The 119,339-nt window shown below is 41.4% G+C and overlaps 2 protein-coding genes across 3 annotated transcripts in view; both read left to right on the forward strand.

Annotated features, from left to right (window-relative positions):
* Window positions 1-26,217: 26,217 nt before the first annotated feature.
* LOC123017126 (sodium channel protein type 1 subunit alpha) lies at window positions 26,218-79,009 on the forward strand. 2 transcript variants are annotated; one of them, XM_044418262.1, is made up of 26 exons: window positions 26,218-26,484; window positions 28,955-29,073; window positions 33,108-33,197; window positions 37,479-37,607; window positions 38,656-38,747; window positions 39,741-40,001; window positions 46,112-46,175; window positions 46,935-47,076; window positions 47,178-47,384; window positions 48,402-48,701; window positions 49,951-50,331; window positions 51,768-51,900; window positions 53,703-53,941; window positions 55,751-55,924; window positions 56,728-57,084; window positions 58,465-58,947; window positions 60,091-60,208; window positions 60,412-60,566; window positions 61,545-61,718; window positions 62,996-63,118; window positions 72,834-73,115; window positions 74,797-74,850; window positions 75,073-75,210; window positions 76,777-76,881; window positions 77,125-77,395; window positions 77,835-79,009. In XM_044418262.1, exons 1-26 carry the CDS (start codon window positions 26,218-26,220, stop codon window positions 79,007-79,009), a joined length of 6,033 nt encoding a protein of 2,010 aa, XP_044274197.1. The 2 variants fall into 2 exon arrangements, with proteins under 2 accessions (XP_044274197.1, XP_044274198.1); XM_044418263.1 differs by having other exon boundaries at window positions 49,951-50,160.
* A 9,630-nt stretch (window positions 79,010-88,639) lies between these two features.
* Window positions 88,640-119,339, forward strand: part of TTC21B (tetratricopeptide repeat domain 21B) — a 50,947-nt gene continuing 20,247 nt past the window's right edge. Inside the window, exons 1-16 of the mRNA XM_044418429.1 lie at window positions 88,640-88,740; window positions 90,594-90,723; window positions 92,251-92,361; window positions 93,613-93,779; window positions 96,640-96,762; window positions 99,368-99,525; window positions 101,472-101,556; window positions 104,083-104,181; window positions 104,934-105,126; window positions 105,720-105,817; window positions 106,569-106,769; window positions 107,878-108,007; window positions 109,070-109,227; window positions 111,152-111,376; window positions 113,386-113,624; window positions 117,608-117,680. Of these exons, the coding sequence (XP_044274364.1) occupies window positions 88,720-88,740; window positions 90,594-90,723; window positions 92,251-92,361; window positions 93,613-93,779; window positions 96,640-96,762; window positions 99,368-99,525; window positions 101,472-101,556; window positions 104,083-104,181; window positions 104,934-105,126; window positions 105,720-105,817; window positions 106,569-106,769; window positions 107,878-108,007; window positions 109,070-109,227; window positions 111,152-111,376; window positions 113,386-113,624; window positions 117,608-117,680 (2,211 nt within the window). The 5' untranslated portion in view covers window positions 88,640-88,719. The remainder of the gene's footprint in view (window positions 88,741-90,593; window positions 90,724-92,250; window positions 92,362-93,612; window positions 93,780-96,639; window positions 96,763-99,367; window positions 99,526-101,471; window positions 101,557-104,082; window positions 104,182-104,933; window positions 105,127-105,719; window positions 105,818-106,568; window positions 106,770-107,877; window positions 108,008-109,069; window positions 109,228-111,151; window positions 111,377-113,385; window positions 113,625-117,607; window positions 117,681-119,339) is intronic.

Consider the following 119,339-nt stretch of genomic DNA (forward strand, 5'->3'; position numbering starts at 1 on the left):
GTTAATTACATGATGAAGCTTCATCATGTAATTAACTAATAATTCCCCTGCAACAATCCCCCCAATAATATACATTTTATACAGGGCCAAATTTCTCAGAACCCATTTGCAATAAAACCTATAACCTAGACCATCGCTAGACTATATGACCTTAAAGCTCAGTAAAAATAGCTGGCCTTTTATAAACTCAGACCTATCCCAATTTTAGAATATTTCTCTAGCTAGATCCTGATGACTGCAGCAAACATAATCCAGGTTGCATTGTATGTTGTGACTTTTAATAGCTGTCAGTTTGCATTGGATACCACAACTAAAACTATACTGAATGGTATCTGACAGCCTTGAAAGCTCAGCATAAATATCACAATACTGATGGACAGTTTTAGACTGACACTGAAAAGATTGGTTTAAAAGTCTTTGTATCTGAGCAACTAGGTCTCATTTTATAGCAGCCTTGCCATTTTTAATTACATTTCACTCAACATGGTTAATTTCTTCTGCTATGGAATCATAGATAAGATCACTGTTATAGGGTCAGCTCAGATATCATGTAAAACAGGTTTTGTGTAAACCACAGTTTACAGCCTAAATCATGGTTTGAGCTTTCAATACTGGCAAACTAGAGCTGAGTGCCTATTTTCATCTTCTGTTTTCTCAACAAGCTTCTCTAGGCTCAGTGACCTCTGGAGAAGCTATAAATATAATTTGTATATTTAAATATTATGACAAATCATAATTAGTTTGCATGGTTTTTGACCCCTTTTCAAAACATGGCTTCTGATCATGACTTTCTTGCCCATTGCAAACCTTAATTTGTCCACTCAGAAGAGAACATTGCACTAAATTGATATTAGGAGGCAAAGTACCCGGAGGAGGGCTTTCTCTGCGGTGGTGCCCCATCTATAGAATGCGCTCCCCAGAGAGGTCCGCCTGGCACCGTCGTTATTTGTTTTTCGGCGCCAGGTTAAGACCTTTTTATTCCAGTGGTATTTTAATAAGTTTTAATATTGTCTTTTCTATGTTTTTAATTGCAGCCAGTGTGAGTAGGGAATTTATTTATGTTATCCATGTTAGTTATGTTATATTGGAAGCCGTCCTGAGGCTTTTTTGCAATTAGGATGGCATATAAATATTTTAAATAAATAAATGTCATTTAGCTTCTTTAATCATACTTTGACACAATTAGCTAGTTTATTTGCTATACTTGTTTTTATTTTGCCAGTGATTCTCATATGTAGAATTTTCAAAAGCATCTAAAAATGGGCAGCCTGATCTCATTTTCTTCTATAATTTTTGGAACACACCTGTACTGAAGAACTGCTGTAGAATCCTTCTTGTATGAAACAATCAAACTACTGCAGAACACTTTCCCCTCTGTTTCTGCTCCTAAAAGCAAGGACAAATCTTGCACGTCTTCCCTGCAACTTCTGAAATGCATTAGATTCATGCGATAAAATCACTTGTGACCACCTTAAAAATGATGTGAAACTTGAAACGAGGAACGGAGGCAGAATGGCAATGACTCTGCATTTGTTGCATGCTATGGTGAATAAAAACAATGTGGCCGATGACCACCAAACTTAGATGACTTTAAAAGGAGATAGGACAAATTGTTGGAGGATAAAGCTGTCAACAGCTTCTAGTCACGATAGGTATATGCCGCCTCTAGGAGCAAAGGTATTATGCCTTTGAATGCCTGATGTTGGAGACACAAATGGGAGAGGACTGAATTTCTGCTTGTGACTTCCCATAACAGCTGGTGGGCCATTGTAGGAAACAAGTCACAGAATTAGATAAGGCTTTGGGATGATCCAGCACAGCTGAAGTTCATTAATTGCTGATACTCATAACTATAAAAAGACATGAGTGGGAACTATTATATCACTTACGCATGATTATGAATTTTCTGTCATACTGAAGTTCAAGTAGAACATTTACATCCATTTTTAGAAAATGTTTAAGTCCTTTGAGTATATGCCAGGTATTTGCCAAGAAAAAGATATATATCGTAATTCTGATCAGTTCAGACTGGCAGCTGACCTTCATTGTTGGCAGGAAAATTCGAAGTGCTTTTAATATCATCATAAGGGGAGTTCAGATTTCATCCAGAGATATTTAGGCGGGAAAAATTAAAACAAACAAAAACAGATGTGTTAGGGTTGTTACATTAATTACATGATTGGTCGTCAGTGATTGGTCATCATGGAAAAGGGAATGGGGCAGGGGAATGCATGTGGCCACTGGAGAAATGTAGAAGGCCAGATTGGAATCCCAAGAGGAATGGATCTGGCCCTTAGGGCTGAGGTTCTGCTCCCCTACTGTGGTCTTAAAAGGTTCATGTTAGTTCAATACTGTAGTAGTATGAGCTGGAGCAACGTTTCCCTGCTATCTTCTGCCTTTGCCTGAAAAGTGACTGCTTTCTTTTGTAAGGGTAGGGTGACAACCAAATGTCTTCCACTAACTCTATCCCTCATACCCACCCCAGATTCTGACCAGACCATGGAAACTTTAGGGGGCCTGTATTAACACACTTATTCTACATGTTCTATTCAATCTAATGTTGTAAATGTCCTGCAATAATGTGGCTCTACCACAGAATAAAACCAATGTCATTCTAGCCAGCAAATTTATTGTAGTACTTACACACATTGTACAGACATTCTTAAGCATCCATAACATGAAACAGGCATTTCTAATGAAGGTGTATGGACACACAGTTTTGAGCCCACTGATAGTAAAACTGATGACTTCCAGGAAAAACGAGCAAGCTGTACTTATTTGTGGATTCTGTGGGCTGGGATTCAAATTGAATTATTTTGATGATTTTTGGGCATAACCAAAATTATATATGCAGATACCAGTGCTATTCATAATCTCACCATTCAGCACCTGGAATTTTGCACAAAGTCCTACTCTGCCATGCATGTAGACATGGCCACTACTCCAGGTCCTGACAGCACTGGAGTAGAAGTTTGTCTCAGGCATCCCTTCCAGCTTTCTAAGCCAAGGTATATCATGATTAAAAGATGCAGCCTATAAAAAGTCTGAATGGAGCAATAGCCCCTCAGAATGGCTTCCATTGCACAGTCAGGTTGCTTAAGAAAGCAAAAACCTCATGGCATTTTATAATACACATGCTATTGCTCTATCTCAATCCGTGGCCACCTGTGCGTAGCCCAGTAATCTGGAAGTTGGCCTTTACTATTATTTGAAGAATGGTTTTGTTCGGCCACTTCTAGTTCCAGCTCACAAAGCATCATAAAAGTTGTGTCACCTGTTAAACCCTTTGTTCACCATATATCTTGAATGTCATTTCCTGAAAAAACCCCCATTCTTTTCTACATGAAAAGTTGCATTCTGTATGTAGACAACATAGAATAATACCCCTTCCTACAAGGAGAAAAAGAACTTTTAGAACTTTGACTTCCCAAATACTTGCCCTCATAATAATGCATACAAATAATCACCGTTACTGTATCCAGTAATTATAACTTTTAAAGTTCACTCCTTTTAAAAATGCCTATAATTTATGCATTTATTTCATTTTTATACCACCCAATAGCCAAGGCTCTCTCCTTTATTTATTCCTTTAATTTTCAACCCTTTTTGTAATACTGCTTTCTAGGTTTTCTTTGAAAAATGAATTGCAGTTCGTCATCATATTACTCCTGAGCTTATTGTTACTGAAACAAATCAAAATTTGTTAGAGGGGAGGGCAGAATCCACAAACCTTTCATAATTTACCATTTTCTGTCAGTCTACACTCCATAATATAGTGCCAGTATCATTATATTATTATATTTTAAAGTCACATCAATTAAGAGGCAATAGTAACAGGATACATATCATGCAGATTTACAACACAATGCATTTAACCAACAATAAACTCACTAGCAGATGAAAGTAAAAGAAATACAAAATATTTGCCTTGCTTATTAAAGCCGTTGTTGCGAAGATCCACCATCATTCAACAGCTGTCAACAGCTTGATGCTTTTATTCAAGCCAATTCCACCCTAAGCTCTTTGTCTTTCTCTGAAAACCTGATGCTTTTTAAAACAAGGCATCACCCTCAGGGTGGGGCAGAAACAGCAGCTTTAGCTGTTATGCCATGAGTTTAACCATTTGCTCTCAGAACCAAGCTAAGTGTTGATTAGAATAGGAACTGTTCAAAATCTCTGCAGAAGATTTTGAAAAAAAAAAGAAGTGTTGCTCTTCTCCAACCAAGTAGGGGAAAGAGTCACAGAATCCAGTAGGATTTTCCCAATGCAGTTTATGTGCTGTGAAGGACATATCTTATGTAGTGGTTTCCGGAAAGGGAAGAACTTACATTAGAATCATAAAGTTGGAAGGGGCCATCAGGTCTAACCCTGTGCTGTTGCAGGACACCAATTTACACCATTCCACTCATTAAATTAGGGGTTCTGAAACCACGTCTTATTATAGCATGAGGCTCTATCCTGCAGATCATCTTTATTGCAAATTAATCATTCATAATTCACCCCTAGTGCCAACACAGAAATTCTGCAAGGAATTTTCCCATCATTTAGCATCATGCTAAAGAAAGCTTCTTCAACTAAATTTCCATGCATAAATGTGCAGTTTAAAGGCATGAGAACCGAACAGTTTTAAAAGGTAGCAATCCCAGCCCCAACAGCTCCCATTTCTGGGATTAGAAAGAATCAATATATGCAATTAATCTTTGTCCTGTACCTTAGTCACTCTTGAGTGTGATGGATGAAGCCCATGAACTGGTTCCTGGTTATGTCATAGACATCTGCAAATTGCTTCCCATGAGACTTCTGGCTCTAACAGTAGACATAGGAATTTCTCACCAGTTTAAAAGCATATCTATTCTGCTTGAGAGTAATTCATTATCACCCTGCCTACAATATGCCCCCTAGAATATGTCCTCTGCTATGACATCTTGTTTACAGCAAGCTGTCTTCTTTAGGATCCTTACTTTTTGGTTGCTTGTGGGAAGTAGAAATTTAGTATGCTTTTGTGTCTGGACTCCCATGTGTTCTTATTATCCTGTTTGATCTCAGGGAAGAAGAACCTCCAAACTTTGTTTGACTCTGGGCAGAAGAGGTATGATCTTGGCTATCTCTGCCTCTGCCAAACCTGCATAGTCACAAATGTATGGTACAAGAGCTGATTAGAAGGTAGAGAGGGGGCCTAGATCTCACAAATTACTGTCTGCTCAGATAGATACATCTGATTCTGAAGAGGAGATGGAAGAATTATCCCTTCTACCAGGTTGGCCAAGACCTTATGCTGCTGGGAGATTCAGCAAACTTTATGTTTATCACTTAATGAGTAGCAGCCAGAGATGCATTTTGATTCTAAAACATAGCCTATCATACCAAACCATAAAACTTACAAGTATTTGTCACATGAGTCAACAATACCATCATATGATTAGTCTTCATGTTTCCAGCAGCTTCAGGGGAAGAAATTACACCTAGCAAATACTGGCAGATAACCACAAATAGGAGGCAGTTTAGTAATATCTCGTGGAGACCTTGTTATGTACTCTAAGAATCATGACACATTATATGTCTTCATCACACAGAAAATTGATATGATCTTTGGGATTGGATAAGGTGTTGCTAAGAATGATATATATCTTGCACAGGCTGCCAGTGTGGAGCATTATAATAACATAAGGAGAGCCTCGCTGGATCAAAAGACCAATTGATTAATTAAGATCTTGACTCTTTTCCTTTCAAGGAACTCACAAACTAATTTCCCATTGGCAATACATAAGCAGGATGAGAGCTCAATAGCCCTCTCCTGTTGCTGTTCCCCAGCAGTTGGTATCACTCCCTTTGATTCTGAAGAAAATAAAAAGCCATTATGACTAGTAGCCTTTGATATCCTCTACAAATTTGTCTAAGCCCTTTTAAAGGCATCTGAGTTGATGGCCATCACTCCTGGTAGCAAATTCCATACTCTAACTTTATATTCTCTGAAGAAATGTTCCTATGGAATCTCCCACCATCTAGGAGATCATAACCAGGTTCTAGAAATGGAATTATAATCCCTTAATTTAGGGCAGCTTTGGATGTGTAGTGCAGCTAGTGCTTCTCTTTCGTATAACTAGGCTTGTAAGGTTTACTCAGGCTTGTGTGTATCTGTGATTATATGAACTGTGCAACTGGAAGTCCTTGTGTGCACATGTTTCCAACAAACCAAGAGAGGGGATCAGCTTCAGAAAGTGTTTCTGGGCCACAAAGTTATTCTTCTAGCTGACAGAAAAGCAATAGTACCTATGCCACACCTCAGAAAATGCCCTCAGGTATGCTATGGCATTTACTGTCACTTCCTTTAATGATCTCAGTATCCCTGAGATACTGATTTCAAAAGTATTTTTTCACTGACAATGGAAACTGCCACAGTAGCAATAAATAAATCAGGTGGTCGTAGAAGATGTTCACCATTTTTTAACAGAATGCAACCCTCTGGTAATCAGCTCAAAAAGGATCAGCAAGTTCTTGCTTTGATCTATACATATTCACTGAGTGCCCAAATAGAGTCACTTGCAAAGGCCCAGCAGGGTAGGACTGCAAATAGTCAATTGCAGTGGGCCAGAGACCAACAGATTGCTCCAGGACAGCTACAAGTCAGTTTCCTGAGATGGCAAGAAGCAGAAAGTGTTCTCCAAGCTTGGCAAGAGGGGTCAAATCCCAAGGGCAGGGAAACAGACAGGGAAACAGGGCAGGGCAGGGCAGGGAAACAGACAGGTTTCCAAAAGAGAAAGCAAGGCAAGGCAGACTAAACAGCGTGGGTGAGCAACTTTTGGCCTGTTAGCCATCATAGATAGTTGGGAGGGATAATAAGAGTTATATATTAAAACATCTGGAGGGTGACCAGAGTAGATCTCTCAACTGTCTTTTCTCTCTCTAGCAGACATAGACAAAAACCTTGGATGAGGAATCCTTTTATTAGAGCTTAACAGGTTACAAAACAGCATCTTTGAGACGGGAGAGAAACATCTCCGTATAAGAAGAGCTGAATCCAGCTTGAAGCATCCCCTTCTTCCTCCCTTTCAGTAAAGTTCCTGACTCCACCCTTAGGGGGGCTCCTGCTGCTGGACGGCTGGACTGCAGAAACCTCCGACACTTTGTAGTTGGCCTGCTGGCTTTGCCTGTTGTCTCCTGACTGGGTCAAAAAGCTCTTCTTGCATCTGCTTTGCTTCCAGCCCTGAAAAGCCTCCCCGCTTTCCAAGGCAGGCTGATTCTTGTGTATCTTCACTTTGTAACCTTGCAACTGCCATGTCCTCTGCCCCTCCACCTCCTCTTTTGAATCTGAAGCATCTGTCTGAGGAGACTGCAACCAGAGAAGGCTGAAGCCCCGCTCTACAGGGGGCCACAGGTTGTCCAACCCTGCTCTAAAGCATCTCCTTCACCTGAGCCTAGACCAAGGAACCAAGCCTGAGACAGCTGTGATGTGAGGCCAACTAGGGCACTACTGGCACCCCAGAGTACCTGATCTAGCTAGGCTGGCATGCTGCAGCGCTCCCATCTTTCCACTGTCTGGGTATTGCAGAACAGCAAGGATCCAGTCAGTAGTTCCTGGTGCCTGAGAGCTGCCCCAGTGATAGCAAGTAAGGCAACTGGCCCTGCTGCCAGAATCCGCAGTGAGGGAAGCCCTGGCAACTTACACCCATGCACACGGCTTTACACATGGGGCCCTCATGTGAGTTGATCAAAGAGATGCCTCCTGCTGTGGTACTTGCTCCCTGCATGCATTCATCAAATAGCTTCCTGTGTGCAGTCATGAAAGTGTGGGGGGGCTGTAGGCAGGTAACTTACTGAATGTGTAGTGGAGCGACAGCTCCTGCATGCATTCATTGAATAAATTGCCACATGCATTGAATGTATGGTGGAAGGGCACCTTGAAAAAGCTGGAATCTCCATTCGTCAGGCCACAAATTCAGGATATTTATCTGCTTAGCCACCCAAAAGTAAGATTGATGTAAAATAAGTATCAGAGTCTAAACTGTCCCCGCAAATGCCTAGAAGTGCAAACTAGGACTTACTTATATTTCTTCCCAGTAATAATGTCCATGATGGCTTTGAAATTAATCAAATGAGTTAGGTGGCTGGGCAAAAGAGTGGAGAGGAGTGTTGAAGTCACTTGGTTCAGGTTATGAACAAGGCAAGATAGCTTTCTGGGACACAAAAGGAACACTGTTGTGCTGCTGTTGAACCAAAGCAGGAAAGCAGATCAAATGAAAGATCAGTGAAAGATCAAATGAAAAACTTACTCACTAGCTTGCCCTCCATGGGTGAAAACAGACAAGCTTTTACACAGCTGTGGGGCACTGGTCAAGCATGCAGGAAGACAGTTGCCTTTAGCATATACTTATGGCAGCAAAACTTTACCCTTGCAAAATGCAGTCAAATGTTCCTCTGGATGGAAAGTACTTTTCCTGCATGATGGTATGCATGCCTTGGGGAATTAACCGTCTATGTAGTATCATCTGCATCCAACTTGACCTGACACGTCTTACCCCTAATGTCATAGGTTGCCTCAATGATGGAGAAATCTTCCGTCATACCCTTCCCTATTAAGCTTTTATGTCAGGACAAGCTATTTACCCATATAGCCCCAGTACTGTGCACTCTGATCAGCAGCTGTTCTCAGGCAGAATGGTCCTTCCCTGCACCGGGTATCTCCAGTTAAAATAGAACCTTTTTAACTGGAGTTCTCTGGGAGATACCTGCCCTGTCCTCCCTTCCATTTCATTCATGACTCAGCATTACAGTGAAACAGAGAAGGGTGGTTTCAGTAGGGTGAGACTCCTGGTTCACATTAAGCCCTGGAATCAGCAACCCTGTTTGCTTGCAATCCCTCCCCCACCCCATAAACAATAGCAGTCAAAGGTGAGCCTTTTGAGCTTTCTAGATAGATGGTAGATCTGACAGCTTGGTACAGGAAGAAAGGCATTTGGTGGAAATTAGTGCTTCATCCACAGCTCTGTTTTTCAGTCTTGGTGAATCATGTTTAGAAAACTGCACTGTCATTTTTGACATTAGCATGGGTACATTCCAGCTTCCTTAGATTTGGGGTCCCTGGTATCCAACCCTCTTTTGGAAGTGCAGTCGCTTTTCCTGGATTAACTCTATCCCTAACCCCAACCCTATTACAAGTTAATAATCTTGTTCTACAAAATTGGTACCCTTATATGATTTTTCCCATCCTATCAGTTCTTAAATGGGAAGTGTGGAAATGGAGGATGGAAAACCCCTGACACCCATTCAAGAGGTATTAGGTTTGCTAAGGTCAGGGCTGCAAATTATTCAGCAGCAGTTGTATCGCAGCATTCACTGTAAAGAATGCTACAATTTCCCAATGGCAAGGAAGTTCCATGCTTGCTTGCTCCCACTTTCTTTTTAATCAAAAGAAAGCAAGTGTTGCTACCTTGAAAAGATCTCTAGCACAGCTGCTTTTTCACTGCAGTCATTTGTGGCAGGAGAAGTACTGCAGAAAAACGCACATCAGTCTGACAGCAGCAGCCCAATGGACTGTCCCTGATAAATGTAGCTGCTTAGATGCAACAATATTGTTAGTGCTATGTGATCTCACCCACTAATGTATTTTTAAATACAACTAATAACAATGACACATTTATCAGATAAAAACCCCGGGCCAATTTCTGTTTCTTACACCATTAGAAAATGTTCTACTGTCACAAATGCTAAGAGGATAGAATCAAGCTGTAGATTTTCTAATTGTAACGCATGTTAAACTGTCTTAGTTAAACTTAACTAACAGAATTATGTCATCTTTATAGTATTTGTAGTGCATCTCATTTAGTACCTCACAGTACATAACATCTAAATATCTATAGGCAGCTGTGCTAGCCATGCAACTCAAAGAAGCAAATGCTAAGCTCTGGGCCACACTGGAAAGAGGGCCAGATCCAAATAGTCCCAGAGCAGCAGCCTTCATCAGCATTGCTGCCCCGGAGGTTGCCCTCTCGATCTGACTCAGCACAGCATCATATCCTCTAACTGTTCCTATTAATTTACCAGGCACAGTGCCTAGCTTTGTCTGGTCCTTGTCTCTGGTAAGTCACTGCTCCTATTTTTGCCTTTTGCCTAGAGTTGTCATTCATCAGGGTTCGGCTCCCTTCCCATTGTGACATTGCTGCATGGAGAGGAGAGGCACCACGTCCCTGGTGAACATGAATATGCATGTCTTTGCATGAATCAGAAGCACCACACAGTGAACTGTGTGCTATTTTTCCCACTTTAAAAGTTGGTTTATATTTTGAACTGTGCTATCACATGGCCAGGCAATTAAGTTTTTCTACTGTCTCTTGCACTAAACTGACCAATTTTAGTGGTGGCCTTGAGAAAACAACCTCAGCACACAGCTGGCAGGGTAGAGGAGCTGTGGGTAGGTTCAGGCAGTGATCTTTGGAATGGGATTGGGACATGACAAGTGAATCCCTGTTTTCATCTGTGGAATTTTATTTATTTATTTATTTAGCGTATCACTCTCTTTTCATTATTAAATTACCCTAAATCCAGATACAACTTATAACACAATCATAGCAGTATAAGAGGTCGCCACTGGTCCATCCAGCCCAGTATTGATGGCACTCAGGGGCAGGAACAGACAAAGTTGGCCAAAACACAGACAAACAGAGAACAGTAACACAAATAAATATCAGTTTAACATCACTGCATTTTATTTATATGCCAACGTTTTTCCTCTTGCAAGTAACTCAAGGCAGCTTACACAGTTCTGCTCCACCCCAATTTATCCTCACAACTGCAACCCTGTGCGGTAGGTTGGTGCGAGAGTCTGTGACTGGCCCAAATCCACCCCAGGAGCTCCATGGCTGAGTGGGGACGAGAACCCAGCTTTCCCAGGTTCCAGCACTCTAACCAGCACCCCACACCAGCTTTCACATAGCAGCAAAAGAAATCAAAGCTTGGGTGAACAAACTGGTCTTCAGTTGTCACCAAAAGCTGTATGACTTGGGGCTGATCATATATGAGGGGAGGAGGGAATTCCACGGTCTGGGTGCATGAACTGAGACTGTGCATTCTCAGGCTGTTGCATATCAAACTCTACTAATCCTCACTCGGCCTTAATATCTCCCTTAACATAAGGGAGAGGGAATCCCAGTCCCGAGCCATGCAGGGCTTGGTAGCCTCTTTGTAGCTAGAAGGTGGTTCCAAGTGAGCAGCCCTGCATTCTGTGCCTGCCTGACCAAGACGGCAAAGGTAGCTTTCTCATCAGCATATTCTAAAAGGAGCTTCCCCTGAGAAATAAGGTACAGCTTCAATACGTTCGTTCCTGGGACTCTACCATGGTTTGGAATGACTAAATATTTTCAGAATTTCACACCTGGCCATAGCTATGCTATACTTTTGCTACCACAATAAAAGTAGGGATGTGATCTCTTCATTTTTGTTATGTTTGCCAAAGACAAGCATATACTTTTGATTCCAAATACAGCTTGCAAGGGTTCTGGCAAGATTCTTACTGAGTATGCAAAATGTCTTCCTACCTAAAATACTTTGTACTATCTTCAATGAACTTAATTCCTAGCATTTATTAAGGACCACTCAACTCTTTTTCTTTCTGGAAGAAATTAAGAAGTTTTGTGATTTTCTTGTGATATAATAGTGAGTAATCTGTATTTCAGTGATATCTACATTGTCACAAACTTTTAATAGTTTTGTGCCAAACCATATGAAGTGGTTGGATGGGTCTGACATACTGGAGCAACATAAATGAAAATCAATAATCTCAATTGTACCATCAAACATTTGAGGACAAACAATAGCTATTTTCCTGGGAAAATATAAGTATAGGAGCTCAGCAACAAAGCCCTTGTAGCATGGTTATGAGCAAAGCACATGTTCCGATCAAAATGTATTAGGCAGTCATAGACCAAACACAGACAGCCAAGTTTAACTTAAGAAAAATTATAAGAACTGAAATCAGTGACAAAGGACTTTGAAATGATATAAAAGTAATATGCTAAATTAAATTATATGTACTATGATATATGATGCAATAGATTAAGATGATCTAAAATATATAGGATAATAAACTGGAATATATATATATATATATATATATATATATATATGCCTGTCTGCATAGCTATACCTCAAGCTAGCATGTTAAATCTCCTCTGTTGAACTGGAAAGGTGCTGGCCTGCAGTCAAATAGGTGATGACATGTGGCAGTGGAACGGGGGGTTGAACTTGATCTTATAGGCCCCTTCCAATTCTGCTACTATTATATTCTTTTAAAATATAAGCCAGAGAAGAGATAATACAGGTTGAATTTAAGCAAACAGAATCCCTTTATGTACTTTGTTGCCAGAAAAGAAAAAGAAATCTGGCCACTGTTTTTCTTTATTTGTTTGTTTGTTTGTTTACTTGTTTCATCATCAACTAGTAAGAAAGCCAGATAATATTAAAAAGACTCACCTGGGTATTTCAATAGGATAGGAGTGAATAATCAGTTTTGGTACATACAAAAGCTACATACAAAAAAAGACATGAGCAAATGCTCCAACAGCCCATTCTTACAGGGGCAAAGCCACTCATTAAAAGCACAAAGAGCCATCAGATATAGCAGACAGTTAAACCTAGCTCTGGGGGGAAAAATCAAACAATGTTTGGGGACGGTCACATTCTACAGATAATTAGGGTGACCCTTTGGAAGGTTAAAAGACAAACCAAAGAACAAATTTTCTGGATTGTGGACATAGAGTGCTGTTTGTCCCATCAGTAATGTGGAATTTAATTAAATTTAACTTTACTTTTTTTCTGACAGCAGTCCACTTGCTTGTTACAGATTATTTGGGGAAAGGGGAATTCAGGCCAATCTCTGCCTACAGCAGTCAGATTATCCAGCTCTTTCAGCTGGAAGAATGAGCCAGTGTGGTGTAGTGGTTAAGAGCATGGGACTGGGACTCAGAGGATCTGGGTTCTAGTTCCCGCTCAGCCATGGAGCCAACTGGGTGACTTTGGGCCAGTCACAGACTCTCAGCCCAACCTACCTCACAGGGTTGTTGTTGTGGGGATGAGATGAGAGGAGGAGAGATGATGTAAGCTGCCTTGAGCCCTTTGTAGGAAAAAGGCAGGATATAAATCACAATATAAATAAATAAATATAAATTCAAGTTGGTGAGAAGACAGTGGGCAGTATTCATCCCTTCCAATATCCTAGCGGGTCCCATGATTAATATAATGGGAAGCTAGTGCATCCTCAGGCAGCAGGAAATGAGCCCAAAAAACTCATTTCCAGAATAAGGCAATCCAATACAGCCAACTGGGCAAGCCAATATTGGCCTAACCTGTTCTGCAAACTAGCCATCCTGTTCATTGTTGGGGTTGCTTCAGGAAATTTATTTATTTATTTAAAATATTTCTATGCCACCCCCATCGCAACAAAGCCTCAGGGCGGCTCACAAAGAATACATAAAGCATACAAAAATAATAATAATATAACAAAAGAAGAAAAAAAAATAAAAACCCCCGGTGCATTCTTGGCTAAAAATGTTAAAATCCTAATTAATACAATAATTTAGCAATTAAAATAAGTTTTAAATAAAAAGGCCTTAGCCTGGCGCCAAAAAACAAATAATGACAGCACCAGGCGGACCTCTCTGGGGAGCGCATTCCATAGATGGGGCGCCACCGCAGAGAAAGCCCTCCTCCGGGTACTCACCCTCCTAATATCATTCACAGAGGGTTCCCGGAGAAGGGCATCCGTTGCTGATCTCAAGGGGCAGGAGGGCATATAATGCTAGCTTCCTGTTGTGCAAGCAGTGGTTCAGCAGCAGTATAGGATATTGCCCAGTGCCTCTGCCCTTGTAATCATAAGGTATCTCTTTGCAGGCTCTTCCTAACAATGATACTGTTTTAGGAAACATATAATGACATCAAAACCTCAATCAACATTTCTAGAGGTAAATCATTTGCAACTCTTCATATTAGTACATGCAATATGAGAAAAGCAACTTGTAAAATTTATAGTAACTTCAGTACTCTCCCAAAACAATGCATTGAACAGATGAAAGTCTACAAAGAGGAATGCTAGGTAAAAGGGAAGTTCAGAAGAAAGCTTTGGCTTCTGTACATGCCTCCTGCCTTCCTCTGTGGCTATTTTTGGTGTTCCTGAGGTACATTTATGTAGAGGCTTGGCCTGCAAACAAGAAACGACGCAGGTAGTATGCTGCAGGCCATGGGTCTTTGTTATGTGGAGATCTTTCTTCAGCCAGCTGGGCTGGCTGAAGAATTTGCCCCTTCCTCACACAACACATAGAAGCATCCAACTTGCTGCTTCAACATGCTTCGAGCAATTCCATATGAAAAAGGTAGATGTACCCAGCAAGACTTCATTTTGATCTTCATAACAAGAAGCCTGAAACTGTTTTTCTTTTACATTGTGACCAAAAACAGCTCCTATATGCTTTTATTTTGTGGGGGCCTCAAAATAATTGAGTAACCCTAGTCAATATGCTCCAGGCATACCTGTTATCCTGTTCTTCCCTGGGCTGGGCTGACTGGACATTTTGCCCTAACTGGGTGCGAATATGGTGCCAATTCAAGCACTGCAACCGTATGTGCTCACTTTCTGCTGCAGAGTGACTAGAGCAGCCTCCTGGTGCCCTCAGAGACTTGGGGACTTCAGCCGCAGCCAGCATGGCTGATACTTAGAAATACTGGGAATTGTAGTCCAAAACATCTGGATGGCACTAGGCTGGGGAAGCCTGGACAAATCCATCTCCCCAAACTCTCTCTCCACTCCCTTAAGTGAGAAGATTAATCAATTTTATAACTAGTCTTAACCTTTCAGTTGCTCACTCTTTTTTTAGAATTCATGTGTCTGCAGGACAGCAGGTAATGAGGATGGGGAGTGGGAATGCTCTTATATATGTTGTCTTCCCCCAGTTGATGCCCTACCGATGTGTTGGACTACAGCTCCCAGAACCCCTCAGCCAGATATGCAGTATTCTGTGTACTCCTATGCATCTAGAGAGCACCAGCCTGGGGAAGGCTGCTGTACAATCATGTTAATCTTGGGCCCTTGTCTTCCTGTTTAGCTGAAAACCTGACATTTCCATATGATAGTCTTGAGAAGGAATTCCAGATGATACATGTCTACACCATTGTCTGCATAGTTTAGATGACTGTCATTCTTGCAAGTGTTCAGAGGCTGTTGGTTACCTGCCATGTAGCTCCATGTGACATTATTGCTGCTGCTAATGAGTGTGATTTTATTTACTGCAGTGTGCAAAAACTATTTAGCCTATGTCCCATCTCTGTCGTAAGCAGCAGAATTAGAAAGTGGTTAGCCCAAGATGCTCTAGGGCAGTTGTGACAAACCTTTTAGAGACCGAGTGCCCAAACTGCAACCCAAAACCCACTTATTTATTGCAAAGTGTCAACACTACAATAAAACCTGAAAACTGAGGTTTTAGTTTAGAAAAAACAGCTCACAGCCAGTCCAAGCAAATCTATCCTTGGCAGCACACTGACCGGCCATGAGAAAGCTCGGATGAGTTGTGGCTAATGTCATCACCTGGTGCTGCTACTCCTTTCCGAGCATGCGCATGGCCCCCATGTGCACTGTTATCTGATGCTCGGTGCTGGGGCGATGCTGGGGCAACTTGGCTCACATGCCAACAGAGAGGGCTCTGCATGCCCACTGTGGCACGCATGCCATAGGTTCACCACCACTGGCCTAACCCTCCCCTGGTGCACTCCCATAACCCTAATATACGGGTAAAATACCATTGAAAGGGGCGATTTTGAAAAAGCCTTCCTTGAGTAGCTTTTTCTGCACAGCTCATCATTTCTTCCCATTCTAAACACATTCCAAGCATCAAAATCATACCAGGACACCTCATTTTTCTAACCCTAACCCAGTGATCGTGAACCTTTTAGAGACCGACTGCCCAAACTTCAACCCAAAACCCACTTATTTATTGCAAAGTGCCAACATTGCAATAAAACCTGAAAATAGCCAGTCCAAGCAATCTCCTTGGAAGGGCACTGACCGGCCATGTGAAAGCTCGGATGAGTCGCGGCTAATAAGTCGCGGCTTGTGATGTCATCGCCTGGCGCTGCTACTCCTTTCCGAGCACCTGCTTGGCTGCTATGTCCACTGTTATCCAGTGCTCGGCTGCTGGGGCGATGCTGGGGTGACTTGGCTCACGTGCTGACAGAGAGGGCTCTGCGTGCCCACTGTGGCACAAGTGCCATACCTTTGCCACCACTGCTCTAAGGCATATAGCAACTGGGTATCTGGCAAATCATACTGAATTTTTTTAAATGAACATAAAATCCTATGCATATTTACTTAGAAGACAGTCCCACTGTGTTCAGTTGTTTTTAAAACTACACCCTAAGTATCATCACATTATGTTCCATTGATTATACTGCATTTATACCCCATTTTTCTCCCTTTATAACCCCAAAGTGGCTTATAAAGTTCTCCTTGCAACCCTGTGACCTGGATAAGACTGAGACTCAATGACTGGCCCAAAGTCACTCAGTGAACTCAATGGTCAAGCAGGGACTAAAATCCAGATCTCCTGAGTCTCAGTCAGGACTCTTAACCACTATAGCACTGGCTGTCACCTCAATTTAATAAAGAAAATAAACAAGCCCTAAACATATCAGAGCTCATTTTGGTTGTTGCTGTCTCCCGCTGACTTATCATGCTCCCTCCCCACAAGTGTATCTTTAGGCCCCTTCCCCATAAGATTTCTGACTATAATCCTCTCCCTTGCCAGGAGTGGAGTGAGCAGAATAACTTTTGAGCTCTTCCCACAATGGAAGTGAGCGGAATAACTTTTGAACTCTTCTATGTGACCAAGGTTGCAGTGCTAACCACTCCTTCAAAAGAATATGTCTCACTGAATACTATTGGATTTCCTTCAGATTAAGGATTGGTAGGATTGTACTGTAAAGCTGAAAACCTGTGGCAATTTTCTGGGAATAAGCTGCATTAAACAGCATTGGATTTCCTTCTGAGTAAGCCTCTACAAACTTGCACTCTAAGAATTTAATGTTCAGGATCTTGATTTATTATAACCAATGAAATACATCAGCACCTGCTCTTTTAAATTGTAAAAATAAATATTAAGAGGCAAAGCACATAGCTTAAAAAGAGTATCAAAGTCAAATTTACATGTATAGCCAAATTCATGCAGTATAAGAAGGTGTCATACCATATATACTGGTATATAAAATATCCCTTGAAACTGGAAATAGTGAGGCAAAAATCGGTGTGGACATCTTATGCTCCATCCTTCATAACATTGTTTAAAAAAAGGATAAATAATAACAACTCTATTTAAAAGCTCATTTTTATTAAAAATGTTTTTAAAAACTTCTTACTGGTATTGGGGGAGCTTGTCCTGTGTTGTATCATGAGCCTTGCCCACGACTGCAAGCTCAGTCCTAAGTCTGGCACCAGGCCACATAGTTCCTGGCCAGCCACAGCAGCAGCGGCTGGGAAGGGGAGTTCCTTGCATGGCTGTCTCTGCAGAGCGACCCCCTCTGTGCGAATTTGCAATGTTGGCACCAGCCATCCTCCCCAACCAACCCCAGCCAGCCAGCCCCCCTTGTGGGTCGCCATAGGCCTCCAAATTGGAAAGGGAACACAACTATTAGCTAAAATACAGTAACATGACATCCCAAGAGTCTGGAAACTTCCAACTGACAAGTACCCAAGTATAAGAGCCCCTTAAAACTCAAAGTAGCAAAAGAAAAGTTGGGGGTCATCAGATACTCCCAACATATGACAAACACCAGAAAAATAGCCCAAACTGTCAACTTTGTCTTACATATGAGTCACCTTATAAATTACAACTGTCAGGGAATCCCGGTTTATTAGCCATGAGAACGTACACTCGGATCCAAAGGGAGACACCTTCGCCTTGAACCTCAGCAGTTTTATTGGTGAGAACAACCCAGATAAAACCCCCTGCAGAGACAAACCTTTACAACAGTGCTGCCAGTAGAGGTATGCCCACCAGCTACAAAGTTTCAGAACATATACAGTGTTTTATGGGTATTGAGTCACATAGACAGGAGCAGGGTTGATGATGAGGGAAACTAGGTACAGTTAGAAAGATAAACAGAATCATATGAGTTAACTGCAGAGGGGCTATGACATAATGTTACAGTAAATATCAGTGATTAACAGAGTATTGATACGGCAAACAGTGAAGTACATGAGTCACACTCAATCCTCCATCCTCAGTGTGGATTTTGACATGCAAGAGAAGGCCGAACAGGAAGAACAAGTCAGAACTTGATACACTGTAATACTTCTGGAGAGCCCCATTAACAAGCCTTTCTGCATTCCAGAGATGTAGCTGTGCAACTAACTGCAACAGGAGAGTTTCAGTCTCATAAAGTGACAGATGATGATAAATCTTCAGGGAAAAGGATCCTGGCTTGGAATTCTGGTTCTTTCTGGGCAAGAGGAGCAGAGACACTGCAAGTCTGAGTTTATATTACAAAGGAACATATAAGTAACCTTTCTCTATAAAGATTTATTTGGATTTTCCCAACACAACATTATTGTTACACACTATTGCTGCTGTAGATAGTGCGTTATAGTCAGACTACCATGATGAGCTAAACTTTCTACACCCAACAGAGGCCCAGAACACAGGTGGCAAGGGTACTAAACAACCACAGTCCGGAGGGAAAGTTTCCCTTTAATAATGATTAATTGCAGAAGGATTCCCAGTTCCCTCACTTTCCATGTGGTTGGGGTTTTTGTTTTTTTCCAGATAAGGGAGAAAAGAGTGCTTATGAGCCCACGGAATGAGAGGGTCTGTTAATATGTGGTTTCCAATCACTCCACCACACTCCCAGCTGGCCTTATAATAACCTCTGCAGTTTTTCTCATAGGATATATCAGAAAAGTTGCCTGAAAGGCAGCCAGAAATGTGAGGCTTTTCAGCTGAATTGCCTCCCGCTGCAACTGGAATGGTGCCGATAGGAATGTGCATGATGGGGCACCGCCTCATAGAACGTGACCATGGTTCCATCTAGCTCAGTCGTGAATTGCTAAAGGGGTTTGGGGGTCTGGGGATTCAGCAGGAGATATTAATTTTTAGCTGAAAGCAAGGACACATAGAAGGGTAGAGATTAAGCTTACTGTAACAGATTTGTGTTGTCCAAATACGTGCTTACTGGCCAGCTTCTGACTACCAGGGGAACTGACTGTGTGCAGCAGGGTGGAAGTGAAAAACCCCAAAGGTAAACATGAGAAATGAATTTGCAATAGACAAGGCTTGTCCTGTATACTGTTGTGGTTTTGCAGGTGTGTTGTAAAGGAACAGGGTTTATATTCTTTTTGTGCCAGTTGTTTTCGCCTTTTAGTCAAATGTTAAACTTGACTTACACGTTGGCAGAATGAAGAACTGAGTGGACCTGTGCAAATCAGCACTTTGGCAGGGACTGAATCACAACCAACTTCAAATGCTGTTGACAATGGAAAATAGTTAATGGATGATCACGTAAGATGAAAGATGGCAAAGTTAATCTAATAAATATTAATTCCTGGGAGTAAGCAACTTGGTGCCCCTAAGCTTAGTTGGGACTACAGTGCCCATTATCCTTTACCACTGGCCATGCAGACTTTGGCTGATGGGAGTTGTAGTCTAAAACATGTGAAGGGCATCAGGCTGCCTACCCCTGGCTTATGACTTTAAGCATATATAGGTTGACAAAAAAGTAATTACTTCTCAGCAGAGGTTGCCACTTAGAGCTTGAGAAAGGGAAATCATCGAGTTGTTTGCTGGAAGTTCCAAAATGAACTCTTTTTGGCAATTCTCAAGGGAGAAGGTGTGGTCAAAAAGGAAGGCAAAGAAACCTATGGACTGGCAACGCTCTTCTAAATCACATGGACTTCCATTTCTAGCAGGGACTTGCCTTTCTTTTTTCCTCTTTTGCTTTTTGTCCCAGAGGAAACAGTGATGGCCACCCTCTTTTGACCAGGGCCCATTTTTCCCCACAATGCCTCTCCTGAAGGATAACACATCACTGCGTGGTTTCCTTCCAGGTGCATTCTTAGAGAGACAGCATGACCACCTTTGCTGCTTTAATCAGGGCAACCATGCATGTCCCTCTCCTTGCCAACAGTGCGCATGGAGAAGCACTGTGCCATGATGCAGCAACCTTCACCAGAGGCATTGTGGGTAGAATGGGCTTGGGCTTTTGCACTTGCAAAAACTTCTTGTTTCTTTTATAAAGGGAGAGAGGAAGGAAAGAGCCCAGCAATTATGTATGAAAAGTCGTTCCGTAAGAAAGCATGGTGGAGTGATTAGAGTGCTAGACTGGCGACCTGGGACATCCAGCCACCATGAAAAAAATGAGTTGAGGGACTCCTGTCACTCCTGCCTAAACAACTGGGTGGGAAAGCTAAAGAGAGTGGTGGGTTTCTAGGAAGGGCAGCTATAAACCAGCAAGAGGTGGCAAGTCAGGGAAGCCAGCAAAAATGTGTGTGGCCGGGTCTGAGGGAAAGCAGCAGCAGAAAAGCAGTGAGAGCTGTAGTATCCAGCTGGGAGCAACTGTGGTGGGGCAAGTTTAACTGACTGGGTGGGAGTTGCATGCATGTGAAAAAGAAAGGGGGAGTTTGAGGGGGATTCTGAGGATCCTGAAAAAGAGTGGGTGTGCTTTTTCATGTGTTTGCAGTAGGGAGCAGAAGGGATGTCTGTCTGTGTGCATGCGTGGAGACATGGATGCATGAGGCATATCTGGAGTGCATGTGTGTATGAGAGAGAAAGAGAAATAGAGAGAGGGAGTTCGTGGGTGGTGATCTGGGATGAGAAAGTGTCTACTGGTGGTGACCCAGCGTAAGAAAGAAAATGAGATGCCAGAGGGCAATATGCTGGCGGGCAAAGCAGCAGAGAAAGAATGCCTTCTGGGAAATCGGTTTCCGCTGGTTCTGAAAACTGGCTCCAGAGGAGTTGCTTAGTGAGTTGGGCTCAGACCTCACCTCTGCCTCTTGTGGGCAGGTGAACTGTTCTTTGCCACAAGACATCCCTCCATCAGCAGCTGTTTTGTGGTGTCTCCAGGACAGTTTCTCAAATTGCTGCGTGTGCCCACAGGACCAAAACAATTGCCTACCTCTGTTTAGTGATTCCCATTCTGACCTCTCTCTCCCATGCATGCATAGATTGTCACTGACTTTAAACTGTTTGCATAGGGATTTAAATATGCATCCCAAATTACTTCCCACCACACTTGTCTTACTTGTCAGGTCTGCAAAGCACTTAGATGGGCCCTCTAATCTCAATGGCACCTGCTGATTTCTCAGATGTGCAACTGGGTTCAAAATCTGCTTGGTAAATTAAGTCCTTTAGTTATTGTTTGGAACACTGTTTCTGCCTTCTGGGATGCCCAAGTGGAAGTGTTCTCCTTTAAAGAAAGACTGCAGGGCATTCTTTGTTGTCACTTGTCAGTTCAGCTATTTGTTTTTTTAAGGGAGCTGCAGTTTAGGTATCACCTATTTGGGTATCTTCAATATGAGATACTGTGAGGTGCCTCTTTCATCTTGAACACTCACAATACCTTAATAGCAGCTATGTAGCTGTGGTGTTATTCTAAATGCATAGAGCATAAGAAGAGACCTGCTAAGTCAGTCAGAGCACAGTCCTAACTAGTCTAGCATCCTGTTTCCTATAGTGTCCAACCAGATGTCTCCAGAAAAGCTTGCAGGTATGATATGAATGCAGGAGTAGGCTGGTTTACATAGACACACTGCCTCTGATAGGAGACATAGCATGTAGCTATGACTAGCCTGTGACTAGCCGTCAGCAATAGGTTATATCGGCTCCTTATATCTTCAGCATATGCATTGATTTTACCCACTGAGCAGCCAAATGTGATCTTGCTCATGTGACGGAGATCTGGAAAGGTGCCTCTTTGGTCAGTATATAGTTTGGGTGCAGCTTTGAAAGGGACAGGGTCTATGCAAGTACGTAAAAAGTGTTTCAGTTTTATATAGATGCTGTGCTCTTCTGTCTAGTCCAGCATGCAAGGAAAGGGTTAACAGCAATAAATTGGCTAAAAATTTATTTAGGGCTGGGTTTCCAGCAACTGCAGCAAGTTACCCTCCCACCATCCAGGGCACCTTAAACTTCCCTCAGTACTCCAGCCTGGTGCTCTCAAGATTTTAGAGACTACAATTGCTGTCAAGCCCTACCAACCTGGCCAATGATGAAGGATAGTGGAGTGGTAGTCCCCAAAACTTCATTCTTGTACCCAGTTGGAAAAGACTTCTCTGAGGTGAGGGAGGGATTTTAAATAGCGAGGGAGCTCCCATCCTAGCCACTTACCACAGGGACTTACAGGAGCAGAGGCTGGCCCTAAAATACAGTGTCCTATTTATCTTCCACATGGTCAGGCTGCCTCCAAGCAAAGTGAAAACTGTAAAACTGTAGTGTTAGTGAACCTTTTCCTACTTCCCTTACCCCACTTCATGACCCTTTCTAGCCAGCTTCCCCCATGTCAACAAAAAAACTAGCATTGGTCACATTTGGGGTTATTTTTTACCCCAAACAAAAGTGCCTCAGGCAAGGAAAGTGCTGCACACAAAAAGCCTTTTTTCTGCCTTTGTTTTCCCCTCTAAAGGTTTCATTCAGTATAAGAATGATTATCAGCTCTCAGCAGATAACAGGCAACTTGAAACTTAATCCTATCTAAGGTTATGTGAAATAATACAATCTGCTTAACTATGCTTGGCCTATCGACCTTCTCTCTGCATAACAACAGCTTGGCCTGCCAACTTAAAAAAAATAGAAAAGCTTTCCCTGAATGGATTTAAATTTTGTTTGCTGAATGTTTTAGCTAAGAAACTTAGCTTTAAAAAGAGAGCAATATGGCATATATAGAACCTTCTTTTGTTCCTTTGTTTGGGGCCTATTGCTTTGGGCATAAAAGTAGTCCACAGCATTATTTCTATGAAGATCCTAGGATATTTTCCTGTCCTGGACATGTTTGGTTCATAGGGGGGAAAGCATAAAATCTAGGGAACTTTTAGACTAGAGAATTAGTGAAAGGACAAGTCTGTAGAACTACTGCTGTGTAAACTGTAGTACAGCATGGAAGCTGGGGAATGCCAGTGACCCACAATGCAGGATGATATGACCATCGCTCAGTGGTAGGGCAGCTGCTCTGCATGCAGAAGGTCCCAGGTTCTAACTTTTAGCATCTGAAAGCAGGCTGGAAAAAATCTTGGAGAGTCACTGCCAGTCAGGGCTGACAATTATAGGCTAGGTGGCCCAATTGCTTCAAAGACACCTTCCCATGTTCATCAAACATCTGCAGGGTGCTGGGCTTGGGAAACCTGATCTAGAATATTGCCTCCCTGCATGCTGTCTGTTCCTTTAGCACACAGGTGCTTTGGATGTTTTCCTCCTCCAAAGAACCCAACAGTGTGTCTCCTTCAGGACTGTCAACATTCATCAGAATCCTCCTCACCCTCCCCTCCCCTCCTGAACTCCCTTTTGCACCACAGGCTGTTGCAGTGGCATGAACAGGGGCAAGGTCAATGTAGACCTGCAACAAGCTTCTGCATCCTGTAAGGACAAGACTTGGAACAAATGTCACATCCATCCAAAAGAAGTGCTGGCCCAGCCTGCCATGCAACAGTAGAAGTCAAGAGCTTGGCGTATTGCTACTGACAACTGGCCCAAATCTGTATATATTTTATTATGACTATGGATGATGATGAAGAAGATGTATTGTGAATTAAGAATTAAAGGGAAACCAAATCAATCTCATAGTCAGTGAATGCTTACAAGCCCAAGAGTTAAATCGTGCTATTTTAAAGAAAGTGCATGTTAAAATTGATTTTTAAAACAGAATTACAGATTATAATTCATTCTTGGACACTTGGCTAATGGTACTGGTATATCCTATTATAGGACAACATTTATATGTATGCATGTATACATTATGTATGCATTTCTAAAATTATAAATAAATGTTACTGGGACAGTGCAAAACTCCTAAACCCATTACATGGTGCCATCATCTACTATAGTCTCTGTGTAAAAAAAAATAGGTAATCTTGCAGAAATGTATGCTACTGTATAGTGTTTATTGATTCCACCTGCTTGCAGGCAAAACATCTGAAAAAGTTGGTCATTTGAAGTGAAACATTCCTTCATGCTCCTTTAAATGTCAATTCAGATGTTAACACTGAAGTATATTGAGATTCATCCACTTAACAGATGTGGTCAAGGGAGACCTTTGAAATCCAAGGTTGTTTTTTGTTGTTGTTTTTGCTTTTTACTCTGCATATGCATTAAGGATCCATTAGCTGTTTTTGCAGAGTAGGGCTTTTCCTCCTGCCATTAAGCAAAATCTTTTTACTCTCTCCACAAACACTTGCAACGGAAAGAGTTTTTCAAAGGTTCCCTGAAGATTTACGTTTTTATTTTTATTTTTTACAATGTGATATCGAATAACATTTGCAGAACTAAGAAGGGTAGTTTTCTACTCCCCGCCCCCCATCCCAACCATTATCTTTCTGGTCTTCGTGCTTAAATATTCTATCATCTCTTGCTCTTTTGACATTTCCCTTACACAACTCTGAAAGTTATTGCTAGTTTTTTTCCATGTGTTACCCTCCTCTTCTCCCTCCTCTTTTGCTCCCATTCCCTTTTCCCCACCTCTGCGATTTTAATCTCATTTCTTTTTCTCCTTCAAAATGCATTTACGCTCTCTATCCTGTGGCCCTTGCTTCTCCTGTAGTATCACTTCTTCACTCTGATTATCTGTCTCCCTTCTTATCGGCTCTTGCTTTTGCACTTCTCCGCCATTCTTCGTCTCTTGCTTTGACCGGTATATTAGGTCTGGCACTAGCAATCACAGCCCTCCTTCTCGGCAGCCTGCCAATGGGTGGAGACTGCAGACACATTGCTTTGTTCTCTAAGAGGGGAGGAGGGGGAACGCGCTCTACTCTCTGTCCCAATACACATCTGAAATCTGTGCCTGCAAATATCGGAAAGCCATTCAGCAGCATAAAAGGTGCAGCATAAGCAATTTTCTCAGCACTTGGTTGTTTCCATCCACCCCTGCTGCCATGCTGATTTTTGGCTGCATGCTGTATTTCTGACAACCCGTTGTATCCTTCAGCTCTTAAGTGCTTTTCCAAAATAGTATATCAAATCTACTAAAAGCAATGAAGAGCATATGCTGCTTTGTATAACTATAATGAGCATCTGTGCTCAGAAATATTAAATTGCAGGAGTCACATATTGGGGTTATAAAGGGGTTGGTGAAAATGTGCTTCCCCATTCCTTCCAATATCTGCTGTTTAGGGGTGTTTTGGGAGGTATTGTTTTTGGTTTTATTTTCCCCTGCATGCACACGATATGAGGATAGTGCAGTTTTGGGGTTTGCTCTGACCTGATTCCAAAAATATCATCAGAGGATTAATCCAGTGGAAATCATGTGCAAGGAGAAGTTGCTGAATTATACCCTTTTGTAATTAACCAGTACTTTCCCCTAGGATTCCATAGTGTGATTTTTAAATATTATTTTTCATAATTAATAAAATCCTACTTTCAATAAAAGGCAAAGTCCAGATGCCCTCTGATAACAATACTACAGACTTGTTTACATATTTAAAAATGATCAAACAGCTGTAGAACAGACCCGTGCTTTGACATAGGCAGCTGGCTTATGAAGCAAATAATTTCTTATTTTTGCGCACAATCTGCTTTTCACCACTGTTGGGCAATGTCCATTCATTCCAGTGGCAATCTAAGAGAATCCTACAGTAAAATTCCTATGTCTTTTGACAGCTACACAACAAGCTGAAATTCAGGGGGTGATGCTTTTCCCATCACTGAATTTGCATGCCAAGAAAAGGGTCATCTGATTCATTTTGGCTGGCCATGCCTGTATTTTAGTGGTATAGAAAAGCCTTTCCAGGAAAAATTAGTTACTAATCCTAACCTCAGACAATGCCCACCAAAATAAATGGAGGCTGCATAACGACAATGCCTCTTGGTGGTTTATGTCTGAGTGGAAACTCTTCAGTTTTAACGGTATACTAATTTATTTGCATGACTGTGTTGACATAATGAAAAAGCAGTACAAATGTTCTTCATTCTACAGTCATGGCTTCTCTCTCTCAGAATTTCCTTATGCAGGAGAGTAACTGGTAATTAAAATGTGCAGGATGAGAAGATGGAGCAGCCAGTGCTTGTACCACCAGGACCTGACAGCTTTCACTACTTCACTAGAGAGTCTCTTGCAGCTATTGAACAACGCATTGCTGCAGAAAAGGCTAAGCAGTCCAAGCAAGACCATAAAGAAGTTACCTATGAAAATGGCCCAAAGCCAAGTAGTGACTTGGAGGCTGGCAAATCACTGCCTTTTATTTATGGAGACATACCTCCTGGAATGGTGGCTACTCCCTTGGAAGACCTGGACCCATTTTATCTTAATAAAAAAGTGAGTATTTCATGTCAAGCTCTTTGCTTTGTCACTTTCCTATTGCAGCACTGCTTTTGTGTTCCTCTTCTCTTACATTTCTGCAGTCAGGTGTGAAAGCTGCAGTTTCCGGAAGCTTCCTTTTGAAATCTCTATTGCTTGTGATCTAAGAGATTTGCAAATCAGTATTTATGGGTAAGAAGAGGAGGTTATACTGCATAGGTGTTTTTATTTATTTGTTGTGGGAAATGGATGAGTAACAAATCACTGAAAATTTGTATAACAAGAATGACTTAGCAAGCAAAGAGGAAAAGGGGAGATTTTAGTTCAAAAAAAGTGAATTAAAGATGCAGTGTCTCTGAACTGGTGATGTACCTTCTTTAGCCTAAGTAATTTGCCATGTATCTGGCAAAATGAAAAGTGTTATTTCATAGACTAAATAATGTCATTAACTTCTAAGTGTGTAGCTTTTCTTTTTGAAGTTTCCTGATACTTCTGATCATCTGTTTACTGGCGAGGGTTCTTCCGTATGAGAACAAATGTTCCAAGGGCTTGGCTTTTGCTGAACCAGGAGTGCATGTGCAGTTCACTGCTGAGCCACAGCAATCATACATTTGCCTCCATTCAGCTGCTTGGTCTAGGCTAAGGGCTGAGCACCTTTTTGGGCCATCAGCACATTTGGCAATTTAGGACATTGCAATTGGCATCAAAACAAAAGGCTGAATACAAGGCACACTTGAGCCCCAACACACCAAACGGCTCCTTTGAACTCAGACTCTTTGATGGTGACTGAAACCTATTTGACAGCAATCCCAGCTGCCAATAAAAAACTGTGCCCCCATCCCCAAAAATGTGGGACAGCTGAGACACTTTCCTTGGTGGTGGCAAGGAAAGGTATCTAGGGTCTCATTGCTGTAAGCGAGCACCATGTTGCCTACCCATCTTGTACTCTTAGTAGCTAGTAAACGGATGAAGTCAGAGTTTCTTGTTCATACTTCCAACTGACCTTGGTTCTTAGGTGTATTTTTTTGTCCTCCATCAAATGCCTTTCTCTTCATCACCACTCCTCTGATCATGTGCACCAGTTCAGTTGCTCCTGGCATCCTGGAGCAGCCCCACTACCATGTGCATTAGTTTTTGTTTCCTATTCTTTTGGAGCCATTCCCTGATACGGAATGTGTTCATTTACTTTCCAGCATCCACAGAGGATTCTGCTCTGGAACGTTTGGTCAGATATGATCAGGAAAAGCTCTGCAAAACTAAAAGAGCAAAGTTTCTTTGGGTTTGCAGCCAGCTATTTATGTAACAGGTGGAGTTTATTATAAATTCATACCCCACCAAAGATGGCTACCAACAGTTAAACATGCATTTCCAAACAATTCAGTCAATACTTTTTATCAAAATGCAAAGCACAAGCAGATTAAACAAAAACATCAGCCAGCTGAAACAGATGATTAAAATCACGAGGTGATCGCAGTCAATTTAGGAGGCCGAAGGAGCCTCTCTGAACAATAAGTTCAGAGAGCTTCAGAGTGGAAGCTTGGTGGGCCTTTCTAGGAGGGGAGGTTCACAGCCTGGAACATCAGTTGAGAGCTCTTGTTTATGTCACTTCCAAATTCGCCTGTGATATTGGCAGGGTGCGGGCTGTCCTATAGATACCTGGGCAAAATCATATAGAAGAAGGCAGTTCATCAGTTCCCAGGGGTAGTCATTGGCATTCCCTTTTCATATGGTTTGGAATCATCTCAGTTGAGCTTTTGCAATCAGTAGTTCAGAACAACCACATAAAGCATTTGCATGAAACAAATGAATAACCTACAATGTGATGATATTTACCAAGTGGTCAAGTAGTTCACAGCAAGCAAACGAACATCTTTGAAATATGAGGCTATGGCCTGTGCTTGCTCCTACAAAGCACTTGGCTTGGAGCACCTGACTGCAGATGTGCCATATCTCATTCAGTATTTTCAGCCAGAGGTAGAACACTTTTTTGTAATTTCATTCCCTTTGCTGGAGGCATCCAGGAGCAACAGCCACAGCAAGGTCTCCCCTGGAAGTTGATCGCTGCTGTTAGATCCCTTAAATAAATTTCACAGAGGAAAACTTCTTCCAGTTGGGAAGAAGCAAAATATTTGAGTTTGGCAGGATGCAATACTTTGTTTATCAGTGCCTCTTTCTTCTCTTTGAAAAGCCAAAGGATGTATCTAAATATGTTCAAATGTAACTAAATATGTTCTTATTGTTATCACTGGGAAGGCACACGTGTATTCTCATGTTGATATGCAAGAACACCTTTAAAACACATGATGCTTCCTTTTTATGGTGAATACGGTACTGTTTATCAGGTAAGTATTGACAATAAGGTTTTTTTTATTAAACTAAATGCTTTTAGAATGACTGTATTTTCATTACTGAAAAAAGTGAATAAAGAAAAATGAATTTAGAACTGCGTAAGTTTCAATTGCTTTCACATGTTCTTTTTTTCTTCCAGACTTTTATAGTATTGAATAGAGGGAAGGCAATTTTCCGATTCAGTGCCACCCCTGCCCTATACATTTTAAGTCCCTTCAGCCCTCTTAGAAAAATTGCTATTAAGATTTTGGTACATTCATATCCTTTCCAAGTGGCTATTCTGGAACAGTTTTGTCTTAAATAACAATTCATAAATAAGCTTGCTCAATTAACTTCTGATGCTTACAGTTCTTAATTTTTTACTGTTAGATATACTTTTGTCAGCTATATAATAACGATATATTATAAACTTTTTGGAACCATTTTCCTACAATATTTCACAAATATGTGAATTACCCTGTAATAGAAAACTGTTGGGATGGAGCTAGACTGAGGTATGCAACTGGGCTGGCAAATATAAATTTCCTTTCCGGACCCCTGAAAACACTGCATGGAAGGGCAAGGAGCCTTCTGAACGGGTGAGCTGTGATGTGTGAAAAGGGGGATCCCTTTCCACCTAAACATCAGGCAGAGGCTCCTTGTATGAACGGAACCTGTCCATCCATGAAAGGCAGCTCCTGGAAGCAACCCACGGCACAGAATTCTTGTGGTGGAATTTAGCTGTAAATAGAAATTGATAGCATTGCTCTGTTAACTGCTGATGGTTTCATTTCTATAACTGGGGAACAAGGTTCTAATGTGCACGCTTAGCTCCAGCTTAAGCAGATACGTGGAACTCAATCTCAGCAGCTGCTCAGTAGACAGGCTTTGGAAAAAGCACATGCTGCTTCACCCATTCCATTAAGCCATGCTGTGAATAAGCCAGTAAACAACCTGTGAATTAACCATTGAGCACAAGGCTTGCCATGAAGTGTACCCCCCATCATTCTCCCTCAGTGCTTCCACAGCTCTGAAACATATCCCAGATTTCTTTGTGGATATAGCAGAGGTTTTGGCCATGCTTGCTGGGCAGCTCTGCAACTGTTTCTGGGAACCCATGACAAATTCTTCCTCTTGCATTTGGATGACACAACAAGCCAGCATGGGTATCAACAACCCTAATACAAACCATGGGGCATTAGGGTTCCATACTTCAGAAACCATGTTAGGTTTGCACAATGTGAGGATTCACTATGGCTGATCATCCATTGTAGGTTGTTATGTTGTGTGATCCAGATGTGCAATAACATGCTACAGAGTTTTGTTTTTTATATGTTTATGCTGCTTTGATAAGTTCCTTGTTTGGAGAGGAAAGTAGAGTATACATTTTTAAAATAAGCAGATAAATACGATATTTTGAAATCCTGTTTCCTTAGAGAAGGATCCTGCAAATTGCTGGTTTTACAGTCCTGTTCCATTTAAATACTGAGTTGTTTGTTTGACTTCAAGCACAATCATTGGGCAGTATTCAGCTGCTTAATGCTGAGTGTTGGTATAAAATCTTAGATTGGATCAATATATCTAGCAGGATGCTAGCAGCATCACTGACTTCATTAATATGGTAATTAATGGAGAAATGCTATGTGTACCTACTCAGAAGTTCCACTGCTTTCAATGAGGCTTACTCCCTCATTGATGGATATAGGACTGTAGCCTAGATGGGCTTAAATATATTAATCCTGTAAATCCTAAACTTAATTTACTAGCAAAGCATATCATTGACAAATCAGGTGCAACAACCAGCATGATGACATTGTATTAAGACTGCAATGAAGACCCTGAATTAAAGCCGACCTTACTTGGGAGTAAGCTCTATTGCATATAATACAGAGTTGCACCTAAGTAGAAATGCATAGTACTGTTCTATAAAGCTGTTAAGACTGGCATTTGACTACATGCAATATGCACTCATTTGCAGCATATTTTAATAGAGGTTGCTCTACACAGCCAATCACCTGAGTAGCAGGGCAAGCTACTGCGTGTGGCAGTCTCAGTAGTGACAAGAGCTCCCCTCACAAAAGCAACTGATCCTGCAATAATGTACCATGGCTTCTCTGTGATGGCCAGAATGTGTGGTCTGGACTTCAATATATGTAAGAAAGAGCAAGGTGAATAAGTTAAGGAGATAAAGGAATTGTTGATAATGACAACTGAATATCTGAATGCTTTGAAGTCAAACAGTGTAAAGCAAGGCATTCCAGCACTTATCCACATTCACTTCTCTTTCCAGTGCATATGTATGAGTGAAGTGAATGACATTGGCAAAAACCTGATAACTTTTGTTGATAACTGGACTAGTTGTTTTTTCCTAGTTTTCTTCTGCAAAAGGCAATGATTGGCTGCCTTTGCTGATTCCATTTAAGAAAGTTTTTTAATAGTTTCAGTAGCAGTTTTATGTTTGAATTTAATTTAATTTGGAAAATAATTGTTTGAATTGAAAACACAGCTTTGATGGCTGCGTAAATACAAGAAAAATACAAAATCATTGCAAACAGATCAGAACATTTAAACATGAATCTGAAAACTAGATTCCACATATTGAAATACAAATGTTGATTCCTAGTGAACAATGGCTTGGGCTTTTACTCATGAAATTGATCCCCCCCCCCCCTTTATCATTGCACCCTCTAAGGAGCTACACTGAGGAATGAGGACCCACCAAAATAGTACTGCAGTAGGGAGGAAGAATCAATGTAAATCAGGGAACCTCCCTTGCACAAGCAGTAGCATATTCTGTTTGTACAGTGGAACCTTTCAGTACAAGTCAATCAGATCTGGGATTTGTTGATGCTTATATCCACTTTTCAAGGATCTTCCCTCTGCACCACAATTCCCCCATTCAGTCATTCATTCATTCATTCATTCAACTCTGAGTAACATTTTCAGAGCTTGAAAAGGCTGCCATGGGGAGGAGGTTGCAGAGCCATCCAGTTCCACCAGCCCAGTTGCACACACCTGGAACTAGATTCAACCCAGTCTGGATATGCAGCACAATCCTATGTGTCTTTTCTTGGAAGTAAATCCCACTGTGTTCCATACAACTTACTTCCAGGTGAGTGTTCTTAACACTTCAGTCTTAGTAGCCAAGAATGCAGGAGCATTTGAATTCGTGTAAATTAATCAGTGCTTGCAAATGATAGACGGAACTGTTTGACAATGTTTCAATCCGTAGCTGTGCTAGACTATACCAAACAGCGCTGAATCCAACCAACACTGCATTCTTTTTTTAGTCTCACTGGTTTCATTGGGATCCTTATGCATCTGCTCTGACCTTTTCTTCTTGGCTAACTCTTATTGCCTGTAATACAACTTTAACTGAATTTACCTCTGACTGGGTCACACAATAAAACATTGCAACAGAGACTGTACACTTCATGTTTCCACTGTTGGTCTAAATATTCCTCTAACAAAAAACTAAACCACATTCATAACATGCACTTCAATGTATATACAAGTAGCATGTATTCTTATTTAAATGATCTTTTCTGTTCCATTTGTTAATATGACAAAAATACAGGTATGGAAAAGCATAGTTTGGTAGAATTTAATAAATGTATTTGGTTTGGCAATTCAAAGATTGTGGTGCCATCATGTGGCTACCTTTTGACTTGTGCATAGATAAAATGTTAACCTTCAGTATTAAAATTGGAGTTATTGTAGCTGGAATCAGAAGAAAATGTGTCAGCAATTACATTCCTGACCTGGCTGACACACACGCTCTCTTCAGTTCCTACATTAAGCATCCACATGTAGATGCTTAAACTTAATAGGTAATACCAACTTTGCACTGTGGCCATATTTTCCTTTCAATTAACAGTGCAATTAAATATGGTTTTTTTCTTCTTATTAGAAAGCTCTGCTAGGTCATATTATACGGTGCCAAGATATGTTTTCCTATCCAATTCATATCTGGGGCTTTTAAAAATCCATTTGCAGCAGTGTATTACTTACAAATTTCCAAAAAAGATCCAAAACTAATTTTCAGGGCTCCATTTTTCTCTTGCATTTGTACCACTATATGGGATCTAAAATAGTTGTATCAAAATAATAGCAATTTGTTTTATCACAGTATTGGTGTGAATGAAAAGTGTCTTTCAGCATTTGCTAGACTTCTAATAAGAATATATTATTCCAGATATATATTTATATGTACAAATGCATTATATATCAAAAAGAGCTCTCATTAATTTTGTGTTTTATTTATTAGTAATTTTATGATTTCCTGCTGTGTATTCCTTAATGACATAACCTACATTATTCAGCATGCTCATTATGTGCACTATTTTGACCAACTGTGTATTTATGACCCTAAGTAATCCTCCTGATTGGACAAAGAATGTAGAGTAAGTTGGACATTATTCTTAACTTGCATGCTTGAATATATACTGTATGGAATGAATTCTGCTAGAACATAGAGAGACAGACTGTACAGCTTGGCTGTGATCCACTGAGCCCCCATGAAGCTTTGTGCACCCAATAGCGTTTTCTCTGTTTGGTTCAACAAGGAGCCTCTCTCACCAGATCCCCAGCTGTATTTGGAAGCAGTGGATATAGGACAGGAGGGAAATTACAGTTTTTTAGAACACTAAAACTAGGATCTGCATAATAAATTTGATTGGCAATAGGTTCAGCATGGACAAACCCTAATGCCACAAGATATGGTGATGACCACTCGCTTAGACAGCTCTGAAAAAGAATTATGATGCAGGACAGATCTATCCAGATTCTATAGATAATGCAGACATTTTTCTATGATAGTGAAATAGAATTTCCTTATTTATTTATTTATTTGCTTTAAATACTTATATCCCATCTGTACCAAACAGGTCTCAAGACAGCTTACAGCAAAAGCAGCACAATTTAAATAGAAGATGAAAACATTAAAATTCCTATCTTAAATACCATCAAACCTTAAAGTACTGGGTAAAAAAAGATTTTGGCCTGGCACCAAAATGATTAAAGCATCAGTACCTGGAATACCTTCTCTGGGGAGCAGGTTCCATAGCTGGGGCACTAAGACAGAAATTTCTCTTCTCTGGGTAGCTACTCTTCTAACTTCCTTCAAAGAGGGCTCCTGAAGAAGGACCTCAGAGGAAGATCTTAAGGCTTAGGCAGGTATATATGGAAGGAGATGCTCTTTCAGATATCCAGACCCTAAACTGTTTAGGGCTTTGTAAGTCAAAGTTAACACCATAACTTTGGTAGACCAAAGCCAAAACTGGTAGAAAGTTCTCCTCACCTCAGCAGTCACTTGGAATTCCAGAGATAACTCTGGGTCAAGGAGCACTCCCAAACTATGCACCTTGTCCCTTAGGGGGAGTTCAACCATGCCCAGAACAGGGCATATATCACTCACTAGCATAGTTGCACCACCTACCAACAGAACCTCAGTCTTATCTGGATTAAGTCTCAATTTATTGGCCTCATCTGACCATCATACAGGCCAGTCACTGATTTAGAATAGTCACTGCCTCACCTGGATTACATGTAAAGAAGAGGTAGAGCTGGGTGTCATCAGTGTAGTGGTGACACCTCAACCCAACCCCCTAGATGACCTCTCCCTGCAGTTTCATGTAGATGTTGAATTGCATGGTAGATAAAATGCAGCCCTGCAGAACTCCATAGCATAACTGTCATGGTGCAGAGCCATAATCCCCCAGCACCACTTTCTGAAATCAGCCAGCCAAGCAGGAGTGGAACCACTACAAAGCAGTGCCTCCAAACCTCCAACTTGGCCAGCTTACCATGGCCAATGGTATCCAAAGCTGCTGAGAGGTCCAGAAGAACCAACAGGGACACCCTCCCTCTGTCCCACTCCTAGCACAAGTTATTGGACAGGGTAACCAAGGCAGTTTCATTCCCAAAGCCAAGCCTGAAACCAGACTGGAATGGATCCAGATGGTCAGCTTCCTTCAAGCGTGCCTGGAGTTGTCTGGCCACCACCCATTTGAACACCTTGCCTAAGAAGGGAGCAGGAACCAGTCCCTCCCTCAGAGAGTCTTTAGAACTTCCTGAACTCAAGTATGCATCCTGTCCTTGGCTTTTGTGATCAGCCTTGAAGGGCAAGGGTCAAATAAACAGGTGGTAGGTTGGACTTGTCCAAGCACCTCGTCCACATCCCCAGGCTGCAATAATTGAAACCTATCTAACAAAGATGGACTAGATGGTGCTCTGGATGGCCCTCCTCTACAGGAACAGTGCTAACTGTGGAGTCCAACTCATGGCGAATCTGAGCAGCTTTATCCCTAAAGTGCTGTACAGATTTGTCACAGCAGACCACCAAGGGTTCAAGAGGATCCATCTTGGGCCCACAGTGTAACAGGCCTTGCACCACCTGGAAAAGTTCTGCTGGACAACACTGTGAGGATGCAATGGAAGTGGAGAAGAAATTCTTCTTTGCTGCCCTCACCACCACATCATAGGCTTGATAATGCACTCTAAGTAGTGTTTGGTCAGATTCAGCATGAGTCTTTCTCCACCTATGCTCTAGCAGTCTCCCAGCCTACTTCAACACCCACAGCTCAGATGTATACCAAGGTGCAGCACAGGCTTTGCTTGGAGGGAGAGGATGTTTAGGTGTGATTGTGTCTACCACCTGGGTCATTTCACAGAGTGACCTGTGCATCAACAGGAGTGCCGGCCATATCAACTGGAAATTTCCCAGAGCCCTCAGGAATCAGGATCCATTAGACCCCAGGGGCAGACCATTTCACTGGGTCCTGCACTCTTGCAGAGGGGGAAAGAGGCCATCAAGCTAAATCTCACAAGGAAGTGATATGACCATGACAAAGGGGTCAATGGCAAACCCCTCATATTCAGATCCCATCCTTCTGCCCAGTTGAAAAGAACAGGTCAAGAGTATGACATTTCTCATGCATTGGACCTGTGATATGCTGAGACCGCTCCACAGTTGTCATGTTGGCTGTGAAGTCCTGAACCACCCTGGATAAAACAGTCTTTGTAAGAATGTTGAAGTCCCGCAGAACCATCATTCTGGGGGCCTTCAATACCAGGTCCGAGACTATTTCCATCAGTTCCGGCTCGCAATCTGTTGGGCAGAAGGGTGTATGGTATACCAACAGAATCCCTAATCTGTCTCGATCACCCAATGCAAGGTACAAACAATCTAGACCTGTCTTTGAGTGGATAGACTTATAGTCTATGGACACCCCACCTCCCCAGCCTTCAAGGCAAGGCTGGTGCTGCACCCAGGTAGGCACAGCTGGGTAAGCACAATGCCTCCTGCTTCCCCCACCCGGGTTTCTGTAATATATGTCAGGTCAGTCCCCTCATCCATAATTCAATCATGGATGAGGGAAGTTTATTCTGGGCTGGGCTGGCATTCCATAGCAGCAGCACCAAGCCCGAGGGCAGGTTGATGCAACTTTCTGGTATCCTCTGGCTGGGGAAAGAAACAGAAGAGGGGACAGCCCTAAGGCATTTGCCCTTCTTCTTCTGTGTTGACATGTTAATCCTTCACTGCCATACCTTCCCCTGCCCATAACCACCCCAATAGGAGCACACCTCTGCTCCCCAGGATCCTCCATAATAATCTGAAAATAATAAAAAGTGCTGCTACAATGAAAAAAGTCAGGCACTAATAGACAGAGTATCTTTACACTTTACAAACATAACCCCCCAACCCATTAGTAAAACTTCCTGACAGTCAGGACCCCGAGGGTGTGGAATGGGCTTCCACGAGAGGTCGTTGAGACCCCATCAGTGCGGGTGTTCAAGGATAGGCTGGATGTCCACATGGTGGGCATGTCGTGAGCGGAGCCGGCTGGTGCTGGAGGTCAGACAGGATGGCCCAGGAGGCCCCTTCTGACTCGCTCTGTTTCTATGTTTCTAATCCCTGCCCTCAATATAGCTCCCCCCCACATAGCCCAAGCTAAGGCACCCTTAACATATACCCAAAGGCCCAACACAAAGCTTGGGGTGAGGAGAAAGCCCCTAGGCCCAACCCAGTCCCAATCAGCCCCAAACAACAGTACACTTTGACAGTCAGCCTAGGCTGTAGCCAGGGAAAGAAGGCGTGCTGTCAGAAGTCCCTGCACCGCCCTACCTTACTCTATGAACACAGTTCCCCTGCACCCTGAAGCCCACTCTTACTGATGGGGGGACAGGTGAGCATGCAGATGGAAGTGTGAGGAAGGGCACTTATACGGAAGCAATAAACTTCTGTTAGCTGGCAACAGACAGGAGATGTCCCTCACTTCCTGCCATGCTTATAATCTTTCAGAGGCATCTGGCTGACTACTCCTGGAAAACAAAGACTTGACCAAATGGGCTTAGTCCCCATTCCAACATTACAATGCCTGAATGGGAGTCACTGCATTGCATCATGTGCCTCTGGAGTCACGAGAGAAGGACAGAGACACTTTTGAATAGTCCATGACATGGATCTACCTAGTTATGGGATGTGCAGGATGGCCTCTCCCACATTTTTCGTGCAATATGGGAAGGAGTGTAGCCTGGGTGAACCTCCCATGAAGTGTAGCCTGGGTGGGATGCAGTTGAGCAGTTCCTGAGGTTTTTTTCTAACTTTTTTCCTTCTTGAGTGGTGGGGAAGAGGGGAATTAAACTGCCAATTTAATAAACAATATTTTGTTAAACTCCCTCAGGTATACATTCACGGGGATATATACATTTGAATCACTTATAAAAATCATTGCAAGGGGCTTTTGTATAGATGATTTCACCTTCCTTCGGGATCCCTGGAATTGGCTTGATTTCACTGTCATTACATTTGCGTAAGTTTTACATTCCTTTCTCTCCCCCTGCCCCCTTTTAACTGCATAATTAATTTAATGGCATACACTAGTATAAAGTCTGTTATAATTTTATCAGTTAGGAGTCAAAGAATATAGATTCTTCAGTAATGATGGTTTAATGATGGATACATGTTAGACAGTTTACTTATACCACACTATAATATCGGAAAATTCAACTCTCTATATTAGCTCATTTTTGTTGTAAACATTCATCACCTGTGCTCAAGATTACAACCCACTGGACTTCAGAAAATAAAGCACAGCGGATAAGAGGCTCTTCTACCATCATGTTGATGCTTGTAACTGTATGTATGTCCATCAAGATTGTCTCTTAGATAGTTCATGCGAAGAAATGCTTGTTCGTTGCTCAGTCTTGCCTGACTTTACTATGATGGTGGCCTTGCTTTGTTTCTTTCTTTTTGAGTCCATGGATGGTGCACTAGTAGGAAAGTAACTGGAACACACAGTAGTGCAGTTACTGTTAATAGTGCAGTTACTTTTAATAGTACAGTTACAGTAAATTTCCGATCCTGCACTTTTCCCCTCCTACCAGAAGAGGAGCAGTCATCCTTTTCTCTACCAAAGTTACTTTAATTAAGAGGTTCTTAGGCTTTCACAGTAACATCACTGTGGTTCATTTTGTCTTGCAACATTTAAATGTAAATTGATCAGCATTAAAAGGCAATGCTTAATGAAAGGCACACTGCAATGAAAAGTAAACGTCTGACTGTTGCTATTTAATTTTCCACTAAAGTTACCCATGGGGTCTTGATGAAGACTCCCAGTAAGTAGCATAAATCTGCCTCAATTCTGAATAACTGTGATTTAATTCTACAGGTATATAACAGAATTTGTAAACCTAGGCAATGTTTCAGCTCTTCGAACTTTCAGAGTATTGAGAGCTTTGAAAACTATTTCTGTAATCCCAGGTAAGAAGTGAGTGGTGTAAGGTGTTAGGTCCCTTGTACCTCCCAACTGTGCCTTTTTATCCTGTCATTGTGTTTGTGTGTGAACTCCCCTACTGCAGATATGTGACAGAGTTTGTGGACCTGGGCAATGTCTCAGCGTTGAGAACATTCAGAGTTCTCCGAGCATTGAAAACAATATCAGTCATCCCAGGTGAGAGCGAGGTTAAACACAGAGGCTGACTCAGACTCCATGGAAATTCAAACCACATTTCTTCACCATAAGCCTTGTTGCTTGCTCACCCATTTAAAAAGACAAAGAAGAAAAGCAGGAATCATGTTTTAATGGAAATGAATATTGTGATCCTTTGCTTTTGCCATTTGCTTTTTCCCATTTGAAATCAGCCTTTGCGTTTAACACATTGTTGCATGAGATATTGCAGTACAGCCTGTGTGATTTGCATCATATAATGTCAAGCTTTGAGGTCAAGCTGTGACAAAAGCACAAAGTACCCATATCTTTTTTATCTGCGTGATATAAAACTGTATTTGTTCTTGGTATTTTTGATTGGGACAATATTTGAATTACTGTTGAACACACAGAAATATCTGAATCGCTGTTGAGCATAAAGCTATAAGATAATAAAAAATAGCATGGGCATTGCATGGGAAATTTATTATCTTTCCAAACCACATGCAGTTTCTTAGCAATAAATTCTAGTATCTTAATTTATTCTTTCCCAATGTGTCACAAAAATGATACTGGCAGAGGTTTGGTTTAAGAGATACTGGCAGTTACACACACACCAACACCCCTTGTGGGAACAAGTTGCATTGATTTTACTGGTACTTTCTTCTGACTAACATATTAAGCCTTGGTGTGATTGGGGGATTTCCAGTGGATAGAGTTAATAGAAAAGCATGATTACAAAATCACTTGTTTTAACATAAAACAAGCATTTTTTTTAAATGAAGCGCAGCACATTTTCATTCACAAGTTCAAAGAACATAAACTTCCAGTGACCTCATCTTCACAAGATACATCTTCACAAATGATAGAACCATTTGAAACATTTTTTCACAAAATATCAGTGCCATTGATTTGGGCTTCTGCATGAAATTGGTGGGTCTTTTAATGTTACTGGGGTACCATGTGTTTATAAAATGTGTATTTGGCATTGTTCTAACAATGCGTTTCTGCTTGCAGGCCTGAAGACAATTGTGGGGGCCCTCATTCAGTCTGTGAAGAAGCTGTCAGATGTCATGATTCTGACTGTATTTTGTCTGAGTGTATTTGCTCTCATAGGGCTGCAACTGTTCATGGGCAACTTGAGGCATAAATGCTTATATTGGAATCCAGACAATTCTACAGATTCAAATGATACTGACCCATTTAATTTCACACTTGGAGAAAATGGTACATTTAACAGTACTCCGTTTGACTGGAATGAGTACATAGGGGATGAAAGTAAGGCTATATTCTTTATATATCTATTTTTAATTATGAAAATGGCAGTGTACAATATTAAAAAAGCTCATAGATTTATTGCAAGTCTCTATGGTACAAGGAGGTGAGGGCTGCTGGAAACAAGATTAAGCCTTGCTTTTCTAAACAGAAGCTAGCCATTTTAGCATTCTTCAGGCCACTTGGACAGATTTGGCTGACTTAGCTATCTTAACTAAGTCACACTGACTTAACTATGTCTCTGTGGAAGCCAGTGAGTTGCCTCACTGAGCTGAATTTATTCATTTCTTTATTTTACACATTGATATACTACCTTTCATAAATATTCATCCCAGGTATTTGCAGTACAATTTAAATTCAAAACAACAACAATAACAACAGACAGTAAAAGAAATAAAAGTCAATACATTCTTTATACAGTTGAATCAATCCAAACAACACAGCATATTTGAAAACAGTCATTACCAGTACTTGAAATGTAAACTTTTACCTGGCTTTCTGTGGCTTCCTGTTCACTCAAAGGCAGGTCCTAAGCATTCATACCTTGTGTTGGGCATCCAAGACAAATTAGGGATTCTGCTGGTATACCACCCACTCTGCTGCCCATCAGGTGCCCTGCCTGAACTGACAGAAGTGGTCTTGGATTTGATGTTGAGAACACCAAAATGATGGTTCTGGGGGAATCTCAACTTTCATGCTGAGACTGCTTTATCTAGGACAGCTCAAGACTTCATATCTGCCATGTCAACCATGGGGCTGTTTCAGCATGTAGGTGGGACAATAAATGAAAAAGGTCACATTCTAGACCTCCTTTTTTTGAGTGTGCAGGAGGATGGTGATCTGGAAGTGGGAGGGTTAAGATCAACCCCCTTGACATGGTCAGACCACTTCCTTTCCAGATTTAGGCTTTAGGCTTCCTTTCCCTTCTGCAAGGGTGGAGGGCATATCCATTAGACTGCCTCCAGAGTCTAATGGATCCAGATGATTTCCAGAAGGCTCTGAAGGATTTTCCAGTTGATATGGCTGGTGCACCTGTCGAAGGCCAGGTGGAATGCAGAAATGGCCTGGGCAGTTAACATGATTGCACTCAAATGCCCTCTCCTGCAGGGCAAAGCCCATTCAGCACCATGGTATACAGCTGAACTGAGGACAATGAAGCAAGTGGGAAGACAAACTGAATACTGGTGGAGGAAAACCCAAAATGAATCTAACCAAATGCAGGCTAGAGCTCATTGTTGAACCTATTCCATGGTGTTGAAGACAGTATAGGAGAAGTTCTTTTCCGCAAGTCCCACATCCTTTCAGTGCCATCCAGCAGAGCTTTTCCAATTGGTTCATGGCCTTTTGCAATCTGGGCCAAAGAAGGAGTCTATAGAACCCTCTATAGCTCACTTCTTAAACTCCAGCTCCAGTTTCTTATTATGCTTTAATATCTTATTTACAAGTTGGCTGTTAATGCACTTCTTCACCTTTGTCCCTTTTGTCTGACTAATGAAAATTAATCCCTCTTTGACTACTGGATGGCCCTGTGCTAGAGCATACTGGCCAGGCTCTCAGTCTGGGAACTGTCTAAGATGGACCACTTTCAGAAGTAGGACTTGATACACGGAGTCATCTGGTTGTGGGTTTGCTCTTGGAATTACTTGTTTCAATTGCAGGGAACCATCCACCCTCAGCACAGTTGAACTCAAAACATCTCTATTTTAGAATGTTTGTCCATGACGCCATGACTGATGGGCGTGCTCTGGAACAGTTGCGGGACACAATGGCTCAGTCTATCACGGGGATTTAACCTGTCGGCCTGCTTCTACTAGATAGTCTTGTGAAGAAGAGATTTGTTACCTTGCTCGAGGTTTTCAAAAATATTATTTTGAGAGAAAGTGTCCACTTGACTACTGAACTAGGAATAATCTCCTTTGGAACCAGTGTGCTTTACTTCTAAGTAGATAAATATATGATAGCTCTTTTGGGTGTTTTCACACATGTCAGGTTTCTGCAGGTCAGACGGACCTGTCCCCTTGCAATCTAATAAAAACCTTGCCTTGATAGTAACACCATTAAGTGCAGTAGCTTGGAAGGGGGGGGGGGGGTAGGATTTGGTCAATAATCTGATAGCATTTCTTGGCATGTTTTGTGCATAATTACATGCAAAACTGTCCCAACCTATTTAGCCAATGGAATTGCTCCATTTCAAGGATACAATTCCAATTACATATCAGGTATTCAAAATGCAGATGGGTTTATCACTCAGCGTATGAGTAGTTAATTTGAAAACATGACAGAAAAATCATGTTTGTGGCAGAAGATCATAGGAAACTCTTTTCTTTGCACCTGCTTCTCTGCATATTTTACACACATGCTGCAGGGAGAGGATGGAACAGAAAGTAGCATAAAGCTTGCACATTGCCCAGCCCATGTGTCAGACAAGAATTGAGGAGACCCAGACTTTAGGTGCCTGCTTAGTCATGGAGCTTCATGGGTCACTGTGGGACCCTCTGCATCCCTCAGTCCACCCTACCTTTGGCTTGTTTTCAGCATAATGTGGAGCAAAGGATGTTTTGCTGGAGCAAAGATGGGACAGAATGATAATAAATGGAAGAATCATAATTTGCCAAAACCCGAGGAAATCCTCTCTAGCCAGCCTAAAGGGATTGGAAGCTGATTTCATATGCACATGGAGGGGGGTTGCCTTTTTTAAATATGTATTTCTGTCCTGGTCTAGCATGACATACACATACACTCAGGCATACCAGTTTTGCTTCTTACCTGGTGTCAGACTTACCTAGGGTGAATAGGAACCCTCAGCTGGGAGGTGGAGGAGTGGTCCCTTCACCCACTGTGAACACATGTGCCCCTGCAGAGACATGCGTCTGTGTTCAACATGCATGCAGGTGCCACATGTACTTTCGTAAGGGTACACAATAGGTACTACACACAAACAGCGGCACTGGTGATGAAGGAAGTATCTTGGGATGGAAATCTTCGGCCTCTCCCTCCACAAACATCTATGTACAAACACAGGGAACAAAATTCCCTTACCCATAAGATACCCCTCCCACCTCTCTTCCTTTTTTGGTCCTTCTCCCAATTCATCTGTTCCCCTCCTTCCTTATATTCTCAACAGATGGGCAGCAGAATGTAAGTGGAGCAGATATCCTAAGCTTGATGGAGGTGCCAGTGGTCACCACAGGGATGAGAACTGGCTGCAGGTGCTAAATCAAATTCAACTTCCCATGCATCAGGAAGTGGCTTGGTCAGGGATGTCTAAGCATCCATCAGGGGGTCTCAGGGATCGTTTGGGCTCTCCATTACTGTTCCACAAACACAGAAAGTCTCTGTCATGTGCATGCTTTCTCATAGATATAAAATGTTAAGACTCATAATGTTAAGATTTTGTGGTGGTTTCTTGGGTTGTGTCGACCTGCCTAGTGAGCTTTTCAGAACAGGGAAAGTAGAGTATTTTAGTGTAAAAGCAAAGGAAAGTGAGATTTCCTCAAGTATTTGAAATATTCCGCTGCAGCACAGTGCCACCTAGAGATTATGTAGTGGAAACACAGAAAAGGAAATGCTCTGCGTAGTGCTTAGATCTCAGTTCTGCAACGAAACCAAAGTAGGTACAGGGGGCTATAGCCTTGTGTACAAAACTAAGCCAATTCAGTTTAGTAAAGATTAACTTTGAAAGACAGAGAAAGGAGAAATAGTACAAAATAAGCAGGTGCTTTCTTCTGGGTTAGCTGGAAGGATTAAGAGATACTCATGCAATTGCCATCCCATAGCTCTCCCTCTCCTTCCTTTTCTGCTTAAAACCTAAAGAAATCAACTGACAATAATATACTTGGTGGATGACAAAGGGAATGGCCCATTGACGCAGTGCCAGATTGCTCCAGTGGTCTGTCTAGCTGCTAATAGGGTGGTCCCTTAGCCCAAAGCAGACACAAGAGGAGTCATTTGCATGATATTTGCACAAGCCAATTTATAAGTATAGAGGAACTATTACAATAGTTCTGTTACAACAGAAGTAGAAATACACTGCATCTCATAGTGTGGAAGACCATGACCAGGTGATGCGTGTACGTGCCTGCTTGACCTGCTGTGCGATTACTAAATGTTGACAGGCAATGGTGTTTTTGGTTCTTTGCCTTTAACCTGGAATTGGACAGAACAGCCCTTCAACTAGATGACTATCTTCTCTAGAAGACATCTGGCCACCCTGATTGCTGAGCACTGCTGTAATAGCATCATGCTCAGAAGTCACAATGCTGAAGGGTCAGTACATCTCAACCTAAGCATGTTTGCTGGTAAAGCAAACCTTATAATCAGGTCATAAGTTGAATATTAATTTTAATATATTTGCTGTTCACTTGGATCTTAGCTGGTTGCTCTTCTCCAGTACTTCCCTGTCTATTTTGCTTTAAAACAGCAATGTCACTCCGTTTTATTTATTCTTATTTGATTGGTGAATCAGCCTGAAAATACTAAATTAGATAAGAGTATGATTTAATATGGTATTTGAAATCTTAATACCTAAAATAAAAGCAAAAACATATTATCTGTATATTCATAGTGTTCCCCTTGCCATCACCTTGTTCAGTTAAGAGAAAATATATAGTATGGAGGGAAGAAGCAGCTTTATATTGGTGCCAAATTCAAATGGTAGCTATTTTGTGTGCCTAATTATGGTGAGGATGCCTCATCATAGCCCAGTTTAAGCCTCTGCATTCTATTCTCACATGCATTTGCCAGCTTACTTTGACTGCCCACTTCTCCTCCACTTCAACCTGATTAGACTTGTTTTTGCTAACTGCTGCCAGCAGTCCTGAACTAAGGAGACATTTTCCCCTGTCATTTATTGGCCATGAAGTCCTTGAAAATTTTGCTTTCCTCATCAGATCTCTCCTCATCTAGAAACAAAAGATAGGTGTGCAGAGGCAGAGTGGGGGGAGTAAGTTTAAATAGTGAGTAAATATGTCTTTTGTTGCTTAGGACTGGGTATTCTTGGGGGTGATAGTAAGACTCAGTGATAGCTCAGGATTCATTCTGTGAGTCAACAAAGGACAGCCCTACCATGAAGCAGAATAAGGCCCCTGCTTCAGGCAGCACTTAGTGAAGGACAGAGACCAGCAGTGAGGTTTGGAAGGACAAGCCTGTGTGCGCCACTTTCATTAAACCTGCTTCACACCCCATATGCTTGCCTGCCCTCAGGTGTGGTGGAGGTTGCTGTCTTATCACCAAACAATATCCATCTGATAACTTCAGTCAGCTTCTGTACATTGTAGGGAGAAATGACAGGCAGCAGAATGTCTTCAGCTGGTCCAGAAGTTAACAGTTAGGCCTAAAAAGTATATTACAGCCTATGTGTGGAGTTAGGTCCCCAAAAGTGTTTAAAACACCTCCAAGAAAGTTAGACTTAGTTTGGAATTTGTTGTTGTTGTTTAATCACTAGTGGTTACAGCTTTGTACCAGGGCTTGCAAGAACTAGGTTCTATTCCCCACTTGACCATTAAGCTCACTGGGTGATTTAGGCCAGCCACTCACTCTCAGACTAACCTCATAAGGTTGTTTTGAGGATAAAATAGGGAAGATGAAGAAGACCATGTAAGTAGTCTTGGGTTACTTTCAAGAGAAATAAGTACAGTAAATAAAATGGATTAATTCTTATGTAATAATGAGTTAAATGTTTAAATCAGGCAAGCTCCATGTGCTTATAAAGCAGTTAATCTGTATGATGATACCTGCAATATGAAAACCAGAATGATGGAAATGCTTGATAAATGCATTGAACCCCCTGGACCAGTTTCACATTATGTCCTCTCAGTACAGTTGTAGCCTGTTTAACATCCTGTTAAGTTGCCCTGGACTTCATTCTGTTTCTTCTTCAGTATACTCCCCCAAGAAAACTCTGGTTATTAGGCAGATTTAAACAGTAATAAATATTGTGCAGCTTGTGAAGTTTACCCACCGGCCCCCTGCATTTTGCATGAGAATTGTTGGGTTGCAGGAATGGTTCATTATGCTAAATTTTTATAATATTCAACACTAAATATTATAGAATTCAACACTAAAATATTATAATATTCAACCTTCTAATGTTTGAAACATAATTTTTCACACAGATCGTTTTTACTTTTTGGAAGGACAGAATGATGCTTTGCTTTGTGGCAACAGTTCCGATGCTGGGTAAGATCCTAATTAAGCCTTAAGAAGTAATAAAATAGAAAATAGCAACAAGTCATGTTTTTTCAATTATAATTTGGATTTGATTCATATATGAGGGTTCTTGAAAAAGTTTCCGCACTTTTTAAAGCTCTATTAAGAATTTCAAAACAAATGACATCATTTTTCTACATAATCACCTTCCTTTGTGATGCATTTTTCCAGCATTGTACCAACTTGTACTAGCATTGTACCATCAGCAATATAATATAAAAGTTTTATTACTTATTATATATATATAATAAAAGTACAGAAATGTTTTGAGGACCCCTTGTAATATGTGTTCTATTTGAGAAATGAATTTGATTAGCTCTTAGTTAGACTTAATTTTAAAAAACAATTTAGCTGTAATTGGTCAAACTTACGGAATTGGAAATGGATAACAGGAGGCAAAAAGGAAACCTGGAATTGCATCTTATCTTAATTGAGCAGCCAATCCTCATCCTGAATTGAATAAGGACGAGAATGAAGCAGCAGGTGGCTGGGGTGCCAAAGATGGATGGAGCCAGAGAAGGGAAAGGAGGAAGGGGCAGCGAAGAGATCAGGAGGAAGAACCAAATGAAAGTTGAGATAAACTCCACTCTGAAAAGAAGCTGGAGATGGGACACCAGCTAGCAATCATGGCATCCCTCTCACATCCATTTTGTGGTAGCTGTTTCACTGGCATTAATTAATAACTGGTTGCTTTTCAGTCTAACATCTCTCTCCCTCCCCTTTTTGTAGTCAATGTCCAGAAGGATACATATGTATAAAAGCTGGTCGAAATCCAAACTATGGCTACACGAGCTTTGATACCTTCAGCTGGGCCTTTTTGTCACTCTTTCGGCTGATGACTCAGGACTACTGGGAAAATCTTTACCAACTGGTGAGTAGCAAAGACTCCTGTAGATAATCTTACGTACACTCATGCTATCAAAACAAAAGAGTAAATTTATTTTAAAATGTAAATAAACTTCCTTTCTCTAGACACTCCGTGCGGCTGGCAAAACCTACATGATCTTTTTTGTTCTGGTGATTTTCCTGGGCTCCTTCTATCTGATCAACCTGATCCTGGCTGTGGTTGCCATGGCCTACGAAGAGCAGAACCAGGCCACCATGGAAGAAGCGGAGCAGAAGGAGGCAGAGTTTCAGCAGATGCTGGAGCAGCTGAAAAAACAGCAAGAAGCAGCACAGGTATGTCTCTGATGGGAAATAGACTTAATTTAAGTAGAATCCTAAGATTATGGATGAATGCATCAAGTCAATAGAAGCCATCCCAATATTAACCAATTGCCAACAAGGTACTTTGAAGGGAAAGCTACTAGATAGTTGTACTCACCTTTGAAAGACAACTCCAGTTTAGTCAGGCTGGAAAAAATAGTTACAAGGGGAGAACTACAAATGGTAAGTTACTCCTGTGTAATATTATGCAACTAATCTAGAGTTCCAATGACAAGTAAAAAAAAGAGGTGTCCTACATGATATAATAATCACAGACTCTATTAAGCTGCTAATTTTCCTCATGCAGGGAGAATTCTGTGAGAAACAATGCGGATGAGCTTGCCTCCTCAACCTCTTCCATCAGCAATGCTACATGAGAGGGAAGGCAACCTACTCTTGCTGAATCCTTGACTGATAATGCCCCACAAAACCAGGGGTGTAAATTAGAAGGGCGACAGAGCATGCATTCCATCGCAGCCTGTTGCCCTCTAATGTACGGAGGGAAATTGGGTGATGGCAAGGGGAGAACTAAACTGCTTCTTCCTATTGTCCTTCCTTGTGTGGGGTTGGGGTTGCAATGTAGCACACAGAGATACTTCTCTTGGTGCCCACCAACACCTTTCTTGGTGCCCAATTTCACTGAATTTTATTTCTTAAGATTTGTATTAAATGCAAGGCTGGCGTGCTGCAAACCAAAGCCAGCACTTCATTTGCTGCCTCCAGCACCATCTTCATTTATTTTTATTTTAATAATACGGACTTGATTGATGGGTTGGTTGGTCTTGTCATCTATCTAGACAGCCTTGAATATTTGTCCTTAGATGGAGAGATAGATAGAGATAGGGATCAGGGTGGGAAATGTCCATTTGTAAGTCTACATTTGATTGCCTCACCCAAGGACTTTTTCATATGGGATTTCTAGTGTTTCAGTTCTGACTACTGTTGTTTTTACAATCCCAATAAAACAAATTTCTGCATGCTTGATTACAGGCAGCAGCAGCTGCTGCTGCAGCAGCATCAGCTGAATCAAAAGATCCCAGCGCAGGAGGTGAAATAGGGGGGCTTTCAGAAAGTTCTTCTGAAGCATCAAAGTTGAGTTCGAAGAGTGCCAAAGAAAGGAGAAACAGAAGAAAGAAAAGAAAACAAAAAGAACAGTCTGGCGGAGAGGAGAAAGATGAAGATGAATTTCATAGATCTGAATCAGAAGACAGTATCAGGAGAAAAGGTTGCCGATTCTCCATTGAAGGGAATAGGTTAACACTAGAACGGAAACACTCTTCTCCCCACCAGGTATATTGTTACGGAGTCATGAAATTAAGGCTTTATTGTCCGTTTAAAAGCAATGGTCATATTACAGGCCTTACATGAATACCCCCACACTGTGAGAGTATTTCTGCTTTTATAAAACAAATGATAGTCATTGCTTACTAATTCGTGCCACTGGTGGTTCAAGAGTACACCTTTTGTTTCTACAACTGGGAAAAGAATTCTAGAGAATCAGTTATGAAGAAGTGCCATACAAAGGGCAGGATCCTGTACTGCCACAGCACTCCCATGCAGTCCATTGTGGAACCCACAACAGGGAATTAGCATGTCATAAGGGAACCTTGAAATAAGCAAGACCACCCATCTATGAATTGGGAAAAGGTCAGCATCCTTTGGTAAACTCGAGTGGATTGTCTTGTTCTGGAAATCAGTATTTCTGCTCATTTCCAATTCCTTACAAGTCTTTAACTCTCCATTGCGCTTGTGGTGTATTACCTGCATACAAGCTGTAGCCAAGTTATTGCTGACTGTTCCATAAAGTTGTTAAAAACATTGTTTGAAAACACTTTTTTTCTAGAATACATGCCTTTTAAAGTTTGGCATGCACAAAGGGATAATGGCTTTGAACAAAGTCACAATCCCAACATTAGGTTGGTACAGAAGGGAAGTATAATGTTGTAGGTAGACAAATATAAATATGGAGAACTGAGACAGACAAAGACATTTGGGGGGTTAATTCCAGAGATGAGCCACAATAAAGTTAAATCTCCCCTTCAAGAGCACCTTGCATTCATCTTTGATCAAACCATGCTGAAGTACCCAGTGCAGGTACAAAGGAGAGGTGCATGGTGATCCAATGCATGTTTACTCAGAAGTAAACCACACTGAATGAAATAGTGCTTACTCCCAAGTAAGTGTGTATTGGAGTGCAATCCTTGAAGACCCTGTAAAATAGCTGTATTCTCTTCATGAACCTGAATATTGCAAGTGTTTTACCAGAGTATTCAGTTTTTCTGTGCTTGAGAGAGCTCCTTCACTCTTCCTAATCAATTGTCCAAGGTGGCTTGTAATACTGTTAATCACTGTGCCATTTACATAACAGTATTTTCAATTCGATACAGTGCATGTAACTCAAAAAACAGAATCAGGTGCTTTGAAAAGAACGTGTAAAGGGGATGGGAAGGTCTAAAACTGTCTGTCCTTGGTCTTGACATCCAGAGGGAGGGCTGGAAGATTTTAGCCAACTGTGATGTTCTTCTGTCTTTCCCTGCAGTCTTTGCTGAGCATGCGTGGCTCCCTGTTTTCCCCCAGGCGCAACAGCAGAACAAGCCTTTTCAGCTTCAGAGGTAGAGCAAAGGATATAGGATCAGAGAATGACTTTGCTGATGATGAACACAGCACATTTGAAGATAATGATAGCAGAAGAGATTCCCTTTTTGTGCCGCGCAGACATGGTGAACGGCGCAACAGTAACATTAGTCAGGCCAGTAGGTCATCCAGGATGCTGGCAGTGTTTCCAGTGAATGGGAAGATGCACAGCACTGTGGATTGCAATGGGGTGGTTTCCTTGGTTGGTGGACCATCTGTTCCTACATCGCCTGTTGGACAGCTTCTGCCAGAGGTGATAATAGATAAACCAGCTACTGATGACAATGTAAGGAAGTTTTAAATAGTTCAGGCATGGTGGCCTTTTCTTAATGCACCAGCCAGTGTGTCTACAGAATGGAATCCCTTGGGAATGATCCTTGGTTGGTCAAGCTGTGAATGCTCCTGCATCTTGTAATACCTTTTATATACTAACAAAATAAATTTATAACCATAATATTTGCAAAACAAGTATCTGGAGAATGTGCAAAATATATTGCTTTGTATGTTTCATATTCAGAAAACCTTGCTGGATCTTTCTTTATCTGGCTATGAATTAATTGTATCTGGCCAGGTCCAATAAAATGTCTTCTTACATCACAACTAAGAGGAAGCTATAACTTTTGGTACCATATGGATTCTGACCCTGCCTTGATTGTAGATAAATTTGATTACATTCTGTCTCGCGAACATCATTACAACGTACAATCAACGTGGCTAGAAGTTCTGGTTCCCCAAACATTGGTAAAATCACTCCAAATTTCACTTTCTATGTTAAGCATTTTCATGCATCTTTCACCATAATACTCCATCTTTGGCTGATGAAATTGAGATATCTCTCATTGAGATGCCACATTGATGAACATGCATTTCATTTCAAGCTACAAATATATTACAAACCTATATATGTGCTGTCACTTGCACCCACACACACTATATTCTTCTAGCTATTTACAAAAATAAATAAGGGACCTTCCTATGCTGATTTGGAGAAGCATGACAATGCTGGATTCCCCCCTCCCCTTTTTTCTTTTGACTAAGTTTGAATGAAAAGCTTGCTATCCATTTTAAATGCAAAAGATAAGCAAGTAACATGTCATTTCCCCCCTCATTGTTCAAGTTTTTATGTATAACCTGGGATTTATGCTGTAATCCTATGTGTGGGATATACTCACATACAAATGGTTTTAGGCTTACAGTTTATGATTGACAAATTCCATTTCTTCTCCCTCAAACTGGGCTCTTTACAGAGAAGAATATGAGAACAGAGCATAGATCCTGAGTGTAATACATTGTGGGAGGAGACCCATACTGTGCGAAGTCTAGCATGTTCTCCAGGGCTCCAATCCTGCGCAACTTTACTTAGAAGTAAATCCCATTGAAATCAGGTGTACAGCCTGAAAAGTATGAGAAAGTGGGATTTTGCAGGAAAAAATGAGGATAAACAAGGCAGTAAAACAAAAAATGGAGGTGTTCCCTGAAGATCATCTGGGAAACATAAAAATGAGGTTATTGAGACAAGAACAGCATGTTTCTTACAATACTTTCAAAGATTTTGAAATAATAATAGGTTAATAATACAATACATAGCAAAAGTTTGGCATGAATAATTAAGCATAGCTCAAAGCATGACGCATGTATGCCTTTGAATCTAGACGCTCTGCATATGATATGGCCAAGTGCCATTTTCAGGATGAGCTTATATTCCACTTTCCTTTTTTGCAGGCCACAACCACAGAGACAGAAATGAAAAAAAGAAGATCAAGTTCTTTTCACGTTTCTATGGATTTCTTAGAAGACCCTACTCTAAGAGAACGAGCCATGAGTATAGCTAGCATAATCTCAAACACCATGGAAGGTATAGAGAGAGAGGTTACTTTACAAATACTAAACACTTTGCCCTCAGATATCCTATAATGATGGACTAGCATGGGTATTCCATGATTAAAGTAGGTTGCACTACACATTCTCAAACACTTCGATAATAATGCAACAAAGGGAAGTGAGAAAATGAGTTGGAAATGTTGGGAAATCATACAAGTCAGACAGTATAAGAGGTCTTACTTTGTAATGGAGCTAACAATCTAAAGTAAGCAAAAGCAAAGAAGTCTGGGAAAAAATAGTTTCCGTAAAGGTAAGGGGTTCAAATAACCATCCACAGGTTTGGGTAGACACCACTAATAAAAACTCCCCTGCTTTGAAGTCAAATGAACACAAATCAAGTTTTACAATAGACCAGGGGAGTGTTTTGAGACAGAATTTTTTGGAGTCCAGAAAAACAAAGCAGTAAGAGTGGACTATCATGCCCAGAGGGCTAGTAATATTCTCAGCAGAGATACTCAGAAGAATAAAACCTCTAGGTATCCCTTGATCATTGAGCAATACCACTATGCATTTGTGAGCTTTTATGAGTTGCCAGTTAACGGATTAAGATGTTTGGCACTGCTTTAGCATAGTCAGTGGCACTGCTAAGTCCATGACATATGATGCCATTATACTTAACTATACTTGTACAAACAGATTGTGTCAGGGACCGTAGAACTCTGTGCTGGCTCATTACATGCTAAATGCCGCCTGTGTTTGAATAATCATCTGTTTTCATATAGTATCACAATGGTCAAGGAAAGCACAAGACTCAATAGTGTGCGTATAAAAAACTTACAAAGAGCGGAAGTTATCACCTGTAAAAATAAAAGATTTTGTAAGAAAGCCTCCCATGCCCTCTCATGAAAATAGATTCAACTGTATGAGCACAATCCTGGTTCTTGCCATTGGCTTTTACATTTCTAAACAGTCAGGTTTCACTCCTCCAGAGGACCATCCCTCTTTCTGAGAATTCCTGTAAGAATGAAAGAAGAGATCAAACGCCTCCTCAGTCCAGTATCCAGTTTCCCATAGTGACCAATCAGATATCTCTGGGGAGCACACAAGCAGGGCAGGAGAATCATAGTTTGCCCATTGTATTCACCAACAACTGGTGTTCAAAGGCATAATGCTTTTGAAGTATATTGCCACAATGATGAGTAACTGATGACTCACCATCCAGAAATCCGTTTATTCCTTTTAAATTCATTTTGGCTAGTGGCCATCACCACTTCTTGAGGCACCAGTTGTCTTAATTTAACTGTGCATTGTGTGAGGAAGCAATTCCTTCTGTCTGTTTTGAACCTCCCATCAGTCAGGTGATCCTGGGTTATGCTGTTATGAGAGACAAACTTGTCCATGTGTATTTTCACCACACCATGCATACTTTTTACCTACCTCTGTTACATTTCTCCTTGTCCTCCATTATTTGAAACTAAAAAGCCCAAATGTCATAAGCTGAACTAAAAACTAAACTAAAAAGCCCAAATGTCGTAATCACTGGGTAATCTCTCCAACCCCCAATCTATACCCTTTCCTACCTGTCAATGTTTTTTTGTACCTGTGTTTGGCAATTTACACAGGACAGTACTGCTCTATGCCACCATCTTTAACAGAAGTTCATTCCCTTCCCTTTTCCCTTTCTTAATATCTAGACTTAGAAAGTAAAAACAGTAAAATCAACTTTTTGTTTTGGCTCAGCCATATTTGAGAAGGCATTTTCTGAAAAAGGAACAGTCAGCATGATACAATTTGGTCTTTTCTTCTCTTCCTTCTCCTTTTTCTTCTACTTAACAGAACTTGAAGAGTCAAGACAGAAGTGTCCACCTTGTTGGTACAAATTTGCAAACAATTTCTTGATCTGGGACTGCTGTCCATGTTGGCTGAAAGTAAAGCATTTTGTTAACATAGTTGTGATGGACCCTTTTGTTGATCTTGCTATTACAATTTGCATTGTCTTAAATACACTGTTCATGGCAATGGAACATTACCCAATGACAGAGCAATTCAATGATGTGCTTAATGTTGGAAACCTGGTGAGTCATCCGTTGTTACTATGCCTTTGAATACTAGGTACTTCAAAGATGTACTGAAGTTATAGCACTAAGTGAAAAATATTTCTTCTTCCTTTTAATGATAAAGTAAAGGTATTACTCTTGGACAGTTATGTTCCAGTATTTGGTAGATACTTCAGATAGGGCTTGGTAATAATTATCAGATTACTGTGCAAACTGTGAGAGTGTACTTTTTGAACTCTCTAGCTTTGCATTTATCTATTAATTTTGTTGTTTATTGTACATCATATTGAACTATCTGAATGGTTACAAGACCATATAATGACAATATAATAAATGGTCAAGCAGGAATATAGTACAGTCAAATTTCAAAAACAGAATTATTGTATTCTGGTATTACTGCTGCATATTTAGGGCACTGTTGAAATAAACTGAACAAGTGAAATAGAAATAAACTGAAACCTAAATTTTCCAGCACCGTAATTAATTTTCATGGGTTGGGTAGCCATGTGACCAATATTGAAACTAGTTTCAAGTGTTTGTACTTTGTATCGGGTGAGCAGGACAGACTGGGGATTATGCGTCTGTGCCATCCACCCTGCAGCCAATCAGTCTTCCCACCTGCGCTGATGGAGGTGGTCTTGGATGTAATGTTGCAGTCCCCTAGGCCATTGATTCTGGGGGATTTCAACATTCATGCTGAGAGCATCCTATCTGGGATGGCTCAGAATTTCATGGCCTCCATGATAACCATAAGACTATCCCAGCATATCTTCAATCCAGTCTTGGTCTTTTTGGCCAGATATGAGGATGGTGTTTTGATTTAAACTCTTTTTCATAGTCAGATCACCGCCTGCTGAGGTTTAAACTGATGATGGCTTTTCCCCCTTTGCATGGGTGATGGACCTATTAAGGCGGCCCACCCCTGGAGGCTAATGCATCCAGGTGGTTTTCAGAGGCTTTGAGAGGCTGGAGCGATATGGCTGGTGTTCCTGTTCAAGCTGTGTTCAAGCTAAGGAGCACAGAAGTAACCAGGGCACTTGACACGATTGTCCCTGAGTGCCCTTTCAGTTGTAGAGTGTGTACATGGGGTATAACCTGGAACTGAGAGTGATGAAACAGCATAGGGAGTGGCTTGAGCATGGATGAGGGGGAAAGCCCTAGTGCATGCAATCAAAACCTGGTGTGTGACTACAGTTGGGCATAGTTAGAGACAATAAGGCAGCAAAGAAACAACTCCCTCCTTCTCTTCAATCTTCCATTTGCCACCTAGCAGGACTTCATAAGGTTTGTTTGGGGCCTGTGACACCTTTGGCTTATAATTTTGATGTTTTTGCATCTGAAAAAGTCTAAAGACTAAAGTACAAATGGCCCTCGGTCACAAACATTTTCCCAATCCAGTGGCAGAATGCTTCCATCAACTCCTATGTGCCATCTTCTTAAAACCATCCCCTCTAAGCAGCTTGTTGTTCCATGAGCTGAACCCTGATTGCAGCTTTCTGCCCCTACTTTGGGTAATTGAAGAAATCACCTGCCACAAAGTAAGCGAACAAAAACCCTTAGATCATCATACAATCCAGTGAATGACCTAACTAGTTCCCTATGTGCTGCTTTCAGTGATAACATACTGCACTTAACTGTATTAGTAAAATGTTTAGCAAAAATAATGACATGAGCTAAGGTATGTGTGCCCTAATATTTTTAAAAAGAAAGATTTTGGTACAAATGATTGCTTGTAGGTATAGACACTTTCAATATGACAACCTGAATAAATCTGTATACTGCAGCTTTACACTTTTGCAAATTCATAAATTTATTTTTCACACTTAGGTTTTCACTGGAATCTTCACAGGAGAAATGGTTCTCAAACTAGTGGCCATGGATCCCTATTATTATTTCCAAGAAGGATGGAACATTTTTGATGGCTTTATTGTCACCCTTAGTTTGGTTGAACTTGGTCTCTCAGATGTGGAAGGACTATCAGTTCTCCGGTCCTTCAGATTGGTAATTGTCTCAGCCAACAGAATGTTGTTTCATTTTTATAAACACAAGCATAAATTCAGCAGTCCAGGGGACCTAAAGTTAATTCTTCATAATGCTGAACCTGTAGTATGTTTGGTTACTTTTAGACATAGACTCTCTTTACATGGTATTCCTGTATCCATTTGTGTCCTTCCACTGATAGAAGTGGAGGCTTCTAACAACAGAATGGAAATAAAAGCAGTTTTCACCCATCACCCCCCCCCCCCCCCCCCCCCATGCATTCTGAAAAAACTTGCAGAAGGTTGAACAATCCTTCAGAATAATATGGGAAGGGATGGAGAGGACTGTAAGGAGAGGGGAGAATTGAAGAAAATGACCTCCCTCCCTATTCCATTGATGGACTCTTTCACTTGAATTAAGAACCCTCCTGTCAGTGGCAGGACACCACTGAGTACAAGTATCTTACCTTTTTTAAAAAAAGTAGAGTATTTGGTGAGGAAACTTGAAACATGTAGAACACAATTCAGGAAGTCAGTCATGACTAAATTCCTTTGAAAGAAACATACTCCCCCAAGTAAGTGCATATAGCATTGGTTATCTTTCACTTCAAAAGATGTTTGACTTTGCGATGTAGGTTTTACAGTACAATTTTAAAGAGCTGCATAATTTGAATTTCTGCATAATGATTATTAATATTACAGTGAAGCCCCTCAGATTTCAGTGGAACTTTCCTATAGCTAACCTTTGCTGGAGTGGGCCATAAAATTTTACACTAACTTGCCTTCATCCTTACAGATACCAATTGTCACTTCCTTGTTTTTCAGTTGCGAGTTTTCAAACTGGCTAAATCCTGGCCAACTCTAAATATGCTGATCAAAATTATTGGCAACTCCGTGGGAGCTCTGGGAAATCTGACCTTGGTCCTGGCCATCATTGTCTTCATTTTTGCTGTGGTTGGTATGCAGCTATTTGGTAAAAGCTACAAGGAATGTGTGTGCAAGATTGCAAAAGACTGTGAACTTCCACGCTGGCATATGAATGACTTTTTCCACTCATTCTTGATCGTGTTCCGAGTACTTTGTGGAGAATGGATAGAAACCATGTGGGACTGTATGGAGGTTGCAGGTCAAACCATGTGCCTTACAGTCTTCATGATGGTAATGGTGATTGGAAATTTAGTGGTATGTAACTTTTAAAAAATTAAATCTTTACTTTAGATCAAATGATGCTGCGTCATGCAAGAAGTAAAGTGATCAGGCTGCTTCACCAAAACACTTATAACACGTGCTTTTCAAGGAGATTTTTTCATATAAGGATCAGGCATTGTGCTCAGTGTTGAATATTAATTCTACCACTAGAAGTACTGATAATCAGAAAAGTATTTACCAGCCCACCCAAAAAAAAAATACTCCCATAAAATTGTATTTTACCCCTTGCGTATCACAAGATGGCTTGAGTGTTGCATCTGCAAACTACTGAGATAAACTAACTGGTTTCTCATTTTAGAGAAGTGGGTAAGTGGCTAATTGCAAAGCTGAAAGCTATTCCTACTAGCCTCATATCTGAATAACACCAGTAGGAACAAGAAAAATATTGCACACGCACGCACACACAACCTCAGAATTCAATATTGGAAGGAATGGCTTAAGATCAATTTAAATCAAGACTTCTAGAGCAGTGGTTTTCAACCTTTCAACTGCTGGGGACCAGCAAAAACAGGAAAACTACCTCCGGGACTGCTAAGGCAGAAACAAAAAGCACCATACACGTAATATAGTATTCAGTGTATTAGTTTCCAAACACAATACCAAAAGAAAGACAGACAGACAGACCTCCAACACAACCAGAAACCGAGCAACAAAAAATGCCAACAAAAGAACAAAGTACTGACATCGGTGCAGTGTGGCTCCCAGCCAGTTTCCACCAAGCCGTCTCTCCCCTCCCTGTCCCCCTGTGTGCCTCCCATGATTGCAATGCCAACCGAGGAAGAGGTGGTGGAGCACAGCCAGCCCCCATGCTGGACTGTGGTGAGTGGGATGTGGACCCCCACATGGACTGGCAGTAAATTTTCTGAGGACCAGCACCAGTTCCTGGTCCAGTGGTTGAAAACTACTGTTCTAGGGGATCTCAAGGGACCATTCAAGGTATTGACCTTGAAAACTATGGAAGAAATTAGTTCAGCAGCCAGTCTTCCTTAACCCAGTATGCTTTTGTGACAATGTAGAACCTACAATGATCTAGAATAGGAATTGGCATTGCCTAGCATAGAGATTGTCAACAGGTGGCCAACTACTATATCAAGCAAAGCAGACAGAAAGGGGAAGAGAAGAAGACCAGTGACTGGACTTGCTATCAGCCAACATTGCCAAGATCTGTGCATGTCACCAGCCCTCACCACCTTCACAGTGGTATATAACCTGGCTAGTTTCGGATTCCTTGTCTGTATAATGCTAGGTTTATTTATTGGGCAGCAGGTCTTTAATACATCTTAAATAAATTATTCTATTACAGTGTGCTTACTGATCCAAAATAAGGGCCTTTTTTCCCTCCCTCTTCTTTAGGTATTGAATCTATTTTTGGCCTTGCTACTGAGCTCATTTAGTGCAGACAACCTTGCGGCCACAGATGATGACAATGAAATGAACAATCTCCAAATTTCTATGGCAAGAATAGATAAAGGAATAAACTATGTGAAAAGAAAAATCCATGAATTCATCCAGAAATCTTTTGTTAAAAAGCAAAAAGCTTTAGATGAAATCAAACCACTTGAAGAGCTAAACAATAAGAACAGCTGCATTTCTAACCATACCATGGAAATTGGCAAAGATTTGGATTATTTTAGGGATGGAAATGGAACTGGCACCAGTGGCATAGGCACAGGTAGTAGTGTAGGAAAATATATTGTTGATGAAAGTGATTACATGTCATTCATAAACAACCCAAGCCTAACTGTGACCGTGCCAATTGCTGTTGGAGAATCAGATTTTGAAAATTTGAACACAGAAGAGTTTAGCAGTGAATCAGATTTGGAAGAGAGCAAAGAGGTAAGCTTTTGCATACTTTATTTAGGGAGCAAATCTATGCTATTGTTAACAGAGAAGAATTATAGTGGGAGGATGGAAGAAAAATAATTTGATACCACCAGAAATGTAAGGGAAAATTTTAGATATGCAATGTCAATATTTTAGGTGGATGGGGTCGTGTTTGGGATATGGGAGGGTTTAGGATCCCTTAGATCCTCAGCAATTGCCTTCACCCCCAAAATGCCAATTTTTCTGCATCTGTGAATTCCCACTTCATAGAGGAAACCACTGCAGAAACTTCTAAGTAATGTAATGAGATCTATCACTTCTTTATTGCCATTTTCCAGTTAAATAAATTTTACAGAAATGGCCATCATCATCACATGTTCATACTATAATGAACAATAATGCCAAAATTATCAGCATTATCATTTAAAATATTCCATTCACAAAAAAAAACTCTTCAGCTTAACATGCCATGTTAAGGGGTTTCCATCTGTATTCTAGCTCCAAAAAGCTAGGAGATTACAGCTGTTAAGTAACATGCCCTTAACAAACATGCTTTTAGACAATGTGGCTATTTTATGGCATTCTATGCTGTGGCTATTTCCAGCTTCACCACTGTCACAAAGCTGGATGGCTGTCCGTGGCAGAGTGCTGGGCCTAAGTCCCAGATTTGCCTGTTCCCAGAATAGAAACATGGATTCTCTGCAACTGAACCTGTAATGCAACTGAAGCTTCCATTCCATGTTAGAAGTACCCAGTAGGCGATCATACTATCCATATCGAATTATAGAACTGAAAAGAACAATGAAAGTCATCTGATCCAATAAAAATTACAAGCATATTACAGTGTAACTAGAGAAAGGGACATACTATACCTTCCTCCTGACATGACACAAAAAGATGTGGTACAAATGGAGAAAATGACCTATAAATTTTAATGCCAGCAAAGCTGATGAGAAAGGAAACAGTCAATATTTATCACCCTACTGGAGCTAACTCATCAGACATTAAACTTGTCCAAGTAAGCCATTTTCTGCCCTTTGTATCCCAAAGCAGAGGTACAACTAAGCTAGCACAGCTAATTGCTGTTTTCTGAATCAGTGGTAGCTTTTCCCAGGTTAAGTTCACATGTAACTATAATACAATTTTCTTTAACAGAAGCTAAATACATCTAGCTCATCTGAAGGAAGTACAGTTGATATTGGACTACCTGCAGAAGAGCAACCTGAAGCAGAACCTGAGGAAGCTCTTGAACCTGAAGCTTGTTTTACAGAAGGTCAGGGAAAACAATACTAAATATTTGATGTTTGCTAGGCTACTGTATTATTGCTGGGAGAAATGAGCTTTAAAAAATCTAAACTAGCTTCTACATGCAGATACATTTTTATGGAAAGATGATAATTTATGAAAGTGTTACTGTACAAACTGCAAAACAAAATTATTATTTTTTCATCTTCTCAAAATGTAATATATTTTTAGGTTGTGTGCAAAGATTCAAGTGCTGTCAAGTTAGTGTAGAAGAAGGAAAAGGAAAACAATGGTGGAATCTTAGAAAAACTTGTTTCCGAATAGTCGAACACAACTGGTTTGAAACCTTCATTGTCTTTATGATTCTTCTTAGCAGTGGTGCTCTGGTAAGTGAAAACAGAAAATGCATTTAAAGCATTATTTTAAAGATATACTTTTTGGCTTATTTTGGTTCATTGTAAGTGGAAAAATGTCATATTTGTACTTTTAAAATAATGACCAAAATTTAGAAAAAGGGAAAGCTTTTGAATCTAATCCAATCATCCCCAGTGTTCATGAGATTCCTTACACAAAGTAATCTTTAAAAAATAGGAAGTGCAATTGTTCACTAATACTAGCACCACAGACACAGCAAGGAAATAAAGTTCATAGAGTTACGTAACTAGCAATATAAGGGAGGCAAGAAATCAATTGTATTATTGAGACTTGCATCAGTCTGTACATGTATTTGTGCATTATATTAGTCTCTGATAGCTATGCTTTCTTTTTATAAAGAGTGTGTGTGTGTGTGTTGGGGAGGAGGGGGTGCTACAGCTCAGGGTTGAATCCAAATGGTCTTTCTGCGCTGATGGAATGCTGTTTGATCAATGATGTTTCTTGAGAGCGGATCTGGGTGAGAGGTGATTTGGAGAGCTTTCCCCCTCCCACACTATTCCAATGGGTTTACCAATCCTGGGAGCAGATTTGTGGGAGGAGCAACAGGGCTGCTAGAGGAAAGGGGGGAATGCTAAAAATTTATTTCCTTGTCATTCTACTGGTGGGAGCCTCCAATGGATCAAAGGCATTGCTCACCATTACAAAACCTCTGGAGAAGCAGTGCTTAGCAGTTAATAAATCAGAACGATGAGAATTCCCGTACAAAACAGCACCATGCTTTTTCCTTGTATGAGGAAATAACTCATGTAGAAGAAATAAAGATAATGTCTGGAATGTTAGACATTTTCCTGAATAGCACTGTTGGAAGAACTTCTTGAAACTGTGTAATTTTAAAGAAATTTTCACAAAAGTGGGAGGAAGGTGGGGTGCAGGGTTTTCTATCAGTTCTTCTATCTTAATAAGAATTAACCACTGGGAACAATTCACAGGCTTTTGAAGACATATACATTGAACAAAGGAAAACTATCAAGACTGTGCTGGAATATGCTGACAAAGTCTTCACTTACATCTTCATTCTTGAGATGCTTCTGAAGTGGGTAGCATATGGATATCAAACGTACTTCACTAATGCCTGGTGTTGGCTGGATTTCCTGATTGTTGATGTATGTACCTTATTGTCTAACTCTTTCTGTCTCCAAGTGAGACCTCAACAAAATCTTGCAGTATGAAAGGCTCTTATTTAGGGTCACAGCCAGTCGTTTACTTTTCCAAGAAAACTCCATTAAAACCCACCACTACCCAATTTTTCAGCATCCTCACTGGCTGCTTGGAGGTTCTACCCCAGGTTTTCTCCTCTAAAGATGGGGAACCTTGGTTTTCACTCAAGCCAGGTGATACACTTCATGTGTGCAGGTGGTGCTGTTTTGCCTATGTAAGGGTCCACAGTTGAAGAATGAGTCCACTGTACTCTATAGGATTTCTTTTATTAGGCCCACTTCTTAAACTGTCAGTGATTGTTTTTCTTTTTAAGCCTTATTTTGTTGTTCATTTTGATCAACATATGATGCATGCCATAATTCCTTTTTAAAGAAAAGATTCCGGTAATCAGTCTTGACTGGGACTCTCTCAGTTATCAGAAACATAGGCCCTACTTCATGGATGTATTCTCATTAAGATAACGTGGATAGCTTGTTTCCATAGAACATTTCCACACATAAAGACACAAAAATATTTCTGTGACTGCCAATATTGCCATGAAAGAAGTCCTTAATTAATAAAGTATTTTTGTACAACTTTAAAGTGTATACTTTATTAACTCTATGTTAACAAAATTAATATACTGGAACGGATTCTATAGCAACTTGGATTTTACAAACTCCATCAGCTATTATGAGTACAAATTGCAACACTTGTTGCCTATATAATTAAAATCATATAGGGTGGTAGAAAGGAAGTAAAGTCCCAAGGAGATTTTAATGATATTTAAATCATATAGTCAATTAAAAGATGCACACACTCATGCATTTGTGTAACCATATGTGCATATAAGCATGGTCATTTATGATTTATGTAAAACATCCTCAGCCTCTAAATAAAGAGAAAGATTTGACCAATTAAAATACAGTAATGTTGTGTGCTAAAGCACCACCTTGCATTTGGATGTTCCTGCGATACAGCAAAGGTGTGTGTTTCTACAGTATTGAAGAGTCTTGACCATACACAGAGGGTTCAGTTGTGGTGAGCCTTTTTTATGCATGTCTAGCTGCTGCGGTCATATCACCCAACTTTCCTGAGTGGAGCTGAAATACAAAGGAGGACTGGATGGCCTGTGATTCCTCCAGAATAAATATTCCTTAAAATACAGTCTTCCTAGTAGGCTTTAAACATAATGTGATAAAAAGTGATAATGTCATTTTGCTTTTGTTTTTGTTTTTCACAGGTATCTTTGGTTAGCTTAACAGCAAATGCATTGGGTTATTCAGAACTTGGTGCCATTAAGTCCCTTAGGACCCTGAGAGCTTTGAGACCTTTAAGAGCCTTATCCAGATTTGAAGGGATGAGGGTAAGATGAATTGAAAGAAAAGCTGCTCATAGGTTAAATGCATGCCTAAATATAAGGCATGTTCCATGCATGTCATATAAGGAATGATAATCCATGCAGAAATGCTTCCCTTTCATTCTATTGCATATTTATCAAAAATAGGTACGCAAAAGGCTTGATTGGCTAACCTTAAGCCAATCCAATGCTGCGTAATAGCTGTATGCATTTACATTACTTTACTTTCTAGCCAATTTGAGGAGTTTATCATAAATGTATTTCAGCAGATTTGCTAAAAGTGATTGTAAAGGTGAGTAGATTCTCTGTAATTTGCTCCTGCGAGCAAATTAAGTATTTTTACTTCAATAACCTGGTTTATGCCACACAACTGTTTAAAAGAGTGTGCTGCTTTCATAAACTCAGATCAGTCCTTTTAGCATTTAATTTAATGAGAATAACTGTGCCCCCACCAAAATTATTGGTTACACAGGCTTCAGTTTAGGATTTTATTCAGTAGGTCAGATTTTATTATAACAATGTCTCCAAACAGGAGCTTGTCTCCGTTTTGATGCTGAACTACTTAAACATACTGGCATAGAAGGACAATTAGAATTCACACTATACAGACAGTTCAGTAACCTTTAACTCATTAAGCTCATTAATTGGACTAACCCCATTTAATTGTTGAATTAACCCAACAATTCAACTGGTTCCTTTTCACAATACTGAATCATTTGCAATTAAGTTAAATAATTCCAGCAAATCCCCAGCATTAACTGCACAAGTCATTTAATATTACCAAGTTGCTTTCTGGGGTAAGTCAGGTTTACTGCTTAATCTTGGTAAACTTCTTTATGCTATATCCCTAATTTCTTCTCTTCATTAAAGTTAATGGATGAATTCATAAATTCTGAAAACTTCAATTAAAAACATTAATTTGTATACAACTTGATCCAAACTGCATGTTGTTCACAAACTTGTTATTTTCAGAGAATGTTTTTTTGCCACTTCATGGAAACATAAGAGGAAACAGCTTTTGAATAATGATGATGATAATAATAATAATAAAAGGAAATCTTCCTAGTAAGATGGACAGCTGATACATGCGGTCTATAACTCTTAGTTGTAAACCCACACCAGCACCTACTGTGAAATGAAATTTAAATAAATGGAGCTCAGTTCCTCAAATTGTATCCATCAGGTTGCATAGCTTCTCTTCAAAATTTCTAAAAAGAATTATTATTGTAAATTGAAACTGACTCGATACATGAATTTCAGGTGCATCTAACCACCCCTTAATTTCAACAAATCCCTTTAAACAAGAAATTCATGAATTGAGAAGTCAGCAGTGGAATAGGGTAAGAGCTGGTCAATTCCTGTAGTGTTCACGAACATTCATTTTCAAATGACTGTTTGGTTATCCATGTTCATATTTCTTTTTATTTACTATTCATGAACATTCTTGCAAATATGTTTTTGTTGGCACAGATGTTTGGGGAACTGTTGTCCTTTGTACTCCTTCCTAAATAACCTTCAAGAACAGCAATGATGCTAAATGTTCATGTAATATGAGTACCAAGAATATGGCAATCTGAACAATTATTTCAATATACATCTGCTTCATGAAAAAGAAATATAATTATACTTGGTTTCATTTTTCCATTCACAATTTCCATTGCAATTTTTCTGGTCAGTGCTATTCAGAAGGAACCAAGGAGCCATGTGTATACAATGGTATCAGTTATTTACCACTTTTATACATTTTCCTGCACTTAAAACGGTTTTATCTTGCTGAGTTAAGAAGCAAAAGAAATAACACCTGATTCTGGTGATCCAGCAATACCAAGTGTCCAGATTAAAGTGTACAAACAGCTTACACAGTAAAACATGTTTGGCCAAAATTTAGAAAAACTATGCACTCACAGAAATTGCCATCTATTAATGAATGATTCGTGAACAGGAAAAGGATTCACATCAAACACTGAAACACAAAACTGACCAGTTCTCCATGGAATCACTAATGTGCTATGAAAGCTGTCTCATTTCAACATGCTGAAGGAAAGGACAAAGGCAGGATTAGGTTGGTGGCAGACAGATAGCGCTTTGCTTTCTTCAAGAGGACCAGTAGCTCAATGACATATACGCCACTGAACAAAGTTTTAGCTATTATCCATGCAACCATAGTTGGTGCACATTAGGAACACTTCATGAAGCTTGCTATGTGATGTTTACATGTTAGGCATTGGTGGTGTTTCTTCTGAGGAAACAGGCAAGGACCCCAAAAACAACTCTACTGGGATCTTTTGAGATCATCACTTCCATTATGTATCATAACATCATCTTGTTCTAACATGCAGTGAATGGACTGCTATTGAATTGGAGCTTTGCGAGTGCCAATTCCATAGTAGCCTAAGAACCAAATAGGGCTGGTGTCCATGTTAAGCTCAAGGCTGGCAGGCAGTACTTCTATGAGTCATGTGTTTAGCACCCTGAGTTTACTTTTACAAGCTGTGCTAAATTTGCAGCTTTTCAGGTTAAGATATGTCAACTTAACTTGAACATGAATCATACTGATGAAGACTGTTACACAAGTAAGAAGCAGTAGAAGGCACTGGAAACTAATACCCTTGTAAGCATTAACACTGTTGATTAATTATATTGAAAACATGTTGTCAGATTCTAACTTGGCAGTAAGTACTGTTAAAAACTGAAATTTAAGTCAAGCATTAACGCTGTTTGTGCTATAAAATGCATTTGGTTTCATTTAATTAATTTCTGGAATGTGCCAAATAAAATTTTTAAGAACCTTTTCGATCTTTTTCCATGCCATTAAAACCTAGATTTTGACCTGTTGGTTCCCAAGTATCAAGCTTCGATTTTCACATATTTGCATACTTATATTTAAATGTGGAACTTCAAATTAATTTCATATGATTGTTGAAAAACTGGTAAAATTATTTGTACGCAGAAGATAAACCCAAGACCTAAGGACAATGTAAGTCTGTGAACTATAACTCAACTGTTTTAACACTCAAATAATAGCCCATGATGGACAAGGGGAAATTTCACCAAAGCAGAATACATTCAAGTTTGTTGTGTTTTAATATATTTATATTTAAATTATCTTTACTCCACAGTTGCTGGAAGGCAAAGTAAAGAACCGCTTTTATTTGAATTAAATCTGCTGCAGACTGAGAGCTATATTCTAATCTCGATGCATGTAGATATGTTCTTAAAACAACTTGCAAAAAGAGATTTGAATATACCCATTGCTTTATATTTATCATTTTTAATACTTCCTGTAATGTAATGCTCTTGTAGTAGTTCAAAATATGTATGCTATTGTAAGTGTAGAAAAATCAATATCCATTGCTTTGCTAAATTTAGAGGATTGATTTCTGTAGCAATCTAGCATGTGTTTATGTATAACATCACTGGAAGAGAGCATGTTATGCTGTGCTTGATATATTTCTCTTAGAGCAGTAAAGCAAAAAGAGAATTTTTAGCAATTCACCTTGCAATTTTAGTTTTGCATGTCTTATGCACATTTCTGGCTGACTGCTTTAAAGTTGATCATATTTCAAATTTCCAGTCCAGTTTCCAAGGTAGCAATATTGAAAAGAAATTGATATCCTAAATATTTTATACAATCCAACATGTATATTAAATATCTCATTAGATGCATTAAAACTCATTTAATAATTTGACAGTATCATAACATTATTTGAAATACTTACAGGTCCAAACATTAAATTATCTGTGTAGGGCCAAGTGACATAAACCACTAATTTCTCCCTCCAACCCCTTTGCAGTTAATCCTTTTCACAGCATGATTTTTTCATATGGCTTTCACCTCTTTCATGCTACAACAGGGGCCTAATGATAAGAAAGAGGAGAAATGCCATTTGAGTATTAAAACTTGGGAGCCAGAGTGCCCTTGCATACATGGAAAAGATCTTCAGCTCACAGAAAGGCTGTTTCATCTCCATGCTAAGGCTAAATGAGGCCAAGGCTGGAATACTATACCCACACACTCCAGAGTAAGTCCTATTGAACTCGGTGAGGCTTCCCTCTGAGTAGATACGACTCGTAGACCTCTGAGTGTGCACACTCATGCAAAATTACATTGCTATGTGTTCAGTGGGACTTAACTTCCAAATAAGGATACATAGCCTAGTTTCAGCTATGTTAGTTCAGTTCAGTTAAGACCTCAACAAACTGAAGCATGAAAACTGCTATAGAACCTATCAATTATTGTACTATATGAACTGTTGTAGAAGTTTTTGCAGAACAGTAGTGGTAGTTATTTTCCTTAGACTGACTGATATATTGGATCCCACCCAAAGTTCCTATAGAAATCCCATCTGTATCCATTACCTGTATCCATTTCCTGTACTGTATCCATCAACTTCTTCTGGGAAATCGAATAGCTGATTTGTTTCAGACAAGATTTCTCAGAAAAATAGTCTATGCTAAAAAGTATTTTCAGAAGTATGAATAGCCTGCACTGAGATTTTAGACATATGTTGGGTCCAAAGTGAGTCATACTTAGAATGGATACATTGAAGGCTATTGCACTCAATGGTTAATGCCACTCCCATTGATTTCAGTGGATCTTCTCTATGTTTGACTAAGTGTAGATCCAAGTCAAAGATTTTTTTTCAGTTGTTTGCAATCCTAAACAACTTACTAGGCTGCAAACAACACTGAGCTCTGTGCATCTTACTTTTGAGTAAACACGTTTGCTCATGACAGTTATCTCCTCTTCGGTCCAACAGTATTTACTTAAATCATTGCCTGGTTTTGCTCTAGTTACTCTGACACCTCATCCCATTTCACATACGCAGATTTTCTGTCCCCACCTCCATCAGTAAAGCATTCCAAGTCCACTAAGCATGCATAGTCCTCCCTGCTCCCCCACCCAAGGGGTTGGTGGTTTGAGGGCTACCTTTTTAGTATTTCGACAAAACTTGTGCTTTCTGAAGCCTGATACTCCCACCCCTGTGCACGGATGGTGCCATTTATGCTACTTGTAGATCCACTCTTGGAGAAGGAGTACAGTATGAAAATACAGGATTCTGTTCCGTCACAAGCCAGGGAAATGGAAATCCCATGTCCTTCTCATAATTGTGTTCAAGGTTTAGAAGAGTTGAATGCAAAGTCTCATCTTGGCCTGCAAGAGCACCATGCTCCACAATTTCTGGCAGTCTAGGCATCCTGCCAGCTGTACTACTTAAGCACTTAAAATAGGCATAGGGGCAAACCTATCATGAGGGCAGTTTCCAAAATAACTGCAGATTAGGTCTACAGGGTAATGGGAGGAGATCCCATGCCTGAATGGCATTTTTTTTAAAAGGACATATAGCTGAAAAATGATTAATTGGGCTTGAAGCAAGCAGGTTTTGAAGAAGTGCTACTCAATCAGGGGATGGAAGCTGCATGAGCAGTGATCAGTGGTGGGAAGGAAGCAGATCTTCAGCTATTTGTGACTTCAGCTTCAGTATTCCCAAACCGGAATAGGAAACTTGTTCTATTTGAGCTCAATGGGCTTTTGGCAAATTTCTGACTCCAAATGCACACTGAGTTATGAGGAGGGGGTTGTCTTCTGCAAAATGGCTTGGATTTTTGGAATTCTGTAGCCAAGAACTGTGTATCTCTAAGATAATTTGTGCAAATCAAAGCCAAGTTGTAAGATTTCCCATCTTATTTTTTCTGTAGCATTTCAGATGAGAGGCATGGAAGTATTCTGTTCTCACTACATATGTAGAGTGAACCACCTTTCTTTATGAACTGCCCAGAGAGCTTCAGCTGTTGGGTGGTATAGAAATTAATTAATTAAGTAAATAAGTATACAATGTACCCTCTGACAAGTAATGTATACAATGCATCTTCTGACAAGTAATTTCAGTTTTGTGCAAAATTTGGGCTTCTACTCCATCGTTTTTACAGATTTCTGCAAATGTGGAAAAGAGGCCTGACTTTTGTGCAAATTTCCTTTTTTAATGCAAATCATGGCTCATTTTAAAATCCGAAGTGCAAGTATTGGCTCATTTTACATCAGAGTAAGTTGGTTGGTAGATTTTAATCCCCTATTAGTTTCTTCACTCATCCCTATTTCTGACCATTGGCCATGTGGCAGGAATTTCTGAGAGTTGAAGCCCCAAACTTCTGGAGATTTGCCCTGCCCAACCTTGTTCTAAGGGTCCAACAAGTTAAAACTTCTGTTATAATCTCTGATGTATATGTATACACCCTACAGGACTCATAAATACAAGAACAAAAGGAACACAGGGGCAGTCACTGGTGGACCACATAGGTCAGATAATACCTCTGTGTTTTTCCTAGTTTAATTGTAATGCTATCTCCAACATCTGTATTTTCTGGATTGTTCTGTGTTAAATCATATACATCTTTCCCTTACTGTATATCTGTGTTGAAAGAAAAATATATATTATGTCTAAATTTGTGGATATAGATTTACAATCTACTTTTCTGCGTAAGCAAATCATAATATATTTCAGTTCTTCAGATAGGGAAACATAGCTGGTAACATAGCTGCTTGCCCTTTAAAAGCATTAAGGCTACACACTTTGCATACTTATTTGTACGTAATTCCCATTGAGCTAAATGGGACTGACTCTTGATTGCACTATAAATGATTGTTTCCCTAAGTTGAGAGAAGAAGGAATATAACACCAATACTGTGTTTCCATTGATTTCTGACAATATTGGTGCAACCTTATGCATACTTATTCAGATATAAGTTGCTATTGAATTCATTGGGACTTATGGGAAAGTGTAAGGCCAGCACCTCAAGCAAGTTTTTCATGCAAGAATAATCTTATCCACAATCTTTCCCATATAATATTCATGATAAACGTGGGTTTGTTTTGTTTTGTTTGTTTGTTTTTTAAATAAGGCAAAGTTTCTTAGTAAGATGTAACATTTCCAATCAGCCATCCAACCTAGTTGGGTTGTATACTTGCTGTCTAACTCATTTGAAAATTGAAATTTCATTTGAGTTAGGCTGAACCTCACTAGATATTCAAATATAGACAAAGCCTTTTATTCCCAGAAAAATCTCCCACTACTGGTGGATGAACCAAATGGATGGGACAAATGTTTCAATCAATAGGAAAAGGCAGGCTGGAAGTGATGGCTGTCTCTGGATTAGCAGAAGGTTCTTCGGGTCTATGTGCATTGTCGTGGTCATTAAAACTTTTGTCCATATATGAACACTCTTGTCAATCTTTCAACTGGCTACTAAGGGCTGCCTTATTATTTTTCCTTGAGCGGTGCAGTGCTGATGATATCAGCTGCTTCTTTCATAATCTGTGAGACTTGCAAAAGTGGTTGATTTCATTCTTGATGCTGACTGATTCTAGAAAGGCTACTCTTCCTTTCTATTTCTCAGGGTTTGAAAACAAAAAGAGAATGAACCTGGAAAGGATTTGGACCATGGAAGGTCCAGGTGCAGTTTTGCTGGTGCTGCCACTGCATTCTCTGTATAGAAGCTGCCTGAACTGGAAGCTGGTTCTTATTTCAACAGCATTCTTGAATTACTGTTCACATACTGAAGGGCAGCAAGTTCATTCAGGCACCCAAGATAGGCTGAGTAGCATACCAAGTTCTATCCTTCAAGTGTAAGGAGCATCCAAGAGTAAGGAACATCCATGGACTTAGAAAGGGTATCTGAGGCTGCTGACCCTCAGCATTTTCTGCCTCAGGCACTCAGCCCAAGGAAGGGCCAGCTCTAAGGTATTATAAAGAGTAGGAGGTGCTTTCAAAATTTGTTCACTACATCTCTAGGGTTTCTGGCTTTTGCTTTCAAAGAAACTGTACTAATGAAGAGGTGAGCTGCAGTGTTTCCAAACAGCATCACTTTGAGCATGCTGACAGCTCAGCTCCTCTAGGCTTCACTTTTACCACCAAGTACTATCAAACTAGTGTTGACTTTTTTCGCAGCTCAAGAATAGGGCTGATTTTAGCACTGCCAAATAGTCTCTTTTTTCAAAAGCTGTAACACTTGCTACGGCCTTTCAACCTCTAAGAAGATTTTCTTGGTAATTAACAGTCTTGCTGGCTTTTTAATCTGCTAGAATGACTGTTTTATGAACAACTGCTAGTTCCTCTTCTATGCACATTTTTTTTCTCTTCAAACACTTCATGTTGTTAGTCGCGAAATCGTGTCCGACCCATCGCAACCCCATGGACAACATTCCTCCAGGCCTTCTTGTCTTCCACCATCCCCCGGAGTCCACTTACACACTTTAACTCTTCATAGAGGGTAGCAAGTAGCTGCCTCTCAATAAACCCTGAGAAACAATATAGACATTAATCCAGGAAATCACTAATGGGAAATTTCCCTAGGGAAGCTTAACATTCATAAAATTATTAATGTTCGAAGTTGCTGTTGCAGCTGTAGTTGCAGGCTTCTGCATGCATATCCCTGTCTGGATGGAAACCATAAATGGGTCCTGCATGGACTGTTCTACTACTTGATCCAGCAGTTCAGACTGTGCATGGACAGCCCTTAAAAAATTAAATCCCATCAACTGGAAAAGTGATACTTCAGGCTTCCCTGCCGAATACCTAGTTAGTGGGATTTTACTATACAGTTCTTGCTCTGTTCATAATATTTTGGATAAGAGCCATGCTATATGAATATTAGTCTATTTCTTGTTCAGATATTAATGCCCTTCAAGCATCAAATATCACACCAACATTAAGTAGGGCAGAAACCTTGGGCTGGATCCAAAGCAGCCTTTCCACTGAAAGAAGCAGTCCTTCATTTGATCCAGACATGGTTTCCACTATAACAAGAGCAACAAGTGGCCCTCCAGACGCTGTTGGTCTGTATGAACAGAAGAAGAGAAGGCAATGCCTATGATTCCCCCTTCCTGTAGTAGGAGGAATTGGTTAAAATTGCCCCGTTCCATTTGTAAGTGCAAATGAGTGGAATTCCCATGGGTAGAACTCTGTTCATGGGATCTTAGAATCCAACCTGATTTCTGGAGAGTATGTCTTCCTCACCATGTCTTATCAGATATACTTGCAACATTGCAGTTAAAGGGTTAGGGCAATATTTTTATTTGGTGTTTAAATGTATCGACACTTTAACTGACCATATCCCTATGTTTATTTATGAATCATTTTTTAACAAAATGTTTAATTGAAAATTGATCAATCTGCTTAATAAAGACTGGAGCTTGAAATAAACTATGTGATTATTTGAGTAAGCACATATTGCAAAACTGTCTGGCTTTCTTATGCAAACGAATTAATCTTTGCAATAGTACTGCATGGTTAAATGTATTCCTCAAGATAAGTATAAATTCTTGACTTGACTCTCTTAACATTTTTAATATTTGTGTTTAAATTTTCAGAGAAAGTATATGATCATTTCAGTTTATAAAGAATAATTTATTTCCTTTTTATATTTTGATTTTTGTACCAGTATTTTAACATATATCTCTTTTTTTACAGATCAGCAATCTTCATGTTACTATTACCAGGTTTTCTTTTATTTTGCTTTTAGTTTTCTCATCTTTTTGTCTTTAATATATGAAACTTTACATTAAAATAGTGGTGGTTGTGTTCAAACTTGTGATTAGCTATTTTTAGAATTAGCCTTGATTTTAAAAGTAGAAAAAAATGTGGATTGGTACAACAGAGACATTGCATTACTGCTACAAATTTTCTTACACTGTTTTCTTTTCCTCCTGTATTTGTGTACTAGGTGGTTGTGAATGCCCTTCTAGGAGCAATTCCATCCATCATGAACGTGCTTCTTGTTTGTCTTATATTCTGGCTAATTTTTAGCATCATGGGAGTAAACCTGTTTGCTGGCAAATTCTACCACTGTGTTAACACCACCACTGGTGACATGTTCCCTATCGAAGAAGTTAATAATAAAAGTCAGTGTGATGAACTCATACAAGCCAATGAAACAGCCAGATGGAAAAACGTTAAAGTTAACTTTGATAATGTAGGATTTGGATATCTCTCTTTGCTGCAAGTAGTAAGTGAATACTTCTTACAGCCTTTTTGTTGTATAGTAAAAAGTTAGTTCAAGGGGGCAGGGTTGAACTAACTTTTTACAAGCCAATCTGATGCATGTTTCTTTGGACCCAAGTCCCTGCAATTTCTCAATTGAGTGCAGCCTTAGACACAGGGCTAAGTTATATCGTTTGCATACTGAGTATGTGTTCCCGTTTTGTCAGTTTAAGATATTGTAAAAGGATGTCTTTTGCTCTAACTTTATTTCCCATTGGCAATTTAAATAGCTTTGGGGACTTACGTTACATGTTGTAGTAATGAGGCGAGCATCATTCATAATTATGAGACAGGTTCTTTGGCGTTCTGCCAAATAAAGCTTATCTAATTTCTTTGATAAGAGTAGCTGTTTCCCTTTTCCATCTCTTTTTTATATCTAGTTCTTCAGGCATGAGTCAAGAGTAAAGGTGCAATGTTCTTTGGAGAAGGGTGGGATAAAATAATAAAAGTAATCAGGCCAGATAGTCTCTTGTGAAACTTGCTAGAGAGCACGTTTGCCATAAATTGGACTTGCTTATTCATGTGAAATCCCCCTTGCATTCAATTTTATTTTCACTTTACAAGTACATTATTAATGATAAATTTCCTGCATTATTTACCCAAACCTTTCAGTGTATAGTTGAAATTCCCCTAACAAGGACTTATTTTGACCAGTCCTTTTTTGCTAGGTTCAGATTTACAGAATAAATATAATCATTCATGGCAGTAAGGACATGTTAATGTGAAGGGTTTTGAGGAGTCTAAATTCCTAAATATGGTTGGATATGATATAATAAGAATCAGGATTATGTTTTGGGGTCTTTTGAATTAATTGCTAGTCCCTTCAAATATTGTTGTTAATGTGATATGATCAACATAGGTATTCCTTTTCCTGTTAATGCTCTGCTTTTCAGGTGTCTGATTTTTCTCACTGTTTGTTTGCACTAAAGAAATATGATACCTAGAATTTCTTGGCAGTATGGATTCTTCTGCATGAGAATTTTGCATGGGTGTAGGAGGATAATAATTAAGGGTGCAATGCTAAACCCAAAAAACAGAAAGTAAGCCCAATGAAATACCATGGGACTTTCACCCAAGTAAACATGTGCAGGATTGCACTATAAGAGTATAAAAAATGTTAATGAAACTGTACCCTAAGATCTTCTTCAGAGGAATAAGTGCACCACCTAATTAAGTGAGATCAGTGCCCACCAAGAAGAGGGCCTTTTTTGTAGAGGCACCCTGGTTACAAAACAGCCATCCCAGAAAAAAACTTTGTGGCGCCAGGATGAAGACCGTTTGGTTCACTCCTAACTGCTAAATAACTAAAAGTCTGCCTTTTTCATTTTACGGTGTGTGTTTTAGCTTGGCTGTGTGTATGCTGTTCCGTGGTTGTATTTGTGGTTATTTTGTATTTAAATTGTTTTCATACTCATGCACCTATAAAACTTTGAGGAACACATAGTAATAAATAAATAAGTAAGTTATGTTAGAGTATTTACACACACACACACACACATCACCTTTCATGCTTATATTCTGTATACTAAACACTGAGTTTTACAGAATTGTTGTTGAATTACCTTAAATGTCTAAAAACTGGAATACAAAACACTGAAAACTATTACAACTTCAGCATTTATATGTTAAATATTTTCTGAATACAGGCTACATTTAAAGGATGGATGGATATTATGTATGCAGCAATTGATTCGAGAAATGTAAGTATTCTGGCCTTTGTTTATGAAGCATGCTTGCTATTAATGCAAATGTGAGCATAACCTCTGTTCAAATCAAAACATTAAGGAATTGTGGCATGCTGATTATTAAAAATGAAGATATAGTCCTACAGAAATACGTTTAAATCAATATTAACTTGAATGTTTTTAACAAAGTATTTTGTTGCAGGGTTGACAATAAAATAAATTTTATTTATCTTGTAGATACTTGATCAGCCTAACTATGAAGACAATCTTTATATGTATCTATACTTCGTTATCTTTATAATCTTTGGATCATTCTTCACCCTGAATCTTTTTATTGGTGTCATCATCGATAACTTCAATCAGCAAAAAAAGAAGATAAGTATTAATATGTATACTAAAAGCCTACAACCTTAATTCCAAATGTTCTTCAAAAATTTTAAAAAACATAAAAAATAAGTAGAAACCCTACAAATATTCAGGGCTATTGGAGGCAGCATCTCTTTTACAAAGCACTGAAAGACTGCATTAATTGGTGTCAGAAAAAGACTTTACTATTTTTTATTTATTTAAAATAATTTGAATATGCATAAGCTGCCTTGACCACACTGCCTTCCTTTTTCTCAGACTGTACTGGCTTGTACGGTATCCAGTGCTTCCCACTTACCAGTGTAAAGGAAAGTGGTAAATTTCCTTTCTCCCTTGCAGCCCTTTAGGCACCTTCTAGAGCTGCTCTATAGAGCCAGGGAAACTTGGGGAAGAGTCCAAGAGGAAGCTCACTTGTGCTATGTTGGATTTTACCTGTGTTTGAATAATTATATACAAGCAAGCAATGTTTAACAATAATGGTATTATGGATATCAACACTATCCATACTTTGTCTTTCTACCACTCCCCAATTTATTAATATAAAATGAATTTATACTTCCCAAAAATATCCATTTATGAAATAAACAGAAACAATTCCTCTATTTTATTCTGATATATATAAAATCATTTTTAAAATGAGAAGAATCGTTTGATTGATCTGAATGTGCTCACACAAATGCTAACTAGTGCTGGATTGCCTGTCATTCTCTCTCTCCTCTCAGGGAGGAAGGGGGAATATGATTGGCTAGGAACATGACCAAAGTAGCCGCTGCCACCACCACTTTCATTTTATGTAAATATCACATGCTAATTAATTTTATTGGAACATATTGTCAGAAAATGCTGGGAAAGCAAGTTCTTCTACCTAACATTTCTCTGTTCTATTCAATGCCATTGACTACATTAGTCGTATTTTTCACTTTATGCCACATTCTATGCTACGTACTGTTTATGTTAGATTCCTGTATTTTATCTTGGGCTCAAATTTCTAGTTTTCTCCAGCAAAACTCATCTAATGGAGCACAAAGCTATTTAGAGAACAGAGATGATTAACAGTCCCTATGCTAGCCACCCTGCTGTCTGTAAATTATGGGAGTTGTAGCCCAACACAGTTAGAAAACAGCAGTTTGGAGAAAGATGCCCTACACTAAGGGCTGTCCCACAAGATGCATTTATCATGTGTTTGCCATTATCTACTCACTGTTGTTCTTTATCATAACCCTCCAATTTTGCTTAATTATCAAACCAGCGTTTTAGCATTTTTTTAAAAAAAGCATGCAAAATACAACATTTGAATGGAGAAAAAAATGGGATTTCTTCTTGTGTATTTGCACTGTTTCACTATGCCATGGTGCCATCTAGAGATTATGAAGCAGAAATGCAGGAAACATTGGTCATGTAGTGCACAAGATCTCAATGTTGAGGTGAACTTGAAAGTAGATACAGAGGATTAACAGCCTTGTGCAAAACAACATCTGAAGATTATTTGGAGTGTGCAGAGAAGCTGGAAGGGAGATTGATTAAATGTCACATATGAGAATATGGTTATAACCATTTTTCATGTCATGCCTTTACTTTGGAGGTCAAGACATCTTCATGACAGAAGAACAGAAAAAGTACTACAATGCAATGAAAAAGTTGGGGTCTAAAAAGCCTCAAAAACCTATACCTAGACCAGGGGTAAGTGACACTTCCCAGTCTTTTCTAAAATGAATGATTAATTTTAAAATGAGTGCAAATGAGTGAGAGAGCAAGGGAGCAGTCGGCTGAGGTTACAGATGAATGCTGGACAGCAATCAGCCTTTAATTATGATTTTTAAAGTTTGTTTCTCTGGCTTTCCATATATGTAGCCATCTGACCTACACAAACTGTACAAAAACATCATAACATTTACTGAACACTCTCTTTTTTATATACTTCAGAACAAATACCAAGGCATGGTTTTCGACTTTGTGACAAGACAAGTGTTTGACATCAGTATTATGATTCTTATCTGCCTTAATATGATCACCATGATGGTGGAAACAGATGATCAAAGTGATTATGCAGAAGACATTCTATATCGCATTAACCTGATATTCATTGTCCTCTTCACTGGTGAATGTGTCCTCAAATTAATTTCCCTGCGCTATTATTATTTCACCATTGGATGGAACATTTTTGACTTTGTGGTTGTCATCCTCTCCATTGTAGGTAAGATATGTTCTAAATGAATTCAGCCCAAGATGTAAAAGTGAAAAGAGCTAAGAGGTGTCTTTACACCCCCGTCCTTCTGCTGTGAATTGCAGAAGTATTGATCCCGCATTTCATTGAGGTACAACCTGGAATTGAAATGGATTCAGACATCAGTCTGTGTGCATTTAGATAAAATGTAAAAATAAGAAATTTGGCTTTTTCCATTCCAGACATGTGCATACACACGGCTGCAATGTAGGAGGAAAATGGGTAATTTACAGCGCAGTTCTAGCAGGTTTGCTCATAAGTAAAGTTTACTTTGGGACTTGCTTTGACATCAGTCTAAGTAGAACTGCAGCTTCAATCCTTTAAAGCAACTTGAACAGGTAAATGAAGTTTAGGCATGGAAAATTATAAATGACCCTCACACCATTTTATTTTATTTTATTTTCAACAGGTATGTTCCTAGCAGAGATCATTGAAAAATACTTTGTGTCACCCACCTTGTTCCGAGTGATCCGACTTGCCAGGATAGGTCGCATCCTGCGTCTCATCAAGGGCGCAAAAGGGATCCGCACGCTGCTTTTTGCCTTGATGATGTCTCTCCCGGCCTTGTTTAACATTGGCCTCCTCCTCTTCCTGGTCATGTTCATCTACGCCATATTCGGGATGTCCAACTTTGCCTACGTGAAGAGAGAGGTTGGAATTGATGACATGTTCAATTTTGAAACATTTGGCAATAGTATGATCTGCCTCTTTATGATCACCACCTCTGCGGGCTGGGACGGCTTGCTAGCACCCATTCTCAACAGTGGCCCACCAGACTGTGATCCTAAAAAAGACCACCCGGGAAGCTCCGTCAAAGGAGACTGTGGCAATCCTTCTGTTGGGATTTTCTTCTTTGTCAGCTACATTATCATATCATTCTTAGTTGTTGTAAACATGTATATTGCTGTCATTTTAGAGAACTTTGGTGTGGCAACTGAAGAAAGTGCTGAGCCTTTGAGTGAGGATGACTTTGAAATGTTTTATGAGGTCTGGGAAAAGTTTGACCCAGATGCAACTCAGTTTATGGAATTTGAAAAACTCTCAGAGTTTGCAGCAGCTTTGGAACCGCCTCTTCATTTACCAAAACCAAACAAAGTTCAGCTTATTGCAATGGACTTGCCCATGGTAAGTGGTGACAGAATTCACTGCCTTGACATTTTGTTTGCTTTCACAAAACGTGTTTTAGGGGAGAGTGGAGAGATGGATGCTCTCCGCATACAGATGGAAAACCGCTTTATGCAATCCAATCCTTCCAAAGCCTCCTATGAGCCCATTACAACTACTTTAAAACGGAAACAAGAGGAGTTATCTGCTGTCATTATCCAGAAAGCTTACAGGAGTTACCGTCTAAGGCAGACAGTGAAACAAGCCTCATTTGTATATAATAAAAATAAAATGGAGGGAGGAGCTGGCCAACATATCAAAGATACAATTCTCATTGACAAGATAAATGAAAACTCGTACACTGAAAAAACAGATCTGACCATGTCTACAGCTATTTGTCCACCATCCTATGATCGTGTAACCAAGCCCATTGAAGAAAAACATGAAAAGGAAGGCAAGGATGTACAGAAGAAAAAATAGAGGTGCAAAATGCAGAATGGGTGACAATTTGTTTACAGCCTGTGTGAGTAATGTAGCTGTGTCAACAGGACTCCTCGAGGCGGTATATGCCAAACAGACAGTTTTTACTATATACTGTATTCTTAAGGTCAGTGCCTATAACAAGACAGAACCCCCTCGTCATCCCCACGGAACTGTAAAATGTAGAAAGCATGACAGGAGGTTACTGTTTTCATTACCAGCTGACACTGCTGAAGAGGAGCGACAAATGGCTAATCAGACTGTAGGGACCAGTAAAAAGGGTTGAAACAACTAATTTTTCTGTGTGTGTGTGTGTGTGTTAAAACATAAAACACTTACTACAGTCAGTGTATCTATCCACTGTTTGCATTTCAACTGCCACGTTTCTCATCTTTTTACAAACTCTGTGTTGGTGGATTCATCTTTTTTTCTTTTTATTCACACATTGTGACTATTTTTGTAAATGGGGTTTATGTTGGGGAAGGGGTAAGTACTACTTTACCAGTATGAGGACCAGGTGTTCTATTATACAATTCTCTTATATGCACACCAAAATGATTTGCATGGAGGCATGCTGCACTTAATAGATCATGCATGGGGGGAATCAATATGTCCCAAAGAGCAACAGGTTCTGAACAACTCTGTTAACTGTGAGGGGATACTCAGTTTGGAGGTGCTTAACAAATGCATTCATGTTGTGTTACATCCAGACCAGTCTTTAATGCCTCTAAAGTCCCTCCAATCCACAAAAGAGATGGATTATTTTTTCACAGACAAGACTTGGTGCCTGGAGATACTGATTTTACGTCCTTGTCAATTTTCCCCCTGTGTGGTGTATTTAAATCAATGTGCCCTAAAGAAAAGAGCAACACCTGAACCGACCAAAACTCCTTTATAAATCTGTTCCGCTTTATCCTGCAGTATTGTTTAGCCATCTTCAGCTCTCAGCAAGGTTGCCAGTGTACGTCTTTAATGAAGAGCCCTCTGTTGTGTAAATAGTAATTTTACCTGTGGTGCACGTTTGAGCAAATGAATAAACGACCTGAGCACATTTATTGCATCAGATATGTACCACAATAGGTCTAGTGTGCAAGCTTTCAATGGGTAATGATGTATTCTGTACCATTATAGATAGTTTGGATCCTACCAATGCATGTTTATATTGCCTAGTGCTGTCCTTCCTTCCAACTGTCCGGAATCTTAATTATGGGAAGCCATATGTCTGGGGTAAAGTGAAAAAAGTGTTCAACAAGACCTCATTCCCTCATATCATTAAGCAATATTTGCAGCTATTTGGGAGGTTTTTCTGTTTGACATTTTTACATTTTAAGTGACAACAAATCCGATGTATACCAGACTGTACAGACATGTTGCAAACTGCTAAACCCGTTGGAATAATGTGGTTAGGATTTTATAAGCAAATATAAATATTGTAAAAAATCATGTTATTTTATTTTTGAGCATTATGTACATAAAATAAGAAATGAATTTTATCTTAAGGTTGATGTTGCAGCCTTTGGGTTACATTCTGTCCATAGCACTTTTTCATGGAAGACCTTCAGAAAATAAGAAATGAAGAAGAGACGGGTAATTGTAGCTTTCTGCTTTTTAAATTGTATTTGCAAATATTTTCAAGGTGCAATAAATCAATAATTTGTGAAGGAAATATTCACAATCCGCTTGCTTCCAAACAGCTATTCTTTGCAGTTGGAAGAGGATGTAATGTTTTATTTAAATCTCTAGCAGTGCCTGCATCAGAAAATGTAGCCTTTTTCTTTCACAGAACCATGTTATTTTCCTGTTTTTATTTATGCAGACTGTGCTTCTTCATTTGACTCATGCTTTAAAAGAACTGTTACAAATATATCTTGGGTCCACTGTATTTTTTCACAGAAAAAATAGCAAAATTATATAACCAAACACATCAGGACATTTTATGTTTCTTACACAGGATATATTAAATATAGATTATTTCTTTTAATAAGCTATCAACTTATACTGTATTGGTGAACTGCATGCAGGAAATGCTACTAATATCCTAAATAATGCTATACATCATTACTAATGTGCAAAAATAATAAAGATTACATTTTTTATTGTAATTTCCTTGGCTATTTTTCATATGTAGGGTATGAAATTCAAACTTTATATAAATAGGAACATAATTATTGTGGTGATGCCAACCATGCTTCCATTCAACATAGTTCCAGTAGTATTAAAGAAAGTTCATACTGAGTAAACCACCCCAATTCTGCAAGGGAGACACACAGATCCCATTTCTGCAGTAGGTGCCAGCCTGCTGTTTCCCTCAGGATTATGCAATTTGCTTTTCACAGCCCCAATCAAATAACCAGCACTGTTGCATGAGGGTTTTAAGTAAAAGAAATTAAGAATATTTTCCTTTAAAGTCACATTTAAATGTGATGTTGTTCAATTAAAACACCTCTTTTCTCCCACCCTACTCCTGTTCCACTGGAAAAGAAGCAAGAACTCTCTTTAGAAAGCAATGTGAATTCCAGGATTTTGCTGCAACTGGGCTTTTTTAGACATGCTACCATGCAGAAGCAAAAGGAAGCAGAAAAGGACTGGAGTTCTTAGTATACTCAGGCCTTTGTAAAACACATTGCTTCTTTGTTTACTTTTTAAAGATTTAAAAGTGTAATGTCTGCATGCAAGTCAGTGGAGCTCAAACATTTCTGTATGCAACTGAGTGAAAGTCATGGATGTCCCTACCTCTTCTTTTGCAGAGGACAGCCCCTTAATTGGAGGGGCTGCCAGAAGAATGCTCCCTGTTTGAAACCATTCTCTTTCAATGTATTGTATTTCTATTTCTATTTGTAGTGATAGACAGACAGACAGACAGACAGACAGAGGCTGAGAGTTGCTGACTGCTCCAAAGTCACTTAAAGAATTTCATGGCTGAGTGGAGACCAAAAGCTAGATTTCCTTAGTCCCAATGTAATCCTGTGTCAGATGGACTATATGTGTTATTAGCATATGCAAATATTAAGCAAATCACTGCTCTCTATTTGGGTCATCTATTTTTTGGCAATCCTAGTGCCAGGCTTAGACTGGAAGGAGGAATGATGGCCCTTGCCCTCAGCTACCACTGCAGCTTGAAGCAGCTGTCTCATTCTGGCTCTGATTCCAGAATTACTCAGTACCTTCCTTGGTTATGCTGCTACTGTTAGGCTTATGGCATTATATTATGTATCTAACCTAACACTGAAAAGCACTTCGCAGAAGGTCTGTATGTCACGGTCCTCCTTGCCATTCGGCAGAGTGAAGGAAGTACCTGAAGTGGCAGATGCTGGGGAGGTGTTGAAGGACAGAGGTGTGTGTGTCGAACAGTCTGCCTTGTGTCTCCTAAGCTTGTGCTGCTTGTGGTGGTGGGCTCTGTAGTCAGCAGCCAGCGCCCGTTTTCAGATCTTCCAGCTGCAACCTGCTGGACTTGGAAGGCTTGCTTCTTCATGGGTGTTCTGCTCTGCCACCACCTCCCTTCCTACCAACCACACCTGCTGCAAACCACCAACGGGTGCTCCTAATTCCTCTAATGTACCTTTTTCAGTTCCTCTGCTCAGTGCAAGCAAAGGCAGTTTTCTCCCTGCACATTTTCAAATAGTCACCTGGAAGTCTCCCCTTCCCAGAAGGAATACCAAGGCATCCCTTCCAGTTCAGCATGGCCTCAAGGCTAGGCCTGGTTGGGCTAGGGGCTTGGTTAGGTTAGGGTTAAGTAAGGTTAGGTAGGCTAAGCTACCCTTGACAAGGCCAAGGGTCCATACCCAATAGGGGCGCTCTGCCAAGAGCTCTCTGGGGTTGCTTGTGCCCTTCTCTGTGGCAACCTGCTTGTTCACTGGCCTCTCCCTCTGGCCCAGACACTGTTGGAGTGAGGAGAAGGGGAAGATGCCCCTGCCTGCTTGCTCACTGGCTCTCAGCCTGCCAGGAAGGCAAGTACAATGGTACCTCGGCTCACAAATGCCTCAGTTCATGGCCAACTCGGGTCACGGACAGATATTTCATTAAAAAATTGCCGCAGGTCACGAACTCTGCATCAGGTGACGATCGTGAGCTCCCCTGCCTTCCCTGCACGGGTGCGATCACGGTCATGCTGGGGGGGTGGGGGAGATGGCTGAGATTGCGCCCGTGTTCCCTGCCTGAGCGTGCTCGTGCTTGCGCCCACTTCCCCCCGCGTACCTGCACCATCTTCCCCTCCTGCGCCCGTGCCTGCCTCCCCCCCAGTGCGCCCTCCATTATGCCTGTCTCCCCCCATCCCCCGCACAATCGCTGGTGTGTGGGGGGGAGATGGCCGCTATCTTTGTTGTTCTTTGTCACTTTGCTTCAAATTTTTGTGAGTAAAAAAAAAAAAAAACAGTTGCAGAATGGAATAACCTTATTTACATTGACCCTTATGGGGAAATTTGACTTGGCTCACGAACAATTTGGGTCACGACCAGAGTCCTGGAATGGATTACCTTCGTGAGCCAAGGTACCACTGTAGTAATCAGAAGGAGAAAGACACACGAGGGTGGCTGGCGTAGGCAGCGGTGAAATGGTGGACTTACTGAGGGAGGGGAGCACTGAGCCTCTCTTGCCCCTGGGCCCTTGAAACCTGGAGCCAGTCCTGACTCTTGCCTTGTGTTCAGAAGCAAAGCAGTCTTCTGGCCTTTTCAGCCACATTATAACCTCAAAGAATGCAAATGGTTTAAAGCAAAAGCAAAATATATAAAAATACCCTTTAGTGCTTGTTCACTGAACTGCTCCTTTCCAGAAACAGGCTATTGCATATTGCTGAAGATGCCTCTGAATTTGTCTGCCACATGCTGTACATTCGTTCTTCATACAATAGCCTGTCCAGCACCTATTTTATTGGTTTTTGGAGTACACATATACATGAGAGAAGGGGGAAAATAATTATTTATTATATTTATATCTCACCTTTTTTTTCCTTTCAAGAAATTCAAGGTGACTTACGTAATTCTTCTCCTCTCAATTGTATCCTCACAACAACAACACTGTAAGTTAGGTTGAGCTGAGAGTGTGTGACCTGCCCAAAGTCACCCGGTGAGCTCCAGAACGCCTGAGTCCCAGTCTTACAGCTCTTCACCACTATGCCCCGCTGGCTCCCTATATTCCATGATAATTTCAGACTTAAATCTGTATCTATACCATCTGTCTCTCATAGCAAAGGTGTGTGGCCATGATAAAGATTGTCCGGAAGGTGAAAATCCTCCCACTGCCCCAGACTTCCTCTTGTTGCCTACTTGTGATTCACATAAATGCACAAAAGAGAAGGGGGTATTATAAAACTCAGATTTTACAAAGCTATTCTCAAGAAGCAATACAGGGACCACGATCTTGCAGGAGCAAGTTCCTAAAAAAGCAGGGAGAGGGCTGTCTCCTGGTAAATGCAGACTGTTGCAGCATATGCCAGTGATGGCCCAGATAGGTTTAGCTTTTGGATGGAATAGAAATGTAATAAATAAATGTGTGGGCATGCAGAGGTGGAATGACTTTGGAATCTGTTTGACCTTATTATGCCATATCAACTGCAGACTTGACAATAGCCCTTACTGGAAGCTCCAGAGCACTTGTTACAGTAAATTATGTGAACAATAATGTTGCTTTTGCTTAATCAAAACAGATGTGAAAAGGTTCTGTTTAAAAGTAATAGTAATATTATGTGATCTCACAAGAACTAAAAATCCTTGTAGTGCTGACAATATCCACAGTAGCTAGAAGAAGAAGAAAATATTATTAATAATAATACAGACATTATTGGGCCTCATTCTAACCCAGGAAATTTCTGTACCCTTCTAGATACAAAATTAGATCTCATGGGGAAAGAATTTAGCCCAGCTTTCTCTCTTCTCTCTCACATGACAGTTTTCTATTGCAAGGGGTTTTTGTCTTCCTTCTGAAGAACATTCCCTCACCTGAGTTTCCACTTGCAGTCTTAACTGGTAAAAATCTTTACCATATGGCTTTGCTTAATGTAAAATTAGACTTAAATATACTAAACCGTCAATATGCACATGCTTAATTTTGTTTATGTCTGGGTGAACCCAGTAAAAGACATGCAGTGCAGACCCAACCTGTCCGTCGAACAGTTCGGCGGCTGGCAGCTGAAGGTATCGCTGTTTCAGCCACAACTGCCAATTTTATTTATTTTAGTAGGAGCACTGGGGTGGCTGCTTCTCTTTTCCTTCTCCTTGCACCCAGCATTTGGTGTTGGCTTGTTTGTTGGCTTAGCCCCGCGAATGTACAGTGAATAGTTGGCACCCATTATTCTGGCTGATTACATTTAAAAAGTAAACCATAAGCTGAGGCTCTGGGCAGCCTAAAGACGAACAGAGCTATCGCGACTTCAGATTTTGCGGCTCTCTCCTTGTCAGATGCGTAGTGTCAACTTCGCCTGGCATATATAAATAGTTCCGCAAAAGCAGACACTCGGTTGAAGGGGAGTGTATGCTAGAGCCGAAAGGCTCGCTGAGTAAGAGATCCGATTTGTGATATTTCATGCACGGTTTAACTGTCTAATCGAGCCCCTCTCAGTCACAGGACTTATTGAGAACGCTATCTTTCTAGTTTGCATATGTTAATGTAACATCTGTTTCGACGGTGGGAGAAACCATCGCCAGTTCTTGTCTGCAAGGGCTACCCAGGGCTACAAAAAAGCCGGCGAACGCGTCGGAAAAAGAGCCAGATTTTTGCTTTAAACTTCTGAAGACTCCGCCAAGAGAGTAACTTGGAGCCAGCCAATAAACTGACGCCGGCGCTCCCTCATCACCATAACTGCGAAGCTCCAGCCAATCAAGCACCTTCCAGGACATCACGAGGCGAATTTTGCATGTCTGTTCTCTCTCCTTCTTTTGATGTTAATAGGATTTATTTTCTTATTTTGATCTTTCAGTTGAAAGCCAGGCCGAAGTTGAAGTCATCGCCTTGGATTCATGTGATTGGAGAAAGCGGGGAAGTTAGGAGGGGAATGTAGAACGCTGCATTTTGGGGTTTTGAGCGAATGAGTAAGTGCTCCCTGTATATGGGGCCAGATTTTACAGAAAGAGTCTAGAGTCATTAATGGTCTGACATGATACCCAGCAAGTGTCTGGCCCTTGTTTGTTCTTATGCAAAGGAATACTGTATTATATATATCCTTTAAATAAATGCAAGTACTTCAATCAGCTAATAATGCCTAAAATGTAGTCATAGCTTTTGTAGGGCTATACAACAGAAGCAACACCCGAGGGCTTACAGTAAGGATGGAGTATTTCCAGTTCGAAGGGGGGGAAAACCCGTTTAAACACCTCTTAAAATTCAATAGTAGAGGTGCTGACGCACGAGGGCTACAAGCCTACAACCACTTTGCTGGGGCAACCCTGATTGAAACCAATGGGATTTACTTCAAAATATACAAGGTTGCATTGTAAATACGGTGCACAAAGTTATTAGGATGCGGAATGTCGCTCTAGCTTTTGCTGCATCGCTAGTCTTGTCATTCTTCAGCATTGCCTATGGGCTGGTGGGAGTTCCAGTCCACCAACATCTGGAGAGCCATGTGCTTATAGCTGCTGTGAAAAATGTTTTACAGTGTTCAATAATTCCAAATGTAAAAGCACACCACAGATGTTGCACTATTATAACTTATGAATATGTAAGGCTGCCATATTATTAAAGAAACTGAATTGAGTTTGAGTATACTCTTTATTTTATTTGCACATGGGTAAATATTATGACTTGAATCCAGATTTAGTCATTTAGCCATTGAAATCAATTGGATAAGTTAGTCATCACTTTAAAAAAAATCCTGCTGATTTCAGTAGGCTACTCTAGCCATTACTAAGGCTGGGTCTAATCTATTTTTTTCTGAAGCAAGAAAAAATGTTTTGGTTTTAGAGCACACACAGGTTTCATAGTGAACATTTTTCCCTTTATGTGAGAGAAAACAGGGGAGGACCTCTTTTAAGATGGAGCTTACCAGCATACATTCTCTCTTACCAGCACACACTCTCTCTCTCTTTTAAGGCACCCAGTAAGGTTTTCTTTTAAAAGATTTAGTCTTGAGAATAACTGGCTGCCAACAAATCATTCCAGGTGGCACATCTAGGAGTCCTCAGTTGGTCCTTTATACATAGATCATTAAAGGGCTACATGTTACACAGTTAATACTTTCCAATAGGCTATGGAAGTCAAATGTTACAGTGGTGTGATCTTTCCTGCCTGCATACCAAAGCAGAAGGAAGATGCTGGGAAGGAGGGGTTGCGGATGGAGTTGGGTTGGCATGAGTTGCCCTTTGTGTTGTAGTTATCTGTTAAGAGCCAACTGGCCCACTCTGGAAGGGCACCTGGTTAACTTCAGCTACATTTCAAGGATGTACATTCTGATTTCTAGAAAAGAGGGTTTTTTTCTGGCCTATCTATGTGTCAATGCTTGCATTTTTTAACCAAGGAAAGCTATGCCTATCGATCTGTACATCAGCTGTGATGCTTTTAACCATGATCAACTCACAAAGAGAATTCATGGTTTGTTGCTGGCTTGTGAATTGTGGGTTGTGGTTAATAGATCGTGGTTTGCTAGCACAGTTGAGTACACATAACCTACATTTCAATCACTTATGGTTCAAGGACAATCTTGAGTGTGATTCTTTGTTTTGTGTAAATTAGCAGAGGTTCTTGTGAACAATTACAATCACTAGTAACTCACATGCATCAAGCAAAATGGGGTGGGCGGAAGTTCCCGGGGTTATTGCTGGAACAAGGCAACCAGGCTTTGATCAAAAGAATGACTTGAGATTTCAATAGAAGCAACTCCCCTATATTCCCTACATTTCCTGGGATAACCAATTGGAATCCTCTTATTTTGCCTTCCCATGTCAGGCTGCCCGCAGCTTATGTTCCATTCCTAGAGGAGTAGAGTGGAAGGGGGCCAGGAAGGCCCTGAGTCCAACCCCCTGCTCAGTGCGGATTCCAGGTTAAAGCACCCCTGGCAGATGGCAGCCCAGCTGCCTCCTGAATGCCTCCAGCATGGGAGAGCCCACCACCTTCCTAGGCCATTGCTTCCATTTTTGTATTGCTGTTACAGGCAGGAAGTTCTTCCAGATGCTCAGCCGGGAGCTGGCTTCCTGTAGCTTGAGCCCCTCACTCCGTGTCCTGCGCTCTGGGTGGACGGAGAGGGGGCAGTGCCCCCTCCCGCCCCGTGTGACAGCCTTTCAAGTATTTGAAAAGTGCTATCGTATCTGCCCCCCGTCTTCTCTTCATCAGGCCAAACACGCCCAGTTCTTTCATTTCAAGCCTTCCAAACCTGCACGCACTCTTAACCCAGCCTCCTATCTCCAATCGGGCGCCTCCCAGATTGGGCCACGCCTTGAGGCTAAGGTAGGCTTCGCCAACCTTGTGCCCTCCGCAAATTCTCGGAAATCTCCAGACTCTGTCCTGCATTCCATTCACTGGGAAACACTGGACGCATCTGACGCCGCCTCCGTCTGGTCGGGGGACCCTGCTGCCCTGGCCCACGGGTTAAGCCTTGCAGGAGACAGGAGGCCCTGTGCTCTTTCTGCAGCGGCAAAGCCTCCTCGCTCGCTCCCCCTGGACGCCCAGAGAAAGGCAGTCTCCCCCGCCCCCCCTTAGGCCCCTCCCAGCCGCTGACGCGAGGACGAAGCTGCTGCACTGGCAACGCGCGTTGCTACAGCTGGCTGCGCCTGCTTCCGGCGGCCATGGATTCCTCCCTCTTGCAGGTTTGTCCAGCAGGCTCACCGGCCCGGCCTTTCTCATGCCCCGCTCGACTGTTTCTTCCCTTGCGTCGCGTCGCGTCGCGTCGCGTCGCCCCTCTCCTCTCCTCTCTGGAAGCGCGCCTCGTTTTTGCTGCCATTCCTTGCGTTCTGCCTTTTGGGCACAACCACGGGGTTCGTGCAACGACGCAGGCAGGACAGAAGCAAGAGAGACCCCTTGCCAGCACCATCGCCTTCCCTTCTAGCGATTTTGTCACGCATTTGCCGAAAAGGCACGGGCTGGAGCAGCCTAGTCTGCCTTTTCAAAGCTGGCGTTGGGGCCTCGCTGCTCAGCCTGTATAATACTTACCTCTCTAAAGCGTAAAATTGATTTGGCTACTCTTCCCCTGCTAGTGCCCTCCGGATGCTTTGGACTACAACTCCCAATATGCCGACTGGTAGCCATGGTGACTGGGCCTGATGGGTGTTTGGAGCCCAAGATATCAGGGGGCCACCCGGTTAGGGAAAAGACATCTTCCCGCACCCCATCGATCCAGGTCAGCCGTGATTGCTGCAGCAAACACCTGTGTGCACCAATATGCACAAGTGTGTACTTTTTTCCTTAAACACAAGCTCGAACAGGGCAAGGGACAGTGCTGCACATTTCGGGAGCAGCTGTTAATCCGGGATCTCTCAAATGTATTTTCCTTACATGTTTATATAACATTCCCTTTCTTTATATTTTAGCCACAGTTCATATGTTGTGCAGCAACAAATTTGGATTTGCTGCAGAACGAACACACACCAAACAAGGAGTCCCTGTCAATCTCATCACCCAATGAGTGTACCTATACTAGCCTTCCCCAACTCAGAGCTACAACTCCCATCATGCTGCCCATGTATGATGGGGGTTTGGCAGTGTGCATTTTTCAAACTGATGCTCTGCAGTGTTAAGGGTACTTTTGATATTGGTTAGACACACTCTTAAACACATAGGTTTGACCTCTTCCCGGAAGAGTCTGGTGGGGCTTAACGTGACCTGCCTTCCATATCCTAAAGGACCCCTGTGAATGAACAGCTCAATGGGAAATGCGTAAGATGTATAAAGGAAGTACTATTGGTTATTTATTATTACATTTATATCCTGTCTGTCTTCTTGCGAGGCATACAAGGCCCTCCTCCTCTCCAACTTATCTTGCCAACAACCCTGTAAAGTAGCTTAGGCTGAAAGGCAATGATTGGTTGAAAGTCACCCACTGAGCTTCATGGTAAATGGGGAATAGAATCTGGATCTCCCAAATTTCAGGCCAGTACTCTAACCACTGTGAAGCACTGTCTCTTACACCTCTCTCCCCCTCTCCGCCCCCCTCACACTCCCTCCTTCCTCTGTCATTGTTACAGCAGGAAAATTCTTAGTCTCTAAAGTGTTAAACAGTAAATATTAAAACTTTGTAGAATGATCAGAGGAAGGTGGGTAGTCACTCATCTTAACATGAGGCTATAAGAAATGTATGGTGATCATTTAGCTACATTCAGCACAGAACTTTCAATAGGAATGGGCTAACTTTAGTAAACAGTTTCTGCACTGCACAGGGAGTTGCACCTAATGAAACAAACTTTCATTGTGGATTTATTATATAAAGGTACATTGTTTTTGAAGGCAAAATACTTCAAGTTAGCTTTAAGTATATGCATGACTTAAGTATACCCCCCCCCCCAAAATCATTTGGGTTGAATATGGAGGAGACCATCAGACAGCATGAAGAAGGGAAAATAATGTTTTCCAGGCAGTAATACCAGTTTCCCAAACCATTTTTCTTCTGTTTTATCATTGTACTCACCTGGTTGATTGTCTTAATGCAAGGAACCATTTCTTTCAGGCTTTAATTAATTACTATTGCCAGGAAGGCTATTTTCATCATGTTCAAACAGTTGCCAATGAAGGCCTTAAGACGTTCGGCGGTGACCCAGTGTTCCTTTTCTATCGTAGTTACGGCATGCTGATGGAAGGTAACCATCCACCGTGTATCTTTTGAAAGTTCTACACTTTGTGTCTTGTTCAAAAGGCACAGCTGCTGTCCAGATTGCTTCCATGAAATGGAACTGATTTTTACAGCTCAGTCTTTAGCACACTGATGTGGCAAAGACTCGTTTGCTCCCAGGAGAAGGCACATAAAATTGCAGCCCCAAACCATTGCATATTTTCTGCCACATATTAACAGTCTATTACAACAGCAGTTCAAGTTTTATAAGTAACTGCTTGATCTGGCTGTAAATCACACGGGCACAGTGCTGGCTCTGGGTTTGAGAGGGCCCTTGGGCAAGGCACCTGCTGTGGCCTTCCTCTTGCCGTGAGTCCTGCTTTTCCTTCTCTTTGCTCCCACTTATTCCTTGGCTTCCATGGGGAAGTAGGCAGTAGCATCTCTTCCCCATCTCTGCCACCACTATTCCCTGGGCCAAAGTCAGGAGTAGGTGAGCAAGCGGGCTGCAATGGTGCCAAAACAGGCACCTCCAGGGGGGATTTCTCTGTGGACCCAACTGGGTTATGGGCCCTTGGCAGGTGCCCAGCCATGCTTAGCCTTTCGTGCCTGCTGTGACTGTGAGATGGATAATTTAAGGAATGGGTATGAGATATGAGAGTACCAACCAGATCCTACTCAGCTGTGCAGTTCATTGTGTGAAATGGCCTTTTCCCAGCCAAATCTGCATCATGCGGCTTTTCTGTGAAGATAAAAGAAAGTAAGGATATCGTGTAACCTAGGAGGTTTCCAGAGCTCAATCAGTTCTTGTGAACAGTAAGGCATCTTTACCGCTTGTTACCTAAAATGCAAGTGCCATGGAGGAGCAGGTGATGTGCGCAACCATGGTCCCATATTGAGGCCGCAGTCCCAAGATGCTATCACAGGAAGTGCCTCTCCTGAGTATCGGAGAACCTGCCTGCAGCAGCAGGTTGCCTCACACCAAGCCAGGGCACTGGTTGCTCTGGCTAATTGTAGTCCATACTGACCAGCTGGGGCTCTCCAGGGCTCTGGACTTTGCCAGGCCTACCTGGAACAGCAGGGCCTGAACCTGGGACCCCTGGCATGCAGAACATGGGCTGCACCCCTTCCCTGTGGAATGGGCCACAAGGGAGACTGCTCAGGAAGAGGGACTCACTCGCATTTGGGCTTAGATCCTAAGATAAGTTCATGGGAGAGATGTTTCTCATTTTCCCTATTCCACAGCAGCCCCTGCGTTGTGTTCCATGTTGTTCAGGAGAGCCACCTGGCCTTCTGGAGAAGCATTTTGGGGAATCAGTGGAAGGTTCATGGGGAGGAATGGATAGGAAACTTTCATGAACTTCCTAAATGTATAGTATCTAAGTTAAAGACTCCAGGGAAACATGTTTATTTCCTTCCTCTGCAGTGCTCTATTTTATATTCTGGGGATATTTTATTTATATGAATTGTAGCGTTTAACTCAGATGAGTAGACTCGTGAAATGGATAGTCTGTTGCACAAGAAAATGCAGCTTATTGTCTTGAATACATTTCCTTAGGGCACATTCAAGAAGCTCTTCTTGACCTTGAATCGATTAAAAACAGACAAGAAGTTTCTCTCTGCACACTAATGGCACTAATCTATGCCCACAAAAAGAGCCCAAATCCAGGTATCGTTTCAGTTTTATTTATTTATTTATTTATTTATTTATAACATTTTTATGCCGCCCCCATCGCAACAAAGCCTCGGGGCGGCTCACAAACTAAGCGGCCTTGGTGCGGCTTATAACTAAGCCGTACAGATTCTCAACTGTTATGTCATTATGCATGCTTGCCTCTTTCCAGTTTAACATGAAAGTACAAGTGGGACCTATAATAACGTTTTGCAGTATATTTCCCCCATCTAATCCGAGTGCTCCTGTTCAGAGTTCCGGCCAGCCCTGCCCTCCTCCAGCAAGCCATTCCCTTTCCCTGCTACCCCCTTTTCCTTTTGCATTTCCAGTTGCCATTTGGTCGTTCTGTGGTTACTGATCGTGGTTACTACCCATTCGTCACCCCTTAGCTTTAGGGAGGGTTTTTTTCACTCTTGCAGACCTCAGAGTTCCTCTGAGCATGCCAATTCCCTCTCTTATTTCTCAGCAGGATGTGCAGAGTATGCGTGCATAAGTTCATGCTGTAACTCTGCTATCCTAACCCTTCTTTCAGCTGAACACTGAATGTGTTGGCCTGCCTTTACTGACCGTTCTGATGCTAACTGGCACTTGTTAGCATTTATCGCTTCAAATATTTTCCTCATTGTCTTTCTAGGAAAATAAGATTTTAACCATCAATTCATTGTAGAGCTTGTGAATTTCTCTGAGTGAACTCATCAGAGAATTCTTTTGGTTTCATCTGCATGTGCACACAATGAGTGTGTGTGTGTGCACGCACCAGGCTACAATGCATTGTTGACTGTCACCTCTGAACCCTGTTCCTAGCCATCTCCCTTGTGTGATTAGCAGTTCTAAAAGGAAATGTTACCAAATTGGGAACACGTTGCTTCGATGCCACTTATACAAGGGAAGTATTTTTCACTTCAGGAGAAACCTTGAACTGTGTAGGATGGGCTACTGCTGTTGGCAGGAAGTTGAGCCAGAGGTAGCCTGATGGACAGGCTGACTGAGAGGCCTCTCGGGGTGTTGCATTAGTGGATTTCTTGCATTGACGGGGTTTGGACCGGAACACGTTTGAGCCTGCCAGAACTATTTTGCAGGGCTGGGATGGCCCAACTACAAGTATGTTTTTGCTATGAGAATGTTTTGTTTCTTTGTGCAACATTTGGAGGTAAATCGATCAAACTGAAAGCACTTTTCAGTGACAGTCCAGTTCTGGACACACCCAGCACAGTTTAAATAACTCTCACTTCTTCCTGCTTTCTTCAGATCGTGATGTCATCTTGGAGCTAGATGGCAAACTGAAGGAGCATCGTAAGACAGCCGGGCAGGAGGCCTTGTATTATGCGGGGTTATTCTTGTGGCATATTGGCCGCCACGAGAGAGCCCGCGAATACGTGGACCGGATGATCAAGCTCTCTAACGGCAGTAAAGAGGTAACCCATCTCCCATGGCCGCGCTGCATATCTGCAAGTCCGCTTGCTGTAAAACAAGACTTGTTAGCTATGTTGAGTCATCCTGCAGACCAAAGCCGATTATGCCCGCTTCATTTAACACTCGAGAAACGTTTTGGCGGAGGCAGTACTGCTAAGAACGAGCCTGGTGATTTCTCTTCTCTTAGCTGTTAAGCAAATCTGATTCAGTAAGTGAAATGAGTCAGTGGCCAGCAGCGTTACTCGAGGCTGCAAAGCAATCTAATGGTTTGGAATCGCAGATGTTTGTTCCAGTGCCCTTTTTGTGGTTTTCAACTGGCATATGAGGTGCAGTGCTGCCTGCACGAATGTTGGTGCATTCCATGGGTTGTAGCTAAAGGTGGCATCGTCTTAACGTAGGACTGGGCAGACCTTTTGACCACATCTGGACCCCTCCAACGGTCTCCGTGGCCTCCCTCTACTCCACTGTTGGGGGCTTGATTCCCCAGAGAGGTTCACTTGGTGCCGTCACTTTATTCTTTTCGATGCCAGCCTAAAACCTTTTTATTTTCCCAATATTTTACAGTTTGATTGTCATTTTAATATGGGTTTGATTGCTAGAAATTAATCGGGATGCTGTGTTTTATTTTGTTTTATTCTGCGTTATTGTCAAACCATCCGAGACCTTGGTAGTGGACGGTATTAAAAAGTTTTAAATAAATAAATAAATACAAACATACTGTTGGAATTCAAACTAGAATTTCCATTGTACTGATTCCCCACTGAAAACCAGGGGCAAATTGGCAATGTTTGTTGGTGCCACCCACTGTTTTTGCTGCCACGGAGGTGGCAGCAGAATGAAAGGGGCCCTCATGCCTCCCAAAGTTGCCCGCCCTGCCTTAGCAGAAAGCAAATTGGGGGACCCAGTTTTTGTTGATCCCACCTGCCCGGTGCAGTTCTCTGCCCCACGTTCCGTTCCATTGTGGAGGATCCCACAACCCTTAGGAGCAGGTTCTTAGGGGCACAGGGGTCTGTAAGGAGGACAGGAAACTATCAGCTACATTGCCTTGGGTGGATGGAAATGGTTTCCATTAAGGCAAAGCCATTGCTGGATTCACTATCATCAACTTTAAACTGAAGAGTCCTGAATTCACTTGAATGTTTTCCCACCAAGTGGTTGCATATAAGTAAGGAAAATCTGTACTGTAGAAGTGAATGGAGTGGAAAAGCTTGTTGAAAGAACTAAGGCTGCTGAGCATTTTTGGACTCCTTGGCTCATGATGGCCTTAGCAGACCCATCCTCTCCAGTCTGTAAGCTTCTTCCTGATATTGGAGCAGTTTAGGCAAGGCATATTATTAAGAATTTGTTACCTTGGAATCAGCACAAGTAAAGTTTAAATGATTTTGCACTCTTTGTACTCCACTCAACACAGTATAGAACTAAAGTGCAACTTTGCAAGAGAGGCTATTTCATGACTCTAAAAGAACCAGATGCACACATGCCAATTTCATTGCGCTTCTTCAGATAAATCTTGCATGTACAGATGTTTTGCTTATCAGAATTGCTGCCCTTCATATGTCCTTGGTGTACATTTAAGTGTTTCCGTGGTGTGATTCATACGACATATCAAGCATGTTCAACAATGCATGTGGCAGCGCTCCTGTTACCTGGGCTGTTGGGCGTCTGGAAGGTCCCTGTTCAGCCATTAGAGGGCTTTGCCAAGTTGGTCGTTCCCCATGTTTGTGTCTCCCCAGCTAGTGGAATAGAGGAACTTACCTATTTCACATGGCTTTGTAACAAAAACCCTGTATAATCTTAAATTCACTTTCCCTACCAGACTGGGAGCTTGATCCATATGGTAGTGGGATGGGTGAAAGTGAAAAAAGCTCACTCCAAACGAGCAGGTGGAACCTGCAGCCCACCTGGACTTCTTTTCCCTGAAAGAGGGCAAGGGCTGGGAAAATCAGCGAGCAATTTATTGGGATATGAAAAACCAGAATTAGGATTTAGTTTGGAAAGTGGGGAGAAATGAAAGCAAACATATAAATGAATCAACAATTTAAAGTAAGTTTCTGAACAATAAAATGGAAAGAGTGGAGTCCAATAAAAATGGGGTCCATAAATGTGGGGCTATTTCTTAAGGCCTGTCTGTAGATGTGCCATCTGCAAGTCAGATGTAGCTGCACGAGGCCCCAGTCACTAAGGGTTGTGCTAACCAGTACCTGAAAGAGGACAGAGTGCTTGCTTGCTCTTCTTCCCGGTCTTTTCCCAGCTCCCACAGGACCTCTCTGCAGAGCTGGCCCAAGACATTTTTTGCCTGAAGCAGAAGACAAAATTGTGTTCTCTCCTTTTGCTTGAGCAAAAGCTGCCTGGACTAGCAGTTGAAACTTCCTTTAGTACAGGAGGACACGGCAGGGCATGAAGCCCACAGTTCTCCAAATTTTTGTGGCCACTCTCAGAATCTGCCCCCCAAGGTGGCTGCTTCAGTCAACCTAATGGTAGGACTGGGCCTGCCTCTGTGCCCTCTCTCTTCATGGCTTCCTTTCTTGACAATTTCACTTCCTTTTCTCTTCACACAGTCTCCTCTCTCTTCACCGTTCCCTCACTCACCAGGGTCAGAATGGCTTGAGCGCCTGGCCTTCCACCAGAGCTCCTGGCCTTCCCTTATCTACTGAGAAATAAGCCCCAGTGAGTTCAGTGGGACTTAAATCCACATGGATGCTGCCCAAAGCACTTTAAGAAGTTTAAGTCTAAGTTCCTGTGCATATTTAGATGGAAAACGGTCCTGCGCCTCTCAGCATTCCTCAGCCAACCAGCATGTCCCAGCCAGCTGTAGGACGTTTTTTCTGTTGCCTTCTTGTTCAATTTTGCTTTTCTTTTCAGGGATTGATTTTGAAAGGTTGGCTTGATGTCACCTCTGGAAAAGAAGCAAGTATTAAAAAAGCGGCAAAATATTTTGATGAAGGGCTGCAAAGTGGGAATGATATATTTGGCCTGATGGGTAAAGTAAGTCTGTATTGAATTAAGTATTTGATTGTATCATATCACAGAACAAACACTGCAGCTAATGCTGACTGTTCCAGCACAGGTTGTTGTACAATACAATCCAAGGTACTTGACATGGGTACTGAATTTAGTCTTAAGCCTGGGATTCACAAACCCTTGTGTGGGATAGGAATGCAGACTTGAAGTCTTACTATAAATGTAGAATGCACTCCAATATTTTTCTTCATGCTCATTTTATCATTTTGAATGGTATGGATAAGCGTTTTAGACTGCATTATATCAGGGAGTCTAAGCAGAGTTCATTAGTGAATCTTTAGAACAGAGTCATTTTTCCACCACAGAATCAATTATTTTGGTTTGTTTTGGCATATCCTGCTCAATCATGAAGGCTTAAAGCATCTAACAGCAGTTTAATTGGGTATATGGGGCCTTTAGCTCTTTGTCAGTAGTTCAGTTAAATGTTCTCCAACAGTGTTGAAAAAAATGAAATTTCTATGTAAGTCTCACACGATTTCCATGTTCCAAGTATTCCTCACCATAATAGGGTTTTAAATTGCCATGGGGGTGTCAGGATCCTCCTTCCTAAATCTAGAGAAAAAAAGGCATTTTGATTTTTGTAGTTTTAGGGATCAATTCTGCCCTTACTGGAATTACGAACTGGAAAACCATGCATGCATGTTTCATGGTTACGGTGATCCTGTAAGGCTCTGTTTATTTTATTTTTTTTACTTGATTATAATGTTTACAGATGCTTAGACTTGTTCTTTCTGTTTTGTGGGAGGATTAAAGAATATTCTGTCTATTTTCATAAAAATGAAAATTTACAAACTAAATATTGCTATAAACAGTATTAGAAAACTATAGGATCATACATGTTTACAAAACTCTTTGGAAACGTGTTTTTATAAATCTCACTAGAACCTTCCTTGTGACCGAGAAAAGCCATGATTTCTCACCATAGCTAATTGCCACGTTCAAGATGAGCACTATTTATCGATTCTGTTTTTCAGGTCTTTTATATCCTCTTGCAAGGCTCCCACTATGCTTTGTGCCACATGAGAAAATGCACAGTGATGAAGGATCAATTTGCCATGACAGCGTTCACACGCGCCCTGCTAGGCTTGCTGTGGCCTGAGGCTACAGTGACTTTGCACGTTGTTCACAACCAGTGTCCCTTCGGCTGGTTGGTGTCTTTGTGGCCACAAAGCCACCTGGAGAAGCAAGGCAGGGCTAACTTGCACGTTGGAAGCCACCCCGGGACTTGCTTCTTTGAATCAGTTTAGCCATCCCAGTAACCCCAGGTGAAGCCCTGAAGCCTACGAAGCTGCCGGGCAAGAGCAGCGGGAAAACAGCAGCAGCTCAGGGGTGGGGAATGTTGTGTTCAGCCTCTTCTGGGGAGGCCAAGCAAAATGGTGCTCGCCACGCTGCTGCTAATCCGAGCAGAGTGGTTGCCAGTTGGGCACTTTTGGGGCAGCTGTCATCCCTGCTCCTTCCCCTCAGTGCTCCCTTAGGGTTCCCAGCTGAGCGGACTGAGCAGGGAATATAGGGAGGATGTGTCTTCATACCCTGAAGGCACCGCAAGGGGTGGGGCGGCAGATTAACTTTAAACCTTGAATGGCTTACAAGCTATCCCAGTCTTGAAGTGTTGTGCAAATTTGCCTATTCAGTGGACAATGCCCAGTGAGGTAGTATATATCCAAAACCACAAAACATGGTATAACTATGTGTTGTGCTTTCAGGCTAACATATTTATTTAGGGTGTTACTAATCTACTCTTCAAGCAAAAATCGAGCCCAGCGCAACTTAAAAAGATGGATAATGATACAGGCCCCACAATCTTATATTCTACAATACATGAAATAAAAGGAAAAGAGGTTAGGAAGGAGAAGGGGAAAACCAAACTCAGGCGACAGCTCATAGTTTTGAAGTTCTTATAGGTGCTCCTTCTGGCAGGGGAGGCTGAAAACCTCCCTGGAGCCTGACCTTCTCCATCTGATGAGTGGGGCCATTTTGACCTTTCCCTCCCTTTGCTGTTTACTTTGGGAGGTGGCGTGCAGTCTCCCAGTTCTCTGATCAGTGGATGCTTGTGATCCTTGCATGTATAAGAGAAAGGACAGAGCCTGTGACAGAGAAAGAAAAGAAAGCAGTGGCAAGGTAGAATGCTGCTTTTTAATAACACCTTCCTTCCTGGCCTTAACCTCTTGAAGCTGCTCACGACAGAAAGCCTTTTTCAGCTGCTCTGGGAGCAGCATGAGGAAGGGTGTCCGACTGCCTTCCTTGCTGGACTGTCCTTCCTGTGCACCTGAGAATCATTCTCCTCTCTAGGGGACTTTGCCAGCCTGTATGTTCTTTCCATCTTTCTCAAGCAATCAGTTGTAACAGCAACTCTTCATTTGCCTCTGTCAGACAGGAACTGTTGAACACCTGCCTTGACTGTCTTTCTCCAGATGCAGTTTCTGAAGCATGGGTCCATGGGGCTGAGGCTGGAATAATGTTTATTAAACAAAAGGGCCGTGTTCTGTAGAATATCTTTCCTTTCCACTTGGAAATGTAGCTGCTCCCTTGGCAAAGAAGATGATTAAGTGGTTACTTCATCTTTCGTTAGGCACAATATTCTGAAGTGCGCCAGAATTACTCAGGAGCCTTGGAGACTGTGAATCAAGTAATAGCCCATTTCCCACACTTCCTTCCTGCTTTTATAAAGAAGATGAAGCTGCAGCTGGCGTTGCAAGACTGGGAACAGGCCACTGAGACGGCACACAGGTGGAGTATGCGTAACTGCTCCGGGTTACATGAATTAAAACCCCTCACATCTGAGCTGCAGTGCTCCTGCGGCAGACGCGCTTACAAAAGAGAGGACAGCACTATTGGCTGGTTGCTTGCCAACTCCCCATTGATACTGATTTCATCAATCAGGAGCCACGGTGCTCCCAAAACTCATTTTTTCCAGTTACCGTTTCTGAATTGTTGGAAAGGTACGCATCGATAATTGGTGAAGAAAAAGTCCAAAGACGATGGATGTTTGCTGTGCTGATTCTGTTCTCCTTTGGAATAAAACAGAGGTGTTTTTCCCCAGTTCCATGTCATACTTAATCTGACCATAAATGGCAAGGTAGAATGCTGCTTTTTAATAACATTTTGCAAATGGTTGAGGACCACCTTTTCCAACAGCAGATCATTACATTGGAGAGCTTGAGTGGATCAGGCATAGCTGAGTGAAGGATCATTGAGTGAAGGATCATTGGAAATATTGGCCAACAGTCCTGCTAAGAAACTGGTGTTTCTGCCTGTGTAGCTGTCCAATGAAGGCCTCTTTACTGATAGGGTAGAAGAAGAAAGCTCTTGCAACAGTTTCCTTTTTCAAGGAGACAAACACACCTGGGCATCTTCTCTCCCAGAACAGAAGAGGCTTGAAACATTTCTAAAAACAAGGTTGCCTTAAATATTGATGTACAAGCCTTGGACTGTCCTGGCAGGTGGGCTTGCTGCTGCTGCAAAATGCATCAGGCTTCTGACACAAGACAGTGGGTCAGCATGGACACTCCAGCAAGCCAGCATTCCAGGGAATCCTGGCTTATTGGGATTGAGTGGTGCGTTGAAATACGCTGCCCATGGGCTTCCACTCCCTGCAACAGAAGTGGCTAAACAAACCATGACTCTCCTTCCATGGTTTGTTTATGCGAATGTTTGAATGCAGGTTTCTGACTTGTCTTTCCCCAGATAAGCCAGAGTCATAAGACAGCAGTAAACCATGGTTTATGACTGTGGCGTATTTGAAGGGAAAAGAACCTTGCTTGGCTGTTATGAGAAACAAATCATTTATGCTGAATCTGTGGTTTGTCAGCCACTGGTGGTGGCAGGAGGAGACCCATGGGGGTGGGAGGAATCAGGCAGCATGTATCAGCTCACTGATTTGATCCTAATTAATCAAGCCAGGTCAGTGATCTGAGTTTAGGAACTGGGCTCGCTCCTCCTATAAAAAGCCTCTAAGAGTTATGGAAGCAAAGGGGTGGGCCCGGAAACCACCTCTGAATCGCCAAGGCGAAGGGACTCGGAGATAAGCAAGGCAGTTGCGGAGGATCAATCCCAGATTCTGTGGGAAAGTTTGGGGAGTATACCAGTAGGGAGCGGGGCAGACCAAAGATCTTAATGGGAGTAGATGGCATCAGATTAAGAGGGTGGAGTAGCTGAGAAGCCTCAAGGAGTTGGGCCTGAAACAGGGGACCCACCTTGAAGTTGGAGGCAGCTCTTGTTGGCTTGGAAGGGAGAGGAGGTATTGGAAGCAACTTCTTGTCCCTACTCTGCCGTTCCCTAAAGGCCAGTATTCGAACCCTTTGTTACTGACTTTGCTGTGTTCTTGTTCTGTCCTACGATGCCAGCCTAGCTGGTCAGCTCCAACCTTTTAGCTAGAGAGCGTCTCTCCTGGTCTGCTTGGAAATGGAGTGGAGCAGAAGATCAACCATGACACCAACTGGAACTGTTGATGCTTCCAGATGAGGCTTTTACTGTGCAGTCATCCTGTCTCATCCAGGGACTTTTAGAAAATAAAAGAATTTCCAGGGAGTTCCTAATGAATGCAAAACTTGATCCACTTGTACCATGAAAGCATTGAATCCTCCATTGTGTCATGAAAGAAGCTTCTGTTAGATGAAGAACACTTTGCCCCAAAAGAAAACAGAGTGGTTGAATGATACCTTGTTTTATTTCAGGTTGCTGCAGAAAGATGCTCTTACCTTGGAAGCTATAAAAATGGAGGCTGTTCGCCATTTGTGTAGGGAAGGCAACATACCCGAGGTGAACCTTCTGTATTTAATTATACATTGAGATTTGCTTTAAATTGAGCATTCTTCAGTGTCCTTCTGCATAGGGTTACTTTTAATTAAAGCAATGCATCATTTGACACTGGGGTAATTCTGTCCTATAAAATAATTTATTTGCGTGCTAGCAGAGGCAATAGTGGTTTCACTGACAGCCTAATCCGCTATGTGACTATTCAGAAGTTCATCTTGTTAAGTTCAGTTGAACTTACTGCAGGATAAGCATGTATAGGATCGCAGCCCTAGTTTTCTCTTATTTGGAAAATTCACAGTAAATTAATATTTCAGAAATATGTGGCAATTTTAAACTAACTATATTTGTAAGTCTTGACTAGACTGTCTGTTAAACACCTTAGCCCTTAACAGATAGTGTAATGAGAACATTTTTGCATAAAATTAAAGAGGGAGTTTTGCTAAATACAGTCCTGAGCCATGCACCAAAGAGCTATTTTAGGCCGGCCTAGGGGCTTGTGCATAGCAGACGTGGTTTTTTGTTTTTAGCAGTGCGCTCTTCTGCCATATCACATTCAAATATGATTTTCCATGTGACAGAAGAGGGCCGTTGAGAGTGAGGGTGCCGTGGTGCTCAGAACGCAAGCTGAGAGCCCTTCTTTGGAGTCACTCAGTGCTTCCATGCAAAGCTTTTAAGGGGTATCATCCTGCCTGGTTCGTGGAATATTATGTGCATCTAGACCCTGCCATCTTTTACTACCAGTCCTCTTATTTCCTCATATCCTCTCTCCTTCATTTTCATTTTCTAGTAGAGAATGGCTGCACCATGACCTGGGCGTTACACATTACAGCAACTCTTGGTTAACAAATGGTGGGTTGTTAAAAGGCTGAGCAGGAGCAAGTGCTGGATCCCACCCACTCATTCTGCTGAGATAAACCAGGGAAGCTCCATCCCTGGGCTGTTGATTGTGACACCTTAGCCCAGAACTCTGGGTTCTCTGGGGTTGAAGAACCCCAAATTAGAACCCACAGGTCTGGTTTGGGGCTTAACAACCAAGGATGGGGAATCACTAGATTCTAGCATGCCTGCATAGCCCTACTCATCCTCCCCGCACTCCATGGTTTGTTAACTGTCGGCTGCTAAGTGTAAACTGGGACAATGTTTTCTAATTAGTAGCGTTAAGATACTTTCTTCTGGAAGCACCTAAGGCCTGATATTTTCCAGACAATTGTGGGTTTCCTTTGTGTGTTTTTTTTTTTTTTTTTGAGGTGGCACTTTTAGTTTTTATCAAAGTCAATCAAAGAACTATTCAGAGCAGTCTTTGAAGATTCTGAGATCACTAAAAATGACTATAGAATAACTCTTATTCTAGCAAAGCCAAGGAGAATGTTATAATAATAGATTGTAGCTCTTACAGATTCAGTTTTCAGCATTGTTTGAAAACCCCTTTAACTGCATGCAAAAATGCATGCTTTTAAGAAAAGATGGAGGTTTTTCAAGTTGAGGAAATACAGCTTTAAAAAAAACTGTGAGCAACTCTATCAGTACCTTATACTCCTGGAAGCTGCAACCACATATTAGTAGCATGTGCTTGCTTTAGAGAGGGATTTGTTTTGATTGTGGTAATTGGCAAGTAGCCATTCATGGCTTAACACATATTGCACAATTAAGATACGTTTGCTAGACCTACTATGCAATATTCAGTTCTTGTGATGGCAAAGATTGCTTTTGCAAGGAATTTCTGCGAGCCACAAAGACCATGTCTAAAGTATTTTCCTCCAAAGATTATATCATATGGCTCTTGAATGTTCTACTTTTAAGGATGTTTGTTGCTGCTGCTCTTTCAGAAGTGGATTGTCATTAAGCATATACATATTATAGTACATGTTGAGATATATAATGCACATTCTTGCAGAGTGTTACTAATGGCTGATGGCATAAGGCTAAACTGATTTGGTTTGCGGTTAATGCTAAACCAAGATTTAGCATCAAGGCACAGCTCATGTGAAGTGCTGACTCAAGCACTTCTTTCTGTGCATCGAGGAGGAAAGGTGAACTAGAATTTGGTTAACTTTAGCAAATTCCTGGCTTATCATAATCTGCGAACCAGGCATTTTGTTTTAAGAAACCATAGCCAAGCCTCTCTCTACCTGGCAGCCCCAGACGTACTGGACTGCAACTTCTGTCACCCGCCTCTGACACAGCCAGTAGCCATGCTGACAGGATGATGGGTCTGTACACTAGCACATCTGGAGGATGCCAGGTTGGGGGAAGCTACTCTAATCAAGTGATAAGCAAACAAACTTCAAACCCTCAATTCATTTTCTGCCTTGTTCGTCAAACTGGTTGATTAAGCAGGGACCTGCTAAAGCAAAACTACATTTCTTGTTTATGCCTTCTTCCAGAAGCCTGCAGAGAAGATCTGGGAACATGGTTCAGCCCGGCTTCTGCATATAATGCTAACTTACAGTGTAGCATTGGGTGGATTGTAGATTCATATAAAGTAATAGTTCTCAAGATCCACAGATACTTCTGTTTCCCACCTTCCAGGCTTCATCAAAGCTGGCAGAACTGATTAGTGCATTGGATAAGTTGGAACCTCATAATCCTCAGCTCTTCTGCAAAACAGCACTGGTTTTTAGCAGAACAGTTAAGTGGACTTTTTTTTAAAAAAAATGCAGTCAGTGGTTACAATCCATGCAAATATGCCTTCAGGTAGGAGCAGGTAAGCATCCCATGTCTAAGCTGGGCTTTGGCTTGTGCCTATTGGGCCGATTCCTGTGCGCAGATAAGTGCTCCCAGATTGTTATAGTGGGATCAAGGCCAAACCGCCCAAGTAAATACACAACTGGTTTGGGTTTCTTTGGTGTTTTCCCAAATGAAAGGTTACATGGTAACTTTGAAACCTTTCTGCAAAGCTTGCATCATGGCATGTTTCTTGTGGTGGTTTTCCATCTCTTTCTCTGTAATGACTGCCTGCTTTTGGCCCCTGGGCCCCTGGCTCCATCCACTCTGTGCAAAAATTTGCATCCGTAAGCAGAAGCTGCCGAAGCTGTGCTCCTGGCAAAGGGGCGAGAGGAAGTGCTTGCCAGGAGCAGGGATGTTGTTGGGAATGAAGATGGGAGGAATCTCTGTGTGACTGGAAGCCCTGGGAGTCACAGCTGCTGCCCTTGCTCTGGTTTGAGTGACTGTCCAGCTTTGCCATCAGAGTGAAAAACACCGGATTTTCATTCTGGGTCAGATTTAATGCCCAAGGAATGTTCTTCATGCAATTGTAGCAGCTGTGAGTTAGTGGTTAATGTTTTATTTAACAACAGTGGATGCTTCTGGTAAGACAAATTTTTCTTTTTAAGTATTGTGAGCGTGTTGGTTTCAAATCTGAATACTGTGCTTAACTCCAGTGTGGTCGCAATCCGCTCATCCTTCAACAAACACAGATTTTGGTGGAAAGGGCATCCAGCTTGGCCTCTCATGATGCCAATATTGCCACTGAACTTGGCTACCAGATGATTTTGCAAGGGAAAATAAAGGAGGCGGTAAAATGGTACAAGACTGGCATGACTCTTGACGAGACAAGTGTTCCTGCGCTAACTGGTACGGCTCAAAACAGATGCGTGCTTTTTATTTATTTATTTATTTATTTATTAAAACATTTTTATGCCGCCCCATTCGCCGAAGCCTCGGGGTGGCTTACAACGTTGAGGCCATCTACAACTCAGTTCACTGTTTTCCTTGAATAAGCTTATTTCAGCAAGTAATTAATGTGATGTGATTAAGGCTTTTAAAGATAGTATTTTCAAAGCCTGCGTGATCATCAGGTGGATTTCTGCCGCCTCCCTCCAAGTTCCCCACTGGTGCGGTCCAGGAGGGGGCGGGCCCAGGTAATTCTGGGTAATTCCGAAGGCCTCTGCAAGAGATCAGTCCAGATCTTTTACAAGAGTGGCATGTCCCTTCCACAGGAGCCTCCTGGGTCAGGAGGAAGACAGTGGAGGGGAGAGAGAAAAGGACACCCTGGAAAGAGAGGGGAAAGGAGGAGAGCCTTGCGCACCGCTGCCCGCCTGCCCCTGACCAATGAAGCAATGTGCTCCTTGCTAGAAAGCAGGTCCCCTACTTCTGCTTTAGCCTGCAAAGTCTGACTCCAAGGGAGATGAATCCTGCACCCAAAATGACATGACTCTGCATTGCAGGAATTATCCGGAGCCAGCTAATGGAAGGGAAGCTGGACGATGTCGAGCAGCAGCTGGAGTTCCTGAATGAAATCCAACAGTCTATCGGGAAATCAGCGGTGAGAGATTTGATCCTGGTCTGATTGACACTGCACTTCTGGTGATACAATATTTATGTGGCTCGGGGAGTCTCAGCCGAGAGTATTGTTTTGCCTTTTGGCTCCTCGAAGTGCACATTTCCTGAATTTCAAGGCAAGGAATGCTTTCCTTGCATGGATCTGTGCGTTTGGGTACAGCGTTTGGAATAAAGGAGGTCTCGTCGGCACGGTTGACTTCAATGTGTTAGAATATGATACATTTTGTACAGGGCAATCCTACGTAGTGGGGAGAATAAGTGGCAATTGTGGTGCTGCTTCCAAAGCCCTGCCGGTCTACTGCATCTGCCAGGGTGGAAGGTGGGGTAACAGCTTGATTTCCTCACCTTTTAAACCTCACCCACCCACATTTACTGAAGCGAGAGGGGATTTGATACGCCTTCTGTGAGACCAAATTTGCTCTGGGCCAACACAGGGTGCTTCCTGTAGTCTTCTGCCATTGAATAGAATACCCCACCGATAGAAATGTTGGTGGACATTTCTGCTGCCATCCATATACTTCTCTCCCCACCTGGAGGTAAGGAGGTCCACACATTGCTTTGGCTCCTCAACTTCCCAAACTGCTCCCTAAACCAAACAAAAGTTCAGTGGGGTATGCTACAATTCAGGCCCTCTGAATTGGCACCTGGTGTCCTGAGAGAAAGTCCTTGTTAGCCGTGATCACAAACTAAAGCGGAGCCTGATTAAGTGGAAATATTTTCAATTGGTTTCGCAGGAGCTCTCCTACTTGCGTGCAGTGTTGGCTATGAAGAAACATAAAGGACAAGAAGAAGTTATAACTTTATTGAATGATGTACTTGATACGCATTTTTCTTCTTTGCAAGGCTTACCTCTTGGTGTAGAATATTTTGAGAAATTAAATCCTGATTTTTTGATCGAGATTATTAAAGAGTATCTCAATTTTTGCCCAGCACAGGTAAGACACGAGAATTCTTGTCCTTCTAAAATAAGGATCATTTACTGTGGTTTTTTTTTCAGTTCCATACTCAAAGGTTTCAGGTGAAAGAGAGGGTATAATGAAGGAGAATAATGAAGGTTCTAAGCTTCGTCTGGTGTAAAGGGAAAGGAATAACCTCATTAGGGGTCCCACTTGTCTCTGGGTTGATGGGCTGCTCACAAAATGTCCGTCATTAGGCTCCCAGTAATTTTATAGAATGACTAGCATTATAGACATGGCTGGTCACAGAATGTTTATTTCCCAGAAGGCAAACTGTTTAGACTAAGAGAGGTCTTGCTCAAGAGCCTAAGGTGAAGGTGAAGGTGAAGTCTGAGCTCCAAAGTACCAATCCCATCTTTTGAACCCAAACAAAGATGGCACTGCAGGGTAGTACTTCATTCTGTGGCATGCCAGGCTGCCAGTTTGTTTGTTTTTAATTGGAGAAGTCAAATCAAAGGCAAGGAAGGCCATGAGTCTGGCTGAACACCAAGAGAACTATCTGCAGCTGCCTGGTACTCAAAGGTACCATGTTGGAGACTCCAGTTTGAGATGCCAGTGTGGCGTAGTGGTTAAGAGCATGGGACTGGGACTCAGACCTGGGTTCTAGTCCCCGCTCAGCCACGGAGCCAACTGGGTGACTTTGGGCCAGTCACAGACTCTCAGCCCAGCCTACCTCACAGGGTTGTTGTTGTGGGGATAAGACAGAGAAGGAGAATGATGTAAGCTGCCTTGAGACCTTTGCAGGATATAAATTGAATGAATGAACAAACAAATAAATAAATAAAATGCCAAAATGGTCATAGTGCAAATTAGATCAGCTACCTCTTTTGAGAGAGTGCTTCATTTATTGACAGGGAGGCAGTGAACAGGATTGTGTGCTCAAAACCAGCACACACAAAAATTAATTTCAGGGGGAAATGCACACAATTTAAATGTGATGCACAGAACATGGTTTCATGAAAATAAAATTTCACTTCTCAGCTGAGACATGTGTTTTATCATGACTTTAAAAAAAAACTGCCTTTACCTTCTCAGTGTATTAAAGTTACCATTGAATCTATTTCTCTATAACTGTGTTTATCTCTAGCCTGCAGGTCCAGGACAGCCTCCTTCACCTCTTCTAAAACCTTGTGCGTCTGTTCTTGAAACAGTGGTAAAAACTGTCCCTGGCCTCCTGCAAGCAGCCTTCTTAGCTGCAAAGGTGAAATACTTGTCAGGTAATGTCTAATTTTGAACCAGTGCAAATAATAATCATAGCATTCAAAACGTTTCTGCTCTCTGAAATTACACTTTGATTCATACAACCAGCATGTCAACCAAAACATAACATACTGCCAGTGACTTGTACTGATCTATTTCTTGTATTATATTGCTGCTTTATTTTTTGAATAGGAAAAAAAGCAATGTTACTCAACTGAAGACCCTTGATTACAAGGCTCCATGTTGTCGGGGTAGGGAAAGAGTTGTAGACCTAGTTCACAGAGAATACTAACCCAATGGTTTATTCAACCCACGTTTGGGTTGTTGTGATATGCAAACACAGCCGCACTAACAAAACAGGTTTTGTTAACTATGAACAACCCAGAGGGCCAATCTGCATATCATGGCGTCACTGAAGCAACAATGTGTGGGATATGCATTTATGCTTGAGTAAACAACCTGTGAACACTCCCATCATAGGTTGTGAACATACCCTAATCCAGACACTCTGGATTGATTAAACTACCCAGATTTGTTTCTGGGTTAACTATAGGTTGTGCAACCCATAAACATGCAAATCCTGCACAATCATTTAACTGTGTGTTGTTAACTCTAAGAGAACCTGTGACTTGCTGTTTGTTTGTGAACTTTGGGTCATTTGAATCATGGGTTGATGTTACATGTGAATTCAGAACTGTGGGTTGTTTGCTGGTTGTTCATTGGTTGTTTTGCCAAGCTCTAGAGGCAGTGATCAAAAGCAATAAAAACAACAACAGTAAACCAGGTGCTGTACATGTCAGTGCTACTGTGTCACTGACAGAAATGAGCAAAGGATTGGAGAAATAACCAAAGAGCTGAGAAATCACACTGCAGTTTTGCTTTGTTCTCTACCAGACAAATCCTGTGTAGGGCAACAAACCACGAATTAACCATTGGTTAAATAAACCATGGATTACTATAACACGCAATCTGAAACAGGTCATCAATAGTGAATGTTAAATTCATGGTCTTATGCAACTTCAGAAGGTTTCCGATTTATCTTGTTTAATTCATGTGTTTTGTTTCTTTAACCTGATCAGGTAATTGTGAAGCATCCCAAAGTATCCTGCAGCACTGTATAGATAAGAATCCTTCATATGCAGATGCTCATCTTCTTATGGCCCAAGTGTATTTATTGCAAAACAACTTCAGGCTCTGTTCTCAGTCCCTGGAACTCTGCCTAAGTTACAACTTTGAGGTAAGTAGGACCGGGAAGTCTTGCTTAGCCTGCTGAAGCTCTTTATTTTCATTGTAGATTTGACTGGCATTTAAACTTGCTGCCAGAAATATTTTTCTTAGTAATGTTTTTGCAGCCAATGTGGTTGCCAATTGTCAAAACATCAAACATCTTCATGGAATAAGAATACGTTTATTTAGCTTTTTATGAAAGAGATTTACCTAGAAAAGGCAACATCAGGATGGGATTTTAGGCTATGTTTCTCCCCTTCTTGGCCCTCTGATGCACCACCCTCACTGCAGCTCTTGTGGTCTGACCCTCGACCCAGCAAGAAAGTTCGAACATCCTGTGTGCCTGCAAGCCCTTGGCAGAATGAACCTGCCTAATGAATCAAGTGTAGCCCCTTTCTGGAAAAGCTGGGAGAGGAAGGGAATTTGAAGTACTTTTAAATCCATTAGTGCTTTATATCCATGGCAAGTTGCAGAGCTAAAGGAAAATGTGATTCCTGCTTGGCACTGGATGGCCATGTGTCTGTAGCATCTGCTGCTTACTGAATCTGGCCCTGGAGCGATGTCCATTTCTGCCTGCACGTTATTGTGAAACTGATTTCTTCATTAAGGTGCCCTGCAGGCTCAGGCGCTCCAGCTGGTCGAACAAGCCGCATTGCTGGGTCAGGTCTGTACCTCGTCATGGACTGAGCAAGTGGCTGTGTCTTGTCCAGCAGAAAACCTATTCAGAGGATACAAAACATCGATACATCCATCCAGCATAACCTGCTGCCGGGGACGCAGTGTGGATCCTTCACACATACTTTCAGAAAGTTCACGTCTTAGTCTACTGCCATGCCCTTAACTAGAGCATTTCACCGCAGATGCTTGCTGGCCCTTTTCATGGTGATCTGATTTCTTCTCTTTGAATCCTCGAGAGAAAGCAGGCTTTATTATTTGTAGAGCTGCCTAATTCATTAAATATAGCACCAGCCTTGCCCTCACGCATGCAGGCTAACACGAAGGTAGCAACGGAAATCCCACCAGGTATTTTAGAAAGCCTTCATTCCAAGAAGCCCACACATGGCCAATCGTCAGGAAGGAAGTGGGAGGAGGGGAAAGGGGAAAGGTGCAAGAGGGAGGTTCGTTCATCCATGCTGGAAAAAAAGCAAATTGCGTTAGCCACCTTTTTCCATGCAGTTGGACCAGGCTGATATTCCTTGCCAGTGTTCTTTCTGGCTGCGGGAAGTGCATCTTCCCAGTTCCTGTTAATTCCATGAAAGGTGTCATTGCAAAAGTTAAAAGCATTGCAAGAAAAACTGGATATGTAGAGTCACAGCGGTCATTAAGGCAGCTGTGCAGGGGACTTGGAATATTTGCGCCATCTCCTCTGCCTTGATATTAGGTAGCCGCACAAGCAAATATTAAATGGTTGAGGGAGAGTAGCATCTGTTCCCGAAGGTTCTGCAGCTTGGGGCTGGAGCCAATGCGAGGTGCCACACTGAACTTCCTGGCCCTTCTCCATCTTTGTCCCTCTCGCTGGTTCTTCTTCCTTTATTTCTGTGTCATTTCAGTATGTGTGTCGGAATGGATAGGACGAGTGTGAGCACTGGTTGGGCCATGGCATAGTTTAAAGGCGCCTAATGCAGCAGTCTTGCTGAGGCTAAGCAGGTCTGTGTCCAGACCATGTCTGGATGGGGGGCAACTTAGGATTCCTGCTATACCTTCTGCCCCCTAAAATAGGCAGGATCTCAATATAACAGTAACAGTTCCTTTCAGTTACAAAAAGATGTTTGGAAGCCTAGAGTGGGGGGGCCTCTGGTGTCTAGTAATAAAATTTAGACATTCTGTAGTACATTTGGTAAATGCTGTAAATATACAATATACATAATTGTATGCAATATACATAAATTATAAGCTTGCTTGCTTATTAATAAATAACATTTACTGTTCATCAGGTTCGGGAACATCCCTTGTACCATTTAATAAAAGCTCAGGCCCAGGTAAAGATGGGCGAAATAGAGGAAGCCATCAAAACCTTGCATATGGCCATGAACTTACCAGGGATGAGAAGGACTGCATCTTCCGCAAGATCAAAAACAAAGCGGATTGAAATTGATGGAAGTGACCGTGTGTCTGTCTATCTCGAATTGGTAAATGCTCATCGTTTGAATGGTGAACAGGTATGCCAAATGTTTATGTAAAGCAGGTGTATCATCCTGCAAGGGCATTTGCAAACCTTAGTGGCTTGTGGCTCATCCTGCCAGTGGGGTCAGGTTGACTGCATTGGCCTCCAGCAAGCCTGCAGTATTGTGAAATGTGAATGAGCCTCACATCCCCCTTGCTTGCAACTTTCCCTCTCCTCCCTGTGGTCAGGAGGGGCCGTTCAGATGAATCGCGGGCTTCTGTGTCACGCAGTCCCAGCGAATTGTGGCCTGCAGTTATTTTCAAAAGAGGTCAGGCGCATAAATCATGGTTTGAAGCTGGCTACTTTGAAACTTAGCACGGCTGAGATTGACCATTGTTTCTGAATTTGGTCTGCATGGCAAGCTGAAGTTAATCAAGAATGAATGCAAAAAGTCCTGAATTTCTGCTCTTATGTTTGGGAGGTGGAGGAAAGAGCACACGAGCCCTCGAGTCATGTTGTGGGTCATGAACATTTCCTTAAACCGGCCTTCCCCAGCCAGTGCACGCCTGATGTTTTCACAAACACAGTGATGGAATACGAATGCAGATGACCCACAAGCAAAGGAAGTCCGCTGTTCACCTTCTGCAGCCCTTTGGCTCCGGAGAAGGCTAGGAGTGCTCCCTTGGCCCCGCTTGCCTGGGCAAGTGATTCATTAATTCCCCCCTGCATTTCCTGACAATGAAACCATGCCTTTTCCTGTGGATGGGGTACAGTTCCTCTCTCACTCTGCCGCAGAGCCTGTCTGCTTGCACCCAGGATCCTTCCCCCATTTCCTGGGATCAAAGCTGTTTCCAGAAGGTAAACAGTTTCATTCAGGCTGTAGGGGAAAGGCACCCTTGGGGCAAGCCTTTCTGGTGCTCTTCCTTAAAGCAAGCTGGAGGCCAGGAAGACGTAGCATGCTTTCAAGAAACGGTTTCGGCTTTTGGGCACTAGAAAAGTTCACCACACTATCTGTTGAACCTCAGTAACCTCTGGCACAGGCTGAACAATACGCAGCATCATGGATCATTGTGTTAGTCCTCCATTGCTTCTTACCTGATAGGTGTCCCAGGACACAAATCATTTACTAACCTAGAATGCTCATGAGTTGAGTCTTAAGGTCTTGGGCGTGCAGAAGGCATCCGTGTGAAGGGATAGGAAAGGGAAGTTTAATGTAGAAGTTGTTCAAGCTGTCTTCCACGCGGCAACACCTTTTGGACAGTAGATGCAGTTTTCATAACTTAAGAGAATAGGGTGGTCTGCAGAAGGGAAGCAAACCAACACAGTGGTCTACTTTAAAGCTTTAGGGGTGTGGTTTTAAGAGTTTTGGGATGAAATCAAAATAGCTTTCCTTCTTTTGAAAATGAAGTGGGGAGTGCACTGTAATTGATTCTTTGGTTAATTATCAGAGATTTTGAATCAGAGTGTTACATGAGTACTTTTTGAAATGTGTTCCAGGGAAAGCAGGCATGGGCTCCTCGTTAGGCCTGCCCATGCATTCTGCTGGGCGCGGAGAGCCAGGATGGAGGTCCTTGCTCCACTTCCCCATCGTCCTCCATCAGCTGGGGAGAGAATTCCTGCATAAGGAAGCCTTTCTACCCACGTCAGCTCCCTGCGTGATGTAGTGCCCCGATTTTCTGGGGTTCTAAATCATATGGGGAGCAAGCAAAGGAAAGGCCATTTACTCACTGGCATCAATCTTTCCTTTCACAGCGGGGCTGCAGGGAAGCATTAGCTGTGTTTTAGGGAATGCACCCAGTTCATGCACAGCTGTGCCGATACCCAGGAAATCTGGCTGGCGCTCTGTGATAACTGACTGCACCCTCGGTCACGCTCCCATAATGATCTCTGCACCGTGCAGGAATGACTTGGCAGACAAATGAACACAGAAAGGAGAAACCAAGTATGAGAATTGCAAGTGAAATATGGTTTAGGTCCAGAAATCTACCTTTGATCGTTGTAGGTTTGATACATTTGATAGTTGTATAAATTAATTGATAATATAAATAATTTATATTTTTGAAGCATGAAGCCATTAAAGTCCTCCAGGATGCTATCAATGAATTTTCCGGCACTCCTGAAGAGCTGAGAGTCATGATTGCTAATGCAGACCTGTCTCTTGTGCAAGGAGATATTGAAGCTGCTTTGACTATGCTCAGAAATATAACACCGGAGCAGAATTACTACATTCAAGCCAAAGAAAAAATGGCGGAGATCTATCTGGTGCACAGGAGAGATAAGAAGCTATATGTAAGCTGTTACAGGTAAAAACTTACTGCTACCAAAGGAATAAAGCTACAGCACACTCATTTCCTGAATATATTTTTCTGCAAAAACAGATCATAATGTAAGCTTAGAGGTTGAGCCTTTTGAAGCTGAAAAACCCTTGTCTGTGGAGGCTTACGAGCATCCCCTGCAGAATGGCTGGAGGAGTGAAGTGAGGGGCCTCTCGGCTCCTGCTCTGCATTTTAGCTAGATGTTGTATTTGGCTGTCTAACCGGGACACTAGACCTCAGTTTCTGGGTTCTAGAGTATGCCATGGCTCTCCAGACAATGCCTAGGGACACAGGATCGCTCCCTAAGAAGTACTGCAAATTGAAAGGCAAGAAAACTGTTCATACTTTCTATGGATAAGTGTAAACCAAAATATATGCATGATAAAAAATGTATCAGGTTCATGTCTACCTTAGGGGTTTGGATGCAGTTGTGCCCACTGTAGGATTAGAGCTAGTCTCTGATAGGCCGCCCAGAGGGATCTTCGTGTAAGTAGAAGTATGTATGTACAGACATGCTTCATGAAAATGAGGGCATGAGAGAGAAAGTGTGGTGCAGTGGTTAAGAGCATGGGACTGGGACTCAGGAGGTCTGGCTTCTAGTCCCCGCTCAGCCATGGAGCCAACTGGGGAACTCTGGACCAGTCACAGACTCTCAGCCCAGCCGACCTCATGGGGTTGCTGTTGTGAGGATAAGATGGAGAAGATGAGGAGGAGAAGGATTAAGTAAGTTGCCTTGAGTTCCTTGGAAGAAAAATGCAGGATATAAATATAATAACTAAAATGATAAAATGCTAGAGCCAGTACGACCACTTCACTTTCCCAAGTGGAAGTAAAAATGGCCCCCACACTGCAACACTGCATGCTATCATGCTTTGAAGGTTCCCTCTTCAGAATTAGTTTTCAGCATGAAGGCACCACGGCTGGCTGTTGGCGCAGAGTCTTCAAATACCGGGAAATGAGTTGATGTAGGTTGATCTATAGAGGTAGAATATATAGCTCTTTAGTCATATTTTTATTTTCAATGCACAATAGAATTAATAGCAAAATAATCTAGCCATGCAGGTGAAACAAACTATGGGGGAGAGAGGTTGGATAATGCTTCCTAAAAACCCACAGTTGTTGACATGGGATTGTTTTCCCACAAAACTCCTGTGAGGTAAGAGCCAAACGGTATGATTTTGAGATGTTATTTAAACTGGACTTGCAGTGAAGGCAGTTTTCCCTCCCCTCCCCTCCCCCTCTTCAAATTAGAGCTCTTTATTTGGTAATCTGTTTTAGGGCACAATCCTATGCAAGTTCAGACCAAAAAAAGGACAAAAAGGGACAACTTAGCACATGAAGAAAAACATCCTCACACTTCTCAGAACAGTAGATACAAACTCTTTCAGGGATTGGGATATTGTTATAAAAGGCTGAAGGCATGGACTGAAAACACAAAGCTGTAAATGATTTTCTTAAAGGAGCCACAGTAAATAATACAAAAGAATTCACCAGTCCAAATGAGACCAGCAAGAAAGGGGCATTTGTGAAATACTATATGAATACCACCCTTGGGACACAGACTGATTTCTTGTTTAAGCAGTTCTGTTTACTCCACTGGAGGCCAAGCTGAACAAAGACTTAATATCAGTTCCATAACAGTGCAGCATGATCTGACCAAATTTGCCCAAGACTCTCAGAATAGCCTTCATGGTTTTTGAAAGGCTAGGAAGATGAGAGTCACTTACACAAGCCAACTTGTAACTTCTGTAGCTTCCATCTAGCCTGAAGAGCCTGATCCTGCCTTTTCTTGGAAGCTAAGCAGGATCAGGTCTGGTTGAAACCTGGATGGGTGACTTAAATGTTGTGAACTACCCAGAAAGCTTTGGCTATGGGTGGTATAGAAATGTAATGTAATAACTACTATTACTTCAGACAGAAAAGGGCAAGAGGAACATGGGCTCAGTAGAGAGAGCCCCACTTCTGCCCTTAAAACTGCCGTATGTGTATTTCGAGATACCATGGCAAAGCCATCTGCATATAAAAGGACTGAAAACTTAACCTCCTGGTTTGAGGTTGGAAAACATCTGGACCTCTTACGCATTGTTGTTAATATAGAAATTAAAAAGAAAAAAAGGCCAGAAGGGCTCCCCTGACAGACTCCTCTGTCACAGAATCATAGAGTTAGAAGGGGCCAGAAAGCCATCGGACCCAGTCCTCTGCTATTGCAGGACACTAAGTCACACCATCCCATACCGCTTGGGATTCCATCTGAGAGGAGTCCATTTGCAGCAAGTCTTATCCAGCAAGGCATTAAGAGTGGCCCATTTGAATTCAAAACATAGAAACGGAGTGAGTCAGAAGGGGCCTCCTGGGCCATCTAGTCTGACCCCCAGCTCCAGCCGGCTCTGGTCATGATATGCCTACAATTAGAAGAGCCTTCTATTACCAATAGTGACAGAAAGTTTTCACCCCAAAGATCTTTACTTACAAGGTAGGACTAAAATCCACAAAGGAACATCTACTGCTTTTCTACCATCTGAGAACACTTTTGTATCAAGTGATGAATGCCAGCTCATTGATCTGTTGTGGATTTCCCCGCTCAAAGCCCTGGTTTTCCATTTGCTATCACTGAGTTTCCAGCAGCTCAGAACTCTACCCCCAAAGGATTCAGAGTACAATTTGGCCACCACATTAAGCTAAAATTATTTGGGTCTGCTCCAGAGGTTCTTTTGTGGATTGGAACAATACTCCTCAACCCTGTGGAATTTTTCTGTAACAACTTATACAGGTACACATTCTGGCAAGCACTGAGCACCACCAATGAAAGTGTCCTACCAAGTCTTATGCAAGATTATATGGCTGAATTCTGATTTTGTCACCTGCAGCTTACATATAGCCTGTTCTCAAGTTCTCCAGTGTGATATAATTTATTCGTTTCTAAAGGCAGTGTACAGTTTTAGAGAAATGAAATGTTCAAATTAGAATCCTGATTTTCCTGGTATTCTTCTTAATATCCTTTGGCTCCATGTCTCTTCTAAACCATTCTTCAGTAAATATGGGTGCATTTGAATATAATGCCAAGCTATGGTTTAGCTTTGCAAGAATTAGTCTGATTTCTCTCTGGGCTTAGGTGCTTCCTTTCCTGTCTCTTCATTGCATGAAGCTTCCATTTTAAATCAATTGTAGCTTGCCATGTCACCTGAATCATAAACTGTAGTTAAGTTTAACTGTGGTTTGTGAAAACCAGCTAGCTTCATAAACTGTGGTTTGAAGTTGACTTATTTTCAGTAACCACCATTACAATCAACTATATTTTGTCTGGATTCAGATGATGTGGCAATCAAATTGCCTACAGTTAATCAAAACCTGAAGCAAAATCTTCCAAAAATCTAGAGAAGAAAGAGAAGTATGTAAGTCAGGTGGAAGAAAGAAGCTAGATATGTTCTTAAAATGCTAAATTATGGTGCAGTGTTACATCCAAAATAGCCCAGTGTGTTCCATGAAATTAATTTTTGTAGTTCTGATGTCAACAAAAAAGTAAGCTGCATACACATGTAGGTAACTTAATCAAATGAGTTTCCAATATAACAACTCATCTTAATTTTCCTTCTCTAGAATGTAAACGTTCTCTGTTCTTGCTAAATTGAAAATTCCAAAGCACAGAGGTTGGCTATCTCTTGGTATAACAAAAATAACTATAGCAATAGCAATAACACACTGGCCATAAAAATCTAGGGTTGTATCCAAGGGTGGTGTTCTACCAGCACTGTTGGAACAGATTTCCCTTTCCCCACATCTCCCACAGGTGCCCTGAAGAACAGATTTGGGAGGGGACTGAGGAGAAAATAAGGTTTTGTTGTGCAAGCAGAGGTCCCCTGTCTGCTGGTACAATGTGGGCTCCAAGCCCTAGCTTACTACACCAGTTGCAAAACAGAGTTCTGGTACAGATATGATACGGGGTTTTTATTTTCCCTCTCTCTCTTTACTAGAGACCTGGTAGAGAAACTGCCAAGTTCTCACACCTTTCTTCTCCTTGGTGATGCATGTATGAATATCCAGGAGGTAAGCATCTATCTATAGCATTAGTGGGTTATGATTACAGAAGGAACACAACCATTGTGGAGAGTACTGAGAGAATCATAGAAAAGTGGAGTTGGAAGGGGCCATGAAGGCCATTGGGTCCAACCCCTTGCTGATACAGGACACCAAGCCACACCATCCCACTCAGATGGCTGTCCAGTTTCTTTTTGATATACACAAACCCCACTCTTTAGAGGGGAAATGTGGACACAGGGGAAGAAAAGTTAGTTACCTGCTGAAAGTGAAGGTACTGTCCATTGCAGCTTCTCTGCCGGAAGTGATCACCATGAGGCTTAAAAGAGTCCTGGTGACCCTTCCCTGTCTCCACTGAGACTCCTCATTTACCAGGTGCCGTTGTGAGATTCTTCTGTGGGATTCCGGAATTACGCAGCATACATCTTTTGATCTGTGTAACAGGCAGCACACAGCAGGCTGGGGTGGTGGTGGAAAGAATAGAACTGTGTTGAATCCTGCAGCACTCCCTCTTTGTGTAGGTGCTGTGCGTACAGCACAATGGCTTCTCCCATAAATTTCCATTTTTAGTGGGGAAAAATGGAGTGCTTCTGAGAACCCAAGTGACATTTGTTGAGGCTTTCATCAGATCTGACCTTCTGGGTGGCTTCCCTGTTTGCCAAGTGTTTCGTGCATGTGCTTCCTAGTTTTTGCAAGGGCCTTAACCTGGCCTTTACTGCTAGTTCCAGTCTGTTAGAAACTCGGGTATCGTTTTGCTGTGTGTCCCTTTCACCTCCCCAGCCAATTTATGTCAAAAGTGTCTCCGTGCAACCCAGTCAGCTGTAAACATTAATGCATGTTTTCTTTGAAAACCAGAGTGACTATATTATACTAAGGGCACAACCTACTGTTAGTTTAGATAAAAAATGTTCTACAGCTGTCTGGAGAATTCGGGGAGTTGTAGAATTTTTTTCTGTCTAAACCTGCATAGAACTGCCCCTGGAGAGTTTCAAAGGAGAGAGAAGGACCCCGCGACCTTTGGCAGCAGCCCCGAGTGGGCCTTTGTGCCATTCAGATCTGTGAGACTTAATCCCATGTGCTTGTGCCTAATATTGCTCCTCTTTGGCAGTGTTAAGCAGGGTGTCAAACCATTCACTTCTTTGGTGCAGTTCCAGTTCAGACCAGTAAAAATGTGGTAACCAATTTGGCAGACAATAACTACAGATATTATTTTTTTTATTATTATTATTATAACACTTCTATGCCGCCCCTTGCTGAAGCCTCGGGGCGGCTTACAACACAATAAAATACATTGAGATACAATAGAGCATAATAAATTACCAGAAAATACAAAAATACCAAAAAATACATTGAGTCACAAACATCATAATATAAAATTAAAATTATCACTATAAAATAAGTAAATAAATAATATAGGAGGGGAAAAGAGAAGGAAGAAGAAGTTGCCCTGGCCAGTTCATATATTTTAACAGTTAAAATGATGTTTAAATAAAAAGGTCTTTACCTGGCGCCGAAAAACCAGTAACGACGGTGCCAGGCGGACCTCTTTGGGGAGTGAGTGCCATAGGTTGGGCGCCACCGCAGAGAAAGCCCTCCTCCGAGTACTTACTCTCCTAATTTCTTTCATGGAGGGTTCCCGGAGAAGGGACTCTCCCGCAGATCTCAAAG

The sequence above is a fragment of the Varanus komodoensis genome, unplaced genomic scaffold, assembly GCF_004798865.1.
Source record: "Varanus komodoensis strain SLA01 unplaced genomic scaffold, ASM479886v1 scaffold9, whole genome shotgun sequence".
Lineage (NCBI taxonomy): Eukaryota > Metazoa > Chordata > Lepidosauria > Squamata > Varanidae > Varanus > Varanus komodoensis.

Coding starts and splice junctions, on each gene's coding strand:
- LOC123017126 (XM_044418262.1), top strand. CDS start 26,218: ATGGAGCAGCCAGTGCTTGTACCACCAGGACCTGACAGCTTTCACTAC. Junction 33,198..37,478: donor GATTGGACAAAGAATGTAGA/GTAAGTTGGACA, acceptor AAACTCCCTCAG/GTATACATTCACGGGGATAT. Junction 61,719..62,995: donor TGGATTTCCTGATTGTTGAT/GTATGTACCTTA, acceptor TGTTTTTCACAG/GTATCTTTGGTTAGCTTAAC.